Source organism: Phoenix dactylifera, chromosome 11 (assembly GCF_051530095.1).
Source record: "Phoenix dactylifera cultivar Ajwa chromosome 11, Ajwa_hap1_PhDact_Kaust_v1.1, whole genome shotgun sequence".
Classification (NCBI taxonomy): Eukaryota; Viridiplantae; Streptophyta; class Magnoliopsida; order Arecales; family Arecaceae; genus Phoenix; species Phoenix dactylifera.
This window is the reverse complement of record NC_143200.1, coordinates 26,861,438-26,983,333: the sequence shown is the minus strand read 5'-3', so window position 1 is coordinate 26,983,333 and position 121,896 is coordinate 26,861,438. Positions and strand designations below refer to the sequence as shown.

General features: G+C 39.0%; 14 protein-coding genes across 28 annotated transcripts; 10 read left to right on the top strand and 4 right to left on the bottom strand.

Moving 5' to 3' along the window:
- Window positions 1-2,524: 2,524 nt before the first annotated feature.
- On the top strand, window positions 2,525-9,008 carry LOC103702371 (Phototropic-responsive NPH3 family protein). 8 transcript variants are annotated; one of them, XM_088707582.2, is made up of 7 exons: window positions 2,654-3,127; window positions 3,774-3,860; window positions 5,366-5,512; window positions 5,809-5,878; window positions 6,406-6,792; window positions 7,072-7,806; window positions 8,145-9,008. In XM_088707582.2, exons 3-7 carry the CDS (start codon window positions 5,454-5,456, stop codon window positions 8,544-8,546), a joined length of 1,653 nt encoding a protein of 550 aa, XP_088563708.2. In that variant the 5' UTR covers window positions 2,654-3,127; window positions 3,774-3,860; window positions 5,366-5,453; the 3' UTR covers window positions 8,547-9,008. The 8 variants fall into 8 exon arrangements, with proteins under 8 accessions (XP_008783002.4, XP_088563710.2, XP_088563708.2 ...); XM_088707580.2 differs by having other exon boundaries at window positions 2,656-3,127; window positions 6,388-6,792; XM_008784780.6 differs by lacking the exon at window positions 3,774-3,860 and having other exon boundaries at window positions 2,525-3,127; window positions 6,388-6,792.
- A 1,757-nt stretch (window positions 9,009-10,765) lies between these two features.
- On the bottom strand, window positions 10,766-13,437 carry LOC103702441 (pentatricopeptide repeat-containing protein At3g02490, mitochondrial-like). Its single transcript, XM_008784880.6, has one exon. The coding sequence runs from the start codon at window positions 13,182-13,184 to the stop codon at window positions 11,262-11,264; it is 1,923 nt and encodes a 640-aa protein (XP_008783102.4). The 5' UTR covers window positions 13,185-13,437; the 3' UTR covers window positions 10,766-11,261.
- Window positions 13,438-14,138: 701 nt separating this feature from the next.
- On the top strand, window positions 14,139-24,592 carry LOC103702370 (uncharacterized). Of its 3 annotated transcripts, none has more exons than XM_026802716.4 (5): window positions 14,139-16,154; window positions 17,297-17,358; window positions 19,014-19,156; window positions 23,843-23,918; window positions 24,085-24,592. In XM_026802716.4, the coding sequence occupies exons 2-5, from the start codon at window positions 17,298-17,300 to the stop codon at window positions 24,279-24,281; spliced, it is 477 nt and encodes a 158-aa protein (XP_026658517.2). In that variant the 5' UTR covers window positions 14,139-16,154; window position 17,297; the 3' UTR covers window positions 24,282-24,592. The 3 variants fall into 3 exon arrangements, with proteins under 3 accessions (XP_026658517.2, XP_008783001.2, XP_038983874.1); XM_008784779.5 differs by having other exon boundaries at window positions 15,998-16,154; window positions 23,837-23,918; XM_039127946.3 differs by lacking the exon at window positions 14,139-16,154 and adding an exon at window positions 16,609-17,150 and having other exon boundaries at window positions 23,837-23,918.
- A 1,673-nt stretch (window positions 24,593-26,265) lies between these two features.
- On the top strand, window positions 26,266-38,432 carry LOC103702369 (calcineurin B-like protein 3). 4 transcript variants are annotated; one of them, XM_008784776.6, is made up of 11 exons: window positions 26,278-26,424; window positions 26,742-26,888; window positions 27,358-27,438; window positions 27,510-27,664; window positions 27,904-27,986; window positions 28,348-28,407; window positions 31,101-31,209; window positions 34,404-34,456; window positions 36,277-36,357; window positions 37,497-37,609; window positions 38,211-38,432. In XM_008784776.6, exons 4-11 carry the CDS (start codon window positions 27,541-27,543, stop codon window positions 38,266-38,268), a joined length of 681 nt encoding a protein of 226 aa, XP_008782998.1. In that variant the 5' UTR covers window positions 26,278-26,424; window positions 26,742-26,888; window positions 27,358-27,438; window positions 27,510-27,540; the 3' UTR covers window positions 38,269-38,432. The 4 variants fall into 4 exon arrangements, with proteins under 4 accessions (XP_026658514.1, XP_008782997.1, XP_008782999.1 ...); XM_008784775.6 differs by lacking the exon at window positions 26,742-26,888 and having other exon boundaries at window positions 26,267-26,424; XM_026802713.4 differs by lacking the exons at window positions 26,742-26,888; window positions 36,277-36,357 and having other exon boundaries at window positions 26,266-26,424.
- A 708-nt stretch (window positions 38,433-39,140) lies between these two features.
- On the top strand, window positions 39,141-44,357 carry LOC103702368 (FKBP-like peptidyl-prolyl cis-trans isomerase family protein). Of its 3 annotated transcripts, XM_008784774.6 has the most exons (8): window positions 39,142-40,563; window positions 41,781-41,972; window positions 42,143-42,177; window positions 42,300-42,393; window positions 43,010-43,070; window positions 43,219-43,264; window positions 43,849-43,919; window positions 44,163-44,357. In XM_008784774.6, the coding sequence occupies exons 1-8, from the start codon at window positions 40,502-40,504 to the stop codon at window positions 44,238-44,240; spliced, it is 639 nt and encodes a 212-aa protein (XP_008782996.4). In that variant the 5' UTR covers window positions 39,142-40,501; the 3' UTR covers window positions 44,241-44,357. The 3 variants fall into 3 exon arrangements, with proteins under 3 accessions (XP_089782364.1, XP_008782996.4, XP_089782365.1); XM_089926238.1 differs by having other exon boundaries at window positions 39,141-40,563; window positions 43,849-44,357; XM_089926239.1 differs by lacking the exon at window positions 44,163-44,357 and having other exon boundaries at window positions 39,143-40,563; window positions 43,776-43,992.
- A 1,495-nt stretch (window positions 44,358-45,852) lies between these two features.
- Window positions 45,853-53,564, top strand: LOC103702367 (vacuolar protein sorting-associated protein 32 homolog 2). Its single transcript, XM_039127949.3, has 8 exons — window positions 45,853-46,234; window positions 46,459-46,557; window positions 48,208-48,307; window positions 51,202-51,287; window positions 51,401-51,492; window positions 51,909-52,023; window positions 52,112-52,307; window positions 53,192-53,564. Exons 2-7 carry the CDS (start codon window positions 46,486-46,488, stop codon window positions 52,301-52,303), a joined length of 657 nt encoding a protein of 218 aa, XP_038983877.1. The 5' UTR covers window positions 45,853-46,234; window positions 46,459-46,485; the 3' UTR covers window positions 52,304-52,307; window positions 53,192-53,564.
- Window positions 53,565-54,571: 1,007 nt separating this feature from the next.
- Window positions 54,572-62,335, top strand: LOC103702366 (Got1/Sft2-like vescicle transport protein family). Its single transcript, XM_008784772.6, has 4 exons — window positions 54,572-55,060; window positions 58,901-59,168; window positions 61,346-61,450; window positions 61,898-62,335. The coding sequence occupies exons 1-4, from the start codon at window positions 54,864-54,866 to the stop codon at window positions 62,006-62,008; spliced, it is 681 nt and encodes a 226-aa protein (XP_008782994.1). The 5' UTR covers window positions 54,572-54,863; the 3' UTR covers window positions 62,009-62,335.
- An 829-nt stretch (window positions 62,336-63,164) lies between these two features.
- On the bottom strand, window positions 63,165-64,117 carry LOC103702440 (uncharacterized). Its single transcript, XM_008784879.5, has one exon. It carries the CDS (start codon window positions 64,115-64,117, stop codon window positions 63,296-63,298), a length of 822 nt encoding a protein of 273 aa, XP_008783101.4. The 3' UTR covers window positions 63,165-63,295.
- A 1,136-nt stretch (window positions 64,118-65,253) lies between these two features.
- On the bottom strand, window positions 65,254-68,168 carry LOC103702439 (agamous-like MADS-box protein AGL14). The gene is made up of 2 exons (XM_008784878.3): window positions 67,881-68,168; window positions 65,254-66,946 (listed from the first exon to the last, which is right to left on the bottom strand). Exon 2 carries the CDS (start codon window positions 66,925-66,927, stop codon window positions 65,929-65,931), a length of 999 nt encoding a protein of 332 aa, XP_008783100.1. The 5' UTR covers window positions 66,928-66,946; window positions 67,881-68,168; the 3' UTR covers window positions 65,254-65,928.
- Window positions 68,169-71,078: 2,910 nt separating this feature from the next.
- Window positions 71,079-74,314, top strand: LOC103702365 (fructose-bisphosphate aldolase 5, cytosolic). Its single transcript, XM_008784771.6, has 3 exons — window positions 71,079-71,223; window positions 72,226-72,908; window positions 73,774-74,314. The coding sequence occupies exons 1-3, from the start codon at window positions 71,196-71,198 to the stop codon at window positions 74,134-74,136; spliced, it is 1,074 nt and encodes a 357-aa protein (XP_008782993.3). The 5' UTR covers window positions 71,079-71,195; the 3' UTR covers window positions 74,137-74,314.
- Window positions 74,315-74,441: 127 nt separating this feature from the next.
- LOC103702438 (sufE-like protein 1, chloroplastic/mitochondrial) lies at window positions 74,442-77,583 on the top strand. Its single transcript, XM_039127950.3, has 2 exons — window positions 74,442-76,508; window positions 77,308-77,583. The coding sequence occupies exon 1, from the start codon at window positions 75,345-75,347 to the stop codon at window positions 76,485-76,487; it is 1,143 nt and encodes a 380-aa protein (XP_038983878.3). The 5' UTR covers window positions 74,442-75,344; the 3' UTR covers window positions 76,488-76,508; window positions 77,308-77,583.
- Window positions 77,584-87,927: 10,344 nt separating this feature from the next.
- On the top strand, window positions 87,928-93,011 carry LOC103702364 (O-Glycosyl hydrolases family 17 protein). Its single transcript, XM_008784769.6, has 2 exons — window positions 87,928-88,432; window positions 91,763-93,011. The coding sequence occupies exons 1-2, from the start codon at window positions 88,083-88,085 to the stop codon at window positions 92,874-92,876; spliced, it is 1,464 nt and encodes a 487-aa protein (XP_008782991.1). The 5' UTR covers window positions 87,928-88,082; the 3' UTR covers window positions 92,877-93,011.
- A 2,754-nt stretch (window positions 93,012-95,765) lies between these two features.
- LOC103702363 (putative galacturonosyltransferase 4) lies at window positions 95,766-100,661 on the top strand. Its single transcript, XM_008784768.6, has 9 exons — window positions 95,766-96,142; window positions 96,272-96,306; window positions 96,420-96,461; window positions 96,595-96,709; window positions 96,932-97,137; window positions 98,044-98,315; window positions 98,503-98,860; window positions 98,957-99,532; window positions 100,087-100,661. Exons 1-9 carry the CDS (start codon window positions 96,043-96,045, stop codon window positions 100,360-100,362), a joined length of 1,980 nt encoding a protein of 659 aa, XP_008782990.4. The 5' UTR covers window positions 95,766-96,042; the 3' UTR covers window positions 100,363-100,661.
- A 3,071-nt stretch (window positions 100,662-103,732) lies between these two features.
- On the bottom strand, window positions 103,733-110,795 carry LOC103702362 (glucose-1-phosphate adenylyltransferase small subunit, chloroplastic/amyloplastic). The gene is made up of 9 exons (XM_008784767.5): window positions 110,448-110,795; window positions 107,909-108,205; window positions 106,255-106,524; window positions 105,918-106,097; window positions 105,332-105,435; window positions 105,096-105,207; window positions 104,540-104,638; window positions 104,281-104,400; window positions 103,733-104,049 (listed from the first exon to the last, which is right to left on the bottom strand). The coding sequence occupies exons 1-9, from the start codon at window positions 110,742-110,744 to the stop codon at window positions 103,933-103,935; spliced, it is 1,596 nt and encodes a 531-aa protein (XP_008782989.4). The 5' UTR covers window positions 110,745-110,795; the 3' UTR covers window positions 103,733-103,932.
- Window positions 110,796-121,896: the final 11,101 nt, after the last annotated feature.

The following is a 121,896-nucleotide window of genomic DNA, read 5'->3' as shown; positions in this document are numbered from 1 at the left end:
CCATCTCTTCTTCCCCATGGCTCTTCTCCCTCATCCTCCTATCAACACCATGGAAATGACTGCCCTCCTAAGAGCCTGCAAGAATGAGGTTTGTTGGCCTACCTAGCCCAAGTCCTAGTCTTAGCCTAAATCTCAGTCCATGAGTCTATTCGTCTGCATGAAGAAAAAAAATCCAAACTAATTCGGGTTCTATCCGAATACCCTGCACAATCCATAAATCCAGCAGAAAATCCAAACTAATTCTACTGGATTTCCCATATAAGTCTTGAGCTGAATCTTCTCTAGAGAGTCCTCTACTGTGCATTCTCCCATTTTTGCACCTCCAATGCCTCCACAGCAACAGCCATCTATCCATTTGTGCTTGTTTTCTCAAACTAACTGCATTAATCTATGTAAACTCTTCATGTTTCTCATCCATCAAATTCTTGATTCTTCCCGTGGCATCCCATCTGATTCACCAGTGGGATTTCGCAAATTATAATTTTTATCCATTTTTTTTTGTTCCCAAAGTTGGACGTGTCAAAATACAAGGATGGGAAATGGCTGTTGCGATCGCAATATATTGCGATCTAAATAGCTTCCAAATTTGGCATGGCCACATCTAACTAAGATTGCGCAAAATTAGCTTCTGCGAGCGCATAGGTACATACAATAAGATACAGACAAGATCATATTCTGTTGACATCAGAGCATGGATCCTGCTCAATTGGCTATCCTATATTCTAAGATGGTTGTAATTAATATATATATATATATATATATATATATATATATATATATATATATATATATATATATATATATATATATATATAGATATATATATGCATGTGAAAAGTAGAGCAATCATGATGCCCTCCGAACTTTCACAGCTAACTTAGTAAGTTTCAATTCCATGATTCCCCCTTCTTCTCTTACTAGCGACACCTTCTCAATAATAATAAAAAGGCAAAAATGTTACCGATTAGCTTTGATTCTATATCTGCAATTAAATTTTTAAATGATATCTTCTTTTAGTAGATTATGCTGAATTATATCTCCCAATCAATTTTGTTTTCCTACTTCATGTCTTTATTACTCAGCCTACTTTGTTAAAAAAATCAGAAACAAGACACGGATAAGATTTGGTTCAATATGAAAAAGATTGAGGGTTGACCTTTTATTAAAGGGGGGACAGAAAAGTTAGGAATCTTCTGAAGATAGATAATTAGCTCCATTTAGACTTTTGGAATTAGAGAAGAGGGCCAAGTCATTTTTCATAGAATACTATATACCAAACTTTAGCAAGAGTAATAGTTCTCATGCAGTTGAATACTAAGTCCAGATGATCGATCTGCACTCAGATATGGTTGACATGCTTTTAGACCCTATGATGAGATTTAAGGAAACATGATAAATTAACGTCTCAGGAAAATAGTTGCAAGTTCCCACCAAATGATTTGAATTCCGAAGGAATCCATGAAATCGTGTCTCCTGGAGGAAAGAAGCTTTACCATCAAATGCACAGCATTCCCAACATCTCATTAGTGAAGCCATATGCTTGGTTTAATATTTATCGAAATCTAGGTTTCTAAGAGTGTAGTTTTATATGTATCATCCAATAGGCTCGACATAACCTTATAATTGCAGATACAGTAGCATCTCATTCTTAGCATTTCCATCGTAATATCAACATTACAGATACTTCGTTTTTTTTTTTTTTAAAAAAAAAAGATCTGAATTGAGGTGTAAACAGCGTCCATCGGTCGAGCTAATGCATTCTTAATTCTTTGATCGGCATTATCATATTCCATTCAACTTGCATCCACATCCTATGAATCATAATTTGATCCGTTACATCGACTTCTCAATGTACACTAGAAAGGCCTGCAACTCCAAACAATTTCAGAGACTGTGATCATAAAATGCCATGAGATTGCCATATACCTTTAAGCAATATTGCCATGAACTTACAAGCTAGTTCACATGGACATATTTATTATTATTATTACTACCACTGCTACTACTATTATTATTACTATTACTATTATTATTAGTAACAAGAGGAAGACATCAAGGAGCCATAGGGTCATCCATCGGAGACAAGGTGAAAAAGAAGAAGCGAGATCCATCGGAGACAAGGTGAAAAAGAAGAAGCGAGGGCTATTATTCCTGTCGAAAGGCACTGGGAGTGGAGTTTGAGATCCATTTGGCCTGCCACTGGCGATGGCAGTGTGGGACGAAGGAGCGGTGCAGGAGGAACATGCGCGACAGCGGTATCACGATCGATAGGGAGGACGGGATGGGACATAGAATATACCGGGAGTTAGTGGGGTGGGGGGACAACGATGGGAGTCCTCAGTGGAACTGTCTCCGTCTTCCCACTCTTTATGGAGTAGATCCCACTTGGAGGCTTCAATCATAGAGCACCAAGAGCAGGTCCCTTTTGGCCTTTCCATAAGCTCATGATGCTCGGATGAATAATACAATGGTATATTACCAATGCTACATTATAAGATCAACAGAAACCTGCCCCAAGTAAGTACAGTAACCGTTGTTTCTTAACCATTCTTTTTTTTTTTACTTCTAGCAAAATCAAGTCCACAAGCTGCTTCCTTTTCTCCATTTCTTTTACTTTTCTTCCTTTCTTTCGATAAACTTATGGTGCAGCTTTTGTGGACAATAGATGGTATATTGCTCGACTACGGCAACTTTTGCCAAAGACTAGGGCAACAACGAAGTCCTACCTACTAGGTTTTGCAGCCATCTTATTAGGTCACCCATTTAAAATGGTAGATCACAAACTCCAGTCCACCCCCCCTTCCCCCTCTCATGGTAGGTGGTTACTTTCATCTCAAATGAAGGGTGTCTATCTATATGAGGCTATCTTGGGATTGAAGAAAATCTCTCCTTTGGCAGCACTCCTTACACCCGACCTTACTTACTACCCATGCTTGAGGTCGGCTGTGCATGTATGACTGGAAAAGTTCCCCACCTTTACTCTCTCTCCCTCCCCCTATATCTTATCTTATATTAACAGCTCGTCCCAATATCTAAACTGAGGGGCCTGATGCAACGCAAAGTTTGGGACTGAAGGATTCTTGATGAGCATCTCTACTCGACACCCCTCTTAGCATCTGTTCTTTAGGTAAGCTTCTGCTCAAATCTAAAGATCTCTCTCTCTCTCTCTCTCTCTCTCTCTCTCTCTCTCTCTGTCTCTCTCTCTCTCTAATACACATACACACAGCGACCTTTTTTTTTTCATCCAAACTCTCACGGCAACTTCATATTGGTTTCGGGTAATATGCCAGTTTTTAACAGCACATTTTGCTTCTTATCTGGATATGTTTATGTTTTAGTATGACCCATGCTTTTGTTTCATCTTGCTGTCGTCGCTGCTGCTGTTAGTGGTGGTATTGGAAGGCTATGAAATTATTGGCAATTATTTACCACATGACAAATTTTTTCTGGCATTCCAACTACAGCTTCCTTGTCATCTATAGAAAGATTGTGGCTGTCATTCCATCTGTGACAACCATGTAATCTTTCTTTCTTCCCCTAGCCAAAGCTTATTAGGCAAAATTCTCAGCCTGATCGCATTCTAGTGTTTCCAATCTCAGATGATCCAACTTTACTTTTCTGACTCTGAGAAGTTAAATCTCCTGTGTCTCATTTCTCTGAGAGAGACATCAGATATGAGCCTCTACAAACAAATAGCATTGTGTAAATATTTATTTGTATAACTTCTGAGTCTATCAATGAGCATACAATTTTTCGGTGGGCCATTCGTTCAGGTTATCTCCACTGATTTCCTTTGAGCTAAAATGGACCAATGTATGCCAAGTATACATGTCTCTCAGTGTGGATGAAGATATGAGACGGTCAGTATGACAGCAATCTGTATACCTCTTCTGCATTTGGATTCGTTAGGAGGAAAGTAGAATCTTCTTTCTGTTTCTGGAGTTTTCAATTTTTGATCTCCAATCTTGTAGTCCTTATTTTAAAGTTATATCATTCCTCATGCAGATATTTCTTGCAAAAATTTCTGTAGGCAGGATGAGGCTGAGCGTACTCTAGATTTGGTGTTCTATAAGCCACATTTTGTGACAGACCATGAAGAATTTTTCACTATTTTCTCCCCTAATGTTTATAATCTTTGATCAGCAACACCAACTTTTCCTCCTCTTTTTTTTTTTTGTATTTCAAATTGAACCATAATGATGATGTATCAGATGCTAATTAGCATATCCGGATAATATTTTTCATCCCAAATCTTTGAATTTGGAAAACATGCACAAATCTTTTCTCAGAAAAGAAAAGCAAATCACAAATCAGGCAGCTAAAATTGCCTCACCAATGAACCAAATTGGTTCCAGCACATGTTACCTTGAGCACATTTGTTCAATGGCCATTTAATATTGGAATGTGTACCCAATAGGTGAGGAGGTGATAATGGAATCCTTGTTGGAGCTTGGGTATGGATCATTCCATCCCAAAGTAGCACAGTAGTAAGTGGCATGGGGACTGCTCTTTAGCTAAAACCCCAACATTGGCAGCTAAATCTAGCTAGCTTTGAGGGAAAAAAAATTTCCCTCCTTTATCTCAGTGCTGAATCCTCTAACATGAGCTCAATATGTGCATCTTTTTGAGTTGGAGTTGGGTGAATGATGGGTCCCATTTGGCTTTTTATGTTGCCTTGGGCCCTGCTTCAGAAATGATATGTAGATCATTAACCACAACATATGTTTGGGATCCGAAAACTCCTCAAAATCCTTATCTTTAGTTTTGTCAGCACAAAAGGTCTCACATAATAAGGTTGAAAAAGGGCAACCTCTGTCACTGATACAGCCAACATTATGTCAATTCTAATCTGGGTGATGGTTGGCTGTCTGAGCCACAAGTCTAACCACACCACACCGAAGGTTGGGTGGGGTGTCCAATTATCTTTAAACTCTCTCGATCGAGGTGGCCTGAGGACAAAGCTGGCCCTTGAATTTTTCAGAAACAGTTCTCCTATATTTTGGGAAATTATAGCCGCTCATTGCTATGAGCCCCATTCATCAAGCGCTCGTCTTGGTGCACTGCTACAGGAACAAGTAGTTGTGATTATCTGCATGCGCAGCTATGTAGTGCACACAGTGTAGGATATAATTTCTCCTATTTTTCAACATTTAATTTTTGACAACCTGAATGGGACTGACAAAGGGGCCAATGCACATTGGATTTTTCTATTTTTCATACCAATGCAGTAAGTTGTATTTGTAGACATCTGTATAATATTTCAGAATAGTATGATGATCAATATTCTTTTCCCCATATAACTGCAGCTATCTTGCAACAACAGATGATAATGAACTAACATAACCATTCTTGTCTCTGTGTTTAGGTTTAACGGTGACTTGAAGGAAGGTAAGATCTGTTGTTGATGGTAAGAAAGCTTATGTCATTCTTAGAAGGAAAGATAAGCCATAAAGATGAAGTACATGAAACTTGGAACAAAGCCAGACACCTTCTATACAGAAGAAGCTGTGAGGTATGTGGTGCTTCATTACAAAATGAGTTTAATTTGTACACAGAAGAATTTAGGGGATGTGTTGGAAATGAAGCTTTGAACTAAAAAAGGCTAACGATGACTATAGGAATGAATTTGTTTTCTTTTTTTTTTTAAATGTAGGGAGTCATAAATTAAAGAAATTGAATTGGTTAAAATAATATAGGCTTCTTTTAATCTTTAGTTACAGGTTCATCAGCAATATCCATTTACTGTCACTCTCTGCAGAAAATTGCATTCATATGCAGTTGCTCAAAAAATTTATGCCTATATTGCAGATCAGTGTTGTCAGATGTACCAGCTGACCTTATCATACGCACTAATAGCACAAAATTCCTATTGCATAAGGTACTCTATCTCTCTCTCTCATGCATCATGATTCATGTCATTGTTTCAGTTTGTTTTAAAACACCTTAGCACCATATCCACTCCAGGATCCAGGCCCCATCGCTAAGCTCACTGACAAGGATATTTGAACAATATTTCAGACATTTATACCAAGAAAAGATCGCTCCAATTGGTTGTCAGCTGCCTATACATTTCAAACTCAATAATGAGCATGACTGAACGGACATCATCAATGTTAAATATAACACCTTAAGCCCTTACAATGGATAATGAATCTCGAGGGCCAGGTTAATGTTTGTCAAAAGGGTGGCCTCAGCCCAAAGTATCTTTAATTGGACCAGCGTTCAGATAGGTGGACTTGCTAGTCCTAGTTTATTTCCTTTTAGTTTGCCTCATCTATTCTAAAACTCAAGAACAATACCCCATTGATGCGCATTATACCTAGATTAGCAATGCTTTTACGTTTCAATTACTACAAAGCTTTTGATTTCAGGTCTTTTTAACTGTAGTTTCCGCTTCTCCTGAAGTGTGGCCTCCTCCAACGCTTTTGCTCGAACATCGACAGCAACTCCGACCAACCGATTTCCATAGCTCTTCATGATATCCCAGGAGGGGAAGAAGCCTTCGAGCTGTGTGCAAAGTTCTGCTATGGAATCACCATCAGTCTCAGCGCCCACAACTTCGTGCAGGCAATCTCCGCAGCCAGGTTCCTACAGATGACCGAGTCAGTCGCCAAGGGCAATTTCATCATGAAGCTTGAGTCCTTCTTCGAGTCCTTCATCCTCCATGGCTGGAAGGATCCAATTGTAACACTCCAGTCTGCAGGGAAGCTCTCAGGTTGGTTGGACAATCCTAAGATTGTGCAACCATGCATGGATGCCATTGTGGAAAAAATCCTCACGCACCCATCAAAGGTTGGTTGATTTCATTGGCCATGCATATATATAAAGTTTGCCATTTGACTCATCTTTTCAGAAGAAAAATTAAACAAACCATTTAATTGTGAAACAAAAAAGTTCAATGCCAAAGTCATGTGGTTCATTACATGGTCACTAGAGCTAGCAGTCTCCTATTCGAAAGCAGAAATCACTGCGGAGTTCTCTACCACAACCACAAGACTTAGCTAAGACCTTCTTAAAGATCACAATGCATACTATTACATGTAACTAGGTGGCCATAATTTTGCTGTCCAGGTTACATGGTCCTACACATACACGAGGCCAGGCTACAGCAAGAAGGATCGCCGGTCCGTCCCCAAGGACTGGTGGACCGAGGATGTTTCCGAGCTCGACCTCGACCTCTTCCGATCGGTAATCTCTACTGTCCGGGCAACAAGGAAGCTACCTGCAGCACTCATGGGGGAAGCTCTCCATGTCTACGCATGCAAGCACCTCCCGGACCCCATGGAGGCCCAAGGCCAAGCTCAAAGCTCCACTGCCCGAACCGAAGAGACCTTAGCCAAGCACAAGCGTGTGCTCGAGTCCATCGTCAGCATGATTCCCAGCGAAGCAGGCTCGGTCTCTGGCAGGTTCTTGTTAAGGCTGCTCAAGGTGGCGATCTACATTGGAGCCTCGCCATCCACCAAAGCCGAGCTAGTGAGGCGGTCGGGCCGGCAATTGGATGAAGCAACCACAAGCGACCTCCTCATTCCACTGCCTTCGAATCCACAGGAGTATGATATCGGTGCAGTGGATGCAGTACTGGAGAATTTCCTGCTGCAGTTTCGCCGACCGATACCTCCAGAAGAGAGTGAGAGGATGCTTGGATCCATGGCGAGGGTGGGAAAGATCTTCGACTCCTACTTGCAGGTCATCGCACAAAACACCGACCTCCCAGTGTCCAAATTCGCCGATCTTGCGGAGTCCTTGCCGGACATGGCGCGCCAAGAGCACGACGGGCTCTACCAAGCCATCGACACTTACCTGAAGGTAAATCCTTCAACCTTTTTTCGCACTGTTTAATCCGATTGCACCTGAAAAGAGCTTCCAAAACGTGAGCTTGAAACCCAGGACATTGCACCTATTAGGCCAATATAATTAAACACAGAATACGATCACCCTTTCCATGGAAGACACTGTAGTTGCACCATATGGTGGTGCATGGCCGCATGGTGCATGCGCCTGTTGCTTTAAAAGTAGGGGTTGAATTATGGAATTTGAGTAAAACTTGAGTTGCTTGCTTGACTCACGTGAGTATTCCAAACGTTTGGAACATTGGATCTAGTTTCTAATTAATGGGACTTTTATCTCTGCATCGATCTCCTTAGGAGCACCCAGACTTGAGCAAAACGGAGAGGAAGCGGCTCTGCCAACTGATTGACTGCCAAAAGCTGTCCCCCGAAGCACGCGCGCATGCAATAGCGAACGACCGCCTGCCCCTGCGCACGATCGTGCAGCTCCTGTTTGCAGAACAAGAGAGGGCTCCGCCCGTTCGACCTTCAACTGAGATTTCAGAGGCGAGGGTAGCTCCGGATGACAGAAGAAGGCCGAGACAGGGGTCAGATGGAATGCTTGGGCACACAGGAGAGCAGGTGCAAGGTGGAAGGGCCAAGAGCGTGGAGATGCGGAGGATGGGGAGATCGCCATCGGAGTCCAGAATGGCCAAGAAGAAGGAGTTGGCGGTGGAGAGAGCGGAAGGATCAGGGAACAAGATCAGAATCCACCAATAAAAAAAAAAAAAAAAAAGCTGCAGCGGTCATGATACATCCTCACTCGACCCCAACAAAAAAAGAAAAAGGTGAAAAAGAGAAACAAGGGAGGGAGATCTCAGTTGGAACTTGCAAAGATACTCATGATTTTTTTCTATATATATATATATCCAGAGACGAGGAGAGTTTGTGTGGGACGTAAATTTTGTAATTATTTGAGTGAGCAACGGATGATTGATCAAATAAGTTAGGAATGCCATTGCACAATTCAGAGGGGAAATTTGTTTGGACTTCTGCTTTCTGCTGTTTGATCAGAGCCCTATATTTTTTGTTTTATTTTATTTTCTGGTAAGCATGTATATCTCTTCTCGTCCAAACTGGAGTGTTGCTATGTCTATCTCCCATCCTGGTCAGTTTCCATCCAGATTCAGTTTGGATCCGTATTTCTTTTTTCTCAATAATTAAAATCTCTGTTTTTTAATACTCAAGGGTATGATGGTCGGTCCTACGTTCCACGCGGAGTTTTCACGCTCAATACTTGAGAGAGATCCTTTAGACATGTTATGTAGCTCCTCCATCTCTATGTCATCTCTTTTCTCTCGACTCTATGGACTGTACTCATGCTAGATCTGTGTGAGCAGCTTTTATACCAAAAAAAAAAAAAGAAGCAGAGTTTTCACCGTACATCAGCAAGAGATATTCATATATATTGCATATATACAGTATATGTAAATGTATTCAGATTGGAATATAAATATACTTAAGCCTGTTAGCAATAGTAAATCGAATCTTATATATAGAATCCGACTCTGATATGATAAAGTTATTGAAAATTTAAATTAAACTCATACGGATCATTAAATAATAATCAGGTTGGATTTCCTGGTGCCATTTTATACAAGCACGTTCCGGCAAATCATATTGAAATAGAGATAAGGTTTCCAGGCTACCTAACCTACTCATACTTTTGTGCCAGAAAAGTATTTATCATTACCAGTTAATTGTTATTAAAAAAATAATAATAGTTTGGTATTATAAAGAGAAGGAAATTATGGCCTGCAAAGGCTGCATGGTAGGAAGCTGGAAACCTTAGATCACAGCAATCAGGAAACATGGTCAAAAACATAGTCCATATAAAAGCTGTAAGGAGGAGGTCATGGCAAAACCATCTAAGAACTAAGTTTGCATTGGTTTCTCATATGCTTCACTTTTATTTACATAAATAATTAATGAAGTTCCTTGCTGATTTTTTTCTGTGTTTGCACTCACATTGACGACATAACACATTCACATAACTACATCCATAGTAACTATGTTTCCTACAACAAAAAAAAAAAAAACAAAAAAAAAGTTTCCCTATAACAAATCCTCCCCTGAAACTAGCCAAATAAGTTAGTCTTGCGAGAAGCAGAGCACATGAGAGAGAACAAAACATATCTATTACTAGAGCTCGACAACATTGTGTAAGAAATTACATGATGCTTTGGTTTGGTGTTGGCATAGTCAAAGATCAGATACACATGCAAGGAAAAACTAGAAATGGACCAATATGTATAGAACATCCACGGAGTTGGAGTGAAAGAAACAATTTTGCAGCTACATAAATGTAACCAGAAGGCTGCCTGCCTTGGGTAGTGTTTGACCTAGATTATCAGTTAAAAGGAAGGAATGCATATAGAATAAAATTAAGGAATACTGTGGTGAAGTAAAACCCTCACAACCCCTAGGAGTTGAATCTTATGGCGAACGAAGTATTCAAAAGATAGTATCTTATCCTTGATATCGTGCCTTATAAATTGCTTATCCTCGGCTACTACAATCTTGGCTGTGATGGTTCACTAAATGCTTAAGAACTCTAGACTGGGAATGAAAGAACAGATTTGGGCCTAGTAAAGGTACAAGGAAGATTCTAAATTAGTATGACTCCATCAAATCCTCTAGCAATACATAAACTGAAGGAAAGAATTCAGGAAGCTCAAGCATGTAACCATAGCTAAGATAGTCATGAAGACTATGAAGCAAATACAGATATGACAGCACAAAATTACTCATGAAAAGAAATTATCTTAACATGCTGTCTTTTAGAAGCATCTTTCAGGTTATAAATTGCAACCATGGCTGTTTGCTGTTGTTAAGGAATATTTAGAGATGCTTCCGATATTTACAGAGAACACTTGTCGAACCACTATTCAAAATTTTGCAACAGCAATAGCCCAAAAAGTGGCAAATGACAATAGACCTTTCCATCTAACAACAAACATAAGGTAATTAATTTGGTCCAATTACAAAATGAAATAGTTCAAAAGAACATCACATTTCTATGCAACATAGCACAAGAGCTGTGAAATGATAACACAATGCAACCTAATAACATAAGAAAACAATCTGCGATCAAATCTATCTAAAATGTGGAATGTAAGAGTATGCTTAAGCTTCAAAACTAATGCAATCATTAAAAAATAAAAACAGAACTCTTTCTTCTTGATAGAAAGACGAGTGAAATCCAGCATCAAAAAGTTTTACTTTTGGAACTCATCAGAGTAAATCTCACTCGATTAGCCAGTCATTTCAACTTACGTCTTGAGACCAATGAACTTATGGAAGGACTTGGTTATATGGTTTTCCATGTGAGTCATTACCAAATGTTGCTCCACAAAACTTTAATCAACTCTTTTCATTCAAATGATGAATTGTTTTTGGTAGAGGGCAAAACATTACACCTGTGCTGCAGATCACCTATGCAGCTGCTGCAGTAGCATCATCTGGCTTCATTGAGTAGAAGAGATCCAAGACATCAGCATGGTTACGAACACATCCTGGAGACTTAGAAAGTATATTATGTGCCAACTCATGCCTCCCTGCCTTGAGCAACTCTTCGAACATATGCAAAAACACCGTCTTTGAAGGGAATTCTTTCCCAGTCACTGCCTTCAAAAAACTCAAAGCATCATCCACAGTTCCTGATTTAGACATATAGCCAATAAATGGGTCAACAAAGGGGGGATATCCATGGCTTTTCATCAACCCCAGAAGACTGCAAGCTTCTTTGATATTTCCTTGACTTACCAACCTTTCAATCAGGAACTTGTATGTACTTTGCCAAGGTTCCACATTCTTTTTAGTGACCAAATCCTTAAGTATCTTGTATGCATCTTTTGCCCTGTTTTTCTGGCAAAACCCATTCACCAACACGTCAAAGGCACAGCCAACATTCTCACCATCCTTTCTTTCTATCATCTTATAGAAACACTGCAATGCCATCTCTAGCTTGCCAGCCCGAGAATGTTTTTGAACTAAAGATGCCCATGTCTTTGGATCCAAACTATACCCTGCTTTTTCCACATTATCTAAATATTCAAGCGCGTCATCCAATCTCCCAGCACTGCAAAGTCCAACCACAACCCGATCATGCACAGAACTGTCTGCTACAAAGCCCCCTTCTTCCATGGCTTTCAAGATCTTATCGCACTCTGCTAGTTTACCAACGCTCCTCAGTGATTTAAGAACCGTGTCGAAAACTTGTCCCTTGATAGAATTCCCAGCATTTATAAAAATGCGAACAACCCTAGTAATCAAATTCAAATCTGGATCTCTACTTACCACTGTTTTTCTCAACAGAAATACAAAATCCTGAGGTGAAGGCTTCTCTGAACTGCCCATTGCAAACTCATAAAGATTCACAGCCTCTGCAATCATTTTCCTATTGAGAAACCTTTCCAAGACCTTGATATATGTCTCCAGCTCCAACTCATGCCTGCCATTTCTGATCTTATGAAGAACATCCCAAAACTCTTTGATGCAATCTTCTCGACCAAGAACCCTGGCCATTGCATTATAAACTCTACCATCAATTTTAAAAGATGTGTTTTCCTCGACCCATTGGAAAAACATCAGAGCCTTTTTAGGGTATGAGCTAATCCTTTCCAAGACTGCAACGACCAAATCAGACGACAAAACTACACCCAAGTCTTCTAGTTTCTTTTGAACGCCTTCACCTGATTCATCCGCTCCTCTCAAAATCTTGCAAATTTGAGGGCACATCCTCCCAACTACATTCTCATGGGAATTCAAGAAATAAATTTCCTTCAACAAATTGAAATCCCTCTCCACTTCCTGCTCTTTAAAACTCTCCGAGACTTTCAAGTAGGTTCCTTTTGATATCCCGAATCCTTTTTTCTTCATGATCTCAACCAAACCCCAAAATTCCTCTGACCGGCCCTTCGTGCCGATGATCTCAAGCAATGAATTATATGACTTCGAGTTCAGCCTGACACTACCTCTGTCCAAGACCCAATCGAAGAACCTCCGAGCGATGTCGGGGCTCCCTTCGAGGTCCTCGAGCACCAAGTTCACAGTCTCTTGGTCCAGCGAGAGATTAAGGGACTCTAATTCGGCCTTGATCTCATCAGACCCGATCGGCTTCAAGAATATCTGCGCCACGAGAGCGTGATCGTGATCCTTCCGATCGATGGCCGGCTCCGACGAGAAATAGCGGTCTCTAGGGCTTCCAAGAGCCTGCCGGCCGAGAAACGGAGCAAGAAAGCTACGATTTTGCGGTTCCCGGGCTCTCACCTGGAGATTTAGGGATCCAATTCTCGAGCTTCGAGCTGAGATCCGTGAAGAGCTCCGAAGAAAGAGCGCCTTCCACGCGTTCCTCATCTTGCTCTGGCGTCGAATGGAGGCCGGGGAATAGAACCGCTTCAACGTGGTTACTCGATAGCAGATTCAGACGTTCTATCCGTTGCCGGAGTTGGGACTTAGGGTTAGTGTTTCAGAGAATCTGGGTTAGGGTTAGGGTTTTGGGAGGGGTTTTAAGCGCCATACGAGCTCGGCGGCGGATCTGATAGAACTTTTTTTATACAAAGAAAATGGGCACCAGAGTGATGAGAGTAAGGGTATTTCCGGTATTTTATCTGTGAAGCGTATGTGGAGGGCAGGGACTGCGGGGTGGTTCTATATACACCCCCCCTATTGCTCAGGACACCCCCCAAAAATTAAAAAAAAAATTAAATACTCTCTACACCCCCCCCATTTGCTAAGGACACCCCTAAAAAATTAAAAATTCCTAAATTACCCCCCACCCTCCCCACCCCCTCACCTAAATTGCTCTCTACACCCCCCAAACCCCCCCCCCCCACCCCGCTCTTCCCCTCCCCTCCCGCCGTCTCCCCCTTCTCCCTCTCGTCGCCGGTCGGTGCATTGCACCTCGCCAACGCCCAAAACCCCCCCGTTCCCCCTTCTCCCTCTCGTCGCCGGCATTCTCCCGATCTCCGACCACCTCGCCGGCTTCTCCCGGAACCACCTCCCCGGCCATCTCCCGAGCAACGAGCACCTCGCCGGCGCCTCCACGACCACCTCGAGGTAGCTCCCCCCCCGCCTCCAGTGCTCCGTTCGGCACTGGATCGCCGAACAGAACCCTTCTGTTCGGCTGAACAGTGCCGAACAGAAGCCTTCTGTTCGGCAACCCTCAACCGAACAGAAGCCTTCTGTTCGGCTGCACAGTGCCGAACAGAAGCCTTCTGTTCGGCTGCACAGTGCCGAACAGAAGGCTTCTGTTCGGCACTGTGCAGCCGAACAGAAGGCTTCTGCTCGGTTGAGGGTTGCCGAACAGAAGGCTTCTGTTCGGCACTGTGCAGCCGAACAGAAACCTTTTGTTCGGCGATCCAGTGCCGAACGGAGCACGAACCGTGAAAAAAAAATTTTCGAAACAAGATGGAACACGTACCTTTGCGGCCGATTCTTCGTCCCAAATCACTAGTTGCTTGTCCATGCTTCGAATGGGGCTTAAATCTCCTTCAAAGATCGCCTAAACGATGTAAATGGATCGAGGGGTTTAAGGGGGGTTTGAGGGGGGGTTTTTTTTTTCTTTTCAAAACGAAACGGAGGAGGAGGAAGGGGGGGTGTATGAGAAAATTTCAAGGGCAATATGGTAATTACACTAAAGGTTAGTTTGGGTATTTTTTTTTTTGGTTTTTGGGGGGTGACCTGAGCAATAGGGGGGGTGTATATAGAACTACCCGGGAGTGCGGTATGAGTTATGTGGAAATCTTCTTCTTGTTCTTATTCATTCTTTTTTTTTCCTTTTTTTTATTTTTTTTTACGGATTCTTCATACAATACATGTAAGAATACACTTAATAAAATCAAAAAACATTAGCTCACAAAGTGCCTATGACAGCTCTCCTCTTCTGACCATAGAATGTACCCTAAGTGGTAGGCTGCGTAGACAGTCACCCAGTCGGCCGTCTTATTGGCTTCTCTGAATACATGCTTGGTTTGGAAGACCACCCCATCCCTCATCATCATCCCTATGTCCCATATCAGGGGGTAGTCTGTGCTCTCGTCCCTCGGCCTATTATGTGGAAATCTTTCCTCAGGATTTAGGAATAAGTGCGTTGAAACCTTAAACCTCTACCTATACAACGCATGGTATGCGTTATTACGTAATATTGATCATCTTACTTAGAAATTAAAATTAAGATATGACATGAAATCATATCATAACTATCATGAGTAACGTAAATGAGTGGATTAAGGGGTTGTTTGGTGCACAACTTGCATCTTCCCTCCTCCTGTAAAAAAAATATAAAATATATAAATAAAATCTACCTTATCCTATCAGTTTAAGCTTTTAGGACAAATAGTGATTTTAACATAATATCAAAGCAGAGATTCTGAATTCGAGCACTATCTTCGCACTCTTTAACTCTATTATTAAAAATTTCACATATTGGACTCATCCATTAAAGAAAATTCCGGCCCATATGTAAGAATGAGTGTTAAAAAATATAAAATATATAAATAAAATCTATCTCATCCTATTAGCTTAAGCTTTTAGGACAAGCACCAAATAGGCAAGATAGAGCCTTGTAAAGGGAGACGATTGGATTAACATATTTCTTGAAGATTATGGAGAAATAAATGATGATTAAATTAAATATCACTAACATAAAACAAATAATAGTAGGCATTAAGTTATAATAGGCATTCTAGGGTGATATTTCATATTTGGTTGCATGTGCAATGGCATTGTATATTCAACCACAAAGTAAAATAAGCTTAACCAGCCTAAACTTAGTAAAAATAAAAGTGTTAAAAGAATAATATTTTCTGTTATAGTGCAAAATCAAATCTTTGATGCATAATTTATAACTCCATCAAACACCAAAAAAGCATACAAAATTAATAAATATAGGTGGCCATGCTCCTAGACAATAAGAAGAGGATATAGTAGGGCATATGATACATAATTTTTAATCACACTTGGAAGATCCTAAAAGTGGTCGCAAGGAACATGACAATTGTCTGAACTTGATCACAAGCTGCACCTACAATATAAACATCAACTGTAAAATACAAAAAGAATACCATATATCTCATGATCATAATTTCTTCCATTATAAATGCCGAAGACCTTAAGCCCATAGGATGGCCCAATGGATATTGGGCCTTACAGCCCTGAAACAGCAACGCGGATCATATGTACCTCTCCTCCTAATGGATAAAGTCGTTCTGTTACGAGCTCTTCCGGCCCGGTTTATTAATAAACCCCTATCATTCCAATTCTATCTCCTGGAAGCAGTCTTCCCCTCGCGCCGGGCCATTCTAGAGGCCTCCGACCGCAAGAAAGGTGCTGATTTTTCTACACCTCTCTCTCTCTCTCTCTCTCTCTCTCTCTCTCTCTCCGTTTCTTTCTTCAATTCTTGTTTCACGTTTCTTTGATCGATCTTCTCATCTCCGCTCGTCGTGCTTGCAATTAGAAAAAGATGATATCTTTTGTCGTCTCTTTCTTACATTTTTCTTTGAGATCAAGCGGAGTTCTTCGTTAGATTGCTGTCATGGAGACGTATTGTCGATTTTGAAGAAATGATTGCCAGAAATCGTTTGATTGATGGTTAATGTTTGTTTCATGTTCAGTTCTTGGAATTTTCATTTCTTGACAGGTTCCTTTTTGAGGGTTCGTTCGTTTTCACGAGTAGGTCTAAAAAGACCGGATCTTTTGTGAGCTTGTTGGAATTTAATGACTGGGTTTTGCGGGGCAGAGTTTTTTTTTTTTTAAAAAAAGAAATGATTTTTTTAAAAAGAAATGATTTTTAAAAAAAAAGAAATGATTTTTTTTTCTGATGATACGCTTTTGCTAAATTTCCAAGATTTGCAGTTTTTCTATTTCGAGGTTATTTGGTGTCACTGTATCATGTTTCTTTTGGTGTGTATTTGGTTGCAGATTTGCAGGGAGTTACTTAAGTAAATTCTGAAAATTATTTTTACCGTGAATGTGCTTTCATAACTGCTTTCTTACTGCTGCAGTACAATATATTTGATTTGACTGACATGTGTAATGTTCTTTATTCATTAGTTGTGATTTTGTTTTTACTAACATGTTTTCTCAAAGTTTTGTTAATTGCGAAATTGGTTCTTGTAATACTGTTGCTTTCATCTTTGGGTTTACTTTGGTCCAGTTTTTATACGGACTATTGTTCTTGTGAAACAGCTTATTCCGTCTTTTGTAATAACTGCACGAATTACGAGTATTTGCAAGTCACGCCTTTGGAAATGTTTGCAATTTTTTCCATGTGATTTCATCAGAAGTGAATGGATGATAAATTTGGCTTGAACAACAGAATAAGTAACTTCCTCATATTGTTATTTCACAATTTAGTGCCTTTATTAAATTTCATGTCTTGGGAATTTTTCCATTTTTCACTTTTCATGTGCAACTGAAGTCTTAATGGAAAATTCTTATTAATATGAAATTTCCCTTTCAATTTTCAGCATGATATCTTTACCATCTAGAACAGTGCCTACGCTCACAATTTCATCCAGGAGCTCACCAGGTACTTCATTTTGTAATATTTAGAATCTCTAAGATGATCTAATGCTTAATTTGGTGTGGAATAATTTTTAAAGGGATCTGTGTAGGTTTTCTTATGCATTTGTTTTATTTACATAGTTGCCACTATAGGAAATGGATTCGGGAAACCATATGAAAGATCATGTTGAATAGCTTTTCTCTATTCAGAATAGTTTTAAACTCTTCCTTGTTGGACTTTTTTTTAAGGAAATTGAGGTTTTAAACTATCAATATGATATGTTAACAAGAAAATCATTATCTTTTGGAAGTAGAGGTAACTCATAATACATAAGCTTCCAACAATGCTGTGTATATGATCTTCTCATGATAAAATAATGTGCAGAACGCCTACAATATGTTTGTTATGTGCAAACATAGTTGTGGAATATTAGTTTGTTGATAAATTAATTGATGGAACACATGTTAGAGACAATGACCAAGTAGGTATTTTTGAATGGTTTATGTTTTTGTTTTCCTAAAAATCAGTTGAAAATTATATTCCTTTGCAATTTATTTTTTCTTAAAAAAAATTGTATATCTTAGCTTGCCAGTCCTGAATACACATAGAATTATGTTCCTATGCATACACATAGAATGCAAGTTTAAGTTATTTTATCATCTTCAGTGCTCTTTCAGGGAGAAGGAAAATGGCAAGTTGCTTATTATATTATTTGGAATCAAGGAATATCTGTAATGAAGGAACTAGAGGACACTACTTTGCTACAATGGAAGCACCTAACACACTCTATATACAAAAGCATGCACTGTCTCATGTGAAGAGTACTTTTTTTTAAAACAAAATGTGTGTGTGTGTATCAAAACTTATTTTGTTGTACTACAAAGAGTGTACCTTTGTCTTGAACAAAGTTCTAAATTGTATTGATCCTTTAGGTGCATCTTGTATAATTTGATGGAGGAACTACTCTGTTTATTTCCAAATTTCTGAGTTCCTTATATACGATGAAATCTATTAAAAAACATAATATTAACTTTGGGAAAATGCTAATATTCCAGCATCATAAATAGTTTCTTAAAGTTGCAGTCCATTTTTCCCATAATATAATATGTGGTATATATCCACCTTTATGGAGGAAAAGGAAGTTACTATCCATATAATGTGGATGTATCTTGGGATGCCTGTTGCATCTGAGTGAGACATTACATGCTAAATATGTGTATTGAAATCAGGAAACCATTAGGTAAAGTTTGCCAACTGCAAATTTGAGAGGATGGAGCTTTATCAAAAAAAATTTTGATGCTTGCTAAACACTTATCTGCTTTATGTGTTCCCTTAGAGCATGGTATTTCTAAACCAATTTTATTATGCCATTCAACTTTTGATCATGTGCAATGGTGCCTTAGGAATTCTATGTGCAGCAGCTGGAAATTGCCTAATACGCTTGGGTGGAATAGTTAGTTGCTTTTAACATCATCGATGAAATCATTAAATTGAGAATACAATCATATAATTTGATTTGCTAAGAAGGCTATAGGACATCTTTGACAAGCTGACTATTTCATATTTCAATTTCATAATTATGTCTTGTTTTCTGCTTCTTTATGGAATGACTGTTAGATTCAGATTCTATGTTCCCCCTTCATCCTTTGGTGATTATGCTATATGATCATGTGATGCAGAAAAAGCGAAGATTTTGCAGGCCCAGAGGCTCCAATTTACCAAGTCTGGTCTTGCAGTACCCTGCACCAAATGTCAGCCATGTCAAAACAGACAAACCACTCAGCAGCTGCGCTCTACTGTGGTGGTCTGTGCTGCTGCTTTGGTATGTGGTTTGTAACTTTTCCATGAGTTAAAAAGCAACAACAAATTGGGTATGGCAAAGTCCATGATTTTTTATCCATAAAGTTTAATGATGTTATGTTGCCAATTAGCAGAATGACTCAAACTCTGGTATTAAATTGTGTTGTTTGATTATAAAATCTCCTTAATTATGTCTAAGGTTTAATGGTTGATGCAGCTATATTGTCTGGTAAAGACTGAAGGCTTGGTTTTAGAAATTCAAACTTTCAGCTGGCTTATCTAATTCCTAAGATGTTAATTGTGCTTCAACATAAGAATGATCAAACGTATACTTATCTGTTATAGTGTAGGGCATGTAGATATGTGCGTGGAAAGCACATGGAAAATGCCCTTGAAGTTTGTTTAGAATTTGTTGAACTCTCAGGAATTCTCCAGGTCTGTTTGGTGTTCCTCCTTGGTTGCTATTGCTTTTCGAAACATCATAAGCAAAACTAGGGAAGAGTTGGGCTTTCGGTTAAGAGGGGGGAAAAACTTTATTAGCTAACAAGCGGATGGCCACAATTTAATCTCAAAGAGCTTATTTGCAATTGCTAGGTTTTGGAATAGCTGACAGGTTCGGGTTTAGCCAAGCAATATTGATAGATAGAATCATTCTTTAACTCATGGGAGGCATTTTTTTCCTGTTTCACCTCATGGAAAAAAAGAAACTAATGGTTTGTCAAAGGCCGATATTTATTTATTTATTTAGTTTCTTTTTGGGTTGGGCGAGTGGGACTTGCCGCTTCTTTCTTTGTGTGAAATAAAGGAGGTGGCAAAGGTAGTTTCATCAAGTTTTGGTTTTTTACACACTCCCACACACTTTTAAGAAACCGGAGAGAGACCTGAGATGCATGCACTTTTAAGCAAGCAGAGAGAGACCTGATACACACGTGTGCACCTGTGCACAGTGCATACACGCTCACACATAACATGCACATGCGCATGAACAGAGCATGTGCACTTGGAAGAAAGCAGTGAGTGACCTGACTCGCACGCGTGAGGGCACCTGAAACTTACACTTGGAAGAAAGCAGAGAGAGAGAGAGAGAGACCTGATGCCATGAATTGGATTGTTCCCTTAACCCTAGCAGTTTATGTCGTGTGTCTGCAGGCCTCTGTATAAGTTTTCACTTTATATAAGTTGGTCCCTTTATAGGGGTTTTAAAGTGCATGCATAAATTTAGAGGTGTCATTTGGGGCTCTTTTATCCACGGAGACCAAAAGAATTTTGAATTTGACCTACTGAATCCAAATTTCTAATAGCCTGATCATTGCCTGATCTGAAAAAAATGCATAGTCTGGTCTGAAAACTTACCCAAAAGTATTCGCAAAGGGCAGGATTAAAAAGTATGACTTTATTCTTGAAATTTAAACATTATTATGGTAGACATGTGGGGTCATAGGGTGCACAAATATTGCTAAATCTAGTTAGTCAAGAGGGGTATGTATAGGACTCCAAAGGTAGTGGATGGGTGTTAGCTTTAGGTTGAGGATATGCGCACATGTAAGGTTTTGGGGGTTGGGCTTTACAGGATCTAGCCTTTATAGATGTTATGTCCTAAGGTGCCCACTATTGGGTTGGTATCTGAGCATGTGGAATTGAGTGCTGGAGGGCTACTAAGTTCACAGAAACAAGGATATTGGGTTGAAGCAATGAGGGACTTCTAGGAGTTCTTTGCTAGTCTTTGGGTTAGCTGGGATTAGTGTTAATGGTGTAAACCCTTTGCAGTCGACTGCTGTTTCCAGTTCTTTTGTTCTCTTCTCTTAATGCCTCCTGCTCGGCACACAAAGTGATTCCTTTTCAGCCATCCACACTATTCTTATAATGTCTCGGACTTGAGGGGGATATATTCCCTTCAGCGACCAGCTAGGTTGTGTTCTTTATTTGAGAATAGTTTATGAATAGGAGGACCCTTTTTTGCTAGACTTTTGACAAATGTGAAGTGTTTAATGAGCTCATTAGAATGTCTTTGAGTGTTCCCATACTTTGCAGTGCTTCAGTTGAAAGGTTGGACCATTCCGTTTCTTATCATATGGTAAATTATTTCTCAATGCTATCCTGTGGCAACTGGACTTTCAAAGGAAATGATCAATTAAATCTTAAAGAGAATATAAAACAGTATCATATTTAACATAGTTCCAAGACTAAATTTATTTGAAGAGATTCTGATCGTGGACTGATGGTCTTCTGGTTTTCCTGGTGCTGATGTTGGTGTTGTTAGCATCCATTTTTCTTGGAGTGTTGCATGACTGGGGGTGCCACTGCTGCTGCTACCGTTTGTCTGAATAAAGGCTCTCGAGGACTTTCTGATGTAGCAATTCTTGGTTGATATTCTTTGCTGGCTGGATCTGGTTATGTTTCAACTATTGGTTGCTGGTAGCAATGTTTTAAACTGAATTGTTCATCAAACCAGAAAAGGGACCAGGTCCTGGGTCACTGGTTCAACCGTTGGGTTAACCAAAATCAACCTATGGTATCAATGACATAATAAATATAATTAATTATATATATATAATTAGATTAAAATTATAAATATATACAAAAATTTCCAAATTTATTAGCATTTTTCTGACAACTTTTGGTACTTTCTAATCTCTATAATAACACCACATTAATGCACAACATCATAGTGTCACTATATTTCATTCGAGCTTTCCAAACTATGTTAAAACAAATAGCACAAGATGAATAAAAGCATATCATACTCCAATATGAATACAGATGCAAACTTCAAATTTTTAACAATATATATCAATTTCTTTGAAGATAAAAGAAATAAAAGATATGAGTAAAAGCATATGAACATATTAATATACCTAATTTCTGCCTTGTATTGTTTGTAAAAGAATCAAAATTCAACAAGTTTCCACTAGTCCTAAACTACATTTTCCTCAAATCATTAAGCATAAATAAATTATCAATCTGGGGGCTAATTCATAGTGAAGTAGTAAAATGCTAAAATTAAGCTAGCTTAACAATTAACAGTACATAATGAAGTAGACAAGTGATAAAACTAAATTCTTCCCTATTTCATTCCGAATTCTTCACTATTCACTATGTTACTTCTACAACATATCTATTTATATAGACACAATATAACCTTACATATCCCACTGTATTAGACTAATACTATTAGTGCTTACAACTTCTGAAAGACAAATAACTAAATACTTTTGGAAACTCCTGAAGACATCATGCATGAACCAAAATTAACAAGTGTAGAAATATTAATATACATTTAATATTAATAAGACTTTGAAGCATGATAACCAGTAGTTATTAATAGCATAAATAATACTGGACTTCTTAACTAAATATATACTATACTTCTTAACTAAATTATGGCCACTCCAAATGGGTTGAACCAAGTTGGGCTGCTGACCCAAAATTGTTGGTCCTTCACTCCTGCATCAAAGGCTAAAGACCTGATGCTATCATAGCAAATGGAAAGGCAAATCCAAAGTGTTCTGGCTCTATTTCGGCCTTAATGTGGATGAAGTCTTATAAGCTAGCTAACACCATTAAGCACTGAGAGCAAAGAGGTATAGAGAGGGACTGGGAGGTGGTGATAGGGGGACGGTTGAGAGAGGGAGGGAGACAGAGAGGGAAAGAGAGCCTGGAAGGGGATGGGTGCTGCTACTTGTCTGCCTGCCACCAGGCTCTGACGAGGAAGGTGCAAGGTGAGTGGGGGAGAGAGATGGGTAATTGCTGCTGGCCATTGGCCTGCCATTAGGCTTCGACGAGCAAGGTGGAGAGAGAGAGAGAGAGAGAGAGAGTAGGGGAGGTCTTGTTGCTGCCTGCCGGCCAGCCAGTGGGCTCCAGGTAGGGAGAGGATGGGAAGAGAGGAAGAGAGAAGGATTCAAGGTGATCTTTGCTTACCTGGGCTGGCTGGTGGTTTGGTGTTGACCATCCTCGGTCGCACCGATGCTGGAGAGGAGAGGTCTAATTCGAGGAGCCTTCAGGGTGGGAGAGGAGGCAATGGGGCGTTGGGGACCTTGGGTGAGATCGAACCTTAATCCCTTTTTCAGAACCTAAAGTTTTATGTATTTCAAGAAACGGCTGGTATGCTCGAAGCCAAAATAGTTCGAACGAGCTGCAGGTTTAAGCGTGGGTTTAAACAGTTTCACTAAATTGACCGGTTCTTCAAGCAGTCTAGTTTTATGGGGGTATGCAGACTGGAGACCTGACTGGTTGAATTGTTAACTGGTTCAACCGGCCAGTCAGGTCCAGTTCTTAAAACTTTGGCTGCTCCTCTTCTACATGCTTGTGTCATGTACTTCTCATGCTGCCACTTTAGTTAGTTCCCCTGCTATGCTAGCCTTCTATTGTTTTACATGTTTCTGATTATTTGATATGACTTTGGGATAGGCATTTTGGTGGACTAAAAGTGAGAATCATGTGACTTAGTAGCTTTTTCTACAAAGTTCTTGTAGTTAGTTTAGTTTCTCTTGATTTCTATTGGCCCACAGGTGATTTTGTTGTCTTTGCATCTTGAACTAGTCTTGATTCCATTTTTCTCCACCTCTTTGCCTGCCCGCTGTATCTCTTGGTTATTTTAAGTTTCTTCTTGTTGGTGCATGTATGTGTGTATAAGACTTGACGCTTCTTCGGTTCATTGTTATTCTTAATTACCCTACCATCGGTAATTTTTTTATTATTTCTGCTACAGAGTGCAAGATGTGCAGCAGAGCAAACACAGACTGTCACACGCCAATCATCAACAATTACAATTGCTCCCATCCAAGGTAATACCAAACCAGTGTTTTGTAAACTACTGATAAAGAAAAAAATGTATTTTTCCTGCACCAAAGCCTGAAAGTTGTGAAATAATGATTTGCCTGCATTATGTTTTGCCTTCATTAAATTCTGGGATCATTGACAAGAAAAAGTGTGTTTTCATGTGGATTTCAGGAAAAGAGAAGTCACCAGAGCTCGATGATGGAGGTGCTGGATTCCCACCTCGTGATGATGGTGACGGTGGAGGGGGTGGTGGCGGTGGAGGTCATCATTGGTCAGGTGGTTTCTTCTTTTTTGGTCTGCTTGCATTCCTTGGCTTCCTGAAGGATCAAGAGAGCGAGGGCCCATACAGGGATAGCAGGAGAAGATGATTGATCCAGCCCAGCCTGGTTTAGTGATAATAATATGATAATATGCTGTTGTACACATGTAGTACATCCCTTTTGCCCATCTTTTATCAAAAGTTGGGGATCAAAACAACAAGAAAGAAGAAAAAGAGAGGATGGTTGTTGATGATTTAATTTTCTAAGTCTAAGGTCCATTAACGCATGGAAGTGTATTGAAGATCCACCGGACATACATGGTGATGTTTTGGTGGGGGGTGGTCCATTTTGAACTGAAAATTAGAACATGCATATTTGTTCTCTAATGGGTTAGTTTGCTGTTGTGCATGCTGCAAGAAGTCTTGCCTTTGAAATTATATATGTATTTCTTGTTCTATATTTTATTTTGGATATGGTTAGATGCCTCAATTGCCAGGATTGAGTGTTGGTACTCAATCCTGAAATACTTATGTATCCTGGAATTCAGTGATCTGGAGCTGTAAAGGTCTTCACAGCAGAGCAAACAAATGAGACATCGAAAGGTTAATGAGGAGCAACATGATCTGACCCGTTGCTCAGGACTGGGTTCTACAGTAACCCATCCATGCTTCTAAGAATTGATGTTTAAGAGCTTTTGCAGTTTATTTTTGAGTAAAAGGTAAGGGAGATTATTTTCTGTTGCTCTCTGAAATCCAATCATCTAATGACTACGGTGTAGATCATATCAAAATCCTGTCTTATGATCATTATGCCATGCAGTAGTTGCAAGCTGTTTTTCTTCAATTTGCCATCGGCAGAATTTATTTATTGCTGAAAATTGCTGAATCGTCAGTCACCATCAAGTTTTGCTCCAGCAGTAGAAAATAATAAAGTGAAAGACTAAGGTTGTTCTTGGAAAGGGTGGTATTGATCTCAATACTGTGGGATTTCTGGTTCCTACGGAAAAATATTTATTGCAAATGTTGTATACTGTTTGGATGGCTGAAGCCAGGAAGGACATGCTTATAAATCTATATCTCTACTAAAATCAAAGGAGATCTTTTGTACTTTTAAAATCAAATCTATTATGTTATTTTATTTGACCCTATTTAATATATAAAAAATATTGAGGGTGGTAACTTACGAACAAATCCTCCATCAATTCGACCAGCAAATATTTTAAGTTGGGATTTCACGTAAATAAGTTTGGGCCAAAAACAGATTAATTTGTCTAAATTTATTTATTAAATGAATTGGGTTTAGATTTCGATCTTCGACTAATTTAATAATTGAGTCGGATCATAACCCGACTTATTTAACTCATCTAAGATCTATTTAAAATCTCCTTAATTCATTTCTATTCTGTTTAATCTATTTAATAAGCAGACAATGTGGGTCAGGTTGGGTTATCCGTTCAATAAATAGATCGAACTCAGATCAGAATTTCTGACCTATTTAATAAACAAGTTAAGTTCAAATTGATAAATTTTTGATCTAACTAGTATTAGACTCGATCCATATCTAACTGAATCTAAATCAATTGCCACTCTTAAGAAATATAAGTGGCTTCTAAGCCGACTAATTCCGTATGATGCAATCATGAATATATGACTTCGAATCCCTCCTCCAAAACTCTTCTCATTTTCATACATATATACAATGTATAAAACGTTTTATACGTGTCTTTTCACATCAATTTGAAATTTTTGCAAATTTTAGTGAATGATTCGTAAAGGATGTTGAGTAAAATATTTTTCTGAATATTAACAAATTTGGATATGATACGTGTAATTCGTGTTAAGACCAACTATGATACCTTCTAACAGCATTAGATCATGGAACTTTTATGCGAGGTTCTTTAGACGGGCCGGGCCTTGGTGCACTGGACCTGTGCGGGTCCAAAGATGGCCCGCCTGTTTCGGTTTCGCTGGGTTAGGTGATGAAGCTTAGGCCACCGAGGCGGTGACCAGATCCAAACTTTTTCGTTTCAAATATTTTAAAATATTCTCAGCTGCCAGTTCACCTTGACGGCAACTGCTATTTATCCCACTCATCACGAGCCAATCAATACTCAAAATAGAAAACACGCAAAAATAAACAAAACCCGAAAAAAAAACATAAATAGGTAAAGAAGTTTGCTTCGGGGCGATTCGAAGGCATAGATGGAGAATCTCGGCTCCTCCTTTGTCCCAAGGATCCTTCTCTCCTACTGGTAATCTCTCTCTCTCTCTCTCTCCCCCCTTCCCCTTGTTTCTTGGATTCCCTGGTACCCTGGTTCGTCCTGATTGAGCGGTGGTTCCTCTCTCATCGGGGAGATCGGAGTTGAGAAGAGTCGTAGATTTACCTTGGATTTTTTTTTGGTAGCTAGATTTATCTTGGATTTGAATTCTTGCGTCATGTCTTTACGTTGCTTGATCGATTTTGATCGGAAAATAAAATTTTGGGCGGTTTTCTGATGATATTCTTGATTTTTTATTTGGTGAGGAAATGTCGTGAACCTATATTTGGCTCACACGTTTATTGTCTCAGTGTAATCTAGGGTTCGATTGAATATTCGGCGTAGAATCCCCAAAGTTTGTTTGATCTCTGGAGCTTATAGATTGATGAGTTTGTAGAGAAAGAGGTCGGAATAGCTTTTGACGGATTCGGAAGGAAATTGAGGAGGGTATGCAACAGGTAGAATGTTTTCGTGAATCATTTGTGGCAAAGAAATCTTGACTTGGAAAGTGCACCGGTACTTGTGAGGGAAGAATTGAGTTTTGATGTTAGAATTCTCTGGAATTATGACCACCACCTTCTCTTTAGGCATATTGTGCAGTTTTCTGTGTCTAAATTTCTTTGCATCAGTGTACTACAGAGACAGATTACCTTAACAAGTTGATTTTTCCCTGAATCATCTCATGGATTCCTTTAACACATTAGTGTTGCATTAAATTCATCTAGTTTGGTCTATGAGATCCTTCTTTGTTCATTCTTTTGAAGGATTACTTCCCTGGCTCATTTGAGTTTTAAAACTTAAAATAATTAGTTTGATATTCATTTTCCATGCATTCCAGATGTGGTATATGATACATGTTATTGCAATTCTACATAGCATCTGATTCTTTCAATTAGCTCAGCCAATGATTGAGTTTTTACCTTTCAGATAGAGTTCTGGGCTGCACTTTACATTCTATGATCCTTTGCATTTGGGCTTGGGTTGGAAGAAGACATAAATGGTTCAAAGGTTGTCCCAATAAGGCTGTAGTTCGAATTCTAATTTGTTTGGAAGTTTTAACTTATTTCTTTAAAGTGCAGGTATGGAGTGTGTTGATGAGCAAGGAATATCATGTTGCAGTGCCTAGAGGCGTTCAAGCATTTATTTGCTTTACTGTTAAAGTGCTGTGATATTGATTTGTACAAGCAGACAAAAGGACTTCAGGATCCTGAACGTTTAGCCAGGGAAACAGTGTGTATGTCAACTATTACCTTCTAATTTCTTCATGGTATTGACTACTGGGGAGGATGTATGCTTGCTTATCTCGCACCTGTTGTTAGTGAATCTGAAAAAAGCTTTACTTGGGGGAAGATTTGCTCTTTGATCTTTATACAGTTTTCTTTTTTGAATATCATAGTCTTTTGCTTTTTATACACAGCTATTTATTGAGCCAAACCAGATGAAATTGACTCCACTTGCATACTTTATTTACAGTCAGTGTAAGTGAAATAGAAGCATTATACGAGCTTTTTAAAAAGATCAGTAGTGCTGTGATTGATGACGGGCTGATCAACAAGGTAAGACACTTCATTTGATACACAAAGATAAAATAATGCTTATGCATCCATTTTTTGTGGAATCAGTAGTTCAAAAATTTAGTGCTTAATCTTATATGGAGCGAAAGCTTACAATACTGCTGCTATTGGTCTATATTATATGATGTGATTATATAATATTAATTTATGCAAAATATGTTTTCACCATTGCTATGTGTGATGTCAAATTCTTCTGCCATGGCAGTGATTGAAATTTGGGCCCTTTTAAAGTTGGGGCCATGTTAAGATTTTCCCCCCTTTTTGTGTGGGTTCTTAGTTTATCATCTTTCGTGATGTACTTTATATTTCTATTAGTTGAGTTGTTTTATTAATGATCCTGCAGGAGGAATTCCAATTGGCTTTATTCAAGACTAACAAGAAGGAGAGCTTATTTGCTGACCGGGTATCTTTCTTATGGAAATTAACCTTTTCTGGAAGCATTATATATGTTCATTCCTTTAAAGAAGCGAATTAAAACTTAGTTAATCTTTTAGCTGTTAAAATCTTGATTCAAGGAATATGTTTATGCGCAAACTTATAGACCACTGAGATGAAATGAAGCTAGGTTATCATAGCTGTGTTGATAAACTATCTAGTACAAATCATTTTTTTTCAAATTCATGGTACATTACTGTCAAGAGAATATTTGGGTTCTGGCCCATTTTCTCTCAAGAAAAAACGATCCCATCAGGAGAATATGAAGTGTATGATTGATATTGCTTGATCAGAACATTTTAGAAATGGTTATAGAATCATCTTGAATGTCTGGAATTTACTCTCTTCCCTTATTAAATATCTGACTTATAGGCTGTGGCCTCGGGCATATGGCATCATATGTCTCTTTAGCGTCTATTCCATACATGGTGTTCCCTTTTAATGTCATAAAATATAGCTGCCTTGTGTAGATGGTTATGGTTAATTTCGACAGGGTAGCTCCAGTATGTGGTGGCCATGAGTCTGCATAGCACTTTGGTGGAAGGCTACAGATTGTGTAAACAATAAGGCTTATATCAAAATATTAAAAAAATTAAAATTCACAGATATATAGACTAGAAGATTAGAAATAAGACAGACAAAAAGATAAAAAAGGGTAAATTAACATAAAAACTTTTATTTTTACTTGCAGAACTAGATTATTTACATTATGGCATGTTAACTAGCATAATGACAAATTCTTTATTTTTACGAAGGATGTTCAAACAATCCAATTTAATGCAACAATCAGCTCTACCAATTTTCTTTAACAAAAAATCGATTGAAAGTTGGGAATAAACAACTAACTCAGACCTAGAAAAATTTCTAAGCTGTAAGTTGAGATAAGGTGTTATATCCAATAAGAGAGCTAGGAGATGTTATGATCCACACTCTTGATCTACATAATGCCCTTGGCTTGCCCCAGAATATAGTCCTAAACCTAACGTGCCTAGGTCTAGGTGGGCAGCTTGTGTTTAAGCTAGGAGGTTTAACCATATATAGCAACGACCTAGGTTGTTGGAACCTAAGTATGGTGGTTACAAACCTGCCTAAGACTAGGCATCCGGTTGTGTTTTCGCTTTGGAGATGAGAAAGATGTTTTTTCCCCACCCTTGTTACGTTATGCCTATGATTGTGATGGAAAGTGCACAAACTTGCCGGATGGTTTTTGTCCTTAATATTTCATATATAATATATAGATGAAGAACTTCGTTAATAAACTATAAAAGTGCGATTATATGCATTGCTGACACTAGGTCTTCTTTTTCCAATTACACCTATCCTTCTTTTACCATTAGTGGGATATCTTCAAGCTCCTTTTTTAAAGTTTTGGTTGGTTTTCACAAAGATGGAATTGATAATTTAATTTACTTGACGATTTTTTGTATTACAAATTCGTTATGTGGTCACCATATCAAACCATATCGTCGGTATTACTGTACCATACCATTAGCGAACCAATACTCAGTATAAGGATGTACTGAGTGTTAGTACCATGAATCAACCTATATCAGCATTGTACCAGCATGGTACTAGTATGGGTTCCGAAATCAGTGTTGCGAACCATGCTAATTAGTAAGGTTGAAATCAGATCGGATACGGATAGGATACTAGCATATCCATATCCATATTTGTTTTGTTTGATGAATACAGATACGGATATGGATGTTTGTCGGATGCAAAAATTCATATCTATATTTATTTTAAACAGATATGGATACAAATCGAATACCGAAAGTATGGATATAAATACAGATATAAATCGGATAATCAAATTTTATTGCCACATAATCAAAGATATTACTAAGTAGGTGATAAATCAAGTTAATAACATGTTAATATGGTTATTTATTTTTCTTAAAGTTCATGAGTGCCATATAAAATCAAATAGAGTTATAAATGTAATCGGATATTCGGATACGGATCGGATAGTTGTGACGGATATGGATACAGATACGGATATTAGTCAGATGCTCAAATTTCTATCCATATCCAAATATATTCAGATACGAAAATAGATCCGGACGGATATTATCCGATCCACTTTCACCCATACAAATTAGAGAAGTTCAAGTGTGATAAGTCTGTTGGTTATGATGGTTATAAGCAAGGTCCGCCGTACCGATACCGGTCGGCGTACCGGTGGCGGCCCGGACCGGTATGAACCGATCCCGTACCAGTCGCGTACCGGTCCGAACCGGTTCCGTACTAATTCGAACCGGGTCCGTACCGGTTCCATACCGATTCTCTAATAATAAACTACCGGTACTGGATTCCACGCTGATCCGGTATTGGACCGGTACGTACCGATACGGCAAACCATGGTTATAAGTAACTCATAACTTGTATGTATGCTTGACTATGGGTTTTCCTCTAGACACAGCCAATTTGTACTTAGCCTCTTTTGTTAATGCGTAGAAGCAGGAAATTATAAAAAAATTCAGATAATTTGCTCTTATGATGAAAAATGTGTTTAATGAAATTTTTTTTTTAAAACAAAACTTTTTTGTACTTTGAGCCTCCTTAATTAGCTCCTAGAACCAGACTTTTAGAAATATCCAGGTGATTTGCTGCTTTGGTGGCAAATCTGTTTATAAAGGTCACATGCTTCAAACCTTGCAGGTATTTGACTTGTTTGACACAAATCACAATGGAATTCTAGGATTTGAAGAGTTTGCACGTGCTCTCTCGGTCTTCCATCCAAATGCTCCAATTGATGATAAAATTGAATGTATGTTCCGGACTCTTCTATTTGATTATGTACAATTTTTTTCCAAATAAATTTATCCATTTTCGGTTAACGGGAAAGCAAAGTCTTGTTTTTTCTTTATTTTATGAAAATTGAGCTTCTAAATTGTTCCGGATAATGTTAAGCTATTGGAAAACCCTTAACTAAGACTTGTCTTGTTCTTGTGTAATGACACCTAAACAATTCCTTGAGGCTTATTGGAGAGGCTACTTCAAGTGAAATTTAAGGGCTTATCTAAAAGTCATGCCTTGCACATTTTTCTGTGCTTCCATATTATGTGACTATAACTTTCTGGGATGCATATCTTAAATATTTCTTGCACAATCTTTTTCAATTCAAATCCAGATTTGATGTGAAACATTCTGTTATATTACACTTGAAGCACCTTGCACATATCATATGGTAACACTGGACAGTATCAAGCATGTTTTGATCCATTTGTTCGAGTGTTGAGATTATTTTCAATAAGCAATCTTAGACCCTCGCTAACCAAACTTGTTTTGATATCTCATAGTTCAAACTGAATCTTCATATCATTTACCTAGCATTTAGAACTCATTGTCTTGATTTTTCGTTTTGATATTTCTTTTTAGAAGAAGAAATTCCCTGAAGTTTATTCTCTTAATTCTTGCCATATGGAAAATAATCAAATATCATAACAAATCTGCCGTTTGAATCATTGTTATTGTGTGCTGATTCATGCTTAGAAGGATAGTGTGGTATGTGTTATTAGTGATCATATATTTGTGATTCTTTTTCAGCAGTGCTATTAAAACCTTAGATTTCCTGTTTTACTATATTAGTTAGCAAGTCAACATATTGCTGCTGCATGCTTGCCGCAGTTGCTTCTGCAGCATACCGAGAAAGACGAGACCGCCCTTTTCTTTCCTCCAAACAACTGCCAGAGCATATTCGTAAATTTTATCAACAAATTGTTGCTGCAAGCGTGCATGAAATGTGATAGCTGTTTGGAAATGCTTTACAAACCATGATCTTACCTACAAGCAAAGAACCTTATCCCATTGATATGTGATTGGCTTAAAAATTCCTTTTGTCCCCTCTGTTCTTTTCAGTTGGGTGCCTTGTTCGTTAATGTAAGCTCCTCTCTTACGATTTTTTTCGAAGTGCTAAAAAATGAAATATTTTCTCTTGGCATATTTCTTATAATGAACCTGTTTCAAAGGGTCCGGATGCAGGATTTGTGTTGTATCTTTTGCACGAAAGAAGGATTCACCTTCCTTTGCTTGAATCTGCTGTTGGATCATCCACTGCACAGATCTCAAAGCGCTTTGAACTCTATCATTCATCTGCCCGCACAGATCTCAAAGCCAGCAGTGGATACGCATGAAGGAAGATGAATCCTTGTTTCACACAAAAGATACAGCCAAGTCCCTGCATACATTGGTTGCTTTTATGCGTTAGCCTAGTGGATTCTTCTTCACCTTCTGTTTTTGGTTGGATAATTGCAAATCTTTATAACTCCTAAAACTCTTAGCTTTCTCAATGTTGTTACATAATGTCAAATTTGGACCAACCATTATGTACTGGGAAGTAGAAAATTTAGGTAGTTATAAGCATGAAGAAAGGTGTTTATTATGAAGGACTTACGGTGGAGTGGGTTTATATTCTAAGTATCTTCCGACTGACTTTTGGTAATCACGTTCTTATATGTCAAATCTCTTATCAAGATTCAAGCAATGTCATGGAAGGCTTAGCCATTGAGGTATGATTAACTGAAAACTGAAAAGAAACTTTGAACCATGCTTTCATGGATAATATAATGGAACTATCTGGAGTAAAGAAGGACGAGAGTGATAAAGTTCAAAGACGACCTATATAATAACATTTCCTAACCTATATAATAACAGTAGCATTACAATTCATCATAATATTGGAAATTTCTTTTTCAAAGAAATGACTCTTTTGACAAAATGGAGATGTGACAGCCATTTTTTATCAAACTGCAAAGAGTGAAGAAGCTATGAAGATTTGGTACTGATTGAAATCTGTATGCATCTCCTTGTTTTCACTGTCAATCTTTTCGATACCTGCAAAAAATGGTGTGATGGGGAGTCAGGGCTATCCATTGCTATTAAATGGCACTTTTGAAATTAATCGAACAAATGTTTATTTGAGAAAATGACAGCAAAGATTGTAAACTTGAATTCTATGTAGCCAACATTATATAATGGAATAATCACAAAAACATCAAATAAAGGTGCTGCCTAAGACTAAACAGAAGCCAATTTTATGTAATAAAGTAGCTAGAAAAAGCATCAGCAAACAACTATGTAAAAATGAGATAGAAAAGTCCACCCTATTGGACTTCATTTCTTGATAGAAAACTGATTTATTATATACCCTTAGGAGCTCTAGACTTGCCTAAGGGCCTTGAGCAACCATACAAGCAATATCCTCTGGAAGCGTATGAGTTTGAAGTTTCTTGCAATTAGTGCCAGAGGCGCTATGGTATTGCTTTGTTGTCGGTATGTTTGACGTACATCCCATGGTAACCTAAATGACTGTGTGGCAGCTGGGGGAAAACTCATGAATGCCACTAGATGGGCACCAAGACCCACAGATTGTTAGTTGATTGCTTGATCTTGCCTATATAGTTGGAGGTTCAAAATTCGCCACCATATTGTATCCGCTAATGATTTTAAAGACAGTTCTACTAAAAAAAAAAATAGAACGATTTATTCTTGCGTTGTTCTGTGAACTTGCATGCATGCATGTGTGTGTGCGCATGTGCCTACGTTTTTGCTGTGTGAGTGCATGTTATATAATGCAGCTAACAAAAGGCATTTATAAGTATAGATATCTCCTTCAAAATCATTCCCTTACACACAGCTCGACAGAATACATGTTCCTTTTTTGTTCTTCCCCTAGAAATGTGCTTGCGGTTACAGAAGATTTTTTTTTGCAGAAATGTGCTTGTGTTGCATTTAGCCAATCGGTGTTTATCTTGAAAGAAGATGAGGTTATGAATCAACAGAGATTGGCAAGTGAACATGTATAGGCTATTCTGTTAAATACATGGTGTTCATCCTCTAAGACTAACATGCTTTGTGTTATCTCCATTTGGATGTTCTTTTCCTTTAATTTTTATCTTGATTCTCAAAGCTGTTGATTTAAATATGCTGGATCAGAAACTCACACATGATATCAACTTGCAGTTTCTTTCAAGCTGTATGATCTCAAGCAGCAAGGTTTTATTGAAAGGCAAGAGGTATTTACAGTTTCTGATCAATCAAATAACTGTTAGTAAATTATGGATACATTGGCGAGCCTTGTCTTGCTCCATTGGTATCTTTATAATATTTCAGTGCTATATGTGGAGTGACATGTATGGTGTGTGACTTAGTAACCTAAAGGGTAGCTTGATATTGTATGGCTATTGGTATGGGAATTGAAGATAAATTGAGACCTGAGATGACTGCTCTCACAGGACATCCTTCTGGACCCTTCAATTGGCTACTTTATTGGATCTGTCAGTGTGCATGCACAAGTGCGTGGGTTAATGGGGGTGCAAGCGTGTGCATGTGTCATGGTTTGCATGCGACACATGGTTTTAGCAGACTGTTAGGCTGTGTTTGTCTGCTGGTGAAGTGGTGGTTAGTGAATGGTTATCCACTTAACCAGCCAAACACAGCAAAAAAAAATGAGGTGTTAAAAGTAGCTAGTCAATGCACCAAAAAGGTGCTTAACTAGGCTAAACTTATTTCAAGCCCCCCCACCCCCCAACAAGGCGAAATAAGTTCAACCCATGAAAGTCTCTCTTCTCCTTATTCACTTTTTTCCACAACTTAACTCACTAACCCTCAAATCTCCAAGCATGGGATGTTATTAATTTAGGGATTAGTGATTAAGGGATGGTTACCTGTAGTTAAGAATTTCCATCCGTGGTTAGCTATCCAACATCCAAACACTACCTTAGAGTCACACTTTGAAAAGAATTTTAATATTCAAATTTTTGTTCTATTCCTTTTGGTATTTTCTATCAGTAGGCATGGAATACATCTATTGGATGGAAATTTGAGTGAGCAATATGCACATGTATGATGATCTTTTTTGTCAAAATGATTTCTATGAAAGCCTTTTGCCTTTTTATTAGAAGGTGGGCCTTAGCACAATGGTATGGTTGCTTTATTGTGACCTGGGTGTCATGGGTTTGAAACACGGAAGCCACCTCTTCGCATGCAAGGGTAAGGCTGCATATATCGACCCTTCTGAGACCCCCCACAAGTGGCTAGAGTCTCATGCACTGAGACACCCTTTTGTCTTTTTTGCTGATAAGGAAATTTATGCTTAAGTTTTCTATTACCTATTTGTACAAAATTTGATCTACAATCAGACCAAGTTAGGCTGGATTTGGATTGACCTGACTTGAGTAGCTAAACTCCAACACTTAGTTTGGTCTGACCCAATTAAGACTAAAAGCAAGCCAAGCCCTACAAACTTGCAGTTCTTGACCAAGGTCTGATCTGACACTCTCATGCCTCCCAAAAGTTAGCAAGCATGTATATGAGAGAGAAGTCATTTGTAAATAAATTGACTAGAGAAAGATGATCATATATCAACTTATTTTTAGACCATTCAAGAGATTGCTGAAGCCACCTGCATCAGCCATCCATAAATGCCATGAGAGGGAAGAGCCTTCACCTTAGATTAGGTGAGTAGATGACCAAATAAGTAAAAGCAGGTTTAGTTTGATGTTTTAGGCTCAAACTGACCTTCTTTGAGCCAACCCAATCCATTAATCAAGTGAGGCCCCTTTGGCCTAATGGACTGACCCATTTGCATCTGTATGATGATAGCTAAGTATAACTGACGATAGCCCTACCAAGTGATAATGTGTCATTACCTTTTGTCTTTGAATACAAATGAATATTTTCTTTGCTATACATGTTTTGAGAACGATCTTGTTGCTACTTATTATCATTTAAGTTTGATAATTTTATCATGTTAGGTATTTCTTGTTGTCTTTTGTGACAGTCAGATATCTTCAATCTGCTTCTTGAAATATTTAGTCTCTTTCTATTCTTCCAGGTAAAGCAAATGGTAGTGGCTACACTTTCCGAGTCTGGCATGAATCTGTCAGATGATGTCATAGAAAGTATCATTGATAAGGTTCTCATTTAACTTGTAATAGTATTGAATTAGATTCTATACATGAGTTATGAATTTACTTATTTAGTTTCATATAGCCTTCTGGATTTTTGTAATGTTTTTTTTTTGTTTATAAAGTACATTGCAGTCAATCCATCCAACACAAAGTAACAGAAAAACCCAAACCAATCAGCTATGATTACCATCTCTGCTGTGCTTCTTTTCTGTGCATGCATTTGATAGTGAAAGGTAATTGAAATGGATGAAACAAGCTAAGCCTATTTTAGGCCAAACGAACCACATCATTCTCCACGGATCCTTGAGGTGATTCTTAAAGTAGTATTGTTGTGGGAGCCAGTTGTCTGGAAATCACAAAGTGGAGGAACTCATGTTGGCTCATTACTCTCATCTTGGTTGGATAATAAATTTAAAGCTCTTAGGGGATGTGAGATTCATTATATATCAATGCCCTTGAGGAGACTCTATCTAGGACATAATTTTACTATTATATTTTTTAATGCTACTCCTTTCTTGATCAACAGAAAAAAGAAATGCTATTGGATTCTTTGACTGTGTGTGATCTGAGGCATGCCACTGTTGTGGCCTCTTTCCTATTAGGTATTTGGAGTAGCTGATCTTATTCTTATGAACATTTATTCATGTTAGGATCTCTTGATATGTTAGGACTAGTCTGGGATAACTTGTTAACATGTGAACAATTTTTATCTGCTCTGGCTCAACATCAGTAAAATTTCTGGGCAAAGCAAAGTTTTCTGGCATTCATTTTTAAAAGATGATGCTCTAAATATAGTTGAACTACTGCCCAAGGAGTCTCAGGTGAATGGGGTGTGGTAAGTGGGATGAGAGGTGCCCTGTGCGATAGGCCATATCTGTCAAGTAAAAAACATGTAAGCCAGTTATATATGTGGATTCCTATTTCTGCTCCCTATGTAGTAACCAAACAGTCTCCTAATGCTGCACAATGCTTGATTGTGGTACACTGTTTGTGATCTATGTAACCCTTTGCCAGTCTATATATGTTACTGCTGAATGCTAGTGGGCTACATCTTTACTTACAGTAGTTTCCTGATGGGTATTGTGTTAAGATTACCATCTACCTATCTTTGAGCAATCTGTGTTTCCTTTTCCCTCTGTCCCAGACATTTGAGGAAGCTGATACAAAGCAAGATGGAAAGATTGACAAGGAAGAGTGGCGCAGTCTTGTCCTGCGACATCCCTCTCTCTTGAAGAATATGACCCTCCAATACCTCAAGTAAAATATTTTCTCCCTTTTTTAATGGTTCATAAAATGTAATGTTTGATTTCCTAATCTCCCCCCCCTCTTTTTTTGCTATTCAGTTTTCATGTTCTGTTGTTTATTTGACACGGCATCTTGATTGGCCTTTATATCTATATCTATCTATCTATCTATATATATATATATATATATATATCTGAAGCCTTTGGGCCCCTCCCCTCTTCTCCTCCACACCCTTGTGCTCGGACCATGGATGGGTGGGGGCTGGGAGGTGGTTACCCAGTTGTTGATGGGATTTAAACCCAGAATATTGGGTACCACCTCCAAATGACTTTGCCAACTTGACAAGGTGGCACCAACATGCACTCTGCTCTTTGCCTCCTCCAGTGTGATGACAGCCTGCCAAGGAGTTGGTTCAAACTTAATATTTTTGACAAAAAATAGACTCCAAATTAGATAATGATCATTTCAGGTTCTAGAACAAATATGTTAGTTCATATAACATTTATTGACTTTTTATCATTAAATGTATTTAATCTTAATTGAGCATCCATTCATATGATTCTTTTTCTTTTTTTGTGTGTGTTAATGTTGCTGTCATGCACCTCATGGACAGGGACATCACAACTACATTCCCGAGCTTTGTGTTTCACTCTCAAGTCAACGATACATGAGCTGCTTGATTTAGCTTAGCTCCAATTTGGAGTCCGTTGTAATGTTTTGTACAAAATTACTGGATTTCGATGGTGTGTTCATTGTAAAATACTCAGGAGAATATATTATTTGTTGGTATTGTTGGTTTCAAATATTAATGTCGGCATCAAGTTTCTTTGTTCAACCACAGCGCGCTTCATGGCTTACCTTGCCTGGTAGAGAAGATTCTTTAGCTCGATATCTGTTTGTTTATTATTGATATCAGGAAGCTGTTGAAACATTGGGCATTGAGATGATTTTTCTACACAAACAGAACTTACCATGTCGCTCCCATTACTAAATATATTGCTTTGCATGTCAACAGGCCATGCCAAGTTGGAAGCGCCATCTTGTCAGGAGCAATCGCATCTGCTGCGGAATGCGGTGTGCAACTAAAGCTCTGTTTTGTGTTACATTATTAGAGCTTTACAGTTGCATGGGCTCAACTAGAAGGGTAGGGTTTTTTTTTTGTTTTTTTTGTTTTTTTTAGGCAATTGGGGGGGTGGGTGGAACGTTGTTGAGAGGGAACCTCATCCACGTAGCAGCTCTCACTGGGCCTTTCTTCCACCAGGGAATGTTCGATGCTGGTAGACAAGATGGCTATTTTTTACTCATACTCTTTTCGATCCGTGGGTTATTCTACGTGTGAATACGTCATTCCAGCATCATCTCAGTACCGGCGGATCAAATGACGACTCTACCGGACAAATTAGGTGGAGGGCATTCGGTTCCCACATTTAATTGACACTAGTGCGTTTCGAATCTGAGCCACTCCGGTGGAATCTTAGCCTCGTTCCGTCGTGCTACCATCTTGGTAGTTGAAAGGATAGATTTCATCGGTGAGTGTGTCCTATATATTATATATATTAATTGTTAGAACGATTGGTTCATGCACATTTAATATGGATGCATCCAAAAATTCAAAAAAAAAAATCATCCCAAGGTATTCGGCACATAATATGCCCAATACCTAATAATGCCAGCTGATACTGCTGCTGCTACACGTGTATACTAACTAGACCATCATCAAAAGCCTATCATAATGGTCGCTCGTTCATTGGATTTGTTTGGAATTAGTGTATTTAAGTGTTAATCATAATAGAGATTTCATGTAAAAAAAAATTTATCGGCCATCCTCGTGCGCTAAGTTCTTGTCGCAATGTTTGAATTATATTATAGAGGAAAGCTAGAAAGGAGGAGAGGAAAAAAACAGCGTCTTCCTCTCAAAGTCGTCATTTTTTTTTTATAAAAAAAGAAACACCATCTCGTGTCAAGTTCTCATCCACCTTCTCTACTCTCAAACTTTCTCACGTTCTCACCAATCCAATCCAGCCCAACTCCGCCCATCCTCATTGAGGAGCCTCAACTCCTTTATGTCCTTGGACGACTCTCCTTTGACCATTGATCAAAAGATTTTATCTGTTGTAACTTGGGTGTTGTCCTTGTAGAGGGTTGATAGTAATGTGTTTTTTTTCTAGCTTTTTCTTTCTTTCCTTTGCCTGCCTCCTCTTTCCTTCCTTGTTCTAGGCTTTCCCGCGCCCCGCCCCGCGAAAAAAAAAAAAGAGACTACTTAGTAATCCAAATATAAGTCAAGCTATGTACAGTCCAATATTTAGAGTTTGTTTGTTGTCTGCTTCTGTTTTTTTTTTTTAAAAAAAAAAATGAAAGCAGCAGCTAGAAATTGAAATTTTTTGTCAGTATTTTTAAAGATCTTTTTATCGAATATTTATTTTTTGAAAGTATTTTTTAATACAATACTGAACATGTACTTAGCTAATTTCGACTACCATAATTTTTTTATATTTTTTGTAATTATCCAAATAACAAATATGAAAAGCACGCTATGATTACTATTTTCTTGCTTTTGTCGTTTCTAATTTTTTTTTCAAAATTCCTTGGTAAATTTTGTCCAAACATCTATGCTCAGATGGTGGTTTTGTTTTAAATGATTTTTTTTCTTGTATTAACTAACCATCTCTTTCTAATTCTAGAATGGTAGGGGGGAAAAAGAATCTCTCAAAGCAGTGTAAAAATCATGAAATTCTATAAAATCATTAACTAAAAATTGGAGATGGTGGCAAACGATGCACCCACGTACGCCGGGAAGTGTTTTCTTTAATACGCTTATCTCGCCGCAACCCTTTTCTGGCCTTTTGCTATCTCTTTTTGCGTCGGCGTCCCATCCTTTTTCGCTCGTTCCTCTCCGCTACTGGAATGGAGGCTTGGGCCCTTCGATCCCTGACTCCGATTAGCCGCCGCAACTGCCTCCCTTCCACGTAATCACCAAAAATCGCCTCTTGTTTCTACTCCCTCGTTCACCTCCCCCCCCTTCTCTCTCTCTCTTTGTGCAGTAGTATTAATCTGGAGCATCTTTATTATTTGCAGCAAGTTAAAATTTTGAATTCGCATTCTGCTGTACTTTCTGTCCATATGATAGAATAACAGGAAAGGTTTCATCTTGTGTTTTCCCTCCGGAAGACTACGGTTGTGAAACTTTTAGGCCCTTCCCTTTTAATTTTCCTTTTTTTTTTCTTTCTAAAACATTGATAAAGATAATGTTTTTTCCAGTTAGTGAGAAGTGTTCTGAATTTTGTTTTGAAGAAACAACTTAGTAGTCAATTAAGACTATGGAGTTCAATTTTAGATGCCTTGCCGCATATCGATGTGTTACAAGAACTAATGCATTGAAATGTGGAAGTCAATCCACCTGGAATAATCTAATTTGACTTTTAAATATGAAAACTCGCATCCTTGTGCTGGCCGAGGTAGCTGGCCGGCTAAATTTTGGCTGAACTAGTAGGTATGCAAGGAGAATAGAGCAACTTATCCTGATTCATGTTTCTAGAGGGGAAAAAATAAATTACATTATGTTTCATTACTTTGAAGTGCGTTGCTTGTTTAGATAGTGACTAGCGACTAGTGAGATAACAGAGAAGTGGTGGTCACACCCAACCCTTAGTTGTTGTTCCATTTGGGAAGGACAAAAAAATTTGTAGGATGTTTGAAAGAAGGTGAGAAAATTTGAGTGTCATCTTGGAATGGTATAAATATTGGTAAATTATGCCGCGAGCACTGGTAAGGAGCTTGGTCCTGCAAGTTATGACTGGACACATGCATGCCATGGCACTCTGTATGTTGGTGTAGTTTTACTTGTCGGTTCATATATTGCTAGGTTGCATTTGCTTTTGATACTTGTAGAAATGAAGGAAAAAGACAAGCTGAAATCTTAAATTAAAATCAATTGATTGCAGTTGTAATGTTTTTGACAGTGTCAAAACTGAAATGAAACCTTGTGGTCTTTATGTCTGCAATCAGATCAAAGTGATTTGACCATGACACGGAATTAGAGTCTGCAGTGAAACAAGTTTTCCTTTGTTATATCACTGCTGTCTTCAATGATCATCGATTGCGTATTAGATCATTTGAACATGGGAGGTAATATTGTTGCATTTTCAGCTGGAATGCCAAAGTGACAACAACTTGTGTTAAACAGATTTGGGGATAAAAAGAAGCCCCAGAAGATCTGGGTGAAGTTCTTGTGTAAAGGTTTCGCCCCTGATAATTTCTGCAAGATATCCAAGAGGAGATTTGTATCAGAATTTGTGGCTCTTGGTGCTGCAGCATTTTATGCTAACCCAAGTCTTTCAGCACCACTGCAAGAGGCTAAGGATCCTGAGCTGATCTGGTAATGCGATTTAATTTGAATTAGGGACTGATATTTTGAGAATTTATGTTTTTGAATACAGGTTTCACGTTATTTGTTAGCTTTTAACACTATTGACAGAGTACAGTGAAGTGTTCATAAAATCTTATGTTTTCTTAAAAGCATGTTTATTTTGATTTTGAAGTGTGCAGGTATCAAAAGCTAAATAGTGGTGTAAAATTTCAAGGTAGTGATTCCTTATAAATTAATCTAGAATTTTGATCTTTTTCCTATGCGCAACAAAAGTTGATTCGCTGAACTTCTGTCACTAATAAACCATCATGAATGATATATCTCTTCCATTTCAAGATATTGTTGAAGGGGTGGGCCTGGAAGCACATGAAGGTGATTTGGTTGAAATTAACTATGTTTGCCGGCGTTCAAATGGATATTTTGTGCACAGGTAAAACTGTAATTGTTGCTTCCGTAAAGCAGATTTTCTTAGATCTAACTATGCGCATCAATGATCTCATTTTAGTATTATGATGCAGGCATAGATCCCAAATTTGAAGTTGAAGCTTTGATGAAAATTGTTATTTGTTATTTTGAATGAATGATGCAAATTAAGGGGCCTGTTAAATGCCTGGCCGCCATGTCAGCAGAAAATTCCCATGAGGTGGGAATCCGGTGAGGAGAACATGGTGGCCGACAGAAGCAGGAGATCAGGGAGGCTAGTCGAACCCTTGGACCCAAGATTTTCAAAAATCACCTGTTTGGATATATCTTTCTAGGGTGTCCCCTCCTCCCCCGGCCACCCACATGCACACACACATAAAACACCCAAAAAAACCTTTCCATCTCAGCCAAGTTCCATTCGTTTGAGTTATCCCTTGATCCAATAACCTGGTGTTGGAAGAGTCCCTTGGCCCTAGGTCATATGATATTTGATTGTGGGATTATGAACAATGGAGGAGGGAAAGGAACCTAATAGATTTATAATCCTATTAACCACTTACAATATCAATTCTGCAAATCAATACCATTATTTGACCTTATGCTCTATGTGAATTCAAATGTAGCACGGTGAACCAATTTGATGGTGAAAGCAGGCCTGTGGTACTCTCTCTGGATGAAAAAGAGGTATACTAGCTTTTTCTTGCTTTTAAACTGGTTCTTTTTCAATGGTGCAAACACCGTATTTGTTGCTGCTTGTTTCTTGCTCCATGCTTTTCTATCTAGAGTTTTTCTGCCTGTTTAAAATGTTAATTTTCTCCACCTTGTTTGACGGATCATAAAGGGCTTGAAAGATGTTTTAGTTGGCATGAAGGTTGGAGGTAGATTCTTAAGCTTGAAGATTTTAGCAGCTTAGATTTGTCCATTTGTAGTTGCCTTCTTAAAAATATGCTCAGAAAATTTGAAAAGAAGCAATCAGGGTTAAGTAAAACTGAGTCTGTGATCTTGAAAATTTGCCATTCTTCTGATATGTAGCCAGTGTATATACAACTTGTTGGGGAGGGGGAGAGAGTAAAGACTGATGAAATAAAAGCTGGGAAAAAAAAAAGATTTGCTGATTCATTATATATAATCTGACCAGTTTTGTGGTGGAATCCCCTAAATCTGAAAAAAAAAAAAAATCAGATTCAGAACTTCTTAGCAAAGGATTTATCCTTGATTTATTTGGGCAAACTATCACTCTAATATCATATTATTTCATATTTCATGTATAAAAAAAGAGAAAAGTAATGAAATATATGATCAAATTTAATGTATAACTGAACAGATACAACTTTTCTCATGTTCAGTTTAAAGACCTGTGATAAAAATTCCTTCCCTTACTTGGAGCAGGGTCCTACTAAGATTCTGATCAGCCTTGTGCAGTAGTGCCAGTTGTGCTTATTTAAAGTGGGCTAATTTGCAGGCAAGAGGAGAGCTTTGATACCTCCTAATGTGGGGTATGTCAATGAGAACTTGAAACCAATCCCTGACGAGGTACATATTCTATTATCTCTTTGTTTTTGCTTGGTCATGGCCATTCGAATCGTTTCCACTTGTGATATTGTAAGTTCGAATTGGGCATTTCCGAACTCTTTTCCTGAAAAGAAAAAAGAGAAAAAGAGAAAAGAAAGGTGATCAACATACAGCTAGAGACCTTTTTCCTTGGGTTAGATACAAACATACAATCAGATGATCCTCTGTCACACACACCATTTAATCCACACTTGTTTTTTACAGTTTGGTCCACGGAGAAGCCTTCTCTCTCATGCAAATGAGCCATTGGTTTTTGAAGTTCAGCTCTTGAAAGTGCTATAATGTTCTCGAAAATTATCAGCTTCTCAAGCACATGCAGGGCTCTCCCACTGAGGGGCATGCTCAAGAAAATTGTATAGAAATTTTATTTTGATCTGAAAAATTGTTAAACATCATCAAGTTTGATTCTTCTTTTCTTCTTTTTAATATGTCATTCTGCATTAGTATTTATTCAGCAACATCACTGAAATATTAACTTGAATACATGAAAGGAGGAAGCTGTTTCCCAATTTAAGAAAGTAGTTCTGAATTCCAAGGGCAAGCTCGTTTGGTCCAATATTTATTCACTTTTGTAGACAAGTGAATAAATATTTATTCTCAATTTATTTAAGCTGTTTCCCAATATTTAATCTCAGCAATTTCTAAGAATGATTAAGTCAATTTTATGATCAATTAACGAATCTGACACTATTCCTCTGTAAGATCATGTCAATTTATTTGGCATACTCATTTAATGGTTTCAATACTTGTACCATTACTCAGTGCGCTTTAGATCCCATGTATATTGATAATACTGAACATTTTATATGGATCTAAAAGAGACGTGTTTTGAGAGGATATAGGCCAAAAAGAAGAGTTGACTTCACTCTTCCATTAGAAAAAATCGAATATTTATCCTTTGTAAAATATTAAGAGTATTTGACAAGAAAGCTCATTTCACCATGCATCTAAGATGAAATAGTAAACCGTGTCGCACCATGTTCTTATAAAAATATTACAATAAAAATTAATTCAAATTCATGCTAGTTAAATGTCTCAAGATAGACTTGTCAACAATGCTTGTGATTATCAATCATTTTATCTATCAATCTTAACTCACTCTAAGCTCAAGCTTCAGTTGGTCTAGAAAATTAACAATCAAATCTAGCTCCCCTGTAGAATTAATATATACCTATTATATTAATTTGCCAATCAACTCGTCAATTTTGACCAAACAAAGTAAATTAATCACATAAACAAGTGAATATGCTAATTTATTATCTTCGATATTATGACGCATGCCTATAATTATCTCAGCTGACCATAAAAACTATTAGTTATCGTCCTGCATCATCTAAATATTCTAAATACACCACTCAAGTCATTTGGAAGGAGGATGCGATCATTATAAATTATATAGGTCTAAAAACTCGGGATACACCAGAGGAGGCTCAAATCCACAATGTTCTCCTAGAACCATGATCACTATGATAATACCCAATTTATAATTATAATATATTTATAATTAGGTGAAAATTTTTAGCCCTACACACAATTTTAAAAGAAAGAAGATTGAAACCATCTCTGAACCTACTAAATATCTTAAATACACCACTCAAGTCATGAACCCAAACTCTATTTTTTGGAAGGTGGATGTGATCATTATAAATTATACGGGTTCAAAAACTCGGAATATAGCGTAGGAGTCTCAAAAGTCAAATCCACAATCTTCTTTTAAAACCATGATCACTATAATAATACTCAATTTATAATTATAATATATTTATAATTAGGTGAAAAATTTCAGCCCCACATGTTATTAAAAAAAAAAAAAACTGAAATCATCTTTGAACATAGCAATACCTTAGAACGTAAGGTAAACCTTTGGCTTGCGCGTGCGGAACCGCGCCGCCCGTCTTTGGTCATCCCCCAATCAACCCGAATTAGAGAGCGGAGGAAGCGAGTCTCTTGGGTCATCGATACATATACTCCGCTTTAAGCTGATTCCACTCCTCCCTGGTTGTACTTTACGCGAAAACGGATCGTAGTCTATTAGAAGAGTAGTGAATTTATCATTCCCTCTATATATTAGTTTTCCCATTGCGCCCCTTTCACACGCGGGGAACTTCGAGATCTATCGTCCCCTCCTGTGCGATTTCCTCGAAGATACCCTCGCCATCGACTTCATACCAATCGACCCACCACCGATACTTCCTCGTTTTCGATCATTCTGTCTAAAACCCTAATTTCTTAGATCGATCCATCGATCGATCGATCCTCTCTTTTTGATACGCTAGGTACGTTTCCTGCCTAATTCTTGCGAAATTTGTTCAATTACCGCTCGAAATCGCTTCTTTTATTTCCTTTCCAGTCTTCTCCTTCGTTTGATTCGACAGAATCGACCAAAGGATGCTCTTCTAAATTATCTCTGGGATCGGAGGGAGGAATTCTTGGAAGCGGTCGTCTAGGGTTTTGCGTTGGGATTGGGAATTTGAGAAATATTTTGTTGTTTTGTTTGCAGAGGCGAGTTATTTAGAATACGTCCACCATGTTTAGTAGGATTTTTGGAAAGCCCAAGGAGCAGGCGAATGCCTTGGCTACCCTCGACAAGTTAAACGAGGTATTATAATATTTTCATCTTCTTTTTATTTGTTTGTCCATTAATTCTTAAATTTTTAAAAGAATATGTTTTTTTGGGATTTTATGGTGAATCTAGTGTCATGTTTTTGGGGACAATATGTGATTCGAAATTGGTTGGCATCTTGCGTAATGGTTTTATCCTGTGAATCAAATTTGATCACCATAGTGTTGGGAGGCCATGATCTGGGGGATTAATTTTTCTTTTTGGTGTCGAGTTTGGAAGTCCTGTTCCTTATACTGGTTGCTTACTCTGAATCTGCAATGGCTATGTATGGGGTGGAGACTGAAAACAAAATCATAATTAAATGTTTTCAGTTATCAATCGGAAAGAATATACACCAATGGGATGCGGAACCTGATTTGTTAAATCTAACCAGCCTTCTTAGGGCTGGGACTCAACCACCTTGGCATGTGAAGAACCATTCCCTGATATTAAACAACTGATAGCACATCTTCAGGATCTTTTTATCTGGAGCATAAGAAGCTATATAAATGATTCTGGCTAATAGCCTAATGCTAGATGTGTGCTCTGATGGCAACAAGCTCCACAAGGGTCTGAACAACTTCCATGTCTTCTTAGAACTCGCATCAGGGAAGAATACCTTGTGAAGTGTCTGCACTTGTATAGAATGCCCTTAGACCTTTTGATAAGGCAAAAAACAAGCACGATGCCTTTAGACCTTTTGACAAGAAAAAAGAAACAAGCACAAGTTATTTATGTTTCCGGGACTATAAAACATCATCTTGCTACATTACCTTTTTTCCAACCCAATATGCGTCATATCTATTGGAGAAAATTGGCTTGGCTTTCTTTTCATGAAATCATGCATGATTATGGAAAATATTCTTTTGAATAAGAAAGATGATGAACTTGATGCTTACAAGGGGCCTAGATTGAGGCCATTGAGTTAGCTAGTGACCGGGAAACAATTTGTTAACATCTTTAAAGCATCTTCTGCATAGATGTTGGGTGCTGATTTGGCCATACTTTAGTTATCATATCCTTCTTATTGATTACTCTTTTCCTATTATTTTGGTTGTCCAAATTTATCACTCTCAATAGCTCCCATATGTCTACAACATGGCTTTCAAACAAGTCTTCATCATATCTAATCACTTTATTTTGGAAGAAACTTCTACTTTTCGAATGGTAGCTCATAATTTGCTAAGAGAATGTACTCTTAGCAACTATGGGACATAACTACGGAATGCCAGTCAACGTGGACGAAAATATTATGTCATAGATAGAGGATATGATTTTCTGTAATGAATTATGATTTTCTACATTGTTTGTGAACATTTGCTAAGAGAATGTACTCTTTCATGAAACTATGGTATGAAAACGATTATGTCAGACAGTCAGAGGAAATTTTGTGAAAATAATCACCTATGAACTTGTTTATTTACCATATTTGCAGTTTTATATGTTAGGTCGGTATAGGTGTCCATGTATACCAATAAAAGGCATTCAATCATCAAATTTCATGCGCATATGTAAGCATTTATTTACATTGATAAACTACTTTGGGATGATTTGTAGGTCATGTGATTATGTCATGCAACTCAAAGTTATAAATATTGCATTATCTGCAAGAATACTTCCTAACTTACTGCTATTCATATATATTAGACACTTGAGATGCTAGAGAAAAAGGAGAAAGTTCTGCTGAAGAAGGTTGCTGCTGAGGTTGAAAGGGCTAAGGAGTTCACCAGAGCAAAGAATAAAAGGGGTATGCTTCTGCATGCTTCTGCTGTCAGTAGTCTATGCATCATTGCACATCTTATGGCACTCATTTATGTTACAGGTGGCATTGTTGGCATAATTTTTCTATATATACTTTTTCATGAGATTGCTGTAGCTTCTGACCCCAACCACTGGCTTACAATATTTTCCACTCTGGCTTCTATGTTTCAGAAACCATGGGTTATTTGTGTACGATGTATTTTATCCATGCACCTGTGAATCACTCTGACTTGCTATTAGTTGGAAATTCACCTGTATATATCACACTTGGTGCCGAAGTTAGGGTGATTACTTCAAGGGTAGGGATTTCTTCAATTTTAGTCTAGTGCCAAAGAGTTGGAAAACCTTGTTATATGGGGTAGAATGATTTGAACTTTTTTTTTTTTTTCTATCTGTGTGCTTTGAACTTATGTCGCATGTTGTGGAGGATTCTTCTTTCTTCTCTCCAGTAAATTGATTCAACATTTTGCATTAAAAAAAATAAAGGATGTAAATAAAGTGAAAGTGTTATGTTCTTCAGATAGTATGGAGAGAATTTGCACAACTGGTTTGAGAGTGGAAAGGCCTTTCCTTGAGAACATGTGAGAGTAATGTGAATGCATCTATTAAGCTCAGCTAGAGCACAGTAATCCTCTATACAGGTTAGAACTTGAGTATATTCAACCATATGGTTGTCTTCAAGCCTTTTGTGGTGTCAAGGTGTTCTAGACTCTTTTATCTATAACAATTTTTTGAGCCTAGCGTATCTTCTCACTTAGAAGATTTAGATATTAATGTATCTTATTTCATGGTTGTTTCAGTTTCACAAAGCCAGTCTTCCAAAATCAAAATTATCCATCCTCCAATTCAACTCTTCTGTTTTTCTTTGATCATTATGAATTCATTCACGATGAGTGAATGGATATTATTTAGCGTATTATCCATTATGTTCTGCTTACTTTTTCTCTCTCTTCAACTACTATGCTTATTATCCTTATTGTTCCTTAAAGTTGATTTAAAAGATGACCATTTTTATCCATCATGAGATTTGGTTTTCATGCCCCTCTCCCCCCTCATGGAGCATTGCGATAGTATGTCTTAGTGGTTTGAATGTGCTATTTGTGGTTCTAGAATCTGGCTTATGCTTCCTGACATTTCAGATCACCTTTTTCTTGACCAAGCATCTAATATTAAAAGTTTTATGTTAAAACTTTTTAACTGTTAGGAGCAACCTTAGATCATTGAAGTCCTCATCTTGTGTTTTCTATAAACTACAAACACCAAATTTAGTCTCAAAGAAAACAACCCTACCAACCATATGCTTGATAATCATTTATAATATTTAGTATTATTATTGATAGAAAACATGACCTTTCTTCTTCTTCTTTTCTTTTTCTTGGAGGGGGAAGGGCACTTCCCCATCCCTATGCCCACACATGAAACCGCTCCCACATTTGCTTCCACTGCCGCTTCTTCTTCTTCTTCTTTCCTTTCCTTTCCTTTTTTCTTTTTTCTTTTTCTTTTTTTCCTTGAGAGAAAAAGGGGGGGGGGGTCAGGGAGAGGGGAAGAGCACTTCTCCATCCCCATTCCCACCCATGAATTCATTCCTACATTTGCTCCCATTTTTGCTCTCATGCTTAAGTAATCATTTTAGGCAGCAGGTCTAAAGGATTTTGTTTGTTTGCTTCAGTCAAAGAGATGTTATTTGTATAGATTTGATTTTCGCATAGATAAGATGGAGCTTGTCAGTGATTAGATTGTCTCCACCCTGTGGTCAAGTTTAGCAACAATAGACAAGGTTCCTTCTAATGTACTCATGACCAGAAGTCCTTGTCGAATATGTTCATGGTTATGGTAGTGGATGGGATACTATCCTAAAAAACATGCAAGTGCAATAGATGCATAGGGGAAGCATTTGGACTGAACATGTAAAGGTTATTCCAATTTCATTGCTACAAGAGTTTCAATTTTGTGATGTACTTCAAGGTGGCAACAAAAGAAAAATGTTTGGTGTTTTCGAAAAGGAAACGTTTATGACTGAAACGAGCTTGGGTTATATATTTAGCTATGGTTTGTTGGATGCATGGATTGGGTGCAAGAATGCATGTGATGTTCAATTTTTCTTTTATATTTTCCATGTTAATTTGATTGGTTTGTTATGTACTCATTAATTTAGTTTTTTTTATTTTTGATCTTTTCTGCTTGTTATGGCATCAGATGCAATATGTGATATGTTCTGGTACTGGTTTTTTTCATATATCTAACCAGTCAACTGAAATATCCATCAATGCAAGAGATCTAAATGATTTTTAAATGATTGTAAGCAAACCATTTGTTCTCGAGTCTCCTGAATATACAATGGATCAGATTGTGGATGTTGTAATTTGAGTTACTTTAAACAAATTCATATCTATTTTGTCTGTGCAGATCTTTGAACTTCTGGAGTTTGCAGATTGTCTGCTTAATTGATTTGTGCCAGTTGCTTGGTGGTTGAATATGAAATAAATTAAGTGAAACATACCAGTTCTACCGTAGCTCCATTTGCATATTTCCCATTTGGCAGTTAGTTCAATCCTTAAATGTTAGAGACCACTAGATTAGCAGCTAGTGACAGGTTTCTTGCAATTGATTAGGAATTTTGTGTTTCATTGATCTGGAATGTTCTGTCAGAAATGGTATAAACAGCAAGGCTGCCCTTTGCTGTTCAGTATAATAGTTTATGGATCATCTCCTAGAAGAATGTCCGAAGGCGTTGTGCACAAGCAAAGATTGAAAAGTGGGAATGAATTCATAGTGCATTTGGAATGGCAATTTTTCCCTGCAGCCATGCAATGCAAATTTTCGTATTTTCATGCTAATCTTGTTTAAACATGTTGAATCCTTATTTTGTTTTTATGTTAGCTGCAATACAATGCTTGAAGAGAAAGAGGCTTTACGAGCAGCAAGTTGAGCAACTTGGGAATTTCCAATTGCGTCTCCATGATCAGGTACAAATTGGAATTAAATATGCTAACAGTGCCCTGAGGTTTGATTGGTTAGTTCTTTTAGTAATTACTTGTACAGTCTCTATTCTAAATGTTTTTTGAGTTGTAATTTTCAGATGATAATGTTGGAAGGCGCAAAAGCTACAACAGAGACTGTTGATGCATTGAGAACTGGAGCATCAGCAATGAAGGCTATGCAGAAAGCAACGTGAGTAAATAGTATTAAATTTCAGTTGTCATAATTTATTACACTTTTGTGAAATTTATGATCCTCTGTTACTATGTAGAGCATGTTTGTGAAATGTGTGCTGTAAGACCTATACAAAATTTATTTTTCCCTAGTCTGTCCATGATTTGTCACACCTTAACTTGCATGGGGGAGAAGACTTTTAAAGTTTTGGATAATAGCATTCAGTAGTTCTCATTTTCTTTTTCCACTGCATGATCCTTGATAGTTGTTTTGCTCCACTCTTGGATTATATATATATATATATATATGGTTAAATTGTTGCCTTTCCTATCTCCGAACATGCTCTGAAGTATAGGTATCATAATGATGACAGTACTATTTTTAAACTCAGGAAGTGAAATTAATACTCATGGATGCCACCTTATTTGATGCAGTAATATTGATGATGTTGACAAGACTATGGATGAAATTAATGAGCAGACAGAGAACATGAAACAAATTCAGGAAGCACTATCTGCTCCACTTGGAGCTGCAGCTGATTTTGATGAAGTACGTATCCTTCTTTTAATTTTGATTTGTTCTTTCTGTTCTATTAATTTGCATGTTGATATTTATTTTTTGTACTTTGCAATGGCAGGATGAATTAGAGGCAGAACTTGAAGAGTTGGAGGGTGCAGAATTGGAGGAACAGCTTCTTCAACCTGCCACGACTGCTCCTGCTGCTCCAGTGCATGTCCCTGCTGGTAGGCAACAGGCTCGGCCTGCTCCACAGAAAAATACAGCTGAAGAAGATGAACTTGCAGCATTACAAGCAGAAATGGCGATGTAGGCAGGTACTTTTTTTTTCAACATATGCCATATGTGTGGGTAAAAACAGTGGAAAGTTGATAATCAATTCTTCTATTATTGCTTGACAGAGCAATCAATTCATGGTGAAAAGATTTTGTGAAGTTTGTGTTGCAATATCAAATTAAGATTTAGATGACTAAGAGAAGTTATATATTTTCCTAGATGAATTCTAGTTATTTACTTGTGTCTGTCAAGAAGACAATTGGTAAATTAATTTGATTGGTTCTTCAGTCTTCTGTCATGCATCCTACATTTTTCATGTTTGATGCTGTTTGTGAAATTTATATAATAGCACATCCAGTAACTCATATGTAATTCCCTTCTATATATATTTTAATGTGAGAATCCACATCTCCGGCTATCTAAGCCTTAGAAGGTCATTTGACTGTTAATATACAAAATTCTTATTTATTTTAACGTGAAGAGTCCACATTTTCCACATTATGAGCCTTCTCTATTTGTTAATATACAAACTTTTGATTCATTAACATGTATCTTGTTCTTTAAGAGAAGAGTCGGGCAAAAGCTTAATCCATTTTCATTAAGATAATGGAAGTGAGATAGGAATTCTTCGACGGTTGAATACCCTAAATCATGACTGCAATATTTCATTTAGCATGTATGGCTGTAGATATTGGCTGATGTCGTAACCACGGTCAAAATGCAAGTGACATGGAAATATAGAGCCCGCCCCTTTCCTTCTTTTCCAAAACCACAATCAAAATCGGCCTGCGTCGGGTAACTGCCATGTGAAAGCGCAAAAATCTATTTTATACCTCATGGATGACGTTTCTATTCTATTAAAAGGTGAGTTAAATTAATATCTTAAACATTATAATCTGTTTATCATTTTGCTGCATTTCTGCAGGTCTTTGATGCTTCAAGTGAGACCGAGGAATGTAAAAAATGATCGTGTACTCCAGTCGGGATGACAAGATTCTCTACCTCAATGGTTTATGTCATCCGGTGTGTATACATTTTCGCAAGATATTATAATGGTGGCTGATATAAAAGATGTTGCTGTCGATGTGTTTTCCCTTTATGATTTCTGAAAGGTGGATCGTTCTTGTAATCACACTTTTCTAAGGCTAACAGTCTAGATTATCGTTCTGTAATGCACATAAAGAATAAGTTATGATTCACAAGAGTATTTGCTGAGAACATAAGACTGCATGGTGGCCATTCTCTGCGCCACCACTGGTAATCATTACTAGTGCCCGAGTTGGAGGCTTTTTGTTTTTCGATCACTGTCATGTGTTTCCTTCTTGCATACAAGCATCGAGTGAGATCCATTACCCTTGCATGGGTGGCAAGGTGTTTAGTTTTTTTACAGTCTGATGAGAAGTAGCAGGTCCATATAATTTTTGCCCGCTCGTTATTTTGTTTTTAAATTGGTTCGGATTTTACAGAGGATTGGAAATGCGGTTGAAAACCTTGATCTTGCCAATTTTCAGGAAAAACCAATGAACAGGGTGGGTGAAACCCCAGAATTGAACCATCTACTTAATAGATTTTCATATGCCAAAGGAAATAATCTTGTGCACTCTTCTTGACCTTCTAAATTGTGCATGGGAAAGGGGAGAAAAACGACTCACTGCAATGGTGGATTCCAAGGTCCATCCCTAGACAAGCGCACAGCACCGGTGGCCATGTTTGGTGTCCAAATATAAGAGGTTGAGAGTGAACGGATTAACTCATCATAAGTGGTTCGGAAGCCCCTATCAAAACCCCAGACGGTTGGTGGGCGAGAGAAGCCCTTAGTAATTTCGAACTTCTCTTAATAAAGAAAAAAGAGTCGAATTTCTCCATGCTATATTTAAAAAATTTATATATTTTTCAAAAGTGAAGTATATCCTTTTTCAGATTCTCTGTCATTTTTTATGTCAAAAATACCTGCTCGCTTTTCCTGTAATACATAATTTATCTCTTAAAACTTTTCTCTCTATATAATAATCATTCCTGCGAACGAGTCTCCCCTACCTAAAATTCCTCTCAGCTGAAATCCATAATTTCGTAACCCCTTTAAAAATATGGAAAGAAAAAAGAAACTAATAAACCAAAACAATCGTTATTTGTTCATAGTTAATTTTAAGCTAATTTCAAAAAAATTCAATCCGATGAAAGCATTGGAAATTTTGTGCTATATTTGCTATTTAATATATTACAGAATTTGTATAAATATAATATTTGTAAATAAAAGTATTGCTTGTGCCCGACTGCTGAGAGTGAGATGTTTTAAATAGTCCCAGCCCGAAGCCTGGCCCGAAACGAGGGTGTGGATCAGGCCCTTAGCCACCCAGGCCCAGGCGTTACCCGGGAGTGCGGAGAATAGCAGCGTCCATTGCTTACTTTCTCCTCCCGAGATTCCCCTCCTTGAATTCTCGCTCCTGCAATAAGGAAATCGACCGAGGTTTCTCTGTCTCTCAACCGCCATTATTCGTGGAAGCAAATTTCGCTTGCTCGCATAGTCTCGGACTCTATTCTCTGTTGGGGTCTCGCTGCGGGGTTCCCCCCTCTCCGGATTCGATCCGAATCGCCCGATGCAGAAGACAGCGCAGGCCTGGTTCTCTGGGGGGCCGAGCAGCCGCGACCAGCAGAGCTCCTCCTCCCTCCTCGCCGACTGGAACTCCTACGCCGCCTCCAGATCCGCCGAGGAGGACGCCTCCTCCGCCATCGGCTTCGATATCGAGTCCGCCGTCAGAACCGCCAACGATAAGGTCACCGGAACCTTCAACGTGTAAGAAAAGGCCACTCTCTTCGATCATCTTCATCGTTTTCGGTTCTTATTGCAATCATTTTCTTGTGTTCTTTCCTTCTGTTGTTCCTTTGTTTTCTTGGACGGTTCTTGGAAATATTAGGGTTCGGGTTTAAAACTTGTGAGATACAGCGTCATGCTGGTTCAGCCTTAACTGTGGATCAGATTTTGGAGTAGGTGCCTTCAAACAAGAACCGAACTATAACAATTTGATGAGGGGATGGCAAAAGGATCACAGATATTTGTTATGATTCATTATATCGAAGTTGATTATGTGGAAGAACGAAGACATAGATGAGTTTTGGCCCTTTTGGAATACAAAGAGGATATATTGCAAAGTTACATTGCTGAGGTGGATGTTGGTTAATTTACGTTGGATAGAATTAGGTAAAATTGAAGCTGCCATATACAAGTGTTAGATTTACAACAACTGAAAACAAAGTACCAGAAAATTGCTTAAGGTGGTATTGACATGTGGAATAAAAATTGCAGGAGGTTGGAGAAGAAGCATTTAATATGTGAGGGTGAATCAGAAAAGGTTAGTGTGTCAGGATGGAAGTGGGAAAGCATGTTAACTGATTTATGTCAATAGATAGGATAATCTCAATAGCAATGCGTGGTAAAGCTGACAATAAAAGAAATACGGATGAGATCATAGTTATGGTCATACTAAAGAAATATGGATGAGATTGACTTATTGTGGTTCACAATCCACAATTTGCGAGACCAGATGATATTTGCTTTGCTATGATACCCAGGGCTACTATTTTTATTTCTGTACATTCATCTTTCATGTGTCAGTACCTTAACAATTGACGGCCTTTTCAGTAAAGTTCGAAAAACATCTAGTACCTTAGGATTCATTACGAAATCCTTATGAATTGTTTATATAGGTAAATGAACGCAACTTGAGGTAATCACATCTATAGAGAGCTTTTGCCTTTGTACATTTCAGATTGTATTTCCATAAAATGAGGAAGTTTGAGCTTGAATGTAGGATGTATAGCCCAATAATATCTGAGAATATGAATTCTTTTTCAAAAATGGCTGGCCATTAACCATTGTTACTATCACTTCAGGCATTGTTTGCCCAAATCAATCTGATGTGGTAGGATTCAGGTTCAAATAATGCTCAGATAAATATTAATAATGTAAAATAAATGTTACCATGAAATAAGATTTTCATATTTTGGTTGTTTTGATGGCAAGAAGTGCGAAGGAAAATAAATAGAATAATGAGTTGGAATGGGCTCTAGCATGCGATCAGGCTCTTGATGGCTATGATATCTTAAGTTGTCATAATATGCCAACCTATCACTATCACAACTATGGAACATGATAAGTAAATCCTTCTACATAGTACGCCGTCATGGGGTATATAAGACTGTAACATAAATTAGTGGATTTTACTAAGACAGTAGTTCGATCATGATTTCTGAAATCATATGACAACTTTAAAACTCAAATTATTAGCCCGCTTAAATAGCCTTAAAGATGAATCAGCAAAGAAAATAAAGTTAACAAAATTAATAGAATTAGAAATCCCTTTACCACCATTAATCTCTTCACTCTCTAATACCCTTGAGGGGGTATCAATATGCATTTTTTTTCCTGGTTCTTTTTTTCCCTTACAAGGTTGCAGGTGCTATTGGATTTAAACCAAATTCCCAAAAATTCATAATTCTGCAATCTTTTGTTAAGTTATGTATTTGATTTTCTAAAATTTGAAACTTTAGAGAACGGATGTCGATATCATTCTCACATTTTTTATCAGATCTAAGTATTTTTAAGATGAGTTACTTAGTATCTAATTCCTTTTTTGCAATAACCATGTCTTAGATATTGTCCATTGGCACCAGCTTTGGTACAATGCGCCAATGTAATGTATGTGTTGTTGCTTGTTGACGTGATATTGATCAAGTACCAAGTGATCTACCCCATAGCCTATAAAAGATTTACTATAATAAACTTAATGTTAGTTTTATATTAAATAAAGTTTCATTGTTTCAGAATTCTTGCTTACCACAACCCTTAAGGCTTGCCGCAACTATTTGGAATTAAAATCATTATTTTTCAATCATTCACCTTTTCAAAGCCTTTCCCATAATTTTAATCATTTAGCATAGGCATGCCCTTCTCTTTCTAGAATCTTTGACATAGGTTTGGAAACTGCTTCTTATTAGGGCCTCATTAGATTTTTTTGCATGCTGTTTCTATTCAGCCATTTCTCTATCACTTGCCTCCATTGATATAATATCTGCGCATCATTTAGTATACTTGTTACTCTTAACATTGCTAGCTTATCAAGTCTCAAGTGATATAACTTCCATGTGTCCTTTAAAATACTTTATCCTCATTATAACCTTGCTATTTCACCAAACATATATCTCGGCATTTTCATTTCTGCCACTTGCATCTTTACTACTCTACTTTACTATCTGTTGTAGTTTTATATACTTCTCTCATAAAGAGAAGGAATGTGTTGATGACCTAACACTTAAAAAGCATTCCACATCATTCATCTACTTCTAACTCAATAAGATATGGATTCATCTACCCACTTATTCTTTTGTAAATAATTCCTGGAAATGAAAATAATCATACACATTGGGCCCTTATTTGCATCCCCATTATGCTGAAACTACGTCACGTATACGCTATTATCTGCTCTTTTAGCTTTAAGCCCTTATTTTAGTTCAGAGTTTAACCTTCCCATTGGTTAAAGTTGTTCTTACATTGTGGCACATCTTTGTAGATATTATCAATAAGCTCATTGATGACTACTGTGAAGAGGAATGGTTATGGTGCTGACAATTAGTGTAAGCCCAGGGTGGTTAATCCTTCCTTTGCATCAAGAGAGAGAGAGAGAGAGAGAGAGAGAGAGAGAGAAGTAGTGTAAGCCCATCATGACTAGAAAACTAACCAGGCTTGTGATTGCTAGTCTTGTTGCTTGCAAGTTGCAACTGTTTTAACATTTTGGTTCTCAATGATTGGAACATACCATTTACTCAGACCTTATTTTTCTTAATGCCCCTGAAATTCTCTCAGTACTCTTACATATCTTTTCTCAGTCAATAGAGACCATTTGTAAACTGTATTTATTCTGTATGTATATTCAAGGTTTCATTAGCATGTAAATAATTTTGTTCCCTCGGATTGTTGTCATTTTTCTAAGTCTTTTTTGTTTCCCATAACTTTCAGATTATTGCCTAAATTGAAATGTGCATGTGTACATGTTTTATTGTTTATTGTATTTATAAATTTTTTTATATCTCCATACATGCATATGCATCATGGAAACATTAATGACAAAAACAATTAATAACAGGCATATTAGTTTTTGTGCCTAGAACTGCATGCTAATTATTACAGTTTATAGTAAAGGAGCACCTAAGAAGTGGTATTGGAGAGAGGTCCACAGACATTTCAAAGCAGGTGTAATCTTCTCGCTAGAGATTTGTAGCTACTAAGCTCCAATCAGAACATTGGTTTACAGACATCTTTCTGCAGCTAGTGGTTTATTCTTAATTGTAAAGCAATTATCAATATTTAAAGTTAAGCTAGAGAATATTCTTGATTACTTGATTGATATCATAGCATTAATCCTGGCAGCAACTAAGTAGGTTTCTTGAGCTAGGCATGCTCTTTCACTAATGAGAGTGTTACTGAAAAAGTAGAGATGACATTTCTTGTTTGTGGCGCAAGTTTTTTTTTTGTCCAATTATAAAGAGTAAACTATTTAATGATACTAATTTGCAATTCTTTTATCTATTCTGCAAATCAACAATTAAATTTGATATTTGTTCGGTTGATATTTCTCAGGTTTTCCAAAGGTGTTAGAGAATTACCTGGAAGTTTTCAGTCTGCTACTAGCAATGTACCATCTGGAAAGTCTCTTATATACTTTGGACTGCTCCTTGCCAGTGGCATTTTTCTTGTTTTTATTGCATTCACCATGTTCCTTCCAGTCATGGTGCTGATGCCCCAGAAATTTGCTATCTGTTTCACACTTGGGTGTGCCTTTATTATTGGATCATTCTTTGCTCTTAAAGGTCCTAAGAATCAGCTTGCTCACATGGCTTCAAAAGAGGTATGAAATTACTAGAGATGCTCTTTTTGTTAGTTGTGTGCCACTTCTCTTCCATACCTTCTGCTTAAAGAAAAGAAAGATGAGTACATCACATATACAAAAAAAGGTGGTATGGTTTAGTTGACTTGGAATAAGCTTGGCTATGGTGAAATTCGTATTTGTTCTTTATTTACTATATTAACTGTGTAGTAACAGGACAAAATTTTTAATTTATTTTCTTTTATGAATCATAGAGTAGTTTTAGCTTTTAGGTTAAACAACATTGTAAATGCTACAATGGAGTTTCTTGTTCCAGATTTAGGAATGTGAAATGGATGAAGTATCAATGGTAGGATTTGTTTCATGTCTTGGTGATGGATTCTCTCTTTGTTAGGAAGAATCTGGGGATTTTTCGCTCCAGTTGATTTTAGTTTAACTTTTATTCCTGTATGTATTTACAAAACTAACAAGTTTCAAATTGGTTTGGTTTTAATTTGGTCAACCTGTACTTGACCCAGTCTGGCCCCACTTCAAAACCCCATGGTAAGAACCTGTATTTTTTGGATTCATAGTCTTAAACCTAACACAGTTCTAAACTCAGTCATTTTTTCCAGGAATAGACCTGGTTCCTGAAAATGGTTCTGTCATCCATAGCCTGATTTTTTTCCCCTGTCTAACTGGGTTAGTCAGATGGTTAGGACAAAATTTTCCCTCCCCTAAGATAGAGCAATACCTGAATATCTGTCTTTCATGGATGTTTGCTGTGCTTTTTTTATGAAACTGACTCCAATTTTCTTCCTTAAACTAGGTTATTACATAAAAATGTTAATGCATTTTGTTGGGCAACTTGAATCAGCCTGCCTGAAGAGCACCCTATTTTCTGACTTCCATGTTTACAATCCTAGTTGCAGATGTATTTAAATAAGGCAACAAACACCAAATCCTTTTCGATCGATCACTACATCTTCCCTTGGATTTGATCTTCATAACATTCTTGCTCAACTTAGTCATCCATTACAACCAAATAGGCTTGCCCTACTGATAATTGCCATGGAAGTTATACAAAACAAAAAGCCCTTTTCTGGCAAGGGCATTATTCTACTCCACTCTCATTGATCACTAGCACCTGCAAAATTATGCGGTTGGCCATAAATCTTGTACTAATAGCATCTGAGCTGCCATTTCTTACCATAAATATTGTTAATCCATAGCTGTCCTCTTCGGTGTTATAAATGTTGCCGTTGAATGGTGCTTGGTCTGGAATATAATGATTTTCGGGCAAGAGCTAAATATTACTTGAGTAGAGGCTTGTGCTCTCTGTCTCCATGCCTTCATACATCTGCTAGATGCACGGCAGTTACTAAAGTGGATAATCACTTTGAGATCAAGAAAGATAATTTGTGGTTCTATTTGAAAAATTAACTCTGATCCAAGGCACGGCAAACCGATACGGGAGGGGTACCGGTTGGCGACTAGTTTAGTATGGTATAGGTCCGTACCATGCCATTTCGAGGTGTACCAACATAGGGAGAGCCAAAGAGGGAGGGGGGAGCGGTAGAAAAGAAGAGAGGAAGAGAGAGAGAGAGAGAGAGAGAGAGAGTGAGAGGGGAGGGAGACTTGAAACCCTAACCCAACCCGAGAGAGGGAGGGACTTACTATGGAGCATTGTGAGCGGCGGCGGGCGAGGAGGGAGGGAGGGCAATGTTCGCGAGGGGGTGGGGGGTGTGCGCCCGAGCCCGAGCGGGGGAAGGAGGGGTGGAATAAATCACGAGCTGTTTCGTTTAGTAAAAGCGGGTAGTTTAATAGCCAAACCGTGCAAGGGATTTAATAGCTGGGGGAGCCGTTTCATTTTAAAAAAGCTTGAATCGTGTCGGTTGCTGATTGGTCCGGTTTGGTGTGGTTTGGCAAATCATGCTCTGCTCTATTTGCTGCTACTGAGGTTTATCCATGTGGCTTAAAATTTAAAAACATGGAGTGTAAGTTGAATGCGAACATTGGATAAAGTTCTATTTTTTCTGACCACCATTGTCCAACATGAAGCCATTTCAGTTGCCCTTTACTGCTTGGTCACTGGTATCTCAGTTAAAAGGTCTATCAAGCATTGATATGAGATTTGCTTTGCATTTTTATATGTTTTCACTAAAATTTGTGGTAAGAATAATAATTTATGCCAATATGGGCTTCTGTGTTTGTCACAGAGACTACCTTTCACACTGGGATTTGTTGGAAGCATGGTGGGGACCATTTATGTGTCTATGGTGCTTCATAGCTACATCCTCTCTGTTTTCTTCTCTGTACTTCAGGTAATGATCCTTGTGATCTTAACTCTAGTTGCATTTTCTTCTTCTTTTATTTCTCTGAGTTGCTGGTAAATATTGGACCTATTGCTGGCAGGATATGCATATGACATTATTATTTTATTTAACTGTCTTTTATTTTCTTCCTCCTTTTCCCTAAATATTTGCTGTTTTGCTATTGTTCTCACACGTACAATAATATTAGCAAGATATAGCTGGTTTAATACATTTTCATCACGATGGTGCTTAATAACATCGCCAATTATAATCTGCAGACCTGAACCCCTTTCCTTTGTTGTAATTTTTATTTTGTCTAGATCATCTTAGTTGATAGCAAATATCTGTGTTGTCTAAATGATTAAAATAAATATTTCAAATGTAAAGAACATCAACATAACCTCTTCAGAGCTGACAGAAAAATTAATTGCACTTTTTTTTTGGGTTCTGGCCTAGGTCCTTGCGCTTGCATATTATGCTATTTCATATTTTCCTGGAGGATCTGCCGGAATGAAGTTTCTGTCATCAGCTCTTACATCGTCAATACTAAGGTGCTTTGGCAGGTGATGCGGTGAGGTGTCAGTTTCGCTTCCCGTAGGAGGGCGGGAGGTTTCCTTTGTTTCGAGGGACTTCCTGTAACAGCATCCGCACTAACGTTCTATCTTTTTGGTGCTTGAACATCAACAGTATTGAGCTTGTAGCGTGTGATGGATTCAAGTTGGACAAATGTTAACTCCTTATCAAGAGAGAGAGAGAGAGAGAGAGAGAGAGAGACTTTTGTTGGATATAAAGGATTTTAAGAGCTAAGTTCTCATAATAATTTTAACTCATTATCCTTCCCTGTAAATTTTTAAGCAAATATGCCTTCAAGGTGCAAGCCAGATTGGTCCCTTCTGATACTGCTGCACAAATTTCTTTCCAAAAGATTAAAAAAAAATGACCTATGTTGTGGTTTGCGGAACTGGTTTTCTTGCACGGTTTCGTATCATTCAATAATCATTGGATTCCATATTGAAATTGGTGGTCACAAATGCTCATTCTTCTTTGTTGGTAAGCCGACATTTGTCTTCCGTGAACCTGCAGTGGAGTTGCTTCCCGTGCTGTGTTAGACGACTTGATTATATCGTGGATATTGTGAGAGGCTATTTTCTTGTGTCTCTGTTTCGAAAACGGTGCACACAGAAATCCAAGAGTTAGGATGCTACAAAAAATTCTCGCATGCTGTGCGAGACTAGGTGGCAGAAGCCAAGGCAAGAAATAGGTAATTTTTCGGACATTACTCCACAGGAGAGCCTGGGAACCGTTTCCATGCATGCAGTCTTTGGTTTCTGTAGTTTGGAGTGTTTTGAAATCTGTACAAGGTGCAATGGAATGATCAAGGTTGTGAAAGAAGATTAATCATTCTTTTGCATGAAAAATCCAATTCTAACCCTTCAAAGAGACAACTGTTTTTTCTCAAAAAGAAAAAGCAGGGAAAAAAAAAGAAAGAAAAAAGACAATTGTTGTGCGGTATGAATCAACAGCTTATGGCTTCTATCAATAAAATAATTCAACTAGGGCACAAGCTTACCATATATATATGCTTCATAAGCCACCGTCACAGTACCTTATATTTGGCTAATCAAAACAACCACCCGATACGATATTGTAAAGTATCCTGCAGTTCAGTTCAATAATATTGTTAATGATTGAACGACGGGTTGCTCCATCATCACATCATCCAGAATTCAAAAGTTACATCGCATGGAAGTGTTAAGGAGGGAGAGAGCTCTTTCAGCATTCAGATCGAAAGCATCGTCCCAGTCCCAGACCTCTCATATCATGTTTCTTTTGAGACATTCCAGTGCTCGAACATCACTCCGTCTTCCAAGCGCAAAGAAAGAAGCAAAACTCTGGAGCTGGAGAGCTTGGATTGCCATTGCGGTCTCCCTCTGCAGCCGGCTTGAATATAAACAAGGCATGCCCCGTTCCCGGGGACCCGAAGAGCCAGTCATGCACGTCCCAGAACACCTGCACCGGCACCTTCTCGACGAGCACCGTCTCATTCCCCCGGAACTTCCATTGGAGGTTGCTCACATGGATCAGGACGACGCCATCGATGCTGATCCACATCTCCGGATCCTGGGGCCCTGAGATCGAGTTCTCCACGACGATGTCGTGCTCCTTCTTCCTCTCATCAAATCTTGCCCTCGTCGTGAAACACTTCTTCCCGAAGACGTTCTCCCTCCTGGACACCAATGCGGCGCTCTCCAGCGCAGGCCTGCATTTGGTTCTCCTGTAGGCTTCCTTCTTGCAGTCGCCCAGCAGGAGGACGACTTCCTCGTTGCATACAAGCGCAACGTAGTGGTGGCCTCCGGAGGGCTCCGGCCCGTTCGAGAACTTCGCCGACCGGAGGTCCCAGTAGAGATCGACGCGCTCGCCGTCGATCTCCAAGGACTTGAAGCCCTTCTTGCTCCAAAAGGGCCACGGCTTTAGCTCCACCTTGCACGTCAACGGGCTGTCGCCGTTGGACTTCTCCACGGAGACTGAGAGGGAGTGGTTCATGAGGTTCTTGCTCCAAACAACGGTCACATTTCGGGGCACCCCAACGATATTGGCCTGGTAGATGGAGATCACCGAGCATTGCGCCGTCTTGTTGCTTGTCGCTTCTTCCCCATGCTTCTCGCCCTCCTCCATATTTGAATATAGAAATCGTGGACTGGAGGACTTAATATTTATCAAACTCTAGCAAGTCAATTTCTTCTTCGTTGTGCAATGCTAACTAAACGTAGAAGATAAGAGCAGCCTTCTTGATCACTAAAAACGAACAACAAAAGAAGGAAGGAAGAATCAAAATGTGAGAAACAGAAAAATTTCCATTTCATGAACGTAGAGTTGTAAGAGAACTTTAGAAGAAGATTGCATGCTGAAATGAATGGCAATAAGAATAAAGCATTTAATTACCTCAGGCTAGAAAACAAATCAATGATCGCAATGCATCAGAATGTGGCCATGAGGGGTGCTTAGAATTAAAAAGTTTGCGATAGCTGCCCCAAGACTCCAGATGGAAATCATGGGATTTACAATAATTAAGTGCTCGATTGATCTATTGGAAGATATGATCAGGAAAACAATTCGAGGAGGAAGAATGCTTTTTCTTGTTCCTGGACCTTTCTTCTTCCTTGCGACGAAAAAAAGAGAGAACAAGGAATAGTTTCAATGACCTAACTAACTAACTATCTAGAATTCTGTTATTCACTTAGCATTCAGGACACATGATTACAGCATTAGAAGGATATTGTAGTTATTTTAGGTGCAAAAGAGAAAGATATCTGTATCTATAATAAGCAAACAGGACGGAGAAAGATTGGCAGGGAGGCAAAAAAGGAGAAAATTTCTCCTTGGTGGTCTGCTGAATTGCCACATCAAACTTCATTAGCATTTTTCCCACCCATCAAAGTGCGTCTCCTCGCCACCCACCCTGATTTCTCAAACCGACAGCGTTATCCAGATTCCTACAATCTTTATGAATCATCCTTCATTTTTCCTTGATCAAATAATTCTGCAAATTGTTTTTATATAATTGAATCCATCAAGACTTGATCACTGATTTATAAATCTTATAATATATGCATATCTATAGACCTATATATTATTGTATTATATGGATAGAAATATATATCATGCATGCATGCATGCAAATATATATATATATATATATATATATATATATATATATATATATATATATATATATATATATATATATATATATATATATATATATATATATATATATGTATGATGTTGCCGATGGTGGTGCTTCTGTTTCCCTTACTTCTTTCACAACAGAAAAAGATGGACTTTGTATCATCCTTTCCTTCCATAAACAAGTATAAAAATATAGCCGTAAACTTGAATTCTTTTCTTTTTGGGGGACTAATCTTTTAATTTTGCTTTAGTTTTATGAATTGTCGCAATGTTAATTGGCATACAGTCTCTCTGTTGTTATTTTCCAACCAACTGAAGCTATTCAGCACAATCATAGCTACCGGAAGGCTTGATCCTAACATGGTTTGTGCTGCACCGATCCCATCCATTTCAGATTTTGAGCTTCAGAAGATTGGAGCCAAGAATAATGGATAGGTTGCTGCCATCCCATTAAAGACACAATTCTTCTACCATGGAATCATGCACAAGTTTAACATCGAGTCATAACTTTTATGAGCATACTCTATTTGTTCTAAATTTAACAAGCACTAGTGCCCTCCCTCGACGACAAAATTGCAGGCACCTCCATGGCTTCAAGCCATGGGAGTCCATGCTTACAGGGGACAAAACAGCATAAGTTCCCTTCCTTCTCTACAAAATTGCTGGCACTCTATAGATCAATGTGACAAGAGTCCAGGCTTACAAGGGAAATACAGCAAAGTTAGATAAACTAATAACAAACTAATGAGCCAACTGATAGAATCATCTACTACTAGAAGCATGAATCATCACTTCTCCTATGGATTCCAAGCAAATGGCCATGGTTTACTGGAGACAGAAGTTTGCTTGGGACTGGCACAGTCAGCCAGATGATGCACATTGTTCTGAGCCACCACAATATTAGTATGATTCTGCTCTGCTGCACCACCTCCCATCAAATTATGGTTCTCAAACAACCCGATCGAACTATTCAGTGGATGGACAGGAACCACACCCCTGTTGGCAGAGTCATTTTCCAATATTGCACCGACCAATGGCGACGTCGAGGATGTTGGGATTGGAGGCACCACAGTGAAGGGCACCTCATCCATGTTCATTGGAATTGAAGGCACCGTAGCTAAGGGTACCTCATCCATGCTCACTGGCACATAAGGAAACTGCAAGAAACTGAAGCTCCTTGGCTGCGGAGGGTATTGCAAGGAAGTGTTCAGAGTGAGATATGGATCCGAAACCATCAGATCATAACCAGAAGATGTACTTTGGATACCCATCATCCCATCACGAGGAACAATTTCTAGGCATTGGCCTCCCAAGTTGATGGTCTCTCCTCCATTGAAGTGTTGTCTGTCTTTAAGCAATTGGATTCTCTCTTTGATCGCCTCCATCCTTGAGTCCAATTGATGAGCAAGCTCCCTTAGTGACTTGTTCATGGCACAAAGCAAATCATCCGTAGGCAACAGTGGCGTATCAGCTAAATCCCTGATCCTCCTATTGCATGATGCTCGACGTTTGTTGATTTCAGCCTTCATGTAACCTGGTAAGTCGAGTTTGTGCTTGTTTTGGATAACGGTACTAAGCTCTCGGTACCTCTGAATAATGTATCCAGCTGCTTGATTGTCCTCAGGCCATGTCTCTACTTGTCCCTCGGGTCCAAAGCTTATCGCCAAGGCCGGTATATCACAAAGGATGGCCAATTCACTAGCCTTCTTCTTTAGCCCTCCTATTCTCTTCCTATAGGTTGCCGACCGTTTGCGCTGTTCTTCAATGAACTTTAGCTGCACCTTGGGGCGGCCCATGTCGAAAATTTCGTTGAGCCTGCAAAGAATGTTTATGAGTGTATTCTCAGAAAAAGGGAAAAAAAAAGAAGGTTTGATCTTTCTTGTAATATATACTAATCTCAAAAGCCTGTTCAAGACAAACATGAAATAATTGCAAGCTTGTGAACTGAAAAACAGAAATTTGGAAGAAAATATCGAATTTCTCACAAAGATCAGAAAGTTGAGAAAGAAAGATCTGATCCTAAAAACAGGGGGGAAAGGAAATACTTTACTTAATGATGGTCATTATAGATTTCTTTCCAAGCATATAATCAAAACTAACATATAGCATCAATAACTAAAAAAACTTAGAAATCTTTCACTCATAAGCCTTGGCTCGGTTATGATCAGTTCTGTAAATCATCATGTAATGCATGGAGATTTACCATCGAAATTTTTTTTCCCTTAATTAAGAGAATATTGTGAATATGGAGACTTATTTGCTTTCAGATCAAAACTCCTTTTTCATGCTGCATACAGTGTCTAAAACATGAAAAAGTTTATTATTTTGCATAGTTAGATGATTATCTTAAACCAGATCGAAACTAACCAACAGCATAACACGCCACCTTTGACATTACTATATATATATGTGTCATGACTCACTTTTTTTCCATTGAGCACTTATCTGAAACTCTTTCTTTTGAGAAAACTTTCAAAATTTTATGATTTTTTCTATTGTCATACAACGTGTTCTTCAACTCGTTGGTATCAGTATATACATCAAAAAATTCACGTAACCATGACAAGTAGTTATAACCTACAACGGCTCACAAGAGAGTTAAATAAGAGTTAACAAATAATTAACTACCTGTAATCCAAAAGAAAACTAAACAAGATTAAGTTTAATCATATGAAGGTCGCCATGGTATTAATGCCCTCGAGAAAGAAAAACATAAAAGGGAAACGCAGTCTTGAAGGCTTGGACTTACCTTGCTAGAAAAGAAAAACCCTAGTCTTCTTTGAGAAAGGAGAAGGGGGACGCGGTGGGGGGCAGTCTTCAATTCCTCGCAAGAAAATTTGGTTCCCCTGATTGCACTCCCTCTTGCATAAATAGCTCTTGCAGAGGAGATCTCGGCCGTCTCGGTTTCGGATTTAAGATACGGAAGGTTGGAAAGTAAGGAAGGTTAACTTATATTAAAGGTATTAGTTAGAATAACCCATGCTCTGATTAAGAAAGTATTTCTAAGTTTGGTTAATTTGTTTCCTCAGAAACGAGTTCCGCTATTCTTTTAAGATTCTTATTCTTTCTAGATTACAGATGTTAATATAAATCCATCGTTACTCTATTTTCTCAAAAGAATACCCTTAATTAGTAAGGTTAGATGTTAATATATGTATGTATGTAGTTATCCGGAGTGGTGGAACCCAACAAGGGCGTGTTGGGTCATCTACGCTGGGATTTAGGTGGGCCTGATTGTGGGCCTTCATATTTTTATGGGCCTACATTCTTTTGGGGCTGCCGGGTTTTGGGCTTCCTTTTTTGTTGGAAAGCATGATTACACTCTGTTTACTTTTCTTTTAATTCGTATATATACAAAACTATAATACAAAATCTATGTTTATCCTAGTAGGACCGTCCCTATAATTTGATATAAATTTCTCTCTTAGTTGAGACTGAATTTTCCCAAAATAAAAAAAATATTACAAAATTATTTAAATTTGGACAAAAGTCATGTTTCGTCGCATCACTTAGTTTCTAATAGTGCAATCGAGTTGAGGACGAGCAAAATAACAATATTTGGTTTCATTAGGCATTTTAGACGAGTGAAAAGGCTCAAAATGGTATCATATGAAGTCCAATAGACCTAGGTCGTAGATTTTGAAAAATTATTCAATCTTAAAAAGTATATTAAAAAACAGATATTGTATATAAAAATCATGCTTTTCACGAGTTTTGATGCACGACACAGCTTTGAATATGACAAATTTGCTCCAAACTCTATTTAGACGTATCTTAAGTGGCCAAGCTCGTTTATAACAAGTTTTGCGATCCTCCTAAACCAAAGAGTGAAGACAAATATATGGGCGGTCATGAAAGTTTATACTTGCAATTGCGATCATATCAGAAACATGTCTGCAAGAAGGCAAGAAGGAAATATTGATCATGAATATGGACACCATAATTCATGGCCAAAATATTAGCCCTGGCTATGCCTTCCTCCTATCCTTTCCTCTTGTCGGAGTCTCGAGATATCTTTTCTAGGTCTTTTGCTCCTCCGTCTTCACTTCTCCTTGCTACTTAATGTGGCTTGGCTTCCCATGTGCATTCTATATCCAACTTCCATTTCCACATGTAATCGTATAAAAGCTACGCAATTAATCACACCATTTTTATTTTCCATGTTGGGTCAAAACTCTTCATATTGATATGAATCATCTTCACTAAACTAAGGAGTCTTAATCTGCTCAAGTTCAAAATTCAAATGGAGATTTGATCCTAAATCATGGGTTATCCACGTGTTGTGAAATGGTCCACGATTGACATGTGGCGAGCCTGTCTCATAAACATGGCAGGCCTTATAAATCAGAAGTTGTTCCACAATGCACAAATAGCTTATGATTTAGATTTGGACCTCTCCAATTCAACCTAGTTTGCCCAAATTCATTTGTGGTTTAACTTGATATGGATCCGTCATGGAGATCGCTTCAACTTGTTTGTTGCTATAACCTTTCATCAAGTTTGTGTTGGACGATGTTTCAATAGTCTTTGGCACTCAAGGTCTTGGTCAAGCCTCATCGTTTTAGAATTTGACTTGTTGATTTGGACTAGTATGATTACTAAGTGATGAAATTGGTTGGGCTTGATTTGATGTCATAAAGATCTAAATCTCCAGGTAAAGTTGATTTACAGCTGGGTTGATGGTGTTCACCCAATTGCCCTGTTGGTTCGATTCGAATTGGGTCACTTACAATCCGATCTAAACCAGCTTTCCACCATCTTATTGTATGAATGGCTCACACACAAATAATTAGAGAGAAGCGCCACCTTCCAAGTTCTCATCTCTGTGAGATAACACTCAGCATTTCTCCAAAATTCAAAAAAAATAAAAAATTATGATTACATTAAAGTTATCTAAATATATTAAAAATCACCATATATATAAAACAATATTTTAAAAAGTCGTGTATATCTAAATATACTAGAAGTCAGTGCGCATAGAAAAAAAAATTAGGAAGAAATTATTGGTCGTTCGACTGCCATGCATAAAAAATTAAAGTTAGAATTATTTTGGAAAGCCGTTAACTAATTCCACACACGTAGAAAAAAAAATGTTAATAAATTTGAATTTGAGTATGACTCTTTTTAATTATTTTTGAAAAAATTATTGGCCATTTAGAGTTTATGCATATAAAGGGAAGAAGAATAGAATTTGAATTTAGAATTATTTTAGAAAATTGTTAATTAATTTATATAAAAAAATCCCTTTTAGAAAAAAATTTTCTGTAGAGGCAAACTTTTTTTTTTCAAAAATATTTCTCTCTGTGCAAGCAGAGAGAAAAATATTTGACTTAAATTTAAATTTGAGTAGGATTCTTCTTAACTATTTATAAAAAAAATTGACTTTAGAGTTCTTTTAAAAAACCATTAATCTTAATTACGTTAAAAAAATTATTAGCCTTTTAAAATCCATGAACACAAAAAAAAAATTGAATTTTAAATTGTTTAAGAAATATATTAATTGTTTTAGTAAGTCGTGTTTAAATTAATTATAAAGATTTTCTGAAAAGGAAGTTTTTCCCCCACAAATTTAGATAAAAAATCGAAAAAATATTTATTACGTTGTTTAAAGTTATTTAAAAATCTATCTATAGACCTTTTTTTTCTGTATTTGATGTGCCAATTAATATCATGACGACCAACGCGAGCACCAAAAAAAAAAAAAAACCCTTACAATCGGATGTAAATCGGCAATACACCATCTCATCGTATGGATGACTCACACAGAATTAGAGAAGCAGCACCGCCTCGTTCCCATTTCCACTCATTCCTCATTCCCCAGAGGTCCTACGAAGTGATAAGTCCACGTCAGCTCCACGTGGCAAATGGCGGTGCCAACCGTTCCCCCATCCAAGGACGATAACCCTCACCCGGTTGCGATGTGGACACGTGTCCATAAGCCGTGAAGGAACCTTTGAGGTATATCCTTGCGGTGGGTGGGGCTTATAAGAGCCGCCCTCGTGAAAGGCTTTGTTTACGCTTGGGCTTCCTTGCCATTCCCCGGCCTTCAATACTAAACCAAACCATGTCTGCCTTCGTAGGAAAATACGCCGGTAAGCTTATTCCCCATCACTCATTTCTCTTTCATGATAACAGAGGTGGATTTTTTTTCTTTTCTTAATTGTTGTTGGAGTAAAGCTTGAAAACTCTTTCTAGGTGTTCCTCTTATAGGTTTTGTACGCCAATAAAATATATCTTTCACAAGACAACACTCTGAATGATCAATGAGGACAAGTATGTTACTTATTTGTTTAATTAAATAAAAAAATTTAACAAAATCTAATTTTAGAAAGATAAATTTTTGATTTTATTTTACTAATTTATGCCGGCAAAATTCGTAGCCTATTTGCCCATTTCTATAGGATTGGACTTAAAATTGTATAGGATTCGTAAATTGAGCCATTTATTTAAGTATGACCATGTGTCAACCAAATTCTATCTAACCTAAATCCTATGTTAAGAAAAAAAAAACCTACATAGATTTTTTTTTCTTGGTACATGCTAAAGACTAGGATCTTGGTTGGATTTGGACAGATTTTTAAAAAATGAAAGCTAGATGGGCCAATAAGTCGGATTCCTACAGAATTTTTAATCCAATTATGTGGAAACATCCAAACAAGCCCTAAGCTAGCATAAAATTTAGAATTTAGACCACACCAGTAATACCGAGTCAAGAAGCACTCTCAGGATTCTTTCATGAAACCATTCTAGTATTGAACTTATCCATGTTATGAATAAATAGCCATGTGCTTAGATCTATGGACATAATTTTTGTTGCTGGAGTGGAGCTTATCAATAGGAGATCTCCCTCTCTTTTTTTCAAAGAAGGTCGTACAGTGGCAAAATTACTTGTAATATCCTATGCTAGCTTTATATAGAAACCATGCCATCTTCTTTAAAGATAAATTAATCCATTGGTTATGAAATATAATCTTACCTACCTATCTTCTCGTTCGCATTCTTACGAACACATCTATGGTTTGACCACCGCAATATTTACCTATTTTGATAACTCTTCTTTGGTTGGGCTGACCAAAATTTTCTTTGCTTTCCAGATGAACTTATCAAGACGGCCAGGTACATAGCGACTCCCGGCAAGGGCATTCTGGCCGCCGACGAGAGCACCGGCACGATCGGCAAACGCCTCGCAAGCATCAACGTTGAGAACATCGAGTCCAACCGGCAAGCCCTCCGCGAGCTCCTCTTCACATCGCCGAACGCCCTCTCCTGCCTCTCCGGAGTCATCCTCTTCGAAGAGACGCTCTACCAGAAGAGCTCCGACGGGACGCCGTTCGTCGACGTCCTGATGGAGAACTCGGTCATCCCCGGCATCAAGGTGGACAAGGGCACCGTGGAGATCGCCGGCACCAAGTCGGAGACCACCACCCAAGGCTTCGACTCCCTGGGGGCCCGCTGCCAGCAGTACTACAAGGCCGGCGCCCGGTTTGCGAAATGGAGGGCCGTCCTCAAGATTGGGCCCGCCGAGCCGTCGGAGCTCGCCATCCAGCAGAATGCCCAGGGGCTGGCGCGGTACGCCATCATATGCCAAGAGAACGGGCTCGCGCCCATCGTCGAGCCGGAAATCCTCACCGACGGCGACCATGACATCACCAAGTGTGCGGCGGTCACCGAGAGGGTGCTCGCCGCCGTCTACAAGGCGCTCAACGATCACCATGTGCTCCTCGAGGGCACCCTCCTCAAGCCCAACATGGTGACCCCTGGCTCCGACAGCCCCAAGGTACTAACGTCCTCTTGTGGACCTTTTATCTCTCTTTTTTTTTTTTTTTGATTTTTTTTACATAAATACTCTTCTAAAAATTTAAATTTACGTAAATTTTTTTAAAAATTTATATTTATTACTGTATTATTATGAAACACCACTTTTGCACAAATGTCCCTAATATAACAATTTTTCTAACATTGTTAATAAAATTCATATTTTTTAATTAAAAGTAAAATAAAATTTTAAAATTATTTTTTTGTTCTCCATCGTGATCGCCTTATTAATGTTTCTTTTTGCACGTCTACTCATTAAAAATATTTTAGTCATTTTAATTTGAAACCGTTAATTTTTTAACAGCGTTAGATGATGCGGGTATATATGCAAAAATACGGATAAAAAAAAGAGCGAAATAGCAAAATAAGTGTTTTACGAGGGGTATACATGTAAATATCATTTTTGGAAAGATATTCATGCAAAGTTTGATTTTTAAAAGGATATTTATGCAAAAAGTCCTTTTTTTTTTAGGTAAATCGAATGGATTAAACCATTTGAGCCACGAAAATATATATATAAAAATATTGAACAATTGAACCAAGATATTTGCCAAAAAAAATTCATAAATATATATATAATATGGTCGGCCACAAACAACACAATCCAATTAACTGCACTATTAGTTTTTCTGTAAATATGCACGACTTCGATATAAAACAAACTGCCCATCATCCGCCAGCAATCCTACAAAAAGCGATAGAATCTAGCATTAGTAGAAGGTGGATCTGAAAACCATCTGATAACCGTCAAAAAAATTTACTTAAAACACCAGTAATTTCTTTGGATGATGAACTGTTTCATTCTTTTTTGTGTGTGTGATTTTTAGGTGACCCCTGAAGTGATAGCGGAGTACACGGTGGCGGCGCTGCGACGAACCGTCCCCCCGGCCGTCCCCGGGATTGTGTTCCTGTCCGGTGGGCAGAGCGAGGAGGAGGCGACGCTGAACCTGAACGCCATGAACAAGCTGAAAGTGGTGAAGCCATGGACTCTGTCCTTCTCATTTGGACGGGCCCTTCAGCAGAGCACCATTAAGAAGTGGGCTGGCAAGAAGGAGAACGTTCCGGCGGCCCAGCAGGCGTTCCTGGCGAGGTGCAAGGCCAATTCGGAGGCTACGCTCGGGAAGTACGCCGGGGGAAGTGCCGATGCCGCGGCTTCCGAGAGCTTGTACGTCAAGGGATACAAATACTAGTGTGGATTCCCATGATCATTTTCTCAAGTGTACTTGCCTCTTTAAGATCTCTCTCTAATCTCCCTCCCTTTAACCATATTCACCCATATTTTGGGCTGTTAATCTTTATTTCCAGCTGTTCATACATAACACTTCTGCTCTGATATTAATTTACTGGTCTTTTAACTTGGCGATCCAATTATTGTTAGTAATTTAGTATCATTTCTTGACATTCAATTGCTTTTATCCTAATTAGAATCGATTATATTTCATCTTTATGCTGGTTGTTCATCGTGATAATTCATTGTGATCTTGAACAATATTTTTTTTTTGTATTAATATTCAACTAATCATCTAGTTGTTATACTAGGTGAGAAAGTTTGATCGACTAACTGGAGTCATGTTTCATTGATGAAATCTAGATGAGTGATATGTGATCAATAATTGGCTTAACTGGGATCATGTATGAGCAGTTTGTCTGCATTTATAATTTGTGAAAGGTAACCTGGTCTATTTTATTTGTCACGACAACTATTAATATCCCTTGATGTGAGTTCATTAATTTAGAATGCATAGGAATAAGTCTATGTGCTATGCGCTAGAAATTTGAGGTATAATTGTCAAAATCACCGTCATCTATTACAAGGTTCACTATCTTGGTATTGGATCTCGTACTGATACCATTCTATTACAATATTATACGTAGTATGGTACGAGACAACGAGATGTACCGATTTAGTACCGCTATGGTTCAGTACATCCGATACAGTATGGTACCGATATGTATGGTAAATTTTCATCTATTCAATTAGCCCGTTAATTTCCGCCTTACAAGAATTAGAAATAGCCCATAAACCCTTGCACCATGTACATCAAGCCACGTAATTCTTCAACTCAAGTTAAAAAGATGGGAGATGAGGAGTTCACGAAAGGCCGGTTCAGCCATGCCCCGGTCCATGAAAGACCCATACCCGACCCGATAAGATGATGGGCATGTTGTTCTTTGGATACAGAACCACTTCTAAATCCCGTTGCCGACTCCAGAACAGACCAGACCAGAAAATCCAACAATTTGATGGTCAGGATCTTCTGATCCACATGTCCGACCATCGAAACGAACTGTATACAAACCAAAAGAAATAAGAGGCCAAGTCCAAATAGATCAATTAGCCTCTCTCCCTCTCTCTCTCTCTCTCTCTCTCCGTTCTCCCTCTTTTATAGTTTCTCTTATGTCGTCCCTCTCCGCTTCTCTCCGCCTCTTCTCCCCCAAACTCCCCCAAACCTTCCCCAAATCCCCCTTCTTCCCTTCCAAACCATTTCTCATCTTCTCCTCCTCCATCTCCTTCCAACGCCTCCCTAAATCCCCTCTTTCCGAGCCCCTCAGAGCCCAGCAGCGAGAGGCCGAGGTCGACCTCTGCGTGCTCCCCCCCAGATTGCAAGAGATCATCGTCCTCTTCCAGTCTGTCCCGGAACCCAAGGCCAAGTACCAACAGCTCCTCCACTACGGCGCCCAGCTCCCCCCTCTCGACCCCCGCTTCAAGACCGACGACCAGCGCGTCCGCGGCTGCGTCTCCCAGGTGTGGGTCCGCGCCTTCCGCGACGCCGACGACCCCGCCGCCGTCCGCTTCGAGGCCGACTCCGACTCCGCCCTCACCAAGGGGCTCGCCGCGCTCCTTGTCTTCGGCCTCTCCGGCTCCCTCGCCCCCGTCATCGCCTCGGTCCCGCCCGGCTTCGTTCACCTGCTCGGCCTCCAGCAGAGCCTTACGCCCTCCAGGAATAACGGGTTCCTGAACATGCTCAAGCTCATGCAGCAGAAGGCCCTCCAGCTCTATTCCCAGGTCGGTAATTCGGAAATTAACGGGGTTTCAGAATCCAAGGGAGGGAATTCGGGTGCCAAAGGTGGAATCTTGGAGGATAAAATTTCGATCTTGGGTGAAAAAACTGATAAAACTGGCGAAGATTCGATCTTTAGAGAGGTTTTGAGTGCCAACAGGAGCGGCGATTCGCTACCCTATGGGCATTTGAAGGTTGATGGACACGGTATGGATAGCGCCGATGTGGTGCAGAAAAGTTCTGGTGGTGGGATTGGTGGGAGAAGGGAGAGGATTAGGCAGGGATTGGAGAGGGAGCTATCTCCGGTGGAATTGGAGGTGGAGGATATATCATATCAACATGCGGGCCATGCTGGGGTTAGGGGGAATAGTGATGGAGAAACCCATTTCAATGTGAGGGTGGTATCCAAAGAGTTTGAAGGGAAGAGTTTGGTGAAGAGGCACAGGCTTGTTTATGACCTGTTGCAAGAGGAGTTGCAGACTGGATTGCACGCCCTCTCCATAGTTGCAAAGACTCCATCCGAAGCCCAATCCAGTTAGATATGCACTGAATGGAACCAGGTTTTGTTACTTTGTTTTTTCAATCCCCTCTCTTAAATTAATCAAACATGAGCTTTACAAAGCATAGAGACATGCTGCATCGTTTGTATGCGTAGATTTTCTTGTAATCTACCTGATTATAAAACCAATAATCTTGCTGATTATAGAACCAATGTTGGAAAAAATTGAATATTTTGCGAGTTTAAAGTCTAGCTGTCTTAATTTTTTCTCAAAAGAATTTGTTTTCAAACTTGGTGATTAGGTTTATACCATTAACTTCTATTCAAACATATTAGTTAAGAATAAAAGATTGTACACTCAATATAGAAAACAGATTAAAAGTTGGCTTCTTGGTTCATCTGTTCTTTTGGTGTTAGTGTGGTGAAGATATAAAAAAGGAACTTAGAGAATAATTGCAATAAGGGTTGTTGATAGTTGTAATGCTTATTTCTGATACTGACATATTCCACAGCTATGAGTACTATTGAACTCTAGAATTTTTATGGCTGGATTGTTTATATGCTTTTTTGAGGAAAATCATTTATAAACCAACTCATGCTGGTGCCTTTGTTCTTAAGCTGAAGAGAATGAAAGGATTTCATGGGATTCTAGATCCTCCGTTGTTAGCGTAGTATTCCTGATCATCTTGGTATGGAGGTCAAGGAATTTCAACCACAATTTTTATCATTTTCTCCTGTAACATCAAATTGCCTTGGACTCCATACATTAGAATCATGTGGATCAGCTTTAAAGCAATTTTACCAGTATTCTTGTGTGCATCCTCCTTTTACTGATCCTTGTCATGTTGCAAATGTGTTAGTGACATCGTGTTAACTCTTATAACATGTTATAGAGGAGGAAAGTATGATGGTTGGAGGATCGATTTTCTTGCTACTGATGCCCTTCTTAATTGAAGAGAGGCTCAAGGTCATCCTGCATTGTATCAGATGCCCTTTGTACTTTATCACTTGGTATATTTTTTTCATCTTCTGCTGTTGTTTGATATGCTTCTTATCCTTCCTGTTGCCTTGTAATACTGATTTAATAAATTCTTTTTAATCCTTAAAAATAAATGCAGTGTTGCTGCATTGTATCGTAGTTGGTAGTAGGACTTTGGTTCCATAAGCTTACTATCCTTTCTACTTCTTTTTGCTTGTACTACTCTATTGGTTGAGTAAGTTCTTACCAATTTAATCAGGATATGACCAAAAAAAGGGTAACTATGAGGCATTTGTATTACCTGGTAAGAGTTGATTCTGAATATTAGACCTTAATTTGTCGTTATAGTTGCATAGGTAAGCACATGCATATTGTAACAATGAAGAATTTTATCGGGAAAACTTCGCATTGGTACATAGTAATCCAATATTTGAATACTAATTCTTCATGTGAATCTCAAGCAGCCTAATCCCAATTATATAGGGGTGTTGTGGTAGATTTAGGCATGTTCTATAAAAGTTTGAGAATATTCTTACAATGAATGCTACACTTGACACAAACCATCTATTAGTTGGCTCCCATTTCCTTGGCCAAGGCAACTTTAGGAAAGAGAAGTGCCCGCGGTTAACCTAGATGCCAATTTGGCCAATCAATGTTATCGGTTACACAATACATTCATGCAATTGGGTAGCATGCCTCATGGCTTCCCGGGACCTTGAAGGAATCTAGGCAAAGAGGCAAGATTGGTTTAACTTATGAATTTCATCTCTTATGGAGTAGTAAGTGAGAACATGAGTGTAGGAAACTTACTAGGAAGCCACTTCTCCCTACAAGTTTATAGTAGTGAAGCTGTTTATTTGACATAGTTGTAAATAATTGTTACTTAACATCTGTGCAAGAGTTTCGTTGCGTCTTATTGTCATTTAGGGAATTAGTAATTGATGGCGATGATTGCATGCCATCAAAAAAGGTAGTTTTCAGTACTAAATACCAAATTGGTCATTGTTGTGAGATAATGCTAGCCTATGTTTTTCCTTTTGGGTGTTTCATTTTCCTGGTTCTTAACATCACCTATGGCCTTTGGTGAAAAGCAAGGGCCATTGAGACTCTGTCGTTGCTTTCAGAATCAAAAAGAGGACTTGTTCTTTGCTCGAAAATTTCCCCAGATGTACCAAAAAAAAACTTAAAATCTACATGTTCTATCTCGGCAAAGTACCTTTTGTTTTTCCTAAACTTTCTTTTTTTTTTATTTTTATTTTCCTTCATTCAGTTACCCTCTCCCATAGCTTTGAACTCATAATCTATAAATGGTGCATTTTGTGTGTGTGTGCATATGTATGTGTTTGTGTCTTCTTTCAAAGCTTTTCTTCATTAGTGGATATTATTTGCTTCAATATCTCATTTTAAAGGTTCATTGATTAAACTAACTTCTCACATAAATAATTATCTTTATGTTAACTATGGTCCTAAAGTGTTACCTCTTTATTCATGCCAGACCCCTATATAATTTTCTTAAATGCCTGACTTTTCATCTGCATGCTTGTTTCTATCCAATCTTCACTCTTAGGACCGACTCGGTCAACAACTTCTGAAAGTATCCTCTCTTTCTTCATGTAATATCATCATTTCTGATAACCTCTCCACTTTTGATTCTTTATGCATCTAACTTGTTGCAAAGACGTTCCCTCATCTTTGTGAGCTTTTAGATACTTTCCTCACCATATTTTGGGTGAGTATTTTGGTAAGAAAAGGCTGTGGTAATGGACAAGAAGAAAACTCTTTCAACATTAAGTTTTTCTCCAATTTTTTTTTTTTAATCATTGTTATAGTGAAGTTCTAATAAGAATCGAGTCATTGGGAAACCTTTGTAAGTTCGGCCATTTGAGGGCCTTATATAGAAATCTGGGCTGGGTAATTCTAGCCTTTTGCTCGAACCACCAGAAGCCTGTCAGTCACCTATCGTAGCACACACCAGGGCTAGTCTAAACTTGCTATGAGAACAAATTGCAATTAAATCCTTGCAAGTTAAAGCTACTCGGGGGTTGCTAATGGATGCATTATAATATATTTTTATCTCTATGCATTTGTAATGAAAACTTTTCTTTTCTTAACCCACCTTATTAGAGACTTACGGAATCTGGTATACGCTGAACCACTACGAAACTTCAACGCATTGCTTGGCTCTTAACTCGGGATCTCATTTTTTTTTAAAAAAACAACCTGAAAAGTATTATTAGGGAATTTTTACCTTATTATTCAAAAAGGCTAATCAAAAGGTGATCTTAGAATTCCTTTAAGATATACTTATTTTTGCTATTTAAACCCTAGCATCCTCGGCTGTGAATTTAAATCTAATCAAATCTAGTTATAAATGCTACGCTTCAATGAATCAGTATTATAGTGTTTCTTAGTCTATATAGGTTATAGAATGAATTTGCTTTAATATAATTAATAACAATTCAGAATTTTACTGAAAAAAGTATTATTTAGATTTTTTTAATTTTATATAAGTATTCGAGATTTATCTAATGCATAGCTATTATAGAATTGAATGTACACATGGATCCTCTGCTACTCATGTCAAGCAGCTTGCAGGCACGAGTTAAAACATAGTTTTGTAATATTAGTGGCTTTCATCACGGTGATGAATCATACCCTGTTTTTTGAACTACTACTCACGTACAATGAAGTGATACGGTGAAGGGAAAATAAGCGAGATTAGTTTTGGGAGACTTGTGACCGTGGGCTCTTTTGTTTTTTGTTTTTTTTTTTTTTTTTTTTTTGGTGAAAACGGCAATTCATATATCTCTAGCTTGAGTACATGCGGCCATATCAAAAGAAAGTAAAGACAACAACGGGGTAGGACACTCAGCTACTGATGTCCAAAGAAACCCTCCCGAGTGCCGGGCAACATAGGAGGCGACCCAGTCAGCCGCTCTGTTCGCCTCCCGATACACATGTGCAGCATGAAAGTCACCCATCTCCTGAGCCAGTCTCCTAGTCTCAAGGATAAGTGGATGGCCATCACCGAACCTATCCACCCCCTGAATCCAGTCGATCACCACCGAGGAGTCTCCCTCGAGAAACACCCGGACAGCACCGAGAGCCCTCCTCGCAAAGGATAGGCCCTCCCAAGCAGCACACAACTCTGCCCCGACAACGGTAGGTCCTGAAATGCTGCGGTCCCCAGCGGCTATCAGTCTACCCCCACAGTCTCTGATCACAAATCCCACACCTCCAGAGACACCATCCACCAGCCTACTACCATCAAAATTTACCTTGAGATGACCAAGGGGTGGGGGTACCCAAGAAACCAGGGCGAACCTGGGCGCTATCTCAGCGAAGGAAGTACCCGAGATGTCCCTGGCCATCCCAGAGGTAACAGAAGCAGAGGCCACGACGATCTCCCCTGCACGTAGCACTGCATGATCCACCACCATCCGCGAAGACCACCTCCTCCCCTCAAATATGCGGGCACACCTATCCAGCCAGATATGATAAATGATGTATGCCATCATGATGCCCTCCCGAGCAAAACATGGGCTCCGCATGGAGGCTCTCAAAACGTGCATCAGGTCCTGGGCCGTCTCCACCGAAAGGGGTAATGTAACAGGGGACCTACTCCATACCTCCCTGGCCCTGGGGCACTGCAATAAAACATGGTCAATGGTCTCCTCCGTCCCCAAACACAGCTCACAACAATAAGAGATCAACATGCCCCGTCTAGCTAGCATGCTCCTGGTCGGTAGACAACCCCATGCCACCTTCCAGAAGAAGAGCGCCACCCGCGGATGACATCGCAACCGCCAGATCCATCTGCCCTCAATCCACCGATCTGGTGCCCTACTGATCAAGGAATGGAGATCCCGAGCTCGCACCTGCACTCGGCCCGTCGGCCGCCAGACTAACCTGTCCGGCACCTCCTGCCAGGGAATCGGAATATCCAAGACCAACTCAGCCAACTGCTCCCCAAACACCTCCCGAATCAGACCCTCCCTCCAACGGCCCCCCTCTGGGTCTATCAGATCACGGACCCTGAATCCAGCAATCCTCGCCGAGTCCACCATAGTCGGAAGACGGCTGATCGGCTGCTCAGTCACCCACCTGTCCTCCAAAACGTCGATCGACCGCCCATCTCCAATGGCCCATCTCAACTCCGGTAACACCAGCGCAGCTCTAGCACACATCTCCCTCCACACCGGCGAGTGGGTACGGCCGCCACGCACCCCCGGTATCAAAGCTCCATATTTGGCCCTCATCAGCGAGGACCACAGACTATCCGGCTCTAACACATATCTCACTGCATGTCGCGCCGCTAGCGCCTCCCGCCTAGCCATCAGGGACTGCACCCCCTGCCCACCGAACCTGATCGGCTGACACACCACCTCCCATGCCACCAAATGGATACCTCCTCTGCCACTACTCCTCCCCCAAATAAAGTTTCTAAAGATCTGCTCAAGAGACCTCACAAGAGACACTGGAATAAAGGAATTGGACAATAAATAGATAGGGATCGAAGAAAGAACTGACCGAACCAATGTGATCCTCCCCATCATGGATAGAGTATGCATCTGCCATCCCTCCAATCTCTGTCTGATGCTGAGCTCAAGTGATGAGCAGTCCCTGCTCCGCAGCCGCCGACCAGAAATCGGGACCCCCAGGTACCTCAGCATGCCCTCCTGCTCGCCCACCCCCAAAATCTCTAAGATAGTGGTCCTCACCGCCGACCTGATCCTCGGGCTGAAACAAACAGAGGACTTCCCCAGGTTAACTCTCTGTCCTGATGCCTCACAGTAGTGCCAGGTTATCCTGCGGAGGGCCTCCGCGGTCCGCCTCGTAGCCCGAGCAAGCAATAAACAATCATCGGCGAAAAGCAGGTGAGACAACGACGGGGCGCCCACCACCGGTCTATAAACCTCCATCTCCTCAGAGTCCATCGCCTGTCTGAGAGCTCTGAAAAGCGCATCTGCGCACAAAATAAACAAGAGAGGTGAAAGGGGGCATCCCTGTCGAAGCCCTCCAGCAGACTCAAAAAAATGGGACGGCGAGCCATTCACCAAGATGGCAAATGAGGGAGCCCTCACACATCCCATAACCCAGCTGATCCATGTCGCATGAAAGCCAAACCCCTGCATGGAGCGCAGAAGGAAATCCCAACACATCCTGTCGTAGGCCCTCTCCATATCAAGCTTGATTCCCATCAAGCTCCTCCTCATCGGGGCTCTGTGCAGATCAAACATGAACTCCTGGGCAATCATCACATTATCTGAAATACTCCGCCCACCCAGAAAAGCACCCTGCTCCGGACTGATCAATCTCGGAAGAATATCCCTCAACCTCACTGCAAGTATCTTCGCCGTAGCCTTGTACAAGGTCGTACAAAGGCTAATCGGACGAAAATGGCCTGGCTCAGTGGTGTCCCGCCGCTTCGGTATCAGTGTAATGAAGGTCCGCTGCCACTCGGGAGGCATCGTAGACGTACAAAAGAACTGCTGAATGGCAGCCATCACATCATACCCAACTATCATCCAGTACCTCCGGAAGAATAACGGTGGAAAACCATCTGGCCCCGGAGCCTTGTCCCCCTCAAGGGACCAGACCGCCTCCCTAACCTCCCTCTCCGAAACCGGCCTGATCAGCGCTGCAGTCTCCTCCTCCGACACCCTTACCCCCGGAGCTGGAAAGTCCACTGAGCTCCCATCCCCTAACTGCTCCGTCCACCGTGTCCTGAAAAAGCTCTCCACGATCCGCCGAATCTGAACGGGATCCTCCGTTATCACCCCATCCTCGCCCCTGATAGCTTTGACCCGATTCTGGTGTCTCCTGATAACTGTCGCCTGATGAAAAAAACTGGTATTCCGATCCCCATCCAGTAACCACTGTATCCTAGACTTCTGTCTCCAAAATATCTCATGCTGTCTAAGTAGGGAATCGTGCAGTGCCAAGTGGGATCTGAGCTCCCCCACCTCCTCCTCTGATAAGCCCCCCCCTTGGGACTCCTGAAGCTGTAGTCTGGTAATCACCCCCTCGAGATCCTCCACCCTCCTAAAGATATTCCCCACCTCCTCACGGTTCCATCGCCGAAGCCGTCTCCTCGTCATCTCCAATCTGCGTGAGACTCGATACATAGCATCTCCCCTAACAGGCACCCTCCAAGCCTCCCGCACCATCTCCCAAGATCGAGGATAGCTGAGCCAGATCTTCTCAAACCTGAAAGGGGAACGGGCTGGAACAAATACATCGGTGCTAACCAATAGTGGACAGTGATCCGAAGCAATCCTCGGCAAATGACGAACCTGGTGATCAGGAAAACTCTGTATCCACCCAGCAGTAGCACAAGCTCTGTCTAGCCTCTCCCAAACTCTGGCCTGTCCCTGCTGATTATTACACCATGTAAACTTTGGGCCAACAAAGCCCAAATCAACCAAACCATTCATCATGAGAAAGTCCTGGAACTCCCTAATCTTCCTCTCACAAGAGAAAGGCTTCCCCCCCATCTTCTCCTGAGGGTCAACTATACAGTTAAAATCACCTGCCATCAACATTGGATGTCCCTGACCAATCAACTGGGTGGCCTCCTCCCACAGGATCCTCCTCACCCTATAATCTGTACTCGCATACACCGCTGCCAAAACCCACGGGTTTCTATTCCCCTCCGAGATGACCATAATCACCTCTTGGTTGCATACATTGAAAATATCCAACTGGCAGCACCCCTGCGCCCAAGTGACAATGATACCACCGGATAGCCCTTAAGAATCAACTGCAAAAAATTCCCATCCTCCCGGTACTGCCCTTCTTGCCTTCTGAAGGCCCCTACCGGATAACCGGGTCTCGAAAAGGACACAAATATCAGGACTATAAAGTTGCACCAACCTGCGAAATGCCGGAATAAATGACGGCTTCCCCGCTCCACGGCAATTCCATAAGAGAATCTTCATAATTCACCCGACAAGTTGGCGTAGCCCACTTCCCCGGGGCCACTGCTACCGGCTACCTCCGCATCCCGCTGTCCACACATGACCTCGGACCTGACCCCCATCACAGACGCCATCAACTGGGACACCACCTCCTTGTGCTTCCCCTTCCTGTCTACCCCATCCCCAGCCCTCAAAACTGGCTCTGTGTCAGTCCCCATCAGCTCCCCAGCACCCAAGGGAACGCCACCACCCTTAAAGTCCTCCCCGTGGAGGAGGAAGGCCGCCAGATTAGGATCACTGTTAGCCCGTGCCAAATGGCACGCTGTGCCAACAGGGACTTCCCCGACTCCGTTTGCAGTCGCTCCCACCCAGCCAGCCTCATACTCGGCATCCTTCCTCCGATCCGACGCCGCCGACACCGTGGAGGCACCAGTCGACGTCACCACCACCGTCTCCGCCAGGTTCGCCTTCGCCGCCTTGTCCGTCCGCGTCGGCTTCCGCCCGGTCGTCACCCCACCACCGATGTCAGACACCCCCCCACCTCCCCGGTGCTCCGGAAGCACCCTCAGGGAACGCTTACGCATCACCGATTGAGGCGGCGGAGAACTCCGGCTACGCCAGCGACGGGCACCCTCCAACCTGCCGGAGAGCTTCACCACCGGTCGTTGCCCCCCATCGAACTGGGCTCTGCCTCCCGTGGGCGCTCTCGACCGCTTCAGATGACTAGGGCCCGGCCCACTGGAGCGATAGGCCTGCTTGGGCCCTTCAGCCTGGCCCATCGAAGAGCTGGCCCCACTCGAACCCGGTTTACTCCCCGGCTCAGCCAGCGGCTCTGAGTGAGGACCGGGTTGACTCGGTTCTTCCCCGATCGCCCCTCCTCCGGCGACCGATACATCCTTCTCCAACGTCCGCCGCCGAGCGAACTTGGAGGGCTTTTGCCACCCCTCCAGGTCGATCGGGGAAGAGCTGGAAGCCGGCACAGTTCCGGTGGTCCTTAAGGCAGCGCGAGCGGGGGATGGTGCCGGTTCCGGCTTCCCCTTCTGCTCGGACGTCTCCGTCCCCCGCCTAGGAGGATTGGCCGGACGATGGACGCGAAGGCGGTTCGTAACCATCCAAGGACCAAAAACCCCCTGTACTCCCAAATCGCCTGCCTCCCCATCCGCCACCACCGAGGGCTCCGAGAAGCTCTCCCCAGCCGTCTTCTTCCCTGTATCCGAGCTCCCCACCACACCATCCCCCCGTCCCATCGCCGGAGAGAGGGCGCCACATTCCTTCATTGGGTGAGCAATCCTACCGCATCTGGAGCATGGAGCCGGCAGGTTTTCATAGACGAAAGCCTGCCAGAATTTATCCTCAGCTCTCTCCGAACTCCCCTTCAAGAAGATCCCCGGCTTCAGAGGGGCGGAGCAGTCCAAGGCAATCTTGACCCTTGCGAAGCCAAAACGACCCCCCTGTTCCGTGAAGCTATCCACTGCCAGAGGTTCACCGGCCCTCGCAGCGATGCGGAACAGAGTCGTCCCCTTCCAGTAGTCCAGAGGAAGCCCCGGGAGCCGAAGCCACACTACCACTCTGCCTAGCCCACCGGCACCCGGAACGAAGTTGGGGCGCCACCGTTCCATGGCTAGCAGCTGCCCGGCCACAGACCATGGACCATTCAACAGTGCAGCCTCCCGATCTTCGCCGTTGGCAAACCTCACAACGATGAAACCTTCCACCAGAGAGAAACACTCGACATCATACTGCAGCTTACCCACCCTGCGGATCTCCTTCGCTACCCAAGCGGCCGGAACACTCCTGCCCAAGCTTCGTACAATAACTGTAGTGCTCCGCCACTCCGACCTCGCCCCCTCCAGCTCTTGGTCCAGCACCTCCAAGATCTCCGGGAACTTACTCTGCAGTGCCTGTAGCTCCCGTGGAGAGATCCTATGGTTTGTCCAGACCGACTGCCTCGGAGCACCCTTTGCCACCTCCGACCAAGTGGGGGCCTTCGCCTCCTCCCCAGGGCCAGGTGGCCGAGTCCCAACTGCCTCCCCCGGCGCCGACGTAGCCGATTTGCCCACTCCAGGATCCGCCATGGCACCGGCCCCGCACCTGTTCGACAGAACGTCCCAGAGACTCCAGCACGGTTCACGAATCGTAAAGCACCCTCACCCCACCCTCACCCGCACCCCACACTCACCCTCACGAATCGTAAAGCACCCTCACCCCGCACGCACCCTCCAAAGGGGGAATATTATTATGGACACGATACCGTTTCTCCACTCACGCTCCATGACCATATATTTTATTCTCGCCGGAAAACAAACATGCCAACTAAAGCATTCTCAACGCAACTACACATCACATAACTCGTGGATTTTATGAATCAATCTCATAATAATCGGTGATTAATTAAGAATATGTCAGTTAGATGCGCGATTTTGTTGTTTCAAAAGGATGAAATTCTTAAACACATTAAATTAATCATAAGAGATACATGATAAATAATTAGATAGAATATATATTCAAATACTTTTTTCTAATAATAATTTCTAATATCACTACAAATTATTCCAACCTTTTTATCCAATGTTCTTGAGTCTCCATCAGTGTTGAAACACTATTATTCTTTGTTGGACCACGGGAGCATCAAAAATAAAAAAGCTCTAACTAGCGGATAACCCACACAACAAAATGAGAAATATAATTTTTTTCTTCTAACTATTTTTGAAATACAATATAAAGATAGAATATATATAAGAATCCTAGTTATTATTTAAAATAAATAATCATATTAGTGATATTGTTAATATGGATGTCGGCTTGATGAACGAAAAGCTCAATACAAGTCGAGCCTCCATTTTCGTCATATATAATAGATAATAAATTAACTCATATCTTGTATAAAAGGTGAAAAATAATAAAAAATATATTAATGAAAGTGAGACTGCATCTATTAGAAAGGAGATTAAATTTTTTCTCTTTTTTTATCTAAAAAAAAAGGACCAAATATATCAGTTTTCTTGCAAAATCAAAATTATTTATGTTATCATATAAGATTAGCATTGGCCCAACAAATTGGCCATGACAATCAAATTAAAAGTGCAAAAAAAGTTGGGAGTCCTATAGACAAGTTCTTGTAGGCAACAAGAATGGGCGTAAAACTCTCATTGCATGTATGGCTTCATGTGCTTCCCATTTGATGTATAGCTTTTATTTCTTTCTTCGCATCAAGTAAGATTCAATTAATCATTTGCAGTTCTGTAACCAACCTTATTAATTAAATCGTAGATAGTTACCATTCCCCATAGACTTAATTAAAGCCAAATCAAAAGTTATAATTTATAGGTTGCTCTTGCATAATTTTCTTGATGGAGCCCCTGTCTCATTCAAAAAGTCTCTTTTTAAATCATTGAAACGATGTTCACCTCCCATTCAAGAATAATTCTAGCAATCACCTTCATAATTCCTTACAAACGCAGCCAGCTGTCCGACAATCAAGCAATATGTGCACGTGTCATACGTTAGATGGAATTGTAAGAAGTTTGTTCCTAAAATTACACACATATGATCCCACGCCCCCTTTCTCTCTCCTCCGCTTTCCCTTTTATCGGTTGCAGTACTGGCTAACCACCACTCTCTCTCTCTCTCTCTCTCTCTCTCTCTCCACACAGGGGGCCGAAGCCGATTTCAATTTCTCCCAGAGCCTTCGAATCCCTCGTCAAATCTGTCTAAAAATCGAATATTTGGAGGAGAAATGGCTGCGTTCCAGCTGGTTTCAGCTCTTGTGCTGTCGTTGTTCCTCCAAATCCAAAGATCGGTCTTGATGGTGGACGGGGCCATTGGCGTGAACTGGGGTACGCTGTCGTCCCACCGGCTGCAGCCCTCCATTGTTGTGGATCTCATGAAGGAGAACAAGATCTCCAAGGTGAAGCTCTTCGACGCCGACCCCACCGTGCTTCGGGCGCTGGCGGGGAGCGGCATCCAGGTGATGGTGGGCATCCCCAACGACATGCTCGGGATTTTGGGCTCTTCGCCCGCCACTTCAGATCTCTGGGTCACTCAGAATGTGTCGAGATATATGGTTAAAGGCGGCGTGGACATCAGGTATTTTCGGGTGTTTATGGGCTTAAATCTTGATGCCTTTTGCTTGAATCTTCTTTCGCTTTTTCACTACTACTGAGGAACGTTTTTTTTTTTTTTGTGAATCTTCATATGAAGGATGATCAATTCGTCTGTGTTGTAAAAGAAAGATTGGATTTTTTTTTTTTTTTTTTTTTTTGAATCTTTGGGTATGTCGAACACTCGGGCGTGTATTGGGATATTGGATGCTTTCTAGTTAGGGCATCGAGGAATTCAAAATGTGGAGAAAATAGCACTAGTGTCCTCTTTTGGGATACGTAATACTACTGAGATTAGGATTTCTAAAAGGCTTTGGCGATCATCCAGAGTGGAATCTTCATGAACTTTTGTCATGGTTTGGACTTCAGCAAATTCCAAATGCAAAAAGCAGTGTGAACCCAGGAGTGAGTGGAATAAACTGTAAGGCTTGGAAAGATGCCTACGTACAATGCTTGGTGCGTGCCAAAACAGGAGCCATCAGATTCTCATTCAGTTTTCTCAATGTGTTTCAGGAGCTGCCTTTATGTTGATCTGCTATCAGAATAATTTGTGAAAACTTAAGGACCTCGGAAGATGTTAGCCTCCCAGAATCCTGTGTTGTGTACCCATGGTTGTGTGGGCTGAGGAGATGTGGCAAGAACAGAAATAACTAGGTGGAGTCGTCGGTGCTTGCTGGTCCTGCAACAACGATTTTTGAGATTCTGAAAACAACCTTTTAATTGGGTTTAATATCCTTAAATCTTGGGATTGCAGATCGATGGCATCTCCTAACCTCCTCTGAATTCTGTCTGCACCTTTTTATTCTTATGCCTTTGTGTCAATGTGTGGGATTTCACACAGGCGAGAGAATTATGCATCCAAACGGTGCCTGAAGACCATTTTATAAATTTCTTTTTGTCGTATACATGCCTAGGAAACCCATTTCCAATGTGAAACTGAGAATCCAAACCATCAGTACTAAACTGAAAAAGCCTTTGAAGTAGATATTTTACCTAATAATTTTCTCTGATCTTATTTATTTTATATTGCTAATATAATCAAATATTGAAAGAAATTTATCTTGCATGCTACATTATGAGGTATTTAATTAGTTTTTTTTGTTATTTTGTTTGTGCATAAATTGTTGTAGGATACTAGGGTCGTTGCTTTATAATGTTGGAAAAATCATACCATTGAAAAAATTGTAATAAACATCATAATTGCTCTCATATCATATCATATCATTCGCATTCTATTGTAAACCTATGCTATTTACATGCTGGATTAGATGGACCTGCCATAAATGTGTATGCATTTTCTACTGATCCTTTTACATCAGTATTATATCCATCTTAATTTATTCATATAAAATTTTATATTCTAACATCTACACCAACCTATTTTATAGCCCTTTTCGCATGATTGTTACATCCATTTCATTCTAGATTCGTTCATAGGAATGCCATAAGTGGATGTTCACTGCTACCATAAATTCATAGTTCCTTTCCTGATAAACTTTACAGTTTATATGTTGTAATCAAAAGTGCTAAGGAGTTGTGAGGTGTAGTAGAATATGAATATAATCTTGATGATGCTCAGGTCAAATAGTTCACGGTCTCAAACTTTAACCTCTACATAATGGTAGACAAATTTATATTCAATGTATTCTAAAACAACCTTCATAAAGAAGTTAGAGCAGATGAACCATTCCAAACGAGGGTGACCAAGTATTTGCTTTAATAGACTAAAACTACCTTGAACCTGGTCAGGCTTTGCAAGAACTTTCAGACATTCCCAGGAACGTTAACCCTTGCAATAGCTTTCAATTTCCTTCGTTCATCTTTTTTTCTTACTTATTTCTTTTAATTTCGGAACATGTGAGGATTGCCAAGATCAACATCTCCTCCCTTTATTAATTCATTGTTTTTAATAAATTACTTATATTTCTAATTTAAAAACTTCCCCCTTTTTCATGCCCTTTTATTCATTTGCCTTCGTGTTTGAGATTTTTAGAATCCTTAGGGCCTGTATTTCAATATGATTGGGCTGAAAATCTTGTAGGATTCGTGGACTGAGCTGTTCGTTTAAGCATGGCCTCGTATCAACCAAACAACACAAAACTCAAATCCTATGGCAAGAAGAAAAAGACCTCCATGCGTCTTTTCTTTCTTCCTGTAGTCCAAAGGTTAGAATCTGGGCTGGGTTTGGACAGGCTCTTAAAAGATACAAGCTAGATGAGCTAACAGACCTGATTTCTACAGGATTCTCGGCCCAACCCTGTAGGAATATCCAAACATGCCCTTAAAACTCCACATATTCGGAATTTGTATAGGAATCACCAGGAGAAAAGGACTTCTTTTCACGTCTTCTTTCTCTAGGAAAACCTTCTTTGCATTTCTTCTCTATGTATTTCATTGTTTTTCTCTATTGGGCATCAACATTTGAGATCATTGTGTAGATGTTCCCCTCTACGATTATGCATGTAGACTGAAACTCAGGTTTATTTGCATTATTGCATGGATACATGCATAAGGGTCAGATTCAGAGATGTATCTGGGTGTCTGACTTGCAAGAGGAGAAAAAAAGATATAGGAACCTTAGTAAAAATTATTGTTATAGATGCCTTATCAAGATAATTAGTAGCATTATAATTTCACCTCCTTAACAGATTTAACTTGCATTAAATAAATTTATTGATGAAAGATAATGTTGTTATTTATGGTGATAATAAACCTTGGATTGCAACTTAGTTTTTCTTTTTTTTAATATCGGTTATTTGTCTTAGAGATAGGTTTAAGTGTTAACTTGCATTACTTTTTAAACTCATTTGAAGCAAATATAGTAACTTTTGAGCACATATGTGTGACATCAACTTTTCAAGCTGTTGGGAATACTGACGGTGTCTTATATACAGCTAAAAGGATGGATTGGTGGTTTCATTTATGAGAACTTCTGAACATACATGTATACATGTGGTCTAGGCGCTTACGCAATTGTGATCCTTATCAGGTGCATCACACTTAGCCTTTTTCAGAGGACATTCTTAACAAATGTTCCACTTATTGTTGCATTTTATTAAATTGACACTGTTCAGGCTTGAATTCAGAGGTGATTGCCCTATTTGTATGGAAAAACCACAGCAACATGAACTATGATCTGGAATCTGAGAGCCATAATATCATTCATGTGCAAATGGATTTGTGATATATTTTGAGAAAGCTTGCTTCTTTGGTTTCCCATCATAATTTAACTGTCTAGTGGTTGACAAAAATCTAATGTTCTAATGGTTTGTTTTGGACACGCTTGCTTACCATTTTTCTATTGCACTGAACACAGGTACATTGCTGTCGGCAACGAGCCCTTCCTCACAAGCTACCAGGGGCAATATCAGTCCCTGGTTCTTCCAGCAATGCTCAATCTTCAGCAATCACTAACAAAAGCAAACCTGGGAGGTTATGTAAAGCTGGTCGTCCCTTGCAATGCTGATGCTTATCAGTCCGCCACACTTCCTTCTCAAGGAACATTTCGACCTGAACTGACTCAGATAATGACCCAGCTGGTCTCTTTTCTCAATTCCAATGGATCTCCCTTTGTGGTTAACATTTACCCTTTCCTGAGTCTTTACCAGAGCTCAGACTTCCCACAAGACTATGCCTTCTTTGGGGGATCTTCGCACCCGGTTGTAGATGGCCCAAGCGTGTATTACAATGCCTTTGATGGAAATTTTGACACCTTAGTGGCTGCTCTTACGAAAATCGGCTTTGGGCAGATGCCTATAGCAATTGGTGAAGTGGGCTGGCCAACAGACGGAGCGGCAAGTGCAAATCTTAGTGCTGCAAGGGCTTTCAACCAAGGCCTTATCAGTAATGTCTTGAATAACAAAGGGACTCCTCTGAGACCTGGGGTTCCTCCAGTGGATGTTTATCTCTTCAGTCTTCTGGATGAAGAACAAAAGAGCGTACTTCCAGGGAATTTTGAGCGACACTGGGGGATATTTTCTTTCGACGGTCAGGCTAAGTACCCCCTGGTCATTGGATTGGGTAATGGCAGATTAAAGAATGCCAAAAATGTTCAATATCTCCCATCAAGGTGGTGTGTTGCCAACCCATCTCGAGATCTTGATGCTGTTGCAAATCATATGAAGCTGGCTTGCAGTGTTGCTGATTGCACCACTCTCTTCTATGGAGGATCGTGCAATGCTATCGGAGATAAGGGAAATATCTCATACGCATTCAACAGTTACTATCAGTTACAAAAGCAGGAAGCTCGGAGTTGTGATTTTGATGGGCTTGGAATGGTTACATTCCTCGATCCTTCAATTGGCGACTGCCGCTTTCTTGTCGGAATTAGTGATAGCAGTTGTTCTTGCATTGGTTGCGGAATATTTGCTGGGTTATGGATTATGACCTTGTGGGTGTTGATGTATCTCAGAGTTTTGGGTTCTCTGTGATGCCAGAAAGAGCTTGTTCGGGTATTTGTGGTGTCCTTCTGAAAGTTGGATCTTCTGTACTCACAGGGAGAACAATAGAATACAGTAGTTTTTCATTATACATCAGTGAAGCCATTTGTCCATAGTTCTTCCTTACACACTGCCCTTCTGAAAAAGTTGGATCTTTTGTTCTCACAGGGAGATGAATAGACTACCATAGTGTTTCATTATACATTGGTGAATCCATGTGTGTTGTAGTAACCTTGTGAAAGCTTGTACAGTGGGGATGGGACCAATGTTGCTGAACCCTTGATTCAAAAGGATTTGCTAAAGCTCAATACCAAATAGGTCCAACCTCCTGGCCACATTTATGCCAAAGGGAAACTCTCCTGACCTCTTGAGGAGGGTAGGAGACCAGTGCTGGTGGACCATGATATGGAAGTGGTCCTCAGTTCCGGCTGCTCAACATATCGCATTAGCTAATAACTCCAAATTCATTTGGATCATATTCAGCTAAGAATTTGTAGGTCTTTAAAGAGACTTGATATGTTTTCGGTAAGTGTGAGTTGGATCTCTTTTGGGTTTCCTTTTCCCTGGCTTTTTCCCTTGAGGATAAGAAAGGAAGACTCAGCGGGTTGGTTGCCTTCCCTTGCAGCAGCTAAATATATCTAAAAGACAAGAACAATCAAGATATAAGGCAAGGTAAAAAGTCCAACAAAGTGGTCATCCCATGTCATGGTTCCATCACTCACCAACAAAAAGCCTATTCTAGTGATGTGGTGTCACGTCGTAGATTCGAAACATGATACGGCCGTGCTACCGAGGGGTATATTCCATGATAACACGATGCCAACATTATATTTAGCTTTCAAATCTATTTATTAAATATAATGGAATACATAAAAATTCAATTTTATTATAAAAGCATGTGTAAATCCAAACATAAAATCAAACCTATAATCCTCAATATTCAGAAAAATCATTAATTACAAATTCATAATCAATTGAAAAACTAAAATTCTGCTTTGCTATTTAGATCGCCAAGCTTGCTACGCGAACTCCAAGTCTGGATCATTCTTTATTTCTATTAACCCTATTTGTCTGGAGAAAGAAAAAGAAACGCAAAGATATATGAGCGACACAGCTCAGTAAGCAAACCTTCCACTATCTTATCGGATCAAGTATAAGTTTTTGCATGTCAATGCATCATTTACAGAAAATAACATATATTACAAAATAAAACATTTCATAGTATAGTATATTAAAACGAGTCATAAAGCCAATTATGCATGTATAAATTATTCATAAAATATGGTTTCTGGTAAAATTCTATGAACCCATCCTTGATTTGGCTAAAACCCTAGCCAAACTGAGAGAAAGATCATACAGAATGGAAGGAAAAGAACATACCTGTGATCGTACCATGGACGACAGTGCGGTTCTTGAGCTCGATCGAGAGGGTCTCATCGTTGAGCTTCATCAGAAACCTAACATAAAAAAGAGAGGAAAAAATCGGAGATCGGCGCAAGAAACTAGAACTATAAGAATATTGCGATACTGACAAGGAGAGAGAAAGAGCACCTGCCAAGCTTCATCCTGGAAAGAGAGAGGGGGGTAGGGAGTAGATGCCCTTCCAAGCTCTGCCCATTAGATTCCACCGTCTTTATGGGCCATAGGCCCCCTGCTCCTTATCCGGCCCATTAGATTGGTTGGGCCCGGAGGATGGGCAGGGCCCATAGCCCATACTAATCACCCTGGCAAATCAAAATGCCCGTCGGACAAGGTAATAAAAATTTTCTGAGTTGCTGAAACTCTCTCCAAGCCATTCTGAAACATTCAAATTATTGTAGAATGTTTTAAAATTTGAAAAGGTTTGGTACATTCAAATGTGGGATATATTCACTGGGGGTTAGTCTTATTGGTTTTTTCATCAACAGGGCATCAAATGTTCTAATAATTTCTATTCGTGATTGCATCGAAGAGTTATAGTTTTGCAACCATGGTTGTCCTTGCATTGTGTGATGTTTCGTGAATCACGCAGCCATAGTGAAATGGTTAACTCCATCTTAAAATCTTTCCCATCCAAAACTAATTCTTGCCGACCATGTCGGAATGATCATACTCAGCAATTTTTTTTCATTTGCTTCTAATAGTTCGATTTATCCAAAAAAATTGTCAGCTCACGAATGTGGTCCTAATCCCTCCGGCAATGCTATAAGTCGTTTAGGTATATGATTTTATTTGGTTTCTATTTTATTTATTATCCCTAATCCAAAAATCGCATTTACTTCTTCTTGAACAGTACCTTCGACAAGATTGTCGATGGCCATAAATCCTAAAATTACCTAGATATAAATTCTCTTTCCTTTCCCATGTAAGGATATGCACACCTAGCTTGCTGACACAACCATGCAGCCCCTAAACGAACGAAACATCACCACACGTGTCAACAATGGTAAATAATAAGATCAAATATGAGCAAGCTTACGCAAGGGGACGCAAAGATTATTGCTCGTGACGCGCCCGGACCCAACAGTTGGACCCAAAGATACTTCTCACGGGACCCACTTTCTTATTACAGAGCGTTCATTGACAGCTCCGCTGAGAAACACGTGGGTCCCATGCCGCCAGCAAATAAAATTCGGATGTCACCGCGGGCGGATGAGATGCGTTGCTTTCCCCGCAATAATAGGATCGTGCCAACGAGACGCAAATATAACCCCGACACGTTGACCCTAGAGTAATAGCACTTGGGTCCCACAAAACAGTACAGTTACTCGGTTAAACTCGACTGGAGTTGGGCCCTTCTATTTTTAAAGAGCGTCGCCGCCTCCGCAAACGGGCGGTGGAGATGTTTTCTTGTGATCTGCGGACGGTGATATTTGCTGCAGCGTATAAACTTCTACGTTCCCGACAATGAGATCACGCGCACTCGATTTCTATGTCGAGCGAGTGCGGAAAAGTTATATTTATCGGTTCCCGTAACTTTCCCGTGCACTTAAAATCAAGGAGATCGAAGCGCGGTTTCAAGCTCTTCGGCGTCTTCGCCAACTCACGATCTTCTTTTTCGGCAGTGAAGAGTGGTTTTCCGAGGAGGTGCTGGGGAAAAGAGTTGGAGTCTCCGATCTGAAAGGCGGTTTTCCGACGGGAATGAGGGGTTTCCGTTGAGTCGTTTTCTCGCGGGAAGATGGTGAGGAGGAAGGCAGTGTTGGTGTTGCTGTGCCTCACAGTCCTCGCGCCCATCGTTCTCTACACCGATCGGCTTTCGTCTTTCTCCAATTCCATCTGTGAGACACGAAACCGTGAAAACAAAAATGTTTTTTGACAGGAAAATTTGGGATGTTTTGAGTAATTCCTTGAGAATCTCGGCATTCTAACTTTTTGTTCTCTGTTTATTTTTTTTCCCCTTTGTGCAGCAAATGACGATTTTATCGATAACGTCTCTAATTTGGTATATCTTCTTTCCTCCCCTGCTGGATTTTCTTTTTTTAAATGTATTTTTTTGGTGAATGTTGGAGATAAACTCGTAAATTTCTTGCTTTTCTTTTTTTGGGGAAAAATCAGAGTGTTGGGAAGGAGTTGGGGAAACTAAACGTGCTTCCTCAGGTAGTCTAACTCCAGCCCCCTTTTGTTTTTCTCTTTATATTTATATATATATATATATATAATTGTGTTTTTGGTTTTTTTGCAATTTATTTAGATGACTGCTTCAAAATTAGGTCTTTAAATTTGGGTGCAGGAGTCGACCAATGCTGTGAAAGAGCCGATTGGGATCGTTTATCTCGATAATTCGAGGAAATCCCATCAGGTTTTAGTTCAATCCAGCGATGGCTCCGCGGCATTAGAGTCTCAAGGTAGGATTCTTGTTCCGTTCATTTAGAAAAATTAGGGCTTTCTTTTAAGGATTAGAAGAAAACATACACTCTTTGGATCCCAAAGCTTGAATTTGGTATAAGAATCAGTTGCTAGACAGAGAATTTTCATCGTTTGAATCCTTTTAAATGGTCAAGAAACGGGGTTTACTTTTACAGACTGGTAGTTTATATGGAGACTTTTAATAGTTGAATTATTTACAGAAATGCCACTAAGGAAGTCTGCAGAGCATAAGAGCAGGATGCTGTCGGCCACATATAAGGGGAGTCTTTCAGAAAAGGAGGGCGTGATTGAGCAAGTTGTCGATAGGAAGATTGGTAAGGATGATTCGGAGAAGTCCAATGCAGAGGAAGAGAACAAGGAAATGGGATCCCAGCAGACCGAGCTTAATACTACTCCAGCAAAAAAGGTGATTTCCCTTTTTTTCTCTCCGGATTCAGTTAATTATTGTGCAATCATTGATTACATTCTTAGATGGGATTTGGTGATTGTTATGTGGACTTACAGTTTATGGATGTTCACTGCTTATGGCTGTGGAAGACTGGGTCTTTCAAATTTTAAGCATCTTGCGCACATGTTGCAGCAGAAAATGACTTCTTTGAACTAGTTCGGATTTCGGTAGTATGGGCTCTTTTTTCTAATTTTATTGAATTTATAGTTAGTGTATGGTTATTGGATAACCATTACCGGTTGGTATGGCAGGATTTCTCATGGAATTAATGAACTTTTTATTGTTCCAAGGTGTCAGTATGCTGTGAGAATTGAAAATTTAGTTTATTTGTTGTATTATGTGGGCTAGTGGGAACAGTGAATGGAATAGATATAACTAGTGCGGTTATGTTCTTGAACAGATATCCATTTGCCACTCTCTTTATATGTGCTGATTCAGTTATTTAAGCTGATGACATCATGATTATTTGATCTGTGTGTAAGGAATATATGAGAAAATAGTGACCATTCGATGGAACAGTGAATTTTGAATCTGCTAACTCTGAAAAATTCCTCTTAGGTCATGTCCAAATCTGTAAAGTCAATTTCATCCATGTATTTTGATTTCTGTTATTGAAGACTTTTCATCCAGTTTCAGAAGTTGTTGGATTAGGGTAGAAGATAATGCAGATGTTAACTGGGGTTGCACCTGGAGGGGTGGAGGAGGAGGGGGGGGGAGGTAATGACTATCGTTCAAGGATAGTTGGTGTCGTAATTTGTTTGTAACCTGTACCACCAATCTGTGGAATCAATTCTTTCCCTTTATCTCTTCCTGCCTACGTCATGGATTTTTTTTTTCACACATGTTTGTTTGGTCCTTTTCCAGGAAAATGAGTCTGAAAAGCATTCTGAAGAAACGACCCTTAAGGTTGATCTAGAAAAACTTCAGACAGCACCAAAATATAGAAACCGTAGTAGCACTGTTATATCTGATGCTAGAGTCCGGCAGCTCAAGGATCAGTTGATCAGAGCAAAGGTCTACCTTGGCCTTCAAGCAATCAGGACCAATCCTCACTACATCAGGGAGCTACGCTTGCGCATAAGAGAAGTTCAGCGAGCACTTGGTGATGCAACCAAGGATACAGACCTACCAAGGAAGTAAGTATTTTGACTGCACTGATTTCCCAATATCTTTTCACTTAATACAAGTGTTATAGCCAAGTTATGCTAGGTTTCTTTGGATCTTATGTTTTCCATTCTTTGGAGAAAAAGAATATGGGATTCACTATGCTCATATTTGATTTAACAAGTATTTGTTTTAACTACTTAATATTGACTTATTCAGGGCCAACGACAAACTGAAGGCAATGGAACAGACTTTGGCTAAGGGCAAGCAAATTCAGGATAACTGTGCTGCTGTCATAAAAAAGCTACGTGCCATGCTTCACTCGACAGAGGAACAGTTACGAGTTAATAAGAAGCAGACTGTGTTTTTAACCCAACTTGCAGCTAAAACCCTCCCTAAAGGACTCCACTGCCTTCCCTTGAGGCTCTCCACTGAATACTTCTCCTTGAATCCCAGCCAACAGCAATTTCCAAATCAAGAAAAACTTGAAGATCCTAAGCTCTATCACTATGCATTATTTTCAGATAACATATTGGCAGCAGCAGTCGTTGTGAACTCGACTATTTCCAATGCTAAGGCAAGATGCTTTATTATTACCACTATTGCGTTTAAAGTATTGTTGATTTCAGTTTTTGTGAGATTTATTATAAATGAGAATGTCTCTTCCTTGCAGCACCCGTCCAATCATGTTTTCCACATAGTTACTGACAGGGTCAACTATGCAGCGATGAGGATGTGGTTTTTGGCTAATCCACCTGGAAAAGCTATCATCCAAGTTCAGAACATTGAAGAATTTACATGGCTAAATGCTAGCTACAGTCCAGTACTCAAGCAGCTTGGATCGCAGTCAATAATCAACTATTATTTTAGGTCTCATCATGTGAACTCTGAGACAAACTTGAAGTTCCGAAACCCAAAATACCTTTCAATCCTGAATCATCTGCGATTTTACCTACCTGAGATGTTCCCAAAGCTCAATAAGCTGGTGTTTTTAGATGATGATATTGTGGTACAAAAGGACCTGACCGGCCTTTGGACGATCAATCTCAAAGGAAAGGTTAATGGTGCAGTTGAAACTTGCAGAGGAAGCTTCCATCGCTTTGATAGGTATTTGAACTTTTCGAACCCTCTCATTGCCAAAAATTTTGACCCTCATGCCTGTGGCTGGGCCTATGGAATGAATGTGTTTGATTTGGCTGAGTGGAGGAAGCAAAATATAACAGAGCTCTATCACTCCTGGCAGAAGCTGGTATGTTTACTTCCCTTTTGCATATCACTTTTCATTATCAGTGTTCTGCTTCTCCTTTTTCATAATTTGTCGTGTGACTTCAGTTAAATTATAGGCAAATTTTCAATACTTTCTTAACCTCCATACTGATAAAAAAACCCTCTGATACTATCTGTGCCCATTCCACAATGCTACACTGGATTTCAGAACGTAAATCAGAAAAAAAACAATCTGAAACAAAAAGCCAGGTGAACTTAAAAGCCTTGCCTTAATTAAAACAGTCAATCACTGCTTGCACTACTATGATCAATATCTTATGTATTTTATACCTTTTTTTGATGCTCATTTTGTATCGCAGTTAAGAGTCAACATTGATAGATATTCTGAATTTGTTTTGATGTATAGAGTGGTCTGTTGTTTTCTTCAGAGTCCAAGAGTTTCTGAAAACCTCAGTCTTTTAGCCCCTATTTAGTGAAAAACTGTAAAATTCCCTTTGTCTTTGGCCAAATTATCATATTTTACCCTCTTTTTTTTGTCATGCTCTGACCTAAGCCATGCATTCACTGTGTCTGCAGAACCATGACAGGCTGCTGTGGAAGCTGGGTACCCTGCCGCCTGGTTTAATAACATTTTGGAAGCGTACATTCCCCCTTGATCAATCATGGCATGTGCTTGGCCTGGGGTATAACCCACATGTGGATCAGAAGGAAATCGAGCAGGCAGCAGTGATACACTACAACGGAAACATGAAGCCCTGGCTGGAGATTGGCATGCTCAAGTATCGCAACTACTGGTCTAAATACATAAACTATGATCAAGTTTTTCTACAGGACTGCAACATCAATCCGTAGAGAGCCAGTGGGTACTTTGATATCTTTTTCACCATTAGATATTCTTTTGAAGTTCCTTGTTCTTTTCCCTGTTACCTATTCAGTGGAATTGAATTGACTAGTTTGATTTTTTTAGTGCTTTATTGCCATAAGATTTGCTGTGGCAGTTTTCACGATCCCATCTGCACAACTGCAGTTATATTGTATATATTTCAGAACTGAAATCCAGGGGCGCCGAGCTCTACAATGCAGGTTATTTATGTTCTTGATATCTTGTAATATTATGCCCGTGATTTTTATAGCATGCTTTATTTTCCTCCGGATCCCACTCTCATTTGATGTCATTATTTTTTTACATCTATTTATCATAGTGGCCTTTTTTTCCAGCCTTTGTGCCTGCTTGAGTAGTAGATGAGATACATGCGAGAGTGAGGGTTTGCTTTTCATACTCTGATGTGGATGAACTGAAAATTAATCTAGATTTTTTCCTTGCTTGATGGGATGGAAATGAGTTTTTATTTAAAATTCTCAAAAAAGTTTAAGCAAGTACTATAAGTAGATGTTCATATCTAAAATAAATAATTTAACATGATTTAAATACGTGAATGTAATATAGTTAGGGGTATTATCTGGAATTACATATTTTAAGCCATGTAGCCATAATAACAGCAAACAACCAGTGTCGGCCCATTCATCTGGGTCTGGTTCCATGAATCCTAGTTCACCATCTGTTTTCTTCTCTCTCCTTCCATTTCAGTAGATGCTTCTTTATAAACTTCATACCAAGTCTCGATCATTCATATGCAAAATTACGCTTCAATTGCCAGTAAAATTAGGTCTCCTATTTTTGAAGTTGCTTTACAAGATCAAATTTCTTCTCTCTCCACTTATTTCTTCTTCTCTTTTTCTTTTTTTTTTTGGTTCTAAACTTGTTATTTCGTCACCTCAATATCTCTATTATCTGTCCTGGAAGAACAAATAGGGAAGAAAAGCTGGTCGTTTTTCTGCATGCTTGGAAGTTGGTGCTGGTGGGGTACCCCTAGAAACTAGAAAGCTGCTGCCATAAATAATGAACATATATACTTCAACATGGACAGCAATTGGATCAAAAGGCATCTCACCATTGAAGTACGAATTTTTGGCTTTCATCTGAACATAAGAAAAGTCTTGTAATGCAGGATCATTAGTTATAGATGTAGAAGATGATGAGTTCTCTACCCCTTTAATTATACTTGTTCTCTACCCCTTTCAACATAAAAAAAAAAAAAAATCTTGTAATGGAGGATCATTAATTATAGATGTAGAAGACGATGGGTGTACCTCTTTGGGGTTTTCGAAAATTTGACACGGTTTCGATGAGGCATTCGATCTAATTGTAAGAAAAATTCTGTAATGGAGGATCGTTGATTATAGACGTAGAAGGTGGGAGGAGTTGTCTCCCTCTTTTGGTGGAAAACTTGACACGATTTTGATGATCTAAATGTTAGAAAAGTCCTATGGAGGATCATTAATTGTAGACGTAGAAGCCTCCCTCTTGTTAGAAAAGTCTTGTCGACGAGTATGTATCATCTAGACGGAGACAGTATATCAAATTGCCTGAATATATGTATAAATTGTTTCATGACTAACTTGCTAGATTTGTATTACCTAGTTATATACTATGTACTCGTGAATACAACCCATAGCTATAGGATGAAAGGGACTCCATATTTTGAAGAAGAAAGAAACTTGAGGGAAGAAAGGTGGCCCCGCGAACGAAGGAATAGAGAGGGAAGGACGGCTTGATGAGGAAGAATAGAGAAATATGGGTGGATGGTCTTATGGATGACCGTTTTTCTAAGTCTTATGACGGACGGACTCCGGCAAGAGCCCTCTCCAAACGATCTATTTTTGGTTCAAACATAAGAAAAATCGGAGGATCATTAATTATAGACATAGAAGATGAGTTCTCCACCTCTTTTGGTTGAAAATTCAACACACGGTTCCACACTTTTGGTTTTAAGAGTCTCGCACTACAGTATAATAAGTGCAAGGGGAAGGAGGGTGGAAGAGCATCAGATAATAGAATGGAGAAGAGAAGTGGTTGCATGGTGGTGTTCCTTTTGGTGCTCCTAACTTCTTCAACTGAAGCTGACTTAATAGTTATGCCCGTCCATACCATCCATGGTACGGACTTGCTCATCCATCTCCTCTCCTTGTTTTCTGCATTGTTTTTGTGCTGAAGCTTCTCTTAACAAAATATTTAGAAAGCATCCTGGGTGTCTCCCAAGTCCCAAGGGACTAGAGTTGCGAAAAGAACACGGAAACTGCATCTCTTCTTCCCATGGCACGTAGAACAAGAAGATACAATTAATTCTGATATTACACTCGAAATAAATTGAAATGCTATGGGTTAAAAAAATGCAGTTTTTTTTTGTTTTTGTTTTTGTTTTTTTTGAAGAAAGCATAGTTTCTAGAGGGCCTATTCAGAATATTTTTGTGTTTTTGTTTCTCATACCAAATAGCGAAATATCCCATGCAGATTTTTTTTTTTTTTTTTCCTTGAGAAAGAGATTGATACTGAAGACAGAATTTGAAAAAGTAATAGATCTTTGCTGCCAAAGGCTCTAAAAACTTTACATGTAATTTGAGAAAACAAAAAGATTTCATCATATATGTTGCTCAGCGTAGTTCATTTTTCTTCTTGAATTTCTGAGCATAAAAATAGAACATAAATGCAGTACTAAAACGGGTCCTAAAGCTTTGATTAGTTTTGTTTTTAACCAAGAGGATTACCTCTTGTTTCTCATGCTTAGCCTCTTAAAAAGTATCAGGAAGTCTACCTTGTTGCCTAAACCTTCCATTATAATGGTGGTTTGCAGGACCCGGTGGGCTAAAACTACAATTAGGCGGAAGAAAATTGCTTCGCGAGGACCCCCCCTCCACAGTTCCTTCTCCTCAAAAAAACGAGGATATTCATAACCATGGCTAAAGAAGAAAATAGCAAGTTGGCTGGTGTTGTAGCAAGCAGTCAACCACAACTTAGATTTGTTTGGTTGTAACTTGATTTCGAGCACTACCATGCAAGCAAAAGGTCCAAAGCAGGAAAAGGAATAAAATAAAACAAATATCATAACAAAGTTTATGATGATTTTATAGTGATCGTGTAGAGGTTGCATGTTTTGAGAATGACAGTGAACAGGCTTTTATTTTTCCATATTTTTTTAGAGACAGACTCTGGGCTTGTCTTTGACTCAACACTCGTGGCAAGTGCTACCGGCAATTGCATGGTGATCGTCTAAATATTTTTAATTGACGAGGCAGTGTTAATATATTTGAAAAATCACGGTTGCTCATAAATTAAGTTCACCAAATATCTATTCCTGGACAAGTAACAGCGAGAAATCAGACGTCAACCAAGGCTAGAAAGCTTAGCCAAGACATTAATGACGAGGAAATTTATTTGCTTATATACAGGAAATGTCCTCACCAGGGTTCTCACTAAAGCACCTTACACGGAATAGAAGAAAAAAAAACGCACGATATTGCTCTCACCATGAGGGTGAACAAAGAGTTACTCCATCATATTCATGACACTGGTGTTTGAAGGTTCTATATGACCATTCCAGCAGGGATCAAAGCATCTTGAATTATAGTGACAATACCACTCTTAATAAAGTATCCATCCGTCTCCCTTGCTGCTTCTTTCACCTTATCGCTGTTGATGATCTGGAATACCAATCAACTGTTAGGAAAAGGACACATATCCTACCTACCTATCAAACCAAATTTACATGCATGAATGATGTGCATATATTTGGCCACATACTATGTACTACATGAGAACAAAAATGTGATGTCTTTCAATGAGAATATTAATAAATTTTAAATGCATCATCTCCAAATCCGTAAATGATAAAAATGAAGAAAACCTAGTAGACGTAAGCGCAGCAGGTCTACCTCGACATTTTCTCCAATACGAGCATTCTTGTCTATAATGGCTCTTTTGATGTAAGAGTTCTTCCCGATGCCAATTGGAACGCTACCTTTTGCAGCCAGGAACCTCTTATCTTGATCCGTCTGACAGCAGAATACATGATATTTATTACTATGGTTGAATAACCCTCTTCAAAGATAAGAAATTGATGGATATTTATCTTTCTGGATATCATTCGATAATAACTTCCTTGGATTTCATATTTTTCGAATGCAAAATTACCTCATAATAATCTGCTCCCATCAGCAATGAATCTTCTATGATTGCACCTTCAGAAATACAAGAACGGAGCCCAACTACAGAATGGTGAATCTTGCAGTTCTGCAAATAAATAAGTAAAAGAATATCAGAAATGTTTATTAGAAATCTCATCTTTGATCAAAATTATTAGCCTATGCAGGAAAATTGTGCAAAGAGAACAGAAGTCATAGAAGAAGCCATTCTTTGACAAAAACAACAGTGGATAGCACAGAAATAAATAATGGTGCTCATCAGGTAAATATCCGGCAAACTAGATGCACAATCTTACAAATAAATATTGAAAACATCAGGTTGCTCGAATTTTCAGCAGTTCCATGTAATAAGAGATGAATATCTAGACTCTGGATATCAGAAAAGATGAAAAGTCAAGTGTTCTATGAGCATTGACAGTTTCATAGATGGGGAAACATAGGGACAAGTAGATATACTTACACTCTTGTTGTACATAGGGACAAGTTTAACCTCAAAGAAACAAATAGCAAGTAGAAAAATGTATATACACACAAAATTAACTTACTTTGATCACACATCCCTCACCAATAACACTATCTGTAACATCAGCATCAAGCATTTTCGAAGGTGGTAAATATCGAGGTTGTGTGTAAATTGGAGATGAACGATCATAAAAGCTGCACATATAGTTCAGATTCAATAATTATTGCTAGATCAAGAATCAAGGAGCTGTGGAAGTAACGCATTTTTTTAAGAATAAAAAACAACAGTTTCTTCTTATCATCCTTCTAAGAAAACTACCTGAAATCTGGTACAGGCTTCTTAGTAATTCCCAGATTTGCATTATAAAATGCCTCAATGGTCCCGATGTCCTCCCAGTAGCCATCATACAAATAAGCTTGTACCTATAGTTTTACAACGTATTTGTAAAATTGATACGTAAAAACAACTGAAACTATGAAACTATTATCATCCAACTCTGTAATGCGACAAGTGAGAATCCCACTACTGTTGCATCCACTGCAGCATCACCACATGGTATACAATAAAGAGATTTCCTCCTATGGAGGAACTTTAGAATTGTAAGTAAATTATATCAGTCTTCTACTGTTGTTTAAATGCATGCATTGTGAATTTGGAAACTAGTTGAAGATAAATTCTAGTAAAGAGTGGTATTTTGATGCTGCAGTCGTGCTCCAAGGATAATGGACTTGAATGAACACATCGAATATTATGAGCAGATTTTTACAAATTTTAAATCAGTGATGTTTTGGTATAAGGCAATTTTTGATGCACTTTCTCTCTTTGATAACTTTCAACTTCTCAAGAGAAGAGTGTTTCAGAAAATGATAAATTACTAACTTAGTTGTAAAAATATAAGGCATACCCTCATTCCAACATTGGTAGCACCAGGAATTACTTCACTTCCAAAGTCATTGGCTCCTGGAAATTTTTCCCGTAATAGCTGCAACATTATGTCTTTGCTGATCACATAGATGCCCATGCTGGCAATATATGGCATCTCCTTTGCTCTTGCCTCATCAAGGCCTAAAATGGTGGTATCAACCTGCAAGGTAAAGATAGTGAAACAAGATAATCAAGTTGCAGTATGCATAAATTAACATGTTTATAACCTCGATAATGAATGCAGTTCACATTAGTATGAATGTTTAACAACATATATGGCCATAGGGACATCGGAAAGCTATTTAGGAAGTCCTTACCTTCATTGCCTTCAGCTGCTCCCCTTTTGGCTTCTCTGCAAATTCAATTATTCGTCCTTCTTCATCAATTTTCATTAGGCCAAAGGCAGTTGCACGACTTTCATCCACTGGAAGTGCAGCCACAGTGATATCCGCATCTGTTTCTCTATGTGCCTGGATGAACCTCTCATAGTCCATGCGGTACAAATGATCTCCAGCAAGTATAAGAAATTCCATAACATTGTGCTCCTCAAAAAGCCACAGATATTGCCTTACAGCATCAGCAGTACCCTGAAAAATACATTACGGGAGATTCACCAAGGAAGAATTATTGAGGCTTAAGAAAATTGTTTTTACTATCATTTGGCAACCTAATAGGTTCGTAACTTAGAGATCAGTTGTCCTCGTGTAACAAATCTGTAATAGAGAATTTTCGTGTGCAAAAGCCACTCGCTACATGCAACTGGTAGTTAATTGTATTTTTACAAAACAACAGGATTTTGGAGACTTCATTTAGCGATCTCTAAATATTTTTCCATTTGCTTTTATCATTTATTTCAAGTATTTGCATCAATCTCAAACTTCCAACTCGAAATATTAAAATCTACAAGATTGTATATCTTATAAGGCACCAGCTTCAGGAAAGATTGTTCTTTACATCCATTCCAAACAGCAGATAGCGTTCTATTATACCTTAACCAAACCTTGAGCTAGGAAAAAACAAAGCAACATTGGGACTCACTCTCGGTTAATGACCTAATGACTTTTACCCTACAGGAATGCCCTTGTCTGCAATTATCTTCAACTACTTTTGTGTACAAAATCAAGCAATAACATGAAGAACTGGGGTTTTGATTATGATGTTTCTTGATCAATGAACTCAAAGAACATTTAATTTACTGGCATTATATACAATAATGAAATATTGATATTCACACTAAGGCCTGGAGACTGCTGGAAGTAAAGCATCATCTACAGTAGTTTGAGGGAGGAAATTTTCTTGTTCAGAGTCTCTTTCCAAGAGACGTTTGTGGTGGGAGGTGATGCATAGCATCAATGTTTAAGACAGCGGTGTTTAAAATCCTCATCAACCCGTGTCTTCCATTAACAAGATTTGGATTGTTGCCTCTTGCACAGCAAGTGTCCATGTCGATCAAACAAATAGAATAATGGTGGCACCACTTGTTTAAAGATGGTTTTACAGAAAGAAAAAGCTTGTTGGAAACTTCACTACCTTAAAATTCTGATGATTCCCCTACCTTGAGGACCAGAGGCTATTTCTTTACATCTGATCATTACTTCATTATCAAAACCTTTATTACCGATCCAAGAAAAAAAAACTAAGAAAGGGATAATTTTATATCAATCCTCAACAGGCACCACAAGATTCTTGGCATATAGAGCATTGGAGACTTTTACTGCCAATGCAAAAAGAATTCACTCACAACAAAGAAAACATGCATACTCATGCTCCATGATCTTCTATAATTCAGTACTATCATTAAATAATACAAAAACGCACATTATCAAAAGGAAAATGAGTATCCACCATCAAATTCCAAAAAGTTCAACTTGGATGAACAGCATGTAGATGACCAAGAATATAAAAAAAAAAAACATATTAAACATAGATACATAAAATGTTAAGAATAAAAGAATAATTCAAACAAATAACCTGAAACCAGTTTGGGTTCTCTGGACTCTGCTGAGCAGCAAGAACTTCCACGAATCCTTCATTCTTGTATCCACCCATGTTACTTCCATAAGCTCGTGAAAGGTGGCGGTTGAGTGAAGCAGAATTGAATTGTGTCAGAACATAGATCTTTGAAATATTACTGTTCAAGCAGTTGCTGACAGGTATGTCTATCAGCCTGTAGTTGGCTCCTAAAGGAACTGCTGGTTTGGCTCTCTTCTTTGTTAGAGGGTACAAACGGGTTCCAGCTCCACCTCCAAGTATAATTCCCAAAACACTCTATAGAAAGACAGAGGACAGTCATACCGACTTTTCCAAAGATCAAGTTGATCAGTTATTATCAACTAAAATCATAAATAAATGGGAAGTCAAACTACAAAAAGAATGAGAACATCAGCATGCAGAGACTATGAAAACCATGTCAGGACTATGGGACACGCAAGCAATCAAGTATAAAGTCATTTACTCTTGAGTATCCTTTAGCATCTGTACATAAGCCCCTTCCTGGAGGCAAGTGATCTAGCTGAATTACATGGAGTAAACATCAACTTCATGCAACCAGGAGCAAGCTCAAGTTATTGACATATGAGATTGCACAAATCACCAGCAATGGCCCTCCGGCTTCTTTCTTTTCTATCTTTTTCCCCTTGAGGAATACAATGGGGATGCCGTTGCCTGGATTCAAACCCAGGACCTCTCCCATATGGAGAAGGATGCCAACTAACTGAGGCTGGTTGGCCCTCCAACATGAAATTGACTCCCTCCCCATCTGTCCTTTTAATTTGTACAAGAGGGCTAAAGAGGAATAACAGGATCTTCTTCCACTCTCAAGAATCATCTCTAGAGGTCATCAGCCATATTTTCTTCTCAAGAGACTGGTTTTTGCACCTCAGTTTGGCTGCTCTGGATAAAGTCCCCTCTTATTATATTAGTGGGGGTGGATTTTAAATTTCTATTTTGAAAATGTAATGGATTGTTGAATGCAGATTTACTGGTTTCTCATGATAGTTATTTCCAGTCATTGCAGAAACACCATCCAAATATGGTATGATGACAATGGGAAAGATCCGCTAGATCAAAGAATATCCCAAAAAAATAATTAAATTTTGGACATGGGGTAGACTGATGTCAAGGCATTAGTTTGTTAGAGCCAGTTTTTGATTATATGAACTTTGCCTAAAATTCAGAACCCCTATCAAGTCTCATTAGTGTTGGACAAATGATTGTCATAACATAATTCAAATGAGTAATCAAGCCATGTTATGGTGCTTTACATGCCATAACTATTATAATGCTCATCAAAGTTGATGACCTTGACAAGAGCCAAGCTAGAGGGATTCAAGTGAAGGAGATTGTTTTGATGTCTAAAATAGGCAGATCCAGAGGGGTTGATCTTTCTCGGGACGTAATTATGTAGTTAAGGCCTTTCAATTGTGTGGTCCAATGTAAGAATTTATCTAATTTCTGAAAGTTACAAAGAGCAACCTATTGGTCCAGAAAGCATGCATCAAGGATTATACAAATAAAAATGAGGCATAATGCTATCAGGATTTACGACTACTTAGGCCAGGTTAGGGCATTAGGCCCAATTATGATAGACTAATAGACAAAAATTTGGAAAAAAAAAAAAGAATAAGGCACTTAGAGTTGATGAAATTACTGAAATCTGAGCCTGTTAAAAATTTGGAAATAGCTAAGCAGTTTTCATTCAAGATTTGGAGCACTGGAACATTTCGTTGAGCAGTTGACTGCATTAATTGAGAAAATTATGCACTCTTTTATTAAAGACACTATGTACAACACTTTGATCTAGTCCATATTTATGCAGTACATTGTGAGAATCAACACTCGTGTAGTCCTACTTGCAAGCCCGTTAAAAAAGTGCAGTTCAAGATTGTAGAGCTTAATACAAACTGGGTGATTTACGAGAACTTAATATTAAAAAGTTGAAAATGGTGGATAGGTTTTCCAGTTAATCGACAAAATTTGCTAGGCATATCATTAGGTATTGTTCTCTTGTCTTGATGTATCCTTTGGTGATTCACAGCACACTGTAAAGGTGGACCGACAACTTTAAAATCGTGCAGTCTATAAACACAAACAAAACTCGACAAATCAACAAAATATACTAGAAAACCACAGAAGCAAAGTTGCTGGATTTTAAAGTTACTGCAGCATAATGAAACACTTCCATCCCTTGGTAAGTATTCTGCTAGCATCGACTACATTAACATCAAGAACGAAAATTATATACCCAAAGATCAAACCATTGCATAAAAAGCAGCAATATAAATCAAGCATAACCCTAAAGAATTATAACGAAGCTGTCTTTTTCACTCGAATCAAGGTTCGACACCCCTCGTGTTTAGCTTTAACGCCAGCATTTCCAGCAAGTCGAGTAATTTCCGTATCAAGATTAAAGAACGTGATCGAGTCACGGAATTCAAACAAAAAACCTTATAATTCAGGATCCCGCAACCCCAATACCTCCGGGCCGGGTTATGAAAACAAACCAACTTACTCGACTGGCGTCAGGATCGAGACACGTCTGCGTGCCCCTCGAGTCCGAGACCGCCTTGGGGGAAACCAGAACCGGGGTCCTCCCCCCCGCAGCCGTTCTCCGCCGCCCAAGGGCCGCCTCGGAGAAGAGCGCCTCGCCGGAGAAGTGGAAGGAGGAGGACAGCCCCCGGTTCGAGGAAGTTTTGAGGCAAAGCGGTAGATCATTGGAGATCCGATGGGGAGAAGGAGAGGGAGCAGTCGAAGGGATCAGGGTTCTGGAGAGCGGGATACGCGAGATCCCGATCGCAGCCATCGCCATGCGAGTGAGCTCTAGAAGAAGGACTGAAGAGTTGAGAGCAGGAAGCCAGTTCAGTTCGTCACTCTCCTAAATACCCACTCGTAATAACCGAAATTACAAAAAGACCCTTTCTTCTCTGTATTTCTAATTAAGAAAATATTATCAGCTAATATAATGACAAGATTATCGGCTGTCTTTTATCAGATGGTCTCCATTTAAAATTATATTTTTAGTGAACTATTAATATTTTACTGAAATTGTAAATGTTAGGGGTATTTTGGGACTTTCGCTCTGTTAACATCTGGATACAGATGTAGCAGAATATTCCAAATGAATATTGACTTCGAACCGCACACGTGTTTCTTGGTTTCATCGTATCTCGGGGTGCGTCTCCGTTTGATACAGCTTAATAACTATTATCTTAATAAATATATTTTTTTATGGGCACAATATTCCAAACTACCGTTTAAAGTAACGTGATTGCCGTATACAACCACTCACAACCATTTATTTTTACGATGATGCATCAAAATACATGTTTCATGAACAGGGCTCAAATAAATCGGTAGACATCACATGTGCGAGGTGCACGTAGTGTAGGCAACAATTTTTCCTTCCGGAGATTGGGATAGGTGTCATGGTTATCAGTTGGTTCCAGAGTCTAAGGGATAACAGATGCAACCACTTGTATCTCTGCGCGCAATATTGAGGAATGAAGGAATCAGGCCAAACATATTTTTTAAGAAGTCAATAGAACTGTGCATTGAATTGCTGCTTATGTGACTAGTTATTTCAATAGTACGTTGTGGGCTGGAATGAGGAGTTGCTCTAAGCACTCCGAAGCATTTTGTTTTCTAATTTTATTGGCTGCATTCGTACTCCTATCCACTTTAACAAAAAAAATAAATTATTGCCTACGCTACATGCAAACCAACTGCAACCGTTTATTTTTATGGTAATGCATCAAAATGTATGTTTCATGAAGAGGGCTCGTAGAAATCAGCGGTCGGTATTAGCTACATGCGTGATCACGTGGTGCTAGACCTAGAGGGATTGAGATAGGTGCCACGCGTCATGCAGGAAACGGTGGACGCGAGATTTTAGTGATAGCTTGACGTGGTGTGGGGCGCACCCGTCGTTTGGCTGGGACTTGGATACGGAGTACATGGACACCATATGTGGGTCCATGCGGAGTCATGCGCCAGGTCATGAAATTCTGTAATACACAACGGACATCAGGGATCCAACTAATAAGTGTGGGGCCCAAGAAATAATGGAAGAGAATGTTACAAAAATCTATATTTGTTATTTATTCATGATATTCCCTATGTGTTGTTCGTAGGATGTATCTTGTGTCTCCTTATTTTACACATACTAGACACTATGATTTTACGGATTGTTCTTGGTTTTGTAGTTGCTTCATTGAATCTTATATAATCGGATCGAAGGTTTGAGAATTGTTTCAAGTTAAAACTTGAGAAATATATAATGTAGTTTTTGGTTTTGATGAAATTTTGGATATGTTAAATTATTATTATAAGTTTAATCTGTTTTAACTCTCTACAGCTATCTATGAATATGGTCGATTTATAGGTTGATTGTCCTGCATGCTTGTAAGGCTATGTCCTATGAGCCAAGGATGATTCCCCTATCTCGGCCGCAATCGGCCGGGGCATGACCTAAAATAAACTTTGATTTCGGGATTCTTTGGCCTTATGGATCAACAAAGCTAGGAGTTGAACATTTTGGGATCTATAGAGTGATCGAGCGGGTGTTTGCCTGGGCAATTTTATATTGCAATTATCATATCGTATTTGGTCTCTCAATAATGTTGACCCCTCATAATCTTGTTATTTCCTTTTCTATATGTAATGGAAGGGAGCTTAAATCCCATCACTTACTCAGGAATAAGCAAGTTCAAGTTGACTTATTGATCCCATTGGTTCTCAACAAAAAGGCTGGATAGCCCTTTTTCATTGTTCACTCTGCGAAGCAAACTCTAAACTACTTAATGATCATCTTTTGCTTGGCTACTCCTCTCATTAGGAGATTAATCAATAGATCAATGGGAATGCACTGGCAAAGAAGGTTAAATCTTTGACTGATATGATTAGAAGGGAGGAAAAAAATGGACCAGCTGAAGCCCACGATGGAAGCTTGGGATTCCTTTGTCCTTCCACTTACATTGAGTCTCTGGATGGAGCAAAATGGCAGAATTTTTCTTCCATAAAGAGTCCACATACCATGAAATTGGGTATCTTTGGAAGAATAAAGAGTATTAGTGAGTGGTGTCAATGGGCTGGGCCTGCTTCATCAACTGAAGTCTACCACAGAATTGAAATCAGGCCTTGGGCTTGGCCCAGGTCTAAGAAACTGTTGCCTTACAAAGTTTGGACTTACGAGGTCTCGTACCTATTTATGGGAGTGGCCCGTGGCCTTTCAGCGAGCTAAGCGAGCCCATCAAATGGAAGCTTTCATTAAATATTGGTCCTAAGCTTGACGCCATTAATTTCTTAGCATGGCCGTAGGTTGTCGCCATTAGAAAACTAAGCAGAAGCTTCGAAAATCACCACAGGCTTGGAATTAGGGTGGCAAAAACCCGGAACCAGACCTGCTAACCGATCCGCCCTTGCTTGAAAAATACCTAAATTTGAGTTGGCTCCCAAACATATATCTGCTCTCAATCACACACCACTTCTCCCTGTTTTTAGCTTCCCAAGTGATGGAGAGAATTCTTTTCTTCTTTCAAATTTTTTTTTTTTTGCTATTCTATTCTAGGCATCTAAAAAAGTCAGTCGGATGCTCGATAAAGAATGATCGGGCTGAACCGGACCTTGGAAACGACATTGCAGCAGATCCGTACGTAAAGGACGAATCACATTCTTACGGCAGTGTGCATCACGCACCTCGATTCAGACAAATTTTTTTATCAATCTTCTAAATATATTTTTGTAGATTATTCTTTTATAACACTATGCTATAATAAAAATATAGCAATTTCTAGATAGTATTTTTCAGCAGTTAAAATATGCGTTGGCTTTGCTTCGGCATTAAAGAGGAATTGGGACTTAATCATCGTTCTCTTGGTTTGGCTTAGAAAGCTAAGATCCAGCTTTAAAGCCACCTAAATCCACTACCAACTACAAAATTTTAATAGGATGATTTTTGTTTTTATTTTTATGTTGGCTTGCTATTTACTATTTGCTCAGTGTTTTTTTAATAAACAAAATATAATTATCTTAAACATAATTTATATTTTTGTAGTTGATTGATCTAAATGCAGCCTAAGAAACTTAGAAAGTTAGGTGTGAATTTGCATCTCTCCTAACCTAGTGAAAAATTTGGACCAAGCTCAGGCTGATCTGAACGTGATTTAGACGCCTCTAAAGCAACCAACAAACGAATCCTTTGACATGTCAAATATCTTTTTAAAGTTTTAAATCTCTCTCTTCTTCTTCTTTTTTTTGGTCCAAGTCTTTGTTCAATAACCGTTACAGACCCATGGATGTGAATTCAGCTTATCAATTAAATGCCATGTATCTAACCCACTTGCACTTCTAGGCTCAAAAGTGTCTATCTATATCACTTTCCAGTTGGACTAGATTTAACAATTCAGACCCATTGGGTCCCAAACGTAGAATCCTTTTGGTTTTGATTGGTGAATCTGAACCTTTTTTTTATATATATGTGAATCCCTTGACCTGCATAGCAAAAGCTAGCTTATGTATCCGTGTCCTCAAAGAAAACAGTGAGCTTGTCTATATTTCCTTCAAGAATTCAGTTGTCTCCATAAGTTGATGGTTAGGTTAGCTTAATCCAACTTCTACTGCCAACCAACAACAGGAGCGGCTCCATGCATTTAGGGGCATAAGACGAACTCAAAGGCCCCAACAAAAATGCATTTTGAGGCCTCAATGCATAAATAAGAAAAGAGATAATAACTTTTTTTAGAACAAAAATACTATAGCTATAAAAATACTATAGCATTTGAGACTCCCAAATGCATTGGGGTCTCAGTACATTCGAACGCTCACCTTGGAACTCACTATATTAAATGCTTTTGAGGGCCGGGGTCTCAGGCAACCGCATCAGTCATCGCTCTTTGGAGTAAACTTTTGCTCTATGTCTCTTTACACAAAGCAGGTCCCTTTCGAGTATCATGAAATCAAATCCGTGCCGTAACAGTCATGGCAAAAAAAAAAAAACACACACACACACAGACAATGGCCCACCGTCTTGGCAAATCCTAAGGAAATTCAAGGACTTGCTTTGCAACTGTTTCTCCAAGCATCTTCCAAAAGGTAAATATTATTAGAAGGAACGGTTACTTAATTTATTGCAGTCTTTGATGTTAGCAAGATCAGAAATTATGATGCACTTCAAGTTTCTAAAGACAAAGTTGCCGTGATGAAGATGATAACAGTGGCCATTGGTCTTTCTTTTCATCTAACCATACGCCTAGCATCACAAATATTTCTTTCGTACTACGAGGACCATGCTTTGTCTCTAAATAAATTCTCTATCATAGCTTGGTTATGTTATGGGGCCTTAAGTTCCAATTAACATAAGCCATTGAAGATAATTTATAATATTGCAATGGTGTACTTTTCTCTTTTTGGATTGGGTTGGTAAGAATGCTGGTGATATATAGTGGAGATGGGTAGAGTGGAGATAATAATGACAACCTATGGTGGAGACGGCAAAGAAGATATTGGTGGAGATGATAGAAAGTATGAATTTTTCAAAGAGTATTAAAATAAAAATATTTTACTTTTATTTTTTATAAAATAATAAAAATAATTTTAAAATATAAAATTATAATAATAACATTGGATTTTTTTTGTCTTGATTCCTGTAACTCTATTTTAAATGTAAAAATACTTAATTGTCTCGTTGTAACTAAATATACTCAAATTGCAACACTCATGGGCATGAAAGATTTGTAAGGACTTGTTTGGTTAGTGGAAAGAATTGTTCTTTACCGAAATATTTTTTTTCTGAGAAGCTGATTCTTAAAAATATAATTTTAACATATTTGGTTAACTATAGAAAAATGGTACATTCCAAAATGGCTTATATATGGTTGGAAATCTACTTTTTATAAAAGTTGTCTGAAATATTTATTATATTTTAATAAAGAAAAAGATCTTATTCATGAGTTTTGATGGATTAAGGATAGTTTTAGAAAAAAAAAATCTTAATTCCAAAAGTGAAAAATTCGTTTTTTTTAATTTCTAATGGTTTTTCTTTCTCATCAAACATGAAAATCTTATTTCTATGAGAATACCACTTTCCCATCTTCCTTCTTTAAAAATTTCAATCAAATAAGAAGTTTTTTTTTTGCACCTAAATAAAATATAGTACACTATGGGTGCATCGTCATCCTTCCCACATCTAAATTATAATCCTTAAATGCGCCTACGGGGAAGCCTCCTTTCGCCGGCCGATGTGAATGACATAGCTACAACCAACAACGGCGATTTGGAGACTTTGGATTTCCTTTTTTTTTTAAGGGGAAGAAGAGAAACTTTGGAGACTTTGGACATGGTCCTGGAAACGAATAGATCCAGCACCTTTGAAAAGAGCATCCCATTAATTTCCACATAGAAAAAGATCATAGGAGTTCCACCAACTTTTTTTTTGTTTTGTTTTGTTTTTACTTTTTCTATTCCTAAAGGTGATACCTCACCTTTTCTCAGGATAAGCTACCCTAACCACCCCATAAGATTCCTTGTTGCATGATTTGTTTTTTCGGCAATAAATCTTTATTTTTTTAAACATATTGATTTTGATGATTAAAAATAACGCCACCGACATCTGAGCCCAAAGCATACCTAAAGGTATAAAGATGGCATGTCTACAATTCAATCAACAAACAAGACCTCGATTCATGTAGGTTTGGCAAATCGGCCTATGTAAAAGAGTAATCTTCATAACGTATGAATATGTTATACCATATGTAAATGACCTTTTCTTCTCAAAAAAATAATAATAATAATAATCATAGCAAAACTTGCCAAAATCTACATAATTAAGAGATCTTAAACTCCTTAGGTCTATGACCCAATCCACCATTTTAATATCCATCTTGCATCATGTTCCTGCCCCATAATTTACGGTTCACATAACTGGCCTAGTCAAAACAAACATCTAATAATTAAAAGTAGAAAAAGAAAATCATTGAGTCAGTCAACGAAGATGGAAATGGTATGTCTTCAAAGTTGAATACTTGAACGGGAATATGGAGTGAAGGAGTGAGGGGGGCACCACCTCTCAACGGCCTATATATACAGTACTGCTCTTTCGGACCGCTGTGGATCAAACTAAAGGCCAGAGGAGAGGTCAAGGAAGCAACCACAGCAAAGCCATGGCGCCCCTGGTTTTCGAGTCCCACAGCGGCGGCGACGTGATCTTCTGCGTCATCATCGTGTGGCTCTCGATCATTTCCTTGATCATCTTCGCCTCCGTCGACGACGCAAGCCACTCCCGTAAGCAGTCCAAGGGCCATGGGGGGCCGGCGTTCGCCGGAGGGAAAGGCTGTGCTTGTGCTGGTTGCAGCGCCACCAATTACCTATGTTGATGGGCTGAAGAGGGGAAGGAAGATGATCCTTTGAGAGGATTGCACATAGACTACAACTAATTAAAGGCTTTCTTGAATAGTTCTAGTCTTCTTCAAACAACTGAAGACACTTGGAGCTATGTATCACCTTGTGTTCTCTAATATTTTCCTTTGTTCCTTTTGTCATCTCTCATGCAATTCTTGTGAATAAGAATAAGATCTGCATGTAGAGTTATTCATGTTGTTGTTGGTTTGATATATCTAAATAAAGGTGATCAGAAGTTGTATTAATTATATCTCTGATGTGTTAGGATGAGTGCGTATTTAAATATTTTCATGTCTGGAGACATTTTAAATTTTCATTATAGGTTGTCAAAGTTTCTGCAACAATAGTAATATGTACACTTGTATCTGATAACATTGTGGAGATATAATTAATAACTCTATGCTTGCAGGATATCTTTGCTTGACTTTCTCAGACAATTTACAATTATAGATTGACCGTGTAAATGAGTGAACTCATCGGTGATGTCGTACGATGAATAAATCTTAATAAACATGGATTAAACCTAGATGGCATTTCCAGGAACTCGGGGGAGGTCGATTTAATCCAGTTTGTTTGTAATTTGTTTTCAATATGCACTATTAATGGGATAAAAAAAAACTTTTAGTTAATGTTTGCAAGATATTTGCAATATCTCAAGATCTTAAGATTAAAATCATGCTACAAATTAGAAAGTGTGATAAGATTGTGACCCTCAACCTACCAAAACAAATGCATGTGACCTACCAAAAAATGGATCCCTAAAGCATTGAAGACCATTTCTTTTTTGGGGGGGGTTATCACAGGATGGGGCAGAGGATACGGCCATTTAATTTCATATGTGACAGCCTATAATGGCTCTTTTTAGGGGGTCCATTGTACCCATATGTTGCACCAAAAAAATTAAAGACAGAGATGGAAGAGAGCAATAAAATAAAAAAAGACACTAGGTGCTAAAACCAACATCCGTTAATTTCTTCTTCCCCATGTAGCTAACAAGTGTTCATGATCAATTGATTAGGTTAGTGCCATGGATCTCTTTCTCAAAATCTAGAAAACTTGGGACAATATGACCAGTTGGGTTGGGCTTATAGTTTAGCTTTAATTCCTACTTATGTTCCAATTTTCAAAAGAAAACCGAGAAATATGCTCTAAAACCAGGGTGAATGGGTCATATAGACCTTAGTTCAGCATGTAATCAATTCCTGCCCATGGGTAAGGTAGGGTCGGTCAAAGCCAAGTTGAGTCCGAGACCGGTGGAATCGGATTTTAGCCTGACGAGATTTGAGTAGACTCTATTAAACTTAACCAAGATTTGTTCGAGAGTATGGGTATGGCTAATAAAATGTGAGCTAAAATGAACTCAATCTACCACAATATGCAAGCAAATGGTTTATCAATTCGAGCAATTTTGGAGTCAATATCAACAAGCCGATGCCATGCCAAGCTTGGATGTACAAAATGAAGGGTTAACCTTATGCTGTTTTCTAGCATAGAAAACATGTCACAAAAATAAAAATGAATTCAAGCTTGACAATGCTAGATATAATCATAGTTATGGTGGGGACCCGAACTCAATTTGGGTTGGATTCGCATTAGGTTAGACCGGACCCGAACTGCCCCACATGCACTCCTCGAAAAAATTGGGTCAACTTGCAATAGCGATCAAAGACGATGACAACAAATTAACAAAGAAGATGATGGTAATTGAATGAAGAAATCGGCACCAAAGATGACTATGATAATTGAGTAAGAAGACCTTGCTAACGTGTAACGTGTAAAAACCTTGCTGACCAAGAGAGTATGATCGTGTGAGTCGGAGTAGCAAATTTTGCAAGGACTTGTTTAGTCTCAGACCAAGTCAGTCTTAGAAGCTGGCAATTTGGACTTAACCGAATCACTCCATTCCTATTATTCAACGATTTGGCATACCGACTTAAAAACGATAGCTATCCTTCAGGAGCTTTGTAGTTTTGGAGAGAGCTCGTAGCTTTCTTCAACGAATCACGCCTAAATTGTTGGAGTTGGAGATGGAGCTTGATTGGATTTGGCGGTTTGGGCTGCACCCCAAAATAACTTTATTCCTTTCAAAGGTCGCCTGGGGTACCGACGAGATTGCTGCTAAGCGGAAGGGCGATGGGTATCCACCCTCAGTGCCCAAAGTGTCAGATGGATGAGTCACTGGACCATGCTATCTTCCAGTGCCATCGGGCCACGAAGATCTGGCAGCAGGCAGGCTTCCCCATGGACTTGTAGAGTCACGCGGCGTCCTTTCTCCAGATCCTTCGATGCTTGGCCGCAGCCTTGCAGTCCCGACTTGAGGCAGTGCGGGGAACCTATACTGCTTATCAGATCTGGTTAGCAAGAAATGTATGGACCTTTGGTGAGAGGAGCCCCCCACCTGGGGTGACGGCAAAGAGGGTGCGGATGCTAGCAGTGGAGACCTCTCAGGCAATCTGCTCGGATAGATCTTTGATAGCTCGGGACATTTGAGACTCTACATCCGTTCATGGAGCGCTCCGTATGGTGTTTTTCACTTGGAAGCATCCACCCCCAAGTTTCCTTAAGGTCAACTTCGACGGATGCGTCTTGCAGGGCGGCAGATATGGAGGTATGGGCTTCATTGTCAAAGGCCCCGATTCCAGGATGATCACGGCCGGAGGTTGCCACTTGTTCAACACTTCAGTGCCAGCGGAGGAGTTGTGAGCGGCTTGGTTGGGATTGAGGTATATTCGGCGTGCTTTGCTGGAGCAAGAGGTCATCTTGGAGGGTGACTCTGTGACGGTCATTGAATGGATTCTACAGGCATCGGGTGGGGTTGGTGATTACCACCTATTGCTAAGAGACATCCGGGCCATGGTTGCTGATGGGATGGCGATCCAGGCGAGGCATATATTCAGGGAGGCCAATCGAGCCATTGATTGGGTGGCTACTTTTGTTATTGACCACTCCGAGGATCACCTATGGATGGACGAGGTGGAGTTGCCTAGTGCTCTCCGTGGTGTATTACTTTTTGACTTTTTTGGGTATATCCGTACATATTATGTATGATACATCCGTTTTAGCAAAAAAAAAAAAAAAAAAGCCAGTTTGATCGAAATTTTTAAAAAGGGAGATTTGTTTGAACTTTTTTTTTTTTTTTTAACATTAGTGTCCTTTGCTCGAAAGCTTACCAGTTCAAATGTGTGGGTGACATATTGGTTGCTCATAAATAAAATGTTTATGTTTAAAAATAATTAACATTGATCAACTATAATTAAGTGATCAATAATATTATATGGATCAAAGTTTATTTATTTATTTATTTCTTGATACTTAGGAGAAATCATCGTTTGACATTTATTACTCTATAAGAATTTCATTTCTATCTTATTTGCTACTTTTTTTATTCCTGGTTTAAAGAATCTCATGGCTAAACATTACTAAGCTTCAAAATATTTTAATTTGAACACATAAGTCTTGTCATAACCACTAAAAGGCTGCTTGGCTGTACCTCTTTCTTCCTTGCCGTCCTCTTATTATGCTTAACTTTTTTGCTAAAAATCTATTTAGATGGGTGGGCTAAAAAATCTATAAAATATTTAAATTTGACCGATACAACCAACAAAACTATAAAATTAGATACTAGACTAAGTTTATATTCCTAAATATCTAAAAATAACTTTAGAATGGGTCGATTCGAATTTCATAAGAGAAAAAAAAAAAAAAGCAAATTCTAAAACAACAGAGCCAACTAGACACCTCCTTCCCGTCTCCAGGAGAACAAGCTCTCCGTTAAAAGGCACCCAAAAAAAAATCCCCATAATATAGCATGGACCCTTGCATCATAACTTTTCTGAAAATTTAAACATATGAAAATCCAATTCATGTCATAATATAATGCGGATGGCACTGCAAATAATACATGTGGCTTTTGATGAGAAGTCTAATTCATATGGGTGATCATTTTAAGATAAGGATGATATGGATAGAGATGATGAGATCACTGTATTTGGTTGCACCATAATGATCTTATGTGGTCGTGGTTTTAAATCATGCTCACTCTTTAAATCACCACCTAGCTCAATGATGAGATAGTCGTCCTCGAGGATGGAATACCAAAATTACCTCAAGATAGTGATCTTGGGCTGAAAATTGAGGATAAAAATACATTTCAGTCCAGCAGAAAAAATTGATATATCAATATATTGTTAATAAATTATGTCAATATTATATATTATATTGATGATATATATTTTATTATAATATATTATTAATCATATTATTAGACAATGATAATTTTAAATTATAGTATATATATATATATTTTTATATTTTATATTTATATAATGAAAGTGTTTAATATATTACTTCTATTTGTCTTAAATTTTTCAATCAAATTAATTATTAGTATAAAAAACAATATATTATAAGTATAAATAAAACTATTAATTTTATAATAATAATTAATATATCTTTATAGGACTAATAATTTATAGGACTTATAAATATATTTTTATAAAATATATTAATAATTAATAATTGATAAATATATTAATATTTTATAATAATATATTTTATATGATCAATAA

What these genes read in the sequence shown, in the direction of transcription:
- LOC103702363 (XM_008784768.6), top strand. Translation starts at nt 96,043, where the DNA reads ATGGTGAGGAGGAAGGCAGTGTTGGTGTTGCTGTGCCTCACAGTCCTC. An exon ending in TCGATAACGTCTCTAATTTG is followed by an intron (nt 96,307 to 96,419) that starts GTATATCTTCTT and finishes GGGAAAAATCAG; the next exon opens with AGTGTTGGGAAGGAGTTGGG. An exon ending in CGCGGCATTAGAGTCTCAAG is followed by an intron (nt 96,710 to 96,931) that starts GTAGGATTCTTG and finishes AATTATTTACAG; the next exon opens with AAATGCCACTAAGGAAGTCT.
- LOC103702367 (XM_039127949.3), top strand. Translation starts at nt 46,486, where the DNA reads ATGTTTAGTAGGATTTTTGGAAAGCCCAAGGAGCAGGCGAATGCCTTG. An exon ending in AAGGCTATGCAGAAAGCAAC is followed by an intron (nt 51,493 to 51,908) that starts GTGAGTAAATAG and finishes TATTTGATGCAG; the next exon opens with TAATATTGATGATGTTGACA. An exon ending in CTGCAGCTGATTTTGATGAA is followed by an intron (nt 52,024 to 52,111) that starts GTACGTATCCTT and finishes TTGCAATGGCAG; the next exon opens with GATGAATTAGAGGCAGAACT.
- LOC103702440 (XM_008784879.5), bottom strand. Translation starts at nt 64,117, where the DNA reads ATGGAGGAGGGCGAGAAGCATGGGGAAGAAGCGACAAGCAACAAGACG.
- LOC103702369 (XM_008784775.6), top strand. Translation starts at nt 27,541, where the DNA reads ATGTTGCAGTGCCTAGAGGCGTTCAAGCATTTATTTGCTTTACTGTTA. An exon ending in AGAGCTTATTTGCTGACCGG is followed by an intron (nt 28,408 to 31,100) that starts GTATCTTTCTTA and finishes CAAACCTTGCAG; the next exon opens with GTATTTGACTTGTTTGACAC. An exon ending in AATTGATGATAAAATTGAAT is followed by an intron (nt 31,210 to 34,403) that starts GTATGTTCCGGA and finishes ATCAACTTGCAG; the next exon opens with TTTCTTTCAAGCTGTATGAT.
- LOC103702441 (XM_008784880.6), bottom strand. Translation starts at nt 13,184, where the DNA reads ATGAGGAACGCGTGGAAGGCGCTCTTTCTTCGGAGCTCTTCACGGATC.
- LOC103702439 (XM_008784878.3), bottom strand. Translation starts at nt 66,927, where the DNA reads ATGGGCCGCCCCAAGGTGCAGCTAAAGTTCATTGAAGAACAGCGCAAA.
- LOC103702365 (XM_008784771.6), top strand. Translation starts at nt 71,196, where the DNA reads ATGTCTGCCTTCGTAGGAAAATACGCCG. An exon ending in CTTCGTAGGAAAATACGCCG is followed by an intron (nt 71,224 to 72,225) that starts GTAAGCTTATTC and finishes TTTGCTTTCCAG; the next exon opens with ATGAACTTATCAAGACGGCC. An exon ending in CTGGCTCCGACAGCCCCAAG is followed by an intron (nt 72,909 to 73,773) that starts GTACTAACGTCC and finishes TGTGATTTTTAG; the next exon opens with GTGACCCCTGAAGTGATAGC.
- LOC103702364 (XM_008784769.6), top strand. Translation starts at nt 88,083, where the DNA reads ATGGCTGCGTTCCAGCTGGTTTCAGCTCTTGTGCTGTCGTTGTTCCTC. An exon ending in AAAGGCGGCGTGGACATCAG is followed by an intron (nt 88,433 to 91,762) that starts GTATTTTCGGGT and finishes CACTGAACACAG; the next exon opens with GTACATTGCTGTCGGCAACG.
- LOC103702370 (XM_008784779.5), top strand. Translation starts at nt 17,298, where the DNA reads ATGATATCTTTACCATCTAGAACAGTGCCTACGCTCACAATTTCATCC. An exon ending in TGGTCTGTGCTGCTGCTTTG is followed by an intron (nt 19,157 to 23,836) that starts GTATGTGGTTTG and finishes TTATTATTTCTG; the next exon opens with CTACAGAGTGCAAGATGTGC. An exon ending in TACAATTGCTCCCATCCAAG is followed by an intron (nt 23,919 to 24,084) that starts GTAATACCAAAC and finishes TGTGGATTTCAG; the next exon opens with GAAAAGAGAAGTCACCAGAG.
- LOC103702362 (XM_008784767.5), bottom strand. Translation starts at nt 110,744, where the DNA reads ATGGCGATGGCTGCGATCGGGATCTCGCGTATCCCGCTCTCCAGAACC. An exon ending in TCGATCCTGACGCCAGTCGA is followed by an intron (nt 108,206 to 110,447) that starts GTAAGTTGGTTT and finishes GTCTTTCTATAG; the next exon opens with AGTGTTTTGGGAATTATACT. An exon ending in AGAACCCAAACTGGTTTCAG is followed by an intron (nt 106,525 to 107,908) that starts GTTATTTGTTTG and finishes TGTATTTTTCAG; the next exon opens with GGTACTGCTGATGCTGTAAG.
- LOC103702438 (XM_039127950.3), top strand. Translation starts at nt 75,345, where the DNA reads ATGTCGTCCCTCTCCGCTTCTCTCCGCCTCTTCTCCCCCAAACTCCCC.
- LOC103702368 (XM_089926238.1), top strand. Translation starts at nt 40,502, where the DNA reads ATGGAGGCTTGGGCCCTTCGATCCCTGACTCCGATTAGCCGCCGCAAC. An exon ending in CGCAACTGCCTCCCTTCCAC is followed by an intron (nt 40,564 to 41,780) that starts GTAATCACCAAA and finishes TGTGTTAAACAG; the next exon opens with ATTTGGGGATAAAAAGAAGC. An exon ending in AATGGATATTTTGTGCACAG is followed by an intron (nt 42,394 to 43,009) that starts GTAAAACTGTAA and finishes ATTCAAATGTAG; the next exon opens with CACGGTGAACCAATTTGATG.
- LOC103702371 (XM_008784780.6), top strand. Translation starts at nt 5,454, where the DNA reads ATGAAGTACATGAAACTTGGAACAAAGCCAGACACCTTCTATACAGAA. An exon ending in TCCTCACGCACCCATCAAAG is followed by an intron (nt 6,793 to 7,071) that starts GTTGGTTGATTT and finishes TTTGCTGTCCAG; the next exon opens with GTTACATGGTCCTACACATA. An exon ending in CCATCGACACTTACCTGAAG is followed by an intron (nt 7,807 to 8,144) that starts GTAAATCCTTCA and finishes CGATCTCCTTAG; the next exon opens with GAGCACCCAGACTTGAGCAA.
- LOC103702366 (XM_008784772.6), top strand. Translation starts at nt 54,864, where the DNA reads ATGCAGAAGACAGCGCAGGCCTGGTTCTCTGGGGGGCCGAGCAGCCGC. An exon ending in GTCACCGGAACCTTCAACGT is followed by an intron (nt 55,061 to 58,900) that starts GTAAGAAAAGGC and finishes GATATTTCTCAG; the next exon opens with GTTTTCCAAAGGTGTTAGAG. An exon ending in TTTTCTTCTCTGTACTTCAG is followed by an intron (nt 61,451 to 61,897) that starts GTAATGATCCTT and finishes GTTCTGGCCTAG; the next exon opens with GTCCTTGCGCTTGCATATTA.